A 142220-nucleotide genomic window follows, 5' to 3' on the forward strand; every position below is an offset into this window, starting at 1 on the left:
CAATTAAATTTTTTAAAAAATACAAAAACTGACATCATGAACAAGTTATCAAAATTTTATATAACGACAGGATCCGTTAGTCAGATGGTGTTAAATGCTATGGAGAAAAACTAATTAGGGAAGGGAAAGGGTTGGAGGTCGAGTGGTTGCCATTTAAAATAGAAGGATCAGGGAAAGCCTGGTGGAGAAGGTGACATTTTAGCAAAGACCTGAAGGAGCTGAGAGAACCTTGCAGATATCTGGGGGAAGTATGTTTCAGACACAGGGAAGAAATGCAAATGTCCTGAGTGAGAGCTGCATATCATATAACTCTACCTAACTGATAACAGCTATAGTTTATGCAGCACCTAAAATCTACCAGACCCAGTGCAAGACACTGGTGATTCTGCTATTGGCCCCAAGAAGCTCTCAGCCTGTCAGGATCTGCCAGGAAAAACACTGTGTCATCAGTGGTGTAATGGGGGCTGAGAACAGTCTTGTGGGAGCACGGGGAAGGAGGGCTTCCCTGAGGAGGTGAGCTTCAAGCTGAGCCTGAAGGATGAGTGGGGTTTAGCAGCACAAGAATGGCAGTGGGAGTGGAGTGAAATGTCCAGGACAACTCACAGGCACAGAATCAGGAAATAATGAGCTGGTGTGAGGGAAGCATGGGGTGTGGTAGGGTTTACAACTTTATTTCCCACAGCTCCCAACACAGTGCCTGATACACAAACCAAACCAGTGGTTCTCAACTTTGACTGAACTGGGAATCACCCTGTGCCCCCAGTCCCAGCCCCACGATGCTGGTACTTTATAGTCCCCAGTGATCCTAACGTGAAGCCTGGGCTAGATCTGCTGACCTAGAGGAAGGGCATCAGACAACCCGGTGCCAGGTGGGGGGATGGTAGACATATGTCATCATCCCAGTCTTACAGCTGAGGAAAATACAGCTTGGTGAGTTCCACAACTGGCATCTGCTCACCAGCTAGAAGGCCAGGCAGACCTGGGCTGGACCTGAGCTCTTTTGCTCTAAGAGCATCACAGCCTCTGCAGCCCAGCACTGTGCTCGGGGCTTTCCCAAGGAATGCAGTCCCAAAGGTTTTACTGGGGCAACAGTCCCCATGCTTCTCTGGGGGCAGAAGTTGAATAATCTCCAGTATATTTCGGGATCCAAAGTAGCCTTATATTTCTTCCTGCTGCTCGTGTGCTTTATTACATCCTTTCCAATCCTGGAAAAGCCAGGCATCCATCCTCTGCACCCTGAGGTGTTAATTATTTCTCAATTAGCAGTTCGCGGCTGTAGAGCATAGTGGTGTGGAGAGGCCTAATGACTCACCCCGTGTTTAAACATCCCCACATCTTCAGAGCACTTTACCAATGGTAACTAATTAATGCTCATGACCCTCTTGGGAGGCAGGCCAGAACTGCTGCCTTTCACCGGGAGTTTACAGGAGGCTCTGCAGCCGGGAGCTGCAGGGTCCACTCCAGCCAGCCCTGGTCAGAGTAGATTTGCTCCCCATTGAGAAAGTCCAGGGTGGTGGAGACCAGAATATAGCCCTTTCTCTGCTAGCAACTTCCTGGGTGACGTTTCAATCAATTAATTGATCAGTCATTAATTGGGTGCCTTGATTTAGAGAGTCCATTCATGGTTAAAACCTCACAAGTTCCCTAAAACAGAAAAAAAGAAAAAGAAAAAGAAAAATTCATTCATCCATTCGTTGTCATCTACAACAAAGCAAAAGCAAAGGGCCGCACACTTGCCTTGGTGCCCCACAGCCCTGGGGACTCACCATGCTGTTAGTGGCTTCCACCGGCTGCTGGCCAGACTGGGAGTCCCTTGGGGGCAGGCACAGCCCTGAGCACAGGGCCTGGCCCAGTCAGGCTCAGCAAAAGGTTTTGCTTTTTGCTTGTTTTAATATATCAATCAATAAATGAATGGATGGTTTGTCTCTCTCTCAGATCAGAGCTCCTCCAAGGACAGGTTGAGTCGTCCCTGCATACCGAACCCATGGCCTGTCGCAGAGAGGCTCCAAGTGTGTGCTGAATGAACAACAAAGGCTGAGTTCACGGTGAACTCCCTGACCTCAGCTTGCTCATAACCTCCTGAAGAGGCTGTCTCTCAAAGTGGTGGTCACGGCAGCCTGTGGTAAGACATAATGAAGAGGGGAGAGCAAGATGCTGAGGGAGCAGCATTGCAAGGAGGGGGTGGGATCAGGGAGGGCTTCTCGGAGGAGGGGGCATGAAATTGGACCTTAAATGATAACTAGGAACTTTCCAGGCTAAAAAGAATAGGAAGACATTCTAGTCAGAGGGACAGTAAGTAAGGAAAAAGGCTTCAAGATAGTTCTGGCTGGAGCACAGAGCACACCCAGGCATCAGGGAAGCACAACTGGAAAGGCAGTGGGCGCCATTGTGCCAGGGCCTGCTGGACCAGACTGGCAGTTTCTCATCTTTGAGGCCAGTGAAACTTTTTCTGTGAAGAATGATACTTCTCCTGCCCCACCCCCGCCAACATACACACATCTGTTTTGAGGCTTAACCCAAATCAGCTCCTCTTCTGAGAAAAATCCCTGGGCATTTTGCATTCCACTCTACAGCATATATTTGTTATATTTGGAAAAGAAGTGTAATTGTCACTCCAGGAAGACGGTTGCCTCCTCTGCCGAGGGCGCTGGCCAGTGTGAGAGGCAGCTCTGCGGGCAATGGAAGGGTTTTACACCAGGGAAGGGCATGGTCAGTTGTGTTTCTTTGCCTGAGTGAGGTGTGAACTGAGACTGGAGGAAGAGGATGGGGAGAGAGGCTGGATGGGAAACTCCCGTAACAGCCCAGACTGGGGCGGTGGGGGAGAGGAGGGGACAGACTCCAGAGAAGCATTGGGACAGTCCACCTGTTGGACTCCTGAGCCCACCCCCTAACCTTTTAGCCCAGCCTGGCCCAGACAGACTGGACTGGAGGTGGGAGGGTGGCCTTGCCTGGGAATCCTGCCCAGCCAGTTCCCAGCTGTACAACCTTGGGCCACTTGCTTCCTTGTTTCTTCATCAGTAACACAGAACACCACGTAAGGCTGTTGTGAAGGGTTCATGAGAGATGTAATTGAAAGCAACTGGCTCATTCTTCCAGCCCATTCCAACTCCGGGGACCCTATGGTTGCCCTCGGCCACCATAAGGAGACAGCCATCCTTCTGCTGCCGCCTCTGTTTCCTTCAGACTCCCCTCTCTGGCTACAGTGCGGGATGCCAATGCCCTTCTCTCTCCAGGGGGCCTCTTCCCCCTGGGCCCAGAATTCCCCTCGTTCATTTATTCACTGTCCTAGTCTAAGATGATTAGAGGCCAGAAGGGGGCTGGGGAGGGGGGCCTCTTTTTTTAAATCAAGATTCCTCAGAATTGAAGAGTGTGGCACCAAACGTCATCATCATCATCATTGTTCACATTTGTAGAGCCCTTGCTATGTGCCATGGACTGTATTAAACACCTTACACCCATGTCTGATTAAGTCCTTACAATAAAACCCCATGCAGTACAAATATCACTGTTATGTCCTTTTTACAGATAAGGCAACCAAGGCTTGGAAAGTCTGATTAGCTTGTGCATGGTCAAGACAACTAGTAACAGGGAGAGAAAGGATTCATCTCCAGGTCTGTTTGATGCACAGCCTGATCTCCCCACTCAGAGCCTCCAATGTTATTTGTATCAAACATACATCCAAAGTTGTGGGAGCAGTCACCCAAACAGACTCTTTCTGTCTGGCTGGATCGCCTCTGCTGGAGGCCCACTCTTTGGCGACCACCACAATGGCATCCTCTTGAGGAACCCTCCCTTGAAGTCCCCTCTGGCAGGGCCTCCCCCCTCTCTTGAGACCCCTCAACATTTTGTCTGAGTCTCTCCTCTGGCCCATTCTCTCTCTCAGGTGTGTCACATGAGTGTGTGCATGCGGTGGGGCAAACAGACCTGAGTGCAAATCCTCACTTTGTCACCCACTTACCGTGTGCCTGTGGGTGAGATACTCAGCCTCCCTGAGGCTCAGATGCCTCTTCCTGAAGATAGTAGTGACATCTGCCCCATGGAGTTGTGGTGAGATACAAGGAGTTAGGCCCAGGTACAGGGCTTAGCACAGTGCCTGGCACATAGTCAGGGTTCAATAATGTTTGCTGTTATTACAATGATTATTATTATTATTATTTTTAAAATAAATTTATTTATTTTATTTTTGGCTGTGTTGGGTCTTCGTTGCTGTGCGTGGGCTTTCTCTAGTTGCGGCGAGTGGGGGCTACTCTTTAGTTGCGGTGCGCGGGCTTCTCATTGTGGTGGCTTCTCTTGTTGTGGAGCACGGGCTCTAGGCGTGCAGGCTTCAGTAGTTGTGGCATGCGAGCTCAGTAGTTGTGGTGCACGGGCTTAGCTCCTCCACGGTATGTGGGATCTTCCTGGACCAGGGCTCGAACCTGTGTCCCCTGCATTGGCAGGCGGATTCTTAACCACTGTGCCACTAGGGAAGCCCTTATTACAATTATTTTTAATGGTGAAAGTGCCCTGGCTGGCACAATGCCAGGCACACAGTTGGGCATGTAACACATGCAAAATATTTATCTCGTCTCCCCCATAGACTGCGAGCTCCCAGAGGGGAGGGCCCATGTCTTGTTCATCTCTAGCCCTGCCATAGTAAATCTGTTTACTATGTAGAAAGGTTTTGTACATAGTAAATCTCAGTACATATTTGCTGAATTAATGTCTTTCTAAATAATTCCCTCAATTCATAAGAAAGGCTTGCTAAAAATGCAACAAAACAAAACTCTCAGCAACAGTTAATCTGTCAACCAACAGCTCCCTTTTGAGCCCCTGCTTTGGGTTAGTGCTGCAGAGCACTGGCATAGCCAGAAGAAGTCTGGGGCACAATGTAGATGCCCCAGGACAGAGGGAATAATTACGTCTGTGAGTTCTGAGTGTGACTCCAGCAGTTTACCTGGTCACCCTCATCTGGAAGGATGATGGGAATTGAGTTCTTTCCAACAATGCTTTGCCTTTTCTCTTTGGTGCAGAGTTGAGTTAGGTGTGAGTGGACCAGGTAGAGTTGACGCCCTCTAAGGCTGGTGGCTTAGAGAGAAGAAGGCAGCATCTGGATCCAAACAGAGCTGGGTTTGCTTTCCAGAGCCAGCATTTACTGGCTGTGTGACTTGGGGCAAAGGACTTGACCTTTCTGGTCTTTGGCTGCACTACAATGGGGTCAGTAACCTCCTTGAAATACTATGAAGAGCAAATGAAAAACATTACAAAACTTTGTAAACTGAAAGCTCTGTATTAATATTAATAATAGAAATATATTCAGATCATTCTTTTGTAAGATTAAATGTGTAATGAGATGATGACTTTCAAGTAATTAAATGAGATTATGTATGTAAAGCACTTGAAGGGCACCTGGTGCATAGCGCTCAGTATTGGATGAACTATTGTTAATACTCCAGTACGGCCCTCCTGTCCGCTGCTCCACTACCTGACGGCTCTTCCCCACCATGTCCACATGGCTCACTCCTTCACCTCCTTCAGGTCTTTGCTCCAATGTCACGTTCACAGCCAGGACTTCCTGACACCCTGATTTTCACCACAATCCCCATCCCTGCTCCCCAGCACTCTTGATACTCTCTCTCTCCCTACTTTTTTTCTCCATAGCATTTATCATCATTTAACATACTAAATATCTAGATTTTGGTTTATTGTGTTACATTCCCCCTCTACCACCTGACTCCACCCCAATTAGAATGTAAGCTCCATCCAGGAGGGCAGGATTTTTGTTTGTTTTATTCACTGCAGGAGCCCCAGTGCCTATTCCAAGGGGCACCAAACTTTTTCTGCAAAGGGCCAGACAGTAAATATTTTATGCTTTGCAGGCCATGTCATCTCTGTCACAACTACTCAACTCTGTTATAACATGAAAGGAGCCATAAAAATATGTAAACAATGAGTGCAGCTGTGTTTCAAGAAAACTTTATTTACAAAAACAGGCAGTGGGCCTAATTTGGCTTGTGGGCCACAGTTTGCCAACCCCTGGCCTAAATCATTGTCTGGCACATTATAAATGCTCAATAAAGATTTGGTGAATGAATTAATTAGTGAATAAATGAATGAATGAGCACAAGACAACTGGTGCAGGGACTGGTACTCAATAAATGCCTATTCCTTCCTATTTTATACTTAATAAATACAACAAGGTAGGCCATGGTGTACTGTATTAGAGGTACAAGCAAGGCGCCATGCAAGTACTGGGAGGTGGCAGAGTCCTTCTCTTGGGATGAGGGAGGACTTCAAGGGTGTCTAAAGCTGGGCTCCCCTAGAAGCAGGCCCCGAGTCAAGGATTCGAGGGCAAGCAGTTTCTTTGGGAGGTGATATCAGGAAACACTGGTAGGAGAGTAGGGAAGTGAGAGAAAGAAGGGCCAGAAATGAATACAGTGTGTGATAATGAACGGGCAGTTTACTGCTATGGGCCCCTGGGTCTCAATCCCACATTCCTCCAAATTATCTTATCCCCCCACCCACCCCTGTTTATGAGGTTCAGGTATTTATCCAGTTTCCATTCCCCATTGGTTAAAGGCTGTTCCCAGGGGTGTCAGCTACCCAGTGCTTCCGGCCAGGTGGAGAGTGTCAGGAGCTTGCAGTAGGATGACATTAGTGGGTACCAGGTAGGTGAGCAGAGAGGGGGTGTGGCGGGCACCGAGGTGATACTTGAGCTGGCCTTGCAAGATAAACACACACCATCTTGTTTAAGATACTGTTTTCAGGTCTTTGATGCCCACAGCTAAGCCTAATCCTAACAGGGACAGTCGCTAATAGCTGTTCCAGTAGACAGACAGACAGAGAGCATCTTCTTTCTTCCTTTCTTTCTTTGGCTGCGTTGGGTCTTTGTTGCTGCACGTGGACTTTCTCTAGTTGCAGCGAGCAGGTGCTACTCTTGGTTGAGGTGTGCGGGCTTCTCATTGCAGTGGCTTTTCTTGTTGTGGAGCACCGGCTGTAGGTGCACGGGCTTCAGTAGTTGTGGCATGTGGGCTCAGTAGTTGTGGCTCGCAGGCTCTAGAGCTCAGACTCAGTAGTTGTGGTGCACGGGCTTAGTTGCTCCGCGGCATGTGGGATCTTCCCGTACTAGAGCTTGAACCCATGTCCCCTGCTTTGGCAGCCGGATTCTTAACCTGTGCCACCAGGGAAATCCCCAGAGAGCATCTTCTGTCCCTTGCACCCAGTGGGAAAACTTTCTGGGAAGGACTCTGATTGGCCCAACCTGGATCCCATGTCTGCATTTGCAGTCAGGGGGTGGGGTATTATGATTGGCAGCCCTCTGCCACCACTCAGAGTGGGGAAGGAGTGCTTAGTAGCCCAGGAAGGAGAGGTTCTATTCCCAGCAAGGAGGGGCACTGGGCAGATGGAAGCAGTAGCTCTCCACCACAGTAGGGGTTCTTCGTTTTGTTTCTTTTACTTTGTGGCTGAAAAATAAAACTCACAGAGGAGCTGCAATTTAATGAAACAATTTATATGCCAAAATAGAACAAGCCCCAGCATAGAGCTATTGACTGGTTTGGGAACATAAATATGAAAAGTGCATTCAGATTTTTTAAGTGTGCAGTTTATAGAGCAACATATGTGATAGAAGAGAAAGTAATCTAAACCCCAAATAGTTAAAAAGCCATTCGTTGATACTCTTTAGCCTGTCTGCCATTCAAGGCAGTGTGTTGGGTGGGGGGGGGACTTCCCTGGTGGTCCAGTGGTTAAGAATCCACCTTCCAATGCAGGGGACGTGGGTTCGATCCGTGGTCAGGGAACTAAGATCCCACATGCCGCGGGGCAACTAAGACTGCGTGCCGCAACTACTGAGCACGTGAGCCACAACTAGAGAGCCCGCACGTGACAACTAGAGAGAAGCCCGCGCGCCACGACGAAGAGCCTGCGCAACTAAGCACCGACGTAGCCAAAAATAAATAAATAAAATAAATATTTTTTTAAAATCAAGGCAGTGTGGGAGGAACTCAGGAAAGTTATTGAACCTCTCTGAGCCTCCGTTTCTTCATCTGGAAAATGGAGACAATGCTGATATATAGCTCCTGGGCTTGTGAAGGTTAAACGAGGTGAGGCGTGTGAAACATGGGCCACAGGGACTGGTCCGTGGCAAGTTCTCAGTAAATAGTTTTGATGATGATAATGATGACGATTTTTTTTTTTTTTAACCTCCCTGTGGGAATATTCACTGCTCAAATTGTTCTTCTGTGGCCACCTAGAGGCCAGCTGGAGCTTTTCCACAGCTCCACAGGAGTTTTTGCTCACCACTCTCTCCAAGAATACCCCCCTCTGCTCCTCCTCCTCATCTCCAAACTAGAGAGGTCATAGTCCAAACAGACCTGGGGGGTAGGAAAGGTGCTTCAGGTAAGTGGAACAGGGTGAGCACAGGCGGGAAGCGGGATGTGGGGGCCGGTACTACCGATGTGCAGTCTGGAGAGGCTGCCTGGGGGAGGAGCCGGGGCAGGAGCGAGCAGGTGGTGCCCCTCACCCCCTCAGCAAACCTTGCCAGTAACTTCAGCCCCGCGGCGCCAGAGCCAGAGCCGGGGAGGGTTTCTTGCTGGCAGCATGCCCATGATGCTGGGGATCTGTTTCCATCTGCTCATTTTACTGCTGAGTTGTAAAGTGCTAAATGTCATTATCCTCCCCTTCCTTAAACAAGAAAAAAAGTTAACGGCCTGAGAAAAGGAGATATTTCATTTCATTTGGCATCCAGCCACCACCATCTACACAGGGTGCTCCCTCGGGGCCTGATTAGAGACGGGAGAAGACCTGTTCTGTTCTGCTTTCAGCTGCTGGCACCCGCTCTGTGCAGGCTCCAGGGCGGGCACTGGCAGCTAGAGGCCAGGCCAGGGCTCAGCCAGGCTGCGGGTGTTCAGCCACCTTCCGAACAATTCAAACACTGTAATAGGTGCCAAAACAGAAAGTGAGAATGGGAGCCAGAGCAAAGTGACTTGATCAAGGTCACCTTGCTTATTAGGGTCTGTGTTCTATGTGGCAAAGGTGAACTTGAGTCAAGACACAGAAATTACATAAAAGAAGGTTTCAGCTCAATAAAAGGACAAACTCAGAAAACTTAGACTGTTAGGAAATGGATTGATTCCATCAATAGGTAGTGAGCTGCCTGTCTGCCAGAGGCATGCAAGTGGTTTAGATACTCCTTTCAGAACACTCACTGTTGAGAGGAGTTCTGATTTAGATGGAGAGGCTGGAAGAGGTGATGATTAAGGTTCTTTTCAATACTGAGATTCTAAAAACCTATAACTGAAAAATCTTACCTGTTTTCATGATCTTTAACATGCCTAGCTCATGCTGGCTAAACAGGAGTTTCTAGCACCTGATGTTGGCTGCTAGACACAGAGGAAGGAATGGGCAGGCAGCACAAGGTGCGATTCATCTTCATGACTCCGATTATGGGGTCATTAAGGCTTTTACTCTGCAGTGCTCCCCTAAGGAGCTCCTGCTGCTTCAGCTGTGTGACAGAGAGTTGTCCTCCCAGCTGCCCAGTAGGCAGGGGTGTTCCACAGGACTCAAAGCTGTAATTGAATAAAGATCAAACCAGCCAGAGCCACGATGCTGGGGGACTGCCAGGCCTGGCCTCAGCAGTGGCTTGCTGAAGAGGCGTGGCCAAGCACACGTCCTGAGCCCCAGGGACAGCCATCCTCTCCTCCCCACTGGGCTGGGGAAAGGCCACTAACACAGAATGAGTGTGAACAGTGTGGAGGGTGGAGTAGCCAGCTCTGCCAGCTTAAACCTCCGAGAGCTTCCCGTTGGTCTTCCAAAGTCCCCACTGTGGCCCATGAGGTCCTGCATGACCTGATCTGCATGCTCTAGACTGTGAGCTCCCTGAAGGCCCGGGCAGGGTCTATTCTGTTCTGCACAGTAGCCCCAGAGCTTGCCACTATGCTTGGCACTTGGCCGGTGCTCGATAAATGCTGAGTGAATGACTGGTAGGCCTGTGGTCTTCCTGGACTTAACAGAAGTGAACTTGGCAAACGAGGCAGCCCCAAGGGGCTGGAGGTGGGGTTCGAGTTTCTAACTGTCATTGATTGACCTTGGGCAAGTCCCTGCTCTCTTGCCTCAGTTTCCCTACCTGGTCCTCAGTTTCCTAGCCGCAGATTTGGGGATTTGGTCTAAAGCTGGAGAGGAGGTGGAAAGAAAGCCCATGCTCTCCGGTTGAGCTCTAGCCTGCAAAGTTCCCTAGGTGGCAGACCTGGCCCCAACCTCAGCCCTTGTGGACCTGGTGATGGAGTCACCTATTTGGGACTGACGTAGCCATGTCCCTGCTGTGAGTTTACTCAGTTCAACAACCAAAACTGAGCCTGTCTTATGTGCCAAGCTCAGTGCTGGGCCATGGGGCTGAATCAGACGTGGTCCTTGCTGTAAACAGACAGAGTTGAATGGGGACAACAGACATGGTGACATCATTATGGTGCAAGGACAAGGGAATATAAGCAGTGCAGAGGGACACAATGCCTTGAGAGTGTGCACAAAACAGAGTGATTAATGAGAGCTGGAGGATTTGGCAAGACTTCCTGGAGGAGGCACTTCTGAGCCTAGCACTTGGGATAGAAATTACAGGAAAAAAGCCAGTGGGGGAACAGGATGTACAAAGGCACAGAGGTAAGGCAGTTTTTCAGCAGGGGGATTAGTACACTGTGGGGAGGGAGCAGGGTAGTGACAGGTTGTGTTGGGGATCACAGGCCCAACTCTAGACTACACATGACACATCTCCCAGGAAGGGCTGTGTCCCAGGAGACAGCACACATGGGGCAGGTCTGGTTCAAAGTCTGGTTCTTCCCATGCTTATATATGACCTTTTACAGTGTCTCAATGTCCTCATCTGTAATGAGGATCATGATGCCTACTCTTCAAGGCCGGTGAGAAAACTGCATGAGTTTACATGTATGAAGTGTATTGCACACAAGAGGCAGTCCCAGAAATGGGGTTTCCTTTCTCTTGTTGGCTTCTGTCAGTACCCCTGACAGAAGCTCTAGTGGGTGTTTGTTAGTCATTTACACGATTCTGTGAATGAGATTATCAGAAAGAAGCTTTATTGAAAAGGTTTGGCAGGAGGAGGAGGCAATGGAGGGAGAAATGCGTGACCTTGAGGACAGGAAAAGCGAGGAAGGAAACAAACTGGGAAGCCTGGGGAAGGGACAAACCTCACCAACTTCCCAACTTTGCCAGTAAACCACCTTGAATTCAGTTTGTCTGCCTGGGGAAGCAGGAGAAGAGAGAGATGGGTTCCTGTCCTAGGGAAGGTCACAGGTCACAGCTGTGGGTGGAGAAGGGATGGGGGAGAAGTGGACAGGGCTGTGTGTGCTGCCTGCTGTCCAATCACCTCCTGCACTCTCCTGCAATGGAGATGAGAGGAAGGAAGGAGGGAAAGAAAGTCACCACCTGAAGTGGTGAGCCATGATGAGCCCTGAGGTGGAATTCAGGGGCCTTAGGGTGGCCTCACTGTCTGGATTTCACAGGTGCCTGGAACGACAGCATTATCCCAATGGATATCAGAGTGCCCCAGGTGACAGGTGACACATAAACCCTTAACACATAAACACTTAATACTTTAGTGTTATCGGTTTATTCGTATTTTTCCAAACCTGAAAAATGCTGAGAGTAAGTTGGAGGGGTGAGGAGGCTAGGAAGTGTGACTTTGAGCAAGCTACTTCCCTTCCAGGGCTCTCAGTCTTCCTATGTGCACAAAGAGAGATCGGGGTGCGTGATCTCTAGGGATTGCACTTTTCGGTCTGTTCTCCATCTGTCACTGGGGACATGAGAAGCGATGCAGGGGTGCTGGCCTATCCTTGGTACAGTCTGAGCATCAGGAAAATAAACAAAGCAGTGAGTATAACTTTTTTTTTAAAAAGGGGAAAAGTGCAAAATAAATCACACACCATTAAGGGGGGTCTTGCCATTGCAGTTACGTACAACCAGCATTCTTGCAGTCTGGAAAGAACTTGATCTGGAATTTTAGGTTAAATTAGCTCTTGTAAGTAAGTAGGACCACAAGAATCCAGCTTGGCCGTTCTAAGATTTGCTGGCAATCAGAGCCTAAGTCTTTGACAATAAAATTCCACGTCTAAGATTCTATGACTATGATTCCAAGAGTGTAAAATTCCAAGATTTTCTTCACTCTTTTGTAGAAGGTTTGAGGTTGGGGGCAGTTGGCACTTCCGTGGGTGGGGCCCCTACTTTCCCCCCAAGAACAGAGAAGTCAAGCAAAGGTACTACTGATGGGCTTTATTTCAGGGAGTTTGAGGGCCTTTCAGACCAAGCTGGCCAAGGATGAGGGCTGCTGGAAGGCTGCTAGAGAGGCAGGAAAGAGCCCTGAGCAGCCAGATGTAGACTACCGCCCTTCCCTTACTTGCTCCTTGGCAGCTGTGCCCTCTTCTCTAGCCACGGCTTCTCTGGAGGCAGGACCTGAGACCTACTCCAGTCAACCTAAGTAAAGGGGGCTTTATTATAAGGATAGAGCGTGGCTCACGGAATCCAAAGACAGGCTCTTGGGTACTAGAAAGCCGCCAAAATGGAGGCAATTATCTTCTGTATCTCTTGGGAGGCTCCATATTATTTTTTCTGCATATTTGTACAATTTGGTCTTTCAGTTGACAGTTTCCCAGCGGCCCCTCGCGTCTGCCCCAGCTGAATCAGGCCCTTTTGCCTCCGTGGGCACGTCAAACCGTCCTAGGGTCCCAACGTTTCCATTCCAATTCCCGAAAGAGAATCTGACGGGGTCCCAGGACCCGCCAGTTTACGGCAGTGAAAGCCGGTGGGCAGCGCCCCGACCAGGTCCAATCACTTGTGGGCGGGGCCTCAACGGGGCGGGGCCTCAGGGACCTCCGAAGGAGAACGCGCGGCGGCCCCGCCGTGGGCCAGTGCCTTCGCCCTCGCGCGCCATGGTGTCGAAGAGCAGCCGCACCAGCGCCGGCCGTCCCTGCGCCACTAAGGCCCGGGCCAGCCCCAGCACCTCGCCCGTGTGGCCGCGCCACACGCGCTGCAGCTCCTGGCGCAGGCGCGCCGCCGGGTACTTGTCCTGGGCGCAGCGCAGCCACGCGTCCACCTCGCTGCCCAGCTCGCCGTCACTGAGCTGCGCCTGGCTCCACTGCGCCATCAGGGCCTCGAGCAGGCAGCCGAAGGCCTCGGTGCGGCTGGAGCCCGCGTCGTCCAGCTCCACGGCGCGCTTGAAGCAGGCCACCGCGTTGGCCTCCTCGCCTTTGATGCGCAGGCACTTGCCGCGCAACACCTGCAGCTCGGGCAGCGTGGCGCCCAGCTCCGACTCGCCGGCCTTGGCCAGGAAGACCAGCGCCTGGTTCAGCGCCGCCTCATCCACCGCCAGCAGCTCCTGCACAGCGTCCACGCCCATGTAGTAGTAGACCTGGGGTGGGGGCTTCGGGGTGAGCCTTTCTCCCCTGCCGTCGCTGCTCCCCGTTCATTCCATTCCCACACTTGCTGTTTTAAAAATTCCACGCATTCATTCCCACCCTCCCTCCCTCGACAATTATTCATCGCAAATTTTGGTGCCCCTCTCCTGGCAAAGGAGACAGTACTCTGATTCCAGTTCCAGCCCCAGCGCTCTTGGCCATATAACCTTGAGCGGGGCAATCTCTGGGCCTCAGTGTTCTCATACATAAGATACTGTAACCTCTGGTAGTCATTCCGTGCGCACGGAAGGCACAGAAGGATACAGAATAATGGCCCACACTTTCTGAGTGCTTAGAAAGAACTGGGCCCTGTTCTGAACGCTGTAGGTGCATCATCTCCTGTAATCCTCACCAATGCAGTAGGAGGCAGGTACTGTTATCAGGCCTGGGGATGCCCTGCGTTCCTCCCTGTGTCCTCAGTGCCCAGGCCTGGCCTGGCAGAGAGTGAATAGGTTTTTAGTCAGCTATTGGCTACCCTAGCCAAGAGGCTACCTTACCTGGCCGATGTCCAGGTAGGTCTTGAGGCCTGGGCACACCTTGACCACTTCCTCGAGGTCCGCCTTGGCGCAGGCCAGGTGGTTCCTGTCAGGCATGCCCCCGAGCCCCATCTTGCTTCGCTCCAGGTCATGCAGGTAGGCTCTGACGTGGATCTGCCCACAGAGAGTCAGCTCAGGGAAGATGCTCCAAGCACGGACCCTTGCCCTCTTTTCTATCCTAAATAAAGTTTTTTTTTCTTAACAGCAACTCAGGGAGATTCTGTGGTGCAGTGGAAAGCCCCTGTGACTGGAACTCGGGAGTCCGAGGTCCTAGTCCTATGCCAGCTTGGGCTAGCCACTCCTCTTTCTGGGCCTTAGTACACTGACCCCTCTCTGTACAACGAAGGGCGTTGGATGAAGTAAGAGCCATTCATTCATTCACTCATTCATTCAACAAATATGTATTGAGTGCCCACCATATGCCAGGCACTGTGCTAGGTACTGGGGTACAGTGGTGATAAGACAGAGGAGGTCCCTGCCCTGGCAGAGCGTTCTAGTAGGGGAGATGATCATAAGTACATGGTACCACTTCAAGTGGTGACAAGTGCTATGAAAAATAAACAGGGTGATGGGATAGAGGTGACTAGGGGAGGGGGTTATTTGAGATGGGATGGCAGCACTGATTTTGTGAGAGACTGTGTAAGCAAGTAGTGTGGGAAGAATGGCAGGTGGCCCCAGCTTACAAGCATCAAATTACAAATGATTCCAGACCCTTACTTTCATCATCACTTCCTCCCTTTTCCCCCACATCTATTTGGAGCATTTAGAAAATCTAGAGGTTCAGGAGGGGTAGGGAAGGGGTGGAGAAGGAGGAAGTAAGAAAAAGGGGGTCATTGTCGTTGAAGGTATTAATGCTTTATAGCCATTGGCGGGCTCTGGTTCTAAGACAGCTTCATGAGGTGGGGGTGGGGTGGGAGTGGGAAGCTCTGGCTTTCAAGCCAGTTGAACTTGGCTGAATTCCAGCCCCTCCCCCTCTTTATTAGCTTGACCTCTGTGAGCCTCATTTTCCACATCTGAAAAATCGGTACACTAAGATCTTCCTTGGAGACTTACCATGACAATGGAGAGAATATGTTCTAGCCAGGACCTAGCACATGGTAGGTGCTCAGTTCATTCAATCATTCCTTCAACAAATATTCATCAAGAGCCTGCTACATTCCGGGCACTGAGGATATATAGCAGAGAGCAAAATGACAAAATTCCCTGCCCTCGTGGAGCATGTATTTCAACTGGGGGGAGAGACAATAAACATGATAAATCAGCAAATAGTATGTTAGGGAGTGATAAGTGCTAAAAAAGAAAAACAAACCAAGACAGGAGGACACAAAGTGTTGGTGAGAAGCTGACATTTTCAAGAAGATAGCTGCTAGCAGCTGCCTTTTCTTCAAGCCCTCCAGGAAGTGAGGGAGGAAGCCAACTGGATATTTGGGAGAAGAGCATTCTAGGCAGAGGCCCTGAGACAAGATCGTGCCTCAGGAACTGCAAGGACCCCAGGGTGGCTGGGAGGGAGGGAGCTGAGCCGGGGTGGGTCAAGGTCATGGGCCAGGTAGGGCCTTAGGGTCACAGCAGGGACTAAGGCTTTTACACAGATGAGTTCCTGTCCCTTCTGTTCCTTCCTCCTCACTGTCCCCTGCCTCCATCCTGGTGCCAGTCTGGTCATCTGAGTAGTAAGTGTGATCTTTGGAGCTACAGGGAGACAGCGAGCATACGCTACAGGCCAACCTGTGATGGAGTGAGGAGAGTGAGGTTTGGATTCCCACTAATGGAATGCAGGACCCTGGGAAGGTCACTGCCTCTCTGTTGCCTCATTAGTAAAATGACACACGTTTGGCCTCTCACAGGATCGTGTGAGAATTCAATCAGGCCATGAATATGAAAGTGCTGGGTGAAAAGCAGAGTGTTATAGAAAGGTGTTATTATTTACTATCAATCATGAGTAATATCACTACTATTGATAATGACCACATCAACTGCCATGAAGGAACTGACTGTCTAGTACCTGCTGGCAAAATGATTATGTCATACAGACCAAGACCAAGGGAGCAGATTCGCCATCATGTCCCATGAAAGGTAGTGGAGAAGGCTGTGCAGCCTGGAGCAAAGTGAACTCAGAGCTCCAGCTCTTTGCCCCCAAGCAGATGGGTTCTGTAGGGGCTCCAAAGGGCCGATCTGGGACCAGTAGGGGGAAGCCAGAGGCAGGCAGCTCTCAGTTAAATGAGTAATCTGCAGAGCTCAGTGACCATAGTGGACTGCCTCAAGCGACAGTGAGCCAGTTAAAAATATACCTAATAATACTGCTCAACCACTTATGAACTCTTACTATGTGGTCAGTACTGAGTTTTACACAAGAGTCTAATTTAATTCTCATAACAACTCTGTGAGGCAGGTACAATCACCTCCAGTCTATAGAAGAAGAAACTGGGGCTCGGACTTTGGGCAAGAGTATTCTGTCTACAGTCCCATAGCGTGTAAGCGGTGCTGTGGGATTTGAACCAAGGCCAGCGGTGTTGAGAGCCAGAGCTCTGATCTGCGACATCAGACTTCCTCCAATATACCCTCTGCCTTTCACAAGCACCTCCCATGCTCCAGGCACCTGCTTTAGATGTTACTTCACTTAGTCTTCTGACAACCTTTTAAGATAGATGTTATTATCCGTATCTTCCAGATTTGGGAATGGAGGTTTGGAGGGGTAAGTGGCTTGCCCCAAGTCCCACAGTGATGAGTGGAGAGGCCAGAATTCCACCCAGGTCAGTATGACTGCCTAAGGTTCTAATCAAAGAGGAGGCTGGCAGGTTGTTGGCCAGGTCATTGCAGAAGGGATGAGCAGTGGGTGGGAAGCTCCTTCATTCTCTCACTCAACAATCTTAGAGAACACAAACTGTGAGCCTTGGTGACACCTAAGCTCCCTTCCACCATGAAGGCTCCCTGACCTCTGGGCTCTGGCCACAGGGTCTTGGCTCTTGTACTCTGATTCTAGATGGCAGGATGGGGTGAAGCTGCGGGTAGACTCACCTTGGCCCTTGTGCAGTACGCCTGCCAGTTGAGCTCCGGATCTCGTAGGATGTCCAGGGCCATGTTGCAGGTACCAATGGCCATATCCTGCTTTCCAAGGAAGTGGAAGATTTTGGCCAGGTGATTCAGGATGGGGGGTTTGTCCTTGGCAATCTCAATGGCCTGGGTAAGGGAGGAGGTAAGAACAAACCATTTGTCTGGCTGTTTGCCAGAACTGGAACCCCTTCTCTCAGTAGAGCCATATCACCCCAAAGATCTTATTCCTCATATCCACCACATCGTGGGACCCAACATTTTGGGCACAGCTCACTGGCACTCAACTCCTGAGAGCCTGACTCGCTGCCATGCTCTCTGCCATGTTCACAGGACATGTCCAGTGAATCCCTCCAGACCCCAGGCAAACCCCTCTTCCTCAGACACGTCGCTGTGTGCTCCCCCATTTTCCTGGGGCAGGTAGGGGGAGGGGCCAGAATCAGCCTCTACCTGCCCCAGACTCACACAGTGTTTCTAGCTGGGCACAGCACTTCTCCCACCACCACCCCAATATTGTTACTGACAGCTGCCTGCCTTGTGTTTGTTGCTGCCCCTGAGACGGTGAACTCCTACAGGGCAGGGGCCCCATCTGTCCACCTCTGTGCCCGGCACAGAGTAGGTTCCCAAGGAGGGGCAAAGGCAGTGCGTTAAATTGGACACAACTCTCGGAACACACGTGAACCAGTGTTTATGCTCTGCTCTCACTAAGATCTCTCACCAAGAAATTGCTCATTACTGACCAGCAAATGCTAGGAACGTGCCCCGGGCAGAGCGTCGTGCTGACCGCAAGGGGAATGAAAATCACAGGGTCCCTGGCCTCCAGGAATGTCTTCAAAAACTGAGCTAAGTGTGGAAACTGCCACAGAAACGAGATGCCAAGAATAAGGCTTGAACGGCACTTTACAGTTTACAGTGAAGTTTCATCCACTACCTCCTTTCAGTCTCTCAATATCCTTAGATGGTGGACAGATCACATAATTAACAGATAAGGAGGTTCGGAGATGGAAGTGACTTGTTTTAGGGTCACAGGGCCTATGGGCAGAGCTGGCATCCAGATCCCAGCTAACCTCGTCTTCTTTCCACTTTTCCCCGGGGCTGTGAAGGGGAAAAGCCTGAGGGTATATCTGGGAAATCGTGACTAGCTTAGAAGACAGGCCTGGAGAAATGGAGAGGGTCTGACTCATAGGCCAAGAAGACAAGGAGAAAGGTCTGGAGTAAGGGCACTTCCTGAGTAAGGCAGGGAGGTGGGGATGACACCCAGAGAAGCAGCGGGTTCTGGGAGAGGAGGCTGAGGTGTCAGGCTCAGTCCGGGTTCGGAGAGCTTCTGTGGCCGGGGGCACATACCTTGCCAAAGCAGTCCAGGGGGTCGGTCCCTGAAAACCCGCAGTCATGGACGCCCATGGGGGTGATGGAGAAGGTGTCCTTCCTCTCCAGCAGCATCCCGAGGTAGCACCAGGCCAGAGCTGGGGGTGAGGCCGGGAGAGGGGTCTCAGGCAGCAGCGGGGTGGAGAGAGGGAGGGGAGCCACGAGGAGGCAGGGGGCCAGTGCCACCCCAGGTGTTAGCCCCCAGGAAGACAAAGGGAGGGGAAGTGGCATGAAATCACTGTGGGCCACCCAGGGACCGAGAGAAACAATGGTGGGGAGAGGGACGTGTGAGTGGAGGGATGAACAGTTTCAGTGCTTGTTCTGTGTTTACTGTGTCACGCGGGACACCCCGCTCTCTGACTCCAGCTCTCCCCAGCTCTGGAGTTCTGGTCCCTGTGGAAAAATGACTCGACTCCCCTCCAGAACAGGCTTCCTTCCCCCCACCACAAAATGGGGATAACAGGCTGCAATGGTGAGAACTCTGTCTCTTACACTTTCGGTCACAGACAGGCCTGGACACGTGCACCTGGAGTGATCTGCAGGTGCCCGTTCACCTGTGCGAGGTGTGCAAGCTCCCTGAGGTGAACAAGGGAGTGGATGAGACAGAGGGTGAGGGACAGCGAAACAGTGCTAGAGGTGGGGACAGTGACAAGACCGGCAGGGCTGGTGGCGGGTGCAGGGAGGACGGGGCAGAGGCTCCTCTCCCACCCGTGCCCACGGGTCCTGCCTTGGTGGTGGGGCTCCGAGGACTTGAGGACTTGCCGGAGCAGGGCCAGCGTGCGGTTGAAGGCCGGCAACCTCTTCTGCTCCTCGCTGCCCAGCTCCAGGAAGATGCCATCTAACCTGTGGCAGAGAAGGGGACGCGGCTGGTCAGCACCCTCCCAGCCGTCCCCAGGGTGCCGCGAGTCCTCCCCAGGCCAGTGGGCAGGGAGGGGAACTCGGGGAGCCCTTGCCATGCAGATGGGCTCAGCCATTTCTCCCCTGGCTTCCAGGCCCCACGTCTCCCCGTCCCTCCCCACCATCCCATCCCCAATCCATAGCCTGACCTGATGAAGAGCGTTGCCATGGTGAAGTACCAGCCCCTTTTTTCCTCCTTCGGGATCTAGGGAAGCAGAGAATGGCTTGTGCTGCTGCTGTTGAAGCATTTGGGACATTGTTCATAGACTCCCATGCTTCCCCTGAACCCTGAGAAGCAGCAAGTACACCCTTGGTCATAGTCCTGGCTCTGCCACTGGCTGGCTGGGTGACCTTGGGCGAGTCACTTCACTTCTGTGACCACAGAGGATTTGACAAGATGACCTGTGTGAATGCCCCGAGCAAGGTGTCCATCACAGAGCAGGCGTGGCATCCATTTCCTTCCCTCCCGTCTTGCCTTCCAGGCTAAGCTCCCCTCCCCCTTGGGGTCTTGCCTTCCAGGCTAAGCTCCCCTCCCCCTTGGCTCCCCGACCTGTGCCCTGGATCCACCCTTGCCGCAGGGCCCACACTCCACCAGTCACCTTCTCTCTCCCCCGCTTCTCCCCTTTGGCGCCATCCCTCAGCATCCACCTTCCTGAGAAAGCCCCTTTGGGCATGTGAGTGAGTTCAGCTCAAGCCCAGGACCCCACCCTGAACTGTTTTCCCATTGTTTTTCTTGCCAACTTTGCTGTGCATTTAGACTGACTTGGGCACCAGATAAAATATTTATGACGTTATTTATGGGAGTAGCTGCTCCTGCCTTGGGAAGGAATTTTAATGAAAACCAATAAAACCCCCAGTGCATATCAGCAGCTCTGCCTCAGGCTCCAGCCCCTCCCTCCACATTCATCTCCTGTGGTTGATCTCCAGGCTCCATTCTGCACTCACCACCCACCATCCGCAGGGGCCGTCTCAGCTCAGGGCCTCTATTATCCCTCCACCCCACCCTCAGCAGCTAGGATGAAGCATTCAGTCCAGCCAGCATTTCTATGGTGTGAGGCATCTATGGTGTGAGGCCCAACTATGATGTGTTGGGTGCTATGGAGCTGTGGCACTGAATGGGACCTGCACCCTGGCCCAAATGGGCTCACAACCCGGTTGGGGAGACCATAAATAATGGGGTTTGAAAGAGCGCCTGCCATGTGCCAGGATCCTGACACTCATCATCTCAATCTCACAACAACCTATGAGGTAGGTGTCATCCTCATTTTACAGAGGCACATATTGAAGTTCAGAGAGGCAAAATGACTTGCCCAAGGTCACACAGCATGCAAGTGTCAGAGCTGGGATTTGAACCCCATTTGTTAGTCTCCAAAGCCCTTGCTCCCCTCATTACACTGGCTTACCAATAACTATAATAGGAAGCAGGGTTTGATCAAGGCTGAGAGGGGGATGCAGACAAATGCAGCAGGATGAAGAGGCCACTTCCAGCCAGAAGACTCTGAGAAGGTCTCATAGAGGATGGGCTGTAAGGTGGGCCTTGAATAGCAGTGGTATTTGAGAGGGTGAGGTGGGGGGACAAGGGCATTCCAGACGGGGGGCTCAGCACAGACACGAGTGGGCAGCTGGGGAGCATGGGGCACGGTGAGTATGACTGGGGTGTGGCGGGAGCTAACGTTGCCAAGTTAGGCTGCGGCTGCTCTGGGGTGGCCTTGGATGGTTCGGAGGAAGAGAGGAAGGGGGACCTGTGAGTAGATCTCAGTGAGCAGTGTGATTGCCTGTAGGGGAGTGTCTTGAACCCTGACCCAAGCCAGGTCTGGCAGGAAAGCCAGACCAAAGACAAAATTAGAGCAAAAGGAACACCAGGGGCTATGGGAGGAGGTTTCCTACATGATCCAGGGGGACCCCCAAGACTTCTAGAGGAGGACTTGCTGGAGCAGGGTTCTCAGGGACAAGTAGGAACCAACCAGGTGGATACGGTCAGAGAGGGCATCAGATGGAGGGCACATCATGTGCAAAACCTCAGAGATGAGCGAGCAGGTGTGTTGGGGGCTGCATGCAGCCCGGAGCGGCTAGAACCCCAGTTGTAAGGGGCGAGGGGACGAGCCAGCAGGGGAACATCAGGAGGGGCCCCTGAGTGTCAGGCTCAGGACCTGGAAGTCATCTGCAAGGCAATGGGGAGGCACAGAAGGGGTTAGAGGTGGGGAGGGCCAGGATCCGGTGTGGTTTTGCATCCATATCACCTTGAAGAGTTATCCTGTTACTTAGGTTGGAATACATGTACGGGGGCTTGGCTGGGAACAGGGCTGTCTGGAGGGGAGAGCGGCGGGACCCAAGAATTAAAGGGCATCCTTGAGAGCGCAATGGAGAACACTGGCCAAAGCAAAAAGCTGGATGGGCTGCCAGATGACCTTACCTGCTACACCTGCACGGGACCTGGGACATGGGAAGGGGACTCAGATTCATGGGGCACCTACTGTGGGCCAAGCTGGCCCAGGACCTTGACATAATGTCAGCACCTGTCTGTGTGAAGGACCAAAGGCACGTGTGCCTCAGTCTCCCTGGTTGCCTGTGGCTGTGATCTCGTGACCTCTGGCCCCATGCCTGCTTTGAGATGGGCCAGACTGAGTCATGATGCGGAGACACAGAACTTGCTCCCCCTTTCAGGCTCCTGACAAGGAGATGTGACCACAAGTGACAGCAGGTATCGTAGACTAGGGGAGGGCTGCAGTGCAGAGAGCAGAGGCTCGGGTGGCCAACAGGTCTGGCCACAAGAGGGGGGTGACCCTGGGTGGATGTGTTACCCTTCAGAGGCTGTGTCCTTATCTGCAAAGGGGCATTGTGAGGCAGTGACCAGCCTGGAGACTGTGCCCATAAATCTCCATAAACGTTTGCCCCCTTTCTCCTGGTTTGCATTAGATATGTGCAGGGTCAAGTGTGTCTAGGAGGCTGCTTTGCCCTATTTCAGTTCTGGGTGGGGCATCGAGGTCTCAGGCTCTGGAGTCCGGGGCTATCCTGCCTCACCCCACTCTCCACCTCTCCACCCCCCACTGTGCTCCTAGGGCCTCACATGCCCTGTGGGGTCCACAGGTCCCCAGTGTTGAAGAGCAGTGTGTTGTCCTCAGGGCTCTCCCTGGTTCATAGCCACTTTCTTGTTTGGTATTCAAGATGCAAGAAATTAAGTTTTGTGTCCAAATCACACAGTTAGTACATGACAGAGTTGGGATATAAACTCATGCCTTCATAGTCCTAGCCCGAAGCCTTGTCCACAGCACTCAGTTACCTTGATCAAGGTATTACTACCTTGATCAAGGTATTATGTCTCTGAGAACACTGAGACCACAGAGGTGAAGCAGCTTGCTCAGGGTCACACACTGGTTAGTATCAGGATGTAAAACCCAGTGGTTTCACCACCATTCTGATAGTCTTGAGTAGGTCAAGCCTGGTGATGGTTTGCACTAAGTAAGCAATACTACCACCTGGTGGCAGAGTGCCTGAATTGCAGGGGCAACTCCTAAAGGTTAACTCTCCTCCTTCCCTTCTACTTGAAGACTAAAACTGATTTTCAGAGAAGTAGCTAGCTGAGTGACACCTCTATGACAAATCCCAAATGTAGCCCCTCCTCAGATCCCACTTAAGAGTAACATTTGCAGGAGGGCTTATGGGGTTGCGAATCAGGAATGGAGTTAATGGTATAAACAGACCTAGTTTGAAGCCTCACTGTGCTTGGGTTCCAATCCTCCATCCCTGTGATGGAGCTAGTAGAGAGAGACCATTCATTTTGCTGTGCAATTCTGGTCCTAAAATGGGCTGTCTCTTTAAAAATCCTTCTAGTTGTAACTGAAGCAGCAGCTGAAGCTGTTACCAGGGGCAACCTGGCAAGCCAGTGTATGTTAAATTAAATTAAACAGGCCTCTGACTGCCCCCTCCCCTCCTCTCTCCTGGAGAATGAAGTTGCTGTGAAACCTCTCATGGCTGCAAGGAATTCACTTCCAGAGTTGATGGCTCCCAGAGGCAATATATTTGGAGGCAGCCTGGGAGGGGCTGACAGGACCTCTGCCAGGAGAGGAATATTGACTGAGGGCCTCGTCGTGTGGGCTTTGGCAGGACACCCCATCTTTTCTCTTGTTCATCCTCATCAGGACCCCGTGAGCTGGGGGTTCTGGGGTCTATGAGGGGGCACTGGCCGGAGCGTGAGCCCGCCGAGGCTTCAAGCTGGCAAGGCCCAGGCACCAGCACTGCCCTTAAGTAGCTGGTTAGATCCTGATACTAGCTGAGGGTGGGAGTGAGGCACAGACTTCAGGCAAGGGGTTATCAGGACATCTCCCAGCTCCTCCGAGGCCCTCACCGGTATTTCCCTCATTATAGAGATGGAGAAACCGAGGCTCAAAGAGGCAGAGACGTGCCTACTTCACCTGATATTTCAGGCCAGGTCTCTGACTTCAAGTGCATGTTACTCCCACAACACCTTGCTGCAAGTGATTGTACAGTGCTTACCATTTACAAAGTGCACTCACACCGATGCCACATGATCCTCAGAAAGCCCTTCGTGGAACGTAGAGTGGGTTATCATCACCACCCTAGTACAGATGGGAACACTGAGGTGAGAAGACATCCTCAAAGACACACAGCCAGTGTGAAAGCCTGGACTGAAACCTGGAAATGCTGCTTTTTTAGCTATACTAATAATAGTGCATTTTATTGAGCACTTACTATGCACCAGGCACATAATTTACATGTGTTAACTCCGGGGTTACCTAGGAGGTAGGGACTACGATTATCCCAGTTTTACAGAAGAGGCACCTGTGGCCCAGAGTGGCATAGCTAGAAGGTAGCAGAGCTGGGAACCCAGCAGCTCAGCCCCAGAGTTCCTGCACCTGACTACCCCCGACGAGTGGTCCTCGAAGTGGGGTCCCCCGACCAGCAGCATCAGCAGCACCTGGGAATTTGATGGAACCACTGCACTAGAGTCTAGCACTGCAGAGAGCCAGGTGAAAATGGCAGGCCAGTGCATCTCTTTTTAAATGAGCAAAAGGATCAGCAGCTGTGATCCTCTGGAAGCCTGAAGATCCAAGCTGCTACAGCTGGGTGGGAAATTGACAAAGGTGGGTGATCTGGCAGTACCTGCAGAGAATATCAGGATTAGGATTAGACATTACAGAGCAGGTTTGTGTTAACTTGGCAGATGTAAGGATGGGTCTCAGCTGGCTATTCCATTTACTTCAAAAGGTGGTCCCCACAGAAGGAAATGTTGCAGGGCTTAGCTATTTTAGAGGATTTCAACAGAAGATCTCAATATGCTAATGGTTTATGAATCTATATGTGTCTGCATAGGCTATACAGAGACCTTATTGGTTCTTAAGGAAAATGTTTGCCTTGCAGTTTGAACATTGCCCCTGTGGACGTTGTATTCTGTGTTTCAGAGTCAGTTCCTGAGAGCTGACTGATTCCCTTTCAGGGGAGGGGGGATGAGAAGGAGGAAAGAGAATGAACATTTCTCAACCATCAACTGCCCACTGGGCACTTTCGTGCATCGTGGCACTGAATCCACCCACACAGCAGCCTGAGAAGGTGTAATGCATCCTCCTTCTTTTACAGGCGAGGAAACAGAGGCTAAGAGAAAAGCCGCCCGGCCAGCCCCACAGCCCAGGGGGAGGTGCCAGGATTCAAGTTCAGATCTGCCTCCCTCCAGGGTCCCTGTTCTTTCCACCTCATCAGGCTGACCCTGTCTGTGAAGGCTGACGCTGCAGAAATAAAAGTCACCAGGTGGCAGGCCTCAGGACTATGCTCTTCCTGCTCAACTGGAATGTCCTCTGTGATGACACAGAGCAGCCTCGGGCTCTGCACGCGGAGACCCAGCCCCAGCCCACCTGGCTGGCCTGGCACCCCTGGGGGTCTGCCCCAGAGAGGCTGGGCAGGGGTTTCTCCTCATCCAGCTCCTGCCTCGGTGGGGGTGGGGAGTAAAGAGAGGGTTGAGATTGGAGTCCCACCCCTGCCTCTACCTCCCCCAGGGTTCCGTGAAAGTCCGCTGGCCCAGCCTGGGCCTCAGCTTCCGCATCTATAAGCAGGGATGATCCACTGGGTTTGCCTGTGTCACAGGCACATGGGTGGGAGTGATCAGTGCGACTGCGCAGAGGGGATTGGGGGGATGGGTGCTGTGCCATGGAGGTGAGTCACCTATTCAGCCCTGGCTGGGTTCCCTGCATGGTCTTTGTGGATGTTAAGAGTGGGGCAGATCGACTGCAGCTCCCCATTGTCACCCCCTTTCTGGTCCTAGATCTGTCACGCAGACGCAGACTCTGTGAGCCAGCTTTGCTTTGCACTGGTTCCACAGACTCGCAGGACTGAGTAGAGCCACTTCTCTATTCCATGGTCCCTAGAGAAAAGGGACCCTGTCCAGTCCTGGGTACAAATCCAGCTCTGGCACTGGGTAGGTCTGAAGAAGTCCTGCATTTTTTCAGCCCCTCCCATGGGTCCAGGCTGTGTGCACCCTTAACACACTCTATCTTTCCTCCTGTAAAGAAGGCAGTTGGGTCAGATGATGCTACAGGCAACTTTGGCTCTGGGGTCCTGTATCAATAAGGAGGGGAGACCCAGTTCCCAAAATTGCCAGGTGTGGAGGGAAAGAAGCCAGCAGCAAATTGAGAAGGTGCTGTTATGCAAATGTGAGCAGCACCGAGGCCATCAGAAGGCTGGGGCTAGAGTATCAGGAAAGCTGTCCCTCAGCCTGGGCTTTATGTCGGAGAGAACTGAGTTCAGTTCCAGCCAGCCACTCATGGCTGTGTGCCCTTGAGCAAGTTGCTACAGCTCTCTGAGCCTCAGTTTGCTCATCTGTAGAATGGGGTTAATAACAGTTCTGATTCACCAGCATTTCTAGGAGGAGCAAGTGAGATAATCTATGAAAAGCACACAAGTGCACAGTCCCTAGCTCATCATCCAGCGTCATCCAAATCAAACCACTCAGATTTGCAGAGTTGTGTGTGTGTGTGTGTTTGCAAGCACCATGGGAGGAGAAACCCTGCCCATGATCTCAAAAGTTGGAGATCAACTCTAAAGTCCTCAAAACACCATGCCTGACATTCCCCAAGCTGTGGTTTCCTACCTCCCTCTGTGTGTTTATGTGTTTTCTTCTGCCAGGAGGTTCATTCCTTCCCCCACTTCTCTACTATCAAAGTCCTTCTTGTCCCTGAAATCACCCTGGCCACCACCTTAGTCCAGTGACAGAGGAGGAAATGCCCACCGTCCACAGAGGACTTGCCCACTGTCCCACAGCCAGTCGGGGCAGGGCTGAGGCAGGAACCCAAATCCTGACCCCTGGCTCCAAGTGGGGTCTTCCCCGATGTCATTGTTCTTTTCCCAAAGTTGGTTCTGGGCTGAGCTGGGCTGAGGGCGAGCTCAGGAAGGGGCAGGAGGAAGCGGGAGGAAGCAGAAGGAGGGCGGGGGCTCACTTAGGAGTCCTGGCAGCCCCATCAGGGGATGAGGATGAGAAGGACGTGTCCATCAAACCTCGCTGGGGCTGGGTCTTCCCTCCGTGACCCCAGTTCCTCCTCCCACACCCCTGCCAGGCTGGTACCACTGTCCGCATTTCACAGAGGGAGACATGGACCCTCAGAGAGGTTACACAGCCAGCCCAGGTCACCCAGGGCGTCCCTGCAGCCTGCAGATTCCCACACCAACGCTCTGACCTCGGTCCCAGCAGCACATCTGCCTGCACCGTGCGCCCGAGTTGTCAGGGTCTGGTGTTGGGGGACGAAGGGGAGAGGGAGAAACGGAGGCTGAGGGAGAGAGGGGGGCATGTGGGAGGCGGAGAGCTGTTGGGAGGAATTCCCAGGTCCTGGGGCTGGCCTCCCCGCTGGTGGCACAGGTGTGTGTGTGTGTGTGTGTGCGCGCGCGCGCGCGTGCGCGTCGGTCCTTCCTGCCAGGCAACTGTGTGGAATGCCTGCACCTTTGTTTGTCTGTGAGGCCGGCTGCTGGGCCTACCAGCACTGGGTCCATCCCCGCCCGCCCCAGCAGGCCAGGTGAAACCTGGATGGCCCGTGTGCACCCGGTCACCTGGGGTGAGTCCTCCCTGGGCCTGTTCTGTCCTCTGTGCAACAGGAAATCACAATACCAGTGGCAGTGTGTCTGTGAGGTTTGAATAAAAATCAAATGTGCTAATGAACGTAACATTCTGAGCTCCGTGCCTGGCGTACAGCCTGGATCAATGGCACCCGCCGTGGTGGTGTTTCCTGTTACCACCCTGAGCCTGCTCTGGGCCAGGAGCAGGGGTGAAGGATCTGCATGTGTGTGTACCTGTGCGTGTGTGTGTGCAGGTACGTGTGTGTGTGTGAAGCCACACGATATTCCGGGAAAAGGGGAAGAAACTCAAATGATTGAGTTAGCTTGGGACAGAGATATTACTTTTTTAGAGAAATATAAGTTCGAGTTACTTTATTTTAGAAAAATAATGGGGATTTTAAGACTAAAAAACCAAATTAAATTTAGCAACAGTCACAAACCCCTCTTGGGTGTCCAACCCCGTTCCAGACACGGGGTGGTAGGTAGAGATAGAGGGTCGCCCAAGACAGAGGGCTCACCCTCTAGGGGGCAAGACAGAAACCACTGTTATAGAGCAAAGCTGAGGGCTGTGGCGGCCAGAGGGTGCGCAAGGTGAGGGGCTGGGCCCCCACATGATCTACACTCTGCCTGGAGCCCTTCACGGTCTCTCGCCTAATCCTCACAGCAACCCTGCGAGGTGATGTTAGAATCCCACCTTGCAGATGAGGAAACTGAGGCTCAGAGAGATGTGAAGTGACTTGTCCGTAGCCACCTGGTGATGGAGGCAGAATTTTAACCGAGTGTGTCTAGCTGCAAAGTGTTTGCTCCTAATACCCACTCAGCCTGGAGGCTCCACCAAGAATCCATCTGTGAGCATGTGTGGAGAGGTGATGGGGGTGGGGAGGAATGACGGATAAAGCAATCTGCCTCATCATATTTTTGCAACTTGAGGACGAGGAAAGGGAGGGAACGAAGGGCTGAGAGGGAAGGCACAGACACTCATCCACTCGGACACAGACACGCTGCTTATTTTTGGATTATGGGCTGAATTACTAACTTTTGTAATGTTTTCTCTTGTAATTTTAGTTAGCAGAGGAGCAGCCGTCATTGGTTCTTTGGCTGCTGTTCATTCTTTGAGCTCCGGGGGCTCCTCCCTGCCTGGGACAGTCCCAGCCCCCTCAGGATGGAAAATCTCCTGGAGCTGCAGCACCGGGTGGGTCAGACTCCTGGCCGCCCGCCCCCAGCTGTGCTCCTGTGGGTGGCGACCCTCTCAACGCGAGGTCCCTCAGCGGCTGCTCCACTCTCCCCACTCCTCCTTCTCTGACCCCATGCTGACTTCACCTCTGCCCTCGTCCTTCCTATCCCCCCACCACCCCCGATACACGGCAACCCTCTCTCTACTTCTCCACACTTCCACCCTAGATTTCCAGGAGATGGCCGGTGTGGGGGGCTCCCCTCCCCAACCTGCCAGCCATCTGCATCACACTTATTGCACCCCAGTTCTCCCACCTCTCCAGAAAGAGCAAAGGCTTTGGAGTCAGAGTGGCATAAACTCAACTGCCACTTCCTAGCTCTGTGGTCTTGGGCAGGTTACTTAGCCTTGCTCTGCCTCAGTTCCCACATCTGTAAAATGGGATCAGGGGGTTCTTGTAAGGACTAAGATGAAGTCCACAAGGCACCCGGAGAAGAGCGTTCATGAATATTACTGTGTGAAGGTGGGCATTATATGAAGAAGGAAGGTTTTCAAGGGGGAGGTGACATTTGAGCTGGGTTTTGATGGATGGAGTTTGCTTTCTAGGCAGAGGGAACAGTTCCTGCACAGGCAGCTGTGAAACAGCACAGCATGTCTGGAGAAGTATGAGAAGTTTAGAGTCCCTGGGAAGTAAGGTTCAAGGGAAGTAAGAGGAAATGCGGCTGAGAGGAGGGCAGGAACCAGACCTCAGAGATCACATCAGCAGTTCCTCAGGGCCACCACGTGCTTTTCCCCATGAAGCTTCTGGCTGCCCTCTTTTCAGGTCTCATCCCCTGCTCCAGTTCAGTTGTCACTAAAGTCCCCACCACAGGACCTTTGCACATACCACGCCCCAGCCGGGATTGCCCTCCTTTCATTCCTGCCAGTACACTACTGCCTCTTCCAGAAGCCTCCCTCAGTCACTTGTGCTGAAAGGAAGTGTGTCCTCTCTGAAGTTCAGTTACTGTCACTCTATCCCCAGGACCTGGACTTGCCAGGTCCCTGCTGACTCCAACACGGGTCCTGATGTCCTCGAAGTGCACTTCCCTTGTCAGCCTCTGGGGGGGGTCGTTTTTGGTTCAGAAACTATGGTCTCTAGTGTACAGCACTCAGAGATGATTGTCACCTGGCACAGGCCATGTAATGAACGCCTGTGACCTCAGCCAGTCATAGGCACACCTCTGACACGCCCCTTTGGCCCCCACTCTCAGAGAGGGGGCTCAGGGAAGGCTAGTTACTGAAGGAACTAATGTTTGCCCTTCCCTTTGTCCATGAGCTTCTAAAAGGCAGGAGTTCTTAACGATAGGGCCTGGCACACAGTAGGTGCTCAATAAATGTTAAGATGCTTAGCATGTGTGTCTCAGACATGCCCAGAATTTACCAGTTTATGGGCACTTTTACCCCATGATTTGATTGGATAATCATAGTAAACTGAGGCAGAAATCACTATTGTTTAATGTTTATAAAGCAGACACTGAGGCCAGAGATGAAAAGTGACTTGTACAAAGTCACACAGCAAAATAATAAGCAACCTGGGTGCTTGAACCCAAGCCTCCTGCTCTAACTATACAAAATCATCATTGTCATCCTGATTGCGACTATTTCTTGAGCGTCTACTCTGTGCCAGGTACTTTATAAGCATGATCTCTCTTAATCCTCAGATGATGAAATGGGGGAACTCCAAATCCCCACTTTCTCCTGGGACTGGGGGGGAGGTTCTGACCACAGACACTCTGTGCAGACCTGGGGAGCAGCCGCTGGGCCAGTCCCAAGGACTCAGCACAGGCCACCTCCCACCTGAGACAGTCAGCTCCCGCCCTGGAGCACAGGGCAGTGCCCTGCTTGACACTCTCTCCTCTGGGCGGTCACTGAAGGGGACGGTGCGGCCCCCACTGTGGCTGGGCAGACCAGCAGCAGGGAGGGAGGAGTCGGCCCCCATTCCTTCCCTACGCCCAAAACTTTGCCTCCCTGCTCACCTCCTCCAGGAAGCCTTCTCCTGAGAGCAGGAAGGGACCTCAGAGACCATCCAGTCCCCCCTCCCTCCCTTTCACAGATGAGGAAACCACCACCCAGACAGGAGAAGGCCCCACCGTGGGTGGTTGCAGCTGAGATGAGAACCCAGGACTCCTGGCTCCCAGTCCAGGGCTTTTCAGGCCCTGCTCTGAGACTGTGACCATACTCAACATACACCAAGCTGGCCACGCCTTCCACTGAGGGCGGCTGGCATTCAGGGCCTTGTGCTCAGGCTCTAAAACAGGAGACCTGGGTTCCTTTCGGCCCCAGGGGATAGCCACAGCTGCACACAGTCTTGGGGGGAGGAGGCTCTCCCAGGTCAGGAGAGGCAGGGGTCGTCTGTGATCTTGCTGTTTCTGTGCAGGCTCTGTTCCTCATTTTACGGATGAGGAATCCTAGGATACAAGCACCATTATTATCCCCATTTCATAGAAAGGGAGGCTCAGTCATGCTACAGACTAGTCGGAGGGGAGAGCATGGGGAATTGGGATTTGGACTTGGACTGTCTGACCCAGAGTCTACCGTCTTAACCTCCACCTGGCCCTGCTCCCCTTAAGTCAAGTCTGTGCCTCCCACCCAGCACTCCCTGAGGTCTTGACTCCACATTTCCTCTTATGGCGGAGCCATAAGCTTTGGTGGAAAAGGCTCCAAGGGGCTGTGCAGAGGCTTTGTGAATGGAGCCATCCTACCCATGTGTGAAGGCTTGTTGTCATTTAACTATCACAAATAGTCATCATTATCAGCTCAACTCTGCCTATGCTGTGCCTTCAAGGAAAAGTCATGGTACCTCTCTGAACTGTGATTTCCTCTTCTGTAACAAGAGGATAATGCCTCTACATCATTTGTCTGTCATCCAATGCAGGCAGCCTTTGGGATGGCCCCCAGTGATCCCCACTGCCTGGTATTCGTGCTCTTGTGTAACCCCCCCTCTCTGCCTGTAGGCTAGACCTAGTGACTTGCTTCTAATGAAGAGAATATAGCAAAAGTCATAGGATGTCCTTGTGGCAAGGACCTGAGGGAGGCCTCTGGCCAACAGCCAGTGAGGAACTGATTCTCCCAATAGCCATGAGTGTGAGCTTGGAAGCAGACTCCCACCCCACCGCCCCCAGCTGAGCAAGCCTTTAGATGAGACCACAGCCTAGAGGCACCCAGCTAAACCATGCCTGGGTTCTTGAGCACACAAACTCTGAGACAATCAGTGCTTATTGTTTCAAGCTGCTAAGTCTCAGAGGATATTTGTCATACAACAATGGGTAACTAATACACCTAGCATTTGTCTATTTAGCTCTGGACCCTATGCTACACATACATTCACTCAAGATGCATTTACTGAGTGCCACTGTGTCCAGGCGCTGGCCAGGTGTTGGCTTTACAGTGGTAAACCAGACAGATGTTGTCCCCACTCTTGAAGATCTCAAGGTTGAGGTGGGGAGACAGACTTGTAAATGGACAGTGTGAGCAGTGCTGTGGGAGCCCAGGGGAGATGCCTGACCCAGCCTGGAAAAGTCAGTGGAGCGGATGCCTGAGAGCGAGGAGAACCTTCCAGGCAAGGGTAGAGCAAAGGGCACCTCCGAAAGAGGCCGAAAGAGTGGCAAGGTGGGCTGTAAGGAGACCTGGCCCACGGGGAACAAGGGGAAGTAGACGGTGGCAAAAGCCTGGCTGGAAGGGGGAACACGGCAGAGAGCAAGGTCATGGAGGGTCTCCAGTGCCCACCGGAGAGCCTGGGACTTATCTGCCAGGCAGTGGGGAGTCACTGGGGGTTGTAAGCAGCTGACGGATATGGCCAGCAAGATTGAGCAACATGACAGTGGCAACAAGGGTGGAGGAGGAGGCAGAAGGGTCAGGCCAGAGGGCAGGAACCCAGGCAGGGAATGATGGAGGCTGGGCTGGCAGGGGGAGGCAGGAGAGGAGTGGATAGACCCTGGAGATATGAGGAGGCGGAGCGGACAGGATCTGGGGTCTGAGTGGATGGCTATGGTGTGTGAGGGGGAGAGAGGAGGCAAGAATGCTGCCTGTTTCTGGCGGGATGTGGAGCTGTGCCTTATACTTAGGTGGGTGTGGACAGGTGCAGGGACAGGTACTTGCTGGGAGGAGCAAGATGAGAGGGATGAGTTGGTGTGTTGAGTTTGCAGTACTGCCAGCAAAGAAACTTACAGAAGCTAACCTGCTGGGAAGTGGGTCCACGCCCTAGTCCAGCAGAGAAAATCTACAAGCCTGGTCTCGGACTCAAGGTGGGAGGGGCACGCTGGAACGGTATTCTGGAAGCCAAAGGGCCAGGGTTCGGTGAGAATCTGGAGGCCGGGGGCATCCCTGCAGACATTAGGGGCCGCGACCCCAGCCCTCCCAGCCTGGGGAGGGGTCACCCACCTGCTGCCCGTGGCCCAGCGCCTTGTCGTAGAGCTCGATGCCGGCCTCCAGCACCCGCGCCCGCTCCTCTGGGCTGGCGCAGCTCACGTCGAAGCCATGCGCGTAGCCCTGCTCGGCCAGGCAGCGCGCGGCGCGGAGCGGGGTGTCCCCGGCGGCCCCGCGGTCCCCCGCCAGGCCCATGAGGCCGGCCAGCCGCCCGGCGCACGCCTCCGCCTCTTCCTCCTGCCCCAGCCGCCCGTACACGTGCGTCAGATTGGCCCAGGCGTTGAGGTTGCCCGGGTCCTCGCGGGCCACCTGGAGGAAGCTCTCGCGGGCCTCGTCCAGCTCCTCCAGGTAGAAGGCGAAGGCGCCCAGGAGGTGGCGCACGGCGGGGCGCTGCGGGGCAGCCGCCAGCACCAGCTCCTGCCGCAGGCCGTCCCGCTGCAGCTTCAGGTCCCGGGCGTGGAGCGAGGCCGGCGAGCGCGGCTCGAAGTTCAGCTGCATCTCCAGGTGGAAGTGGCCGGGTAGGTAGTCCAGGTGGTCGATGAGGGCGTCCAGCTCCTCGGCCGCGGCCTCGGGCTCCGCCATGGCTGCCCCGCGGCTCCCCTGAGCCTTGCCGTGGATGGGGGCGCCCCTCAAGCGAGTGTCGCGCGGGAGGCAAGGGTCAGCGCGCAGAGGCCTGGGGCGCAGCCACCTCCCATCCCGGGGCGCCGCCCGCCGGTGGGTGGGTCAGAGCGTCGGCTCGGGAGCGCCCTGTGGGTGTTTACGGTTTCGCTGCTCAGCGGCTTTTAGACGCCCGCATTGCACAACCAGGTGTGCCTGTTAGGTGCAGTGCCAAACGCGGGGCGTGTAACCCCCGGTGCATGGCAAAAGGCGTGCTTTTACTCTCTCTGCTCAGGAGATGAGGAAACTGAAACTCAGACGAGGGAAAGGGCTTGCCCAGGTCACAGAACTGGGTGTGCCCCAGCAGGCCTGGAACCCAGTTTGCTGAACCCCAAAAAGCCAGGCCCTTCCTCCTTGAGCACTGCTCCACCCTGTGTGAGCTCACTGAACAGGAGAGCCAGGCCCGGCCCTTCCAACCCGGCACCCAAGCCACCCTCACTCCTGCTGCAGTCCCATCCCCGCCACAGTCCCTCAGTGTTCTCCTTCCTCTGAATGGAGACTGCCCCCTCCTGCAGCTCTTCCTTTGGCCATTATTTATCAGGCTTCCCCACTTGGGATTTCTCTGCCTCCTCTCTGCCCTGCAGTCGGCCCCAGTGGAAAGACGGGGCTCCAGGTGCTGGCTCTAATCACTAATAATCTGTGACCTTGAATGAGTCGCTGCATCATTTCACACTTTATTCTTTCCTCATCTGTGACATGAGGGTGATATTCCCTCCCCAGGGCTAGAGTAGGTGTGGTGGGTAAACCTTGTAAACGTCACTCTGGATAACTATCAGCTCCCACTCAGTCTGCGTTCCACCTGTGGCCCAGTTGTCTTGCTCTTGCCAGCCTTCCCCCAGGCCTGGCATCAGTCCCCTATCCTCCAGAAGATTGGGCTGTGCTCCCTGACGCAAAGCTCCTAGTCCTCCAGGACTTGGATTTTGTAGCAGGTCTGAACTTCTTCTTTTTTAAAATATTTATTTACTTTATTTATTTATTTATTTAGGCTGTGCCGGTGTTAGTTGCAGCATGTGGGATTTTTTTTTTTTTTTTAGTTGTGGCATGTGGACTTCTTAGTTGCAGCATGCAGGCGGGATCTAGTTCCCCCACCAGGGATGGAACCCTGGCCCCCTGCATTGGGAGCACAGAGTCTTACCCATTGGACCACCAAGGAAGTCGCAGGTCTGAACTTCTGAGTCCCTCCCACCCCTCATTCCATCTGGGGCTGGGCTCCTGAGACCCTGTTGCTTTATCTTCTTGAAAAACAGACCAGCATTTTCAGAAGAGGAAATAGAGCCAATTTGTAAATTTGGAAAAAATATTTGACTTGAGCAATAAAAAGGCAAATTAAAACAACATTCTGGAGATATTTTTCACTTGTAATTTAATTTTTTAAATTTATTTATTTATTTATTTATTTATTTATTTATGGCTGCATTGGGTCTTCGTTGCTGTGCGCGGGCTTTCTCTAGTTGTGGGGAGCAGGGGTTACTCTTCGTTGCAGTGCGCGGGCTTCTCTTGTTGCGGAGCACGGGCTCTAGGTGTGCGGGCTTCAGTAGTTGTGGCTTGTGGACTCTAGAGCGCAGGCTCAGTAGTTGTGGCGCACAGGCTTAGTTGCTCCAGGGCATGTGGGATCTTCCTGGACCAGGAATCGAACCCGTGTCCCCTGCATTGGCAGGCGGATTCTTAACCACTGTGCCACCAGGGAAATCCCTCACCTGTAATTTTAAATGTAAAATTTAACAACTTTTAATTAAAAATTGTTACTATAAATTGCTGGTGATCATGAGATGAAACTTGGGCTCTTGACTCTCTTGGGAGGATCAGAGACAGATTCCCAGGGAGTTCGGCTTTTTCCCCCCTTTTTATTGTCATAACATATACTTTACATAAAATTTACCATTTTAACTTTACAGTTCAGTAGCATTAAGTATATTCACATTGTGCAACCATCACCACCATCCATCTCCAGAACCTTTTCATCTTCCCAAACTGAAACTTTGTACCCATCAAACAACTCTCCATGCCCTCCTTCCCCTAGCCCTGGCAACCATCGTTCTGGTTTCTGTCTCTGTGAATTTGACTACTTTATGTACCTCATATGAGTGGAATAATAATACAATATTTGTTCTTTTGTGTCTGGCTTATTTCACTTAGCATAACGTCAAGGTTCATCCATGTAGTAACTTGTGTCAAAATTTCCTTCCTTTTTAAGGTTAGATAATATTCTGTTGTATGTATATACCACATTTTGTTTATCCATTCATTCATCAGTGGACATTTGGGTTGTTTTCACATTTTAGCTGTTGGGAACAATGCTGCTATGAACATGGGTGTACAAATATCTGTTTGAGTCCCTGCTTTCACTTCTTTTAGCTATATGCCCAGAGGTGGAATTGCTGGGTCATATGGTAATTCTATGTTTATTTTTTTGAAAAACTGCTATACTTTTTTTTCCACAGGAGCTGCACCATTTTATATTCCCACCAACAATACACAAGTGTTCCAATTTCTCTATATCCTTACCAACACTTGTAATTTGTTTCTGTTTTTGTTGGTTGGTTTGTTTGTTTGTTTTTATAATGGCCATCCTAATGGGTGGCTTTGGCTTTTGATCTGACTCTGAGAAGATGAGTAGGAGTTGAATGGGGAGGTTAGGTTGCTGGTGCATTTCAGCAGCAGGAAAGGCACGTGAAAAGGCTAGAGCTTTGCCAGGGCAGGGTGTGCCTAGGGACAGAGTAGCCCCATATGGCTGTAACTTACAGAGCATGGGGAAGAGATGGCAGCAGATGAGGACGTAAGGCAGCAGCCATAGCCCCATCACAGAGGCCTGAATCCTGGCTAAGAAACTTGACTTGACTTTATTGACATAATAGATGGCTCTAGAGGATGGGTTAGAAACTCTTGCAAACTTAGTTATGAGCTTTGTATCTGCTGTGTGATGCTCACTAGATGTGACCAGGGCAAGTTACTCTCCCTATCTGATCCTTAGTTTCCTCTTCTGTATAATACGGGTTGGAGAGGATTGCAATAGTACCTACAAGAGAGAGGTAATTGCTGTGATCAGTAAGTTGCTGTGATGGGAAGGCTTTGGGCTGATTAGAGCAGGCTGCCTTGCTGCAGAGCTGACTCACTCTGGCCTGCTCTGAGCTGCCTGGCAGCCAGAACTCCCAGCCCAATGAACCTTGGCCTATATCCTGTGGTTATTCCTCCATAAGTCCCAGAGCCAAGGCTCTCATGCTGGGAGAGAAGCAAAGCAGCCCCAGGCAGGGCTGGGCCTGAGAACACCTGAGCAGCCCTGGGGCTGGTTGCAGGGCCTCCCCAGCACATAGGATGTGGTAGTGGACACAGTCACATGTCACTCACTCCTCAAAACAGCTCCTCCAGGAGACTGCAGTCATATGTCACAGACAAGGAAATTGAAGCTTAATGAGGCTAACTTGCCCAAGGCCACCAGCTAGGAAGCAGCAGGGCTAGGATTCGAACATGATTCTCTTTGAAGATTTATGCATTACTGGGAAGTTGGGTTAGATTCATTTATTCGTTCACTTGCCATTCAACAAATATTTGCTGAGCATATACTATGTGCCACGTACTGCACCAGGAGTGAATGACACACAATCTCTGCCCCTGGACCTTCTGTAAGGTCCCTTTCCAAGGGCTGGGAATGACCTCTTGTTGTGCTTCTGCTATGTTCCAGGAGCATACCTAAATTAGCTCATTTAATCTTCACAGCAGTCTGGAGATACACAGAGATTACTGGTTTATTTTATAGGTAAGAAAGTTGAGAATCAGAGAAGGAAGTGACTTGCCCAAGGTCGCATGGTTGGGAAGGGGTAAAGTCCATGCTTGGATGACCTGGGGTGGCTGTTCTGTGTGTGTTCCCGAGGCCTGATGCCTCTGAACTTCAGCTCAGCAGTGCAGGGTGGATGCTCTGCCGACCGTGACCATGTGCCTGCCAGCCTGGGGCCCATGAGTCCAGCTCATGGCTGAAATGCTATATTGGGATGTCAAAAGGATATTGGGTGGGGCCTGGAAGGAGACCCACTGTCCTGGTAATCCATTTCCACCACAGGCTGGATGCAGGACCCCCCGGGAAGGTCCTGTTTCTCTCTGGTTTCAGTCTTGTCATCATCAAATGGCGTATGGCCCTTTGCCCTACCTTAGCCTAAAACACTTGGAGTGATCAAAGGCAATCGTGGGAGATGATATTAGACAGTCTGTAGCATGACTGTGGGGCATTGGTGGGAGATAAGGGAGGATGAGAGTAGAGAGCTGACCATGCCCTGTTGGGGGCACATACCCTCAACCCCTTTCTTTACCTAGCAAGCCACACACACTCTTCAATGTTGAGTTTGGAATTCTCCTCCTCCAGGAAGCCTTCCCTGACTTACCCACAGTCTGGGTCAGAGGCCTCCCTACCACACTGACCTGGTCACACTGTGTAGTCATTGTTTCCCCCACTAGACTCTCCGGGAAGGGACCATATCTGGGTCCCAGGCACCCTGCACAATGTCTGCCCAGAGTGGGTGTCCAGGTAACTGGGGGAGGAATGAGTCCTGACACCATCCCTGCGACCCTACCTCTCTCCTGACCACCTTATTCCTGCCCTCCACTCTCTGGCTCCCCTTGCCCGTTCCCTCTTTCTCCTCCTCCCCTCCCCAGAGTGGAGAAGGAATGGGATGCCCTTTGCCTAAGTCGAGCCCTTTCTGTGTGTCTCCCTGGTCCCACCAGCATAAGGTGAACATCAAGAGGCCTTTGCGCTCCACCAGGCCCTGTGCGGGGCTCTGCCATAAATCAAGAAATCGGAAACGTTTCCTCAACAGGTGACTCTAAAACCCGACCAAATGGCATCCATATTAACTATCGTGAGGGGCCATTAAATCTGCCGGTCTCAGGGAAGGATGTCTGGCAAGGCAGCAATGAAAATGTGCACAGCCGAATGGAAAAGTCGGGGACCCTGCGGGCGCGCCTGCAGGGGCGCAGCGCGGGCAAAGACGCAGCGCACAGGTCTGTGGCAGATCACAAATCGCAAGGCCTGGGTTGCCGTGGCAGCGGTGGCGGCGGTGGCAGAAGCCGGTCTGGCCTGCCGGCGGGCGCGAAACAGTCCCGCAGTCCGAGTCCCTCGAGGACCTCGCCGCGGCGGGCGGGCCAGCGCCATGGCCACCAACTGGTTAGCGGGCGCTCCCTTCGGGGTGCAGAGCCACAGGTGGGGTGGGGCGGTGGGAGAGAGGGCCCACCGACGGGAGGCTGGAGCCTGGGGGAGGGGGAGCGAGAGGGGGGTTATGTGCGAGGGGTGGGGAGGGCTGGCAGTGAGGGGTGGGGGCGGGACTTTCTATCCCCCTCCTGCCTGCCGCACTTCCCTGCCCAGAGTCTTCTACCACCGTTATTAAGTTATTTAAAATCATTTCAGAAGCACCTACTATGTGCTGCTCAGAGAGGCCGAGTGGCCTGGCCCATAGTAGGTCACTCAGCCCAAAAGTCATGGGTAGGATTTCAGCCCAGGTGTCTTTCTTCATTCATACGTATGACATATATCATGTGTATAGCATATATATATATATATATATATACCACCTATGATATATGTATCATATCATAGGTGGTATATATATATGTGATAGGTGATATATATATATATCACCTACTATGTGCCAGGCACAGTTCTAGCATCTGGGGATAAAATAGTGAACAAAACAGCAAAGCCCTTGCTCATGAGCTTGCCTTCATATGGGAGGGGTGGTGGGAGTGGATAATAAACAAAAAAAGAAAAAGATATAAAATGTTGACTAGTGATAAGGGCTATGGAGAAAAAGGAAGTAGGGAGGAGGAGCTGGAGAGTGCAGGGGGTGGGGCGGCTGGTGGTTGCCCTGAGAAGGTGATTTTGAGTAAAGGTTCCCAGCAGGGGGTTAGGGAACCAGACAAGGGTGGAATCCAGGGAGAGGGAACCTGGAAGGACGAAGACCCTGAGGAGGCAGCAGCCCTGCTCATCCTTCATGGGCCAGCTCCAAAGTCACCTCCCGTGAGATGCCAACTCTCCCACCGCCCAGAACTGCCCTCCTCAGGGCTGGGTGCCTCTCACTGGGCATCTGTCCCTCCCAGGTTTGACGTCTCCGCTGTCTATCCCAACCAGAAGAAGTTCAGCACCTTCACGGAGGCCACGTACTCCAGGGTTTACTCTGTGGACGTGGTGAGTTTGCATAGCTTCCCGAGTCTCCCACGTGGTCTGGCCACTGCCCCTCCGAGTCCCCCACCGTGACAGATGAGCTGATCTGTGTAAGGGGCATGCCTCACACCCCTCCGTGCCCTCAGCCCACAGCTCAGAGCTTGACTCAGAGCTGGGGCCTCAATGTGTTTGACAAATGCAGGACTGTAGTGAAAACAGCATGGGTCGGATCCACAGAGACCTGGGTTCCACTTGCAGCTCTTGCACAGACTGGCTGCGGGCCCTCTCTGAAGTGTAAGGGGGCCAGTGACAGAGGATGTCATGGTTGCACCTTGAGGGCCAGGCTCGGGGCTGGGGGAGGGGCCCCCAGAGGGGTATTGCCTGTCCACTCCCAGGTCAGGGTGACAGCTTGGCGAGGACTTGCTCTGTGGGGGGACTGGTGGTGCGGCTGGCCTCGCTCTGACTGTGCTCTGACTCAGTCCCACGTAGGACCTGGGACCTATGGCTGCAAGGAGACCTGCTTCAGCATCAAGAAGTTGAAGAAGGAGGTGGGCACAGGCTGGGCCAAGGTCCAGGAAGCCACCCGGCTGACGCAGCTGCCCCACTTCCAGTACCGGGCCATCCTGAAAGTGAAGCGGCAGCAGGTGAGGCCCCTGGGGCCCCACCCTGCCCTACCGCTGGTGCCACGTCCTCCTGCCCGGTCCTGCCTGCCCCCAGGGTGGCCTGCAGTGTCCTCCCAGGCCCAGGTAGAGCTCATCCTTTAAGGAACACATCCTCGCCTGGGCTCCTGCCCACGTGGACACTCCCAAGTGTAAAGTTTTCGCCTCTGCTCTCTTCTCTTGGGGCAGAAGGAAGAGCTGGGGCCTGACTCCTACAACTCCAAAGACTTCTTAGAAGAGTTGCAGGAGAAACCGGGCAGCTCCGGGGAGGTTCGCTTCCGAGGACTCATTGGGGTAGGTGTTCTCATACACGGAGTGGGATCCTTCCTACCCTCTGCTCTGTCCGAAGAGCATGCAGCCTGGGTGGGGCTGGAAGAGCTCTTTCTCCTACTGTTCTTCTTCCCAGGCTTGGCCAGGCTCTCCTCTGGGACCCCACAGCCCCTCTGCTTTCCAGTGCCGCAGCTTTCAGCCCACTGGCTGTCGTAGGTTTCTGCGTCTCCCCCACCAGACCAGGAACTCCCTGTCGGCAGGGATGGGTCTGGTTCACCTTTGAGTCCCTGGCACAGAGCCAGGCATACATTAGGTGCTCAACAAACTCCTCCATATCTATAGCCGTCCAGCCAGCCAGCAAATAATGGTTGAGTGCCCTCTAGTGCCATGTACTGTTCCAGGCCCTGGGGATCCAGCAGTGATGAAGACAAGGTCCCTGCCCTCGTGGAGCTGTGGTCCTAGTGGTAGAAACAACGGTACAAAGAAGCAAATCACATATAATGAGGGCCATGAGGAAAAATGAGACAGGGAGAGATGGCGAACGGTGAGGTGCCATTTATAGGGTAGTCAGGGAAGACCTCTGGGAGGAGGTGGCGTTCGAGCAAAACCTGTGGTAGGTGAGCAATGGAGACTCACGGAATCTGTGAGTGAGGGTGGAGGAGGCAAGAGCAGAGGGGTGAGGACCAGGACATGAGGCCCTTCTGGCAAGGTGAGAGGGACTTGATTTGATTCCTCGGGTTTGATTCCAGGTGCTGTGGGAGGACAGCGGAGGAGGGTTTTGATGGGGGGAGGGGTACTGAGTGACATGCTTGTGGGGGAGGGGGTCAGAGGCATCCAGATGGGAGGTGACTGTGGTGAGAGGTGGGGGTGGCAGGAGGGCTGCCGTGGCATCGGTGTGGGTCGGGATGAGTGGGGTTCAGGCTGCATAGGGTCGTGCGGGCAAAGGCAGGAGTCACGCCCGCGCTGCCAGTGCTGCCCCTCCTCCCCTGCCCCCCACGCTCTCTGGGCTGGACACCCTTGCCCTCCTCACTCCTCAGAGTGAGGCAAAGCACTCGCCCTGTGCTTTGCTCCTTCTCTTCCCTCTACCAGAAGTGCCATTCCGCCCCCAGCGGCCCCTTCACCTAAGGACCCCCTGCTCATCCCTCAGCTCTCAGCTCCGAGGTCTGACCTGACCCCATGAGGTGCCATGTCCCTTTCCCAGGAGCCCCGATTGTGGCTGTGGGTTCAGTGTCTCTCCCCCAGTGCACAGCAGCCCCCAAGGGTGGACCACATCTGCCTGGTTGGTTCGCTGCAGAATCCCCAGGTCCTAGCAGCGCCTGGCACATAGTAGGCACGTGATAAGTCTTTGTGGACTAAGCCCATGCCTGCCTACTAAGTACTGGTTCTCCAAAACACTCTAATTTTTTTTATAACCACTCCAGACAAGGCCCTGGAGGCTCAGAGAGGATAAACATCTTGCCCCAGTGGGCCAAATGGGCAAACCCCAAGCCAGGGCCTTTCCTCCACACCTCACCACTGTGAAACCTTCTATGGAGCCTGGGAATTACTCCTTGCCACGTTCAGGGGACGTGCACATGCATCCTCAGGTGCAGAAGCTGTCACTGCACTGTGGGGAGAGGGGCTGCCTGGAGGCACTGAAAAATGAGTGATTACCTTCAAGTCTAAAGTAATAATAGCCGACACTTAATGCAGCACTTGCCATGTGCCAGGCACTGTTCTAAGCACCTGAGTGTACTAATTAATGTAATCCTCACCACAACCCTGTGAAGCAGGCACTATCATCGCCACTTTACAGACAGAAAACGAGCTCAGAGAGGTTAAGTGATTGCCCAAAGTCACAGAGCAAAGTGACTCTCACAAAGTGGCAGAGGCAGGATTGAGTCCAAGGTGTCCACACATAACCACTGCACTTGACCCGTAGGCTGGGCTCACTTGGATTGTTCCTTGACCATCTGTGGAGGACAGGATCTAATGGCAGAGCCCAGCCCCACTGAAGGCAGAGGAGTTGGGGGAACAAATCAGATGCTGCCTGTTTCCTCCTGTGCCCGGTCCCCAGCGCTGGAGCTTCTGCGAGGGTTGGCTGAGCAGGGTGAAGGTCCCACGGCCTGTCTCTCCATTCCAGCTGTCTCTTCTCCTCTCTGGTCCCCACATCTGCTCCTGCAGTAACCTCACTGGGCCCTGTGGGATTTCCCCGAGCCACTCTCCTGGGCTCAGGGCCTGGACAGAAAGTTCAAGGAGGTGGCACTGCCCCAGTGGGCGGAAGGCAGCCCCGGGAGAGCTCACATCCAAGGCCTGACTTTCTCAGCTGTCATCTTGCTCTGGGCTGGGGACCTGATGGCTTCCTCTGGCCTCTGGTCCCTCCAGTTGTCCCCCCAGTGCGGGTGGGACAGGCCTACAAATGCCACCTGTGCAGGGTTCTGACTTCTCCATGGGGGCCTCCCCAGTGCCAGTGCCAAAGCTGTGGGTGCCTGCTTTGGGTCCTGTGAATCCTTCCCCAGAGCAGATGGGCTGTTGAAGCACACCCCTGCAAAGCCAGTGCCTGGTTCCCAATCCTGGTTCCCAATCCTGGTCTTGTACTTGCTAGTCACATTGGATCAGTGTCTGTCACTCTCTGAGCCTTGGTTTACATGCTTGTCCCGTGAGCGTGACCAGGTGGCTGTGAGAATTCAATGAGGTTAGTACTAGAGCCTATAGCGTGGAGCCTGGCACCCGGGAAGTGCCCAGTGGGCATTGATCTCTGCCCCTCCCTCCCCTGCAGAGAGGATGAGGGGAAAACTGGAGCGGGACCAAGTGTGAATAAGGGGTCTGCCCGACAGAGGGCCGCACACCTGTTTAGGGGAGTGGTGGGCTCCTTTCTGGGGGCTCGGCAGCCAGTGGTCTGAGTAGGCTCTGGACATTAGTCGACCCCCAAGGAGGTTCTGCCCCCCAGGGAGGGAACTGCTAAGGGCTTGGGAAGGTGGGCATGTCCAGAGGAATGAAAAAGGGTACCAACATTTCCTGAATACCTGCTCTGGGGTGGGCACCTTTCAGCCCCCTGGAGGGAGGAATTGTCTTTTGCATTTCATGAAAGGAAACCAAGGCCCAGAGATAGGAAGGGATTTGCCCAGGCTCCCAGCAAGGGGGAGAAAGAGCCAAGATTGGAGCCCGGCTCATTTAGTTGCAAAGTCCGAGTGGCTTCTGCTCCCCAGACTGGGGTCTGGAGCACCTCTCTGGACCCTGCCAGACCGGGAGGGCCCTTGGGAACCTGGAAAGAGGTTTCAGGCTGATGGGTGGGCATAGAGTGGGTGTCAGGGGTCATGAGAGTACTGCAGGGCCCCTTCACCCCCAGAGGATGGGCTCCCGGTAAGTTGGGAGGTGGCCAGGTACCTCCCACCATCCTTGGCTCAAGTCTCAGGGCTGCCAGGGGGGTGAGGTCAGTTGCCCGGAGCCCTCATCAGGCCTGGTCCCAGGCTGACCACCGCCAGACCTCGCCAAGCTTTCAGCCTTTGTTCCTCACCTCTAGGCCACGTCTGGTCCTGGTACGTGGCTTCCTCCAGAGAAGAAATGCAAACACATCAACCAACCACCGTTCCTGCTGTCTTCCAAGCGCATAGGCATAAAGGCCTCCCAGGTGATTCTGGGAACCTGGGTGGGTGGGTCTGGGTAGGGGATACACAGTGAGAAGCAGGGAACCCTCTCCTGACTCTACAGGCAGCCCCAAGTTCTCCTTCCCCCCGGGAACTGATGCTCTGAGGGAGCCAATCCCACCTCTTTTTTTTCTACCAGGGACTAACACCCACTCCCACTGTCTCATTTCTCTAAGGCAGTGGTTTTTCAAACTTGAGCAGGCATTAGCCTCACCTGGAGGGCTTGCCCCACGCCAGAGCTTCTGATTCAATAAGCCTGGAGTGGGGCCTGGGAACTTGCATTCCTAGTGAGTTCTCAGGTGATGCTGATACTGCTGTTCCAGGGGCAGGTTTGAGAACCACTGTGCTAATGGGCATCACCCAGAGCCATCCCACTCTCTTATTTTCCAGGGAAATGCTCCCTCCATTCTCTTCATATTTGTCTTGAGGCCTCAGGGGCAGCTCAGGGAGTTGGCCCATTTCTCATCTCTGGTTGAGCAAAGACCCTCTCCTCCCCCTCCCCTCTCCTCCCCCTCCCCCTCCCCAGAGGCAGCCATCCCCCATATATGATGTAATCTTCGGTTTGTTGGCGTTCTTGTAAGACAGCTAAGCTCTTGCCTTCGTGTGCCTGCCTTCTTCATTCACCAGATGGCATTGGGCATCAGCCTCATTCCGTTTCTCATTCCTGTCCTTCATTTTTTAAGCCCACCTTTTACTGGGGTCTAATAACCATACAGAAAGGAGCATGAGTCCTAAGTGAAGAGCTCCATGAATTGTCACAAAATGGACTCACCATGTAACCACCCCCAAGAGGGTTGAAGGGCACGTGTCCAGCACCCCAGGGCCACGCCCCCAACCTCCCTCCCCATCAGGTGGTTCCTCTCCTGACTTCCAGTAGTGCAGGTTAGTTTTGCCTGGTTTTGAACAGCTGTTTTTTTTTTAAATTAATTGAGATATTTAATCGACAGTGCAAACCATAGTTCCATCTGATTATAAATGTATGAGTTGTCTATCAGTTATCGCAAACAGCAACAAGGACCTTAGAGCTATGTTAGAAAAATATATAGCTGGGATTTAACTCAATCTCACACGCTCTCAAGAGAACACCATCTGTTTCAAATCAGTGTCACAAACTCCAAAAAGACCAGGGGAGTGGGAGTGAGGAGTGGGCCAGAGTGGGAAACACAGGGGCCAGTACACAGGCGATGGACAGAAATACAGCTCTCGAGGAAACCAAAATTGGATGCATTATTACAGCTAAGGACAAGGAAAAGCTTATGGCTTTTAAAAAACAACTCCTGCCAGTACCATACAAGTCTTACAAAGAGATGTGTGACAAGTCAGCTGACTTAAAAGGACAGAGGCTACATTTTCAGATCATTTCAACTGCAAACAGTCAACCCTATCCATTGAGGTTCAGCAGTGGAGTTAGTGTAGTCCAGAAGCTCAATGTTGGATTTGCAAATACAGTTTATTCTACAGAAATTCAACATTATAAAGAGCAGGCACCTCCCCCGCCCCTTGCCTGTCCCGCTGGGTGCAGACCACGCTATGCAGAGTGAGCAGTGATGCTGCCCTACTGCTTTGGAGGAAGATTCGAGAGTGATGGAATCTGCCTTCGCTGCACATGCACGCGCCTGCCCGCCGCGCAGGCCATCAGACTGGGCTCAGCCCGCGCTGGACAGGTTAAGTGGATCCAGCCCAGGTCTCCAATTCCTTCATGTCGTCGTCTTCCTCTTCCTTCTTCTTGGTGGGTTTTGATAGTAGAGATACAGAGGGAACATTTGGTAGAGGGACTGTTTCCGGTCCACTGATTTCCAGCATATTGTCTAGTTCCTCCTGTTCTAGTTCTTCTAATTCTGCCATGAGCTCATCCTCGTCACACTCTTCTCCAAACCCTACAGATTTTGAAATAGCTGTTGAAGTTTCTTCTGCAAGTTCCTGCTGGTCAGCAACGTCCTGCATTAACTCATCGGCTTTATCGACGTCCATGTTGTCGTGGGTAGCCTTCATGGCCTTGGTGGCATAGCCCACGTTCTTGAGCACCTCGGTGTTGGTGTTGGCATTCTCCAGGGCCTCTCGCTGGAACTCGATGGTTGACAGTGTGCCGTTTATCTACCAACTGCTTTCCATACCTCTTCTTGCGCTTCAGTGCCTGGAGGGCAGCACGCTTGATTTTGGTGTCGTGCTTCTTGGCAGCTGTCAGCTCCTGCTCTATCTTCTTCTCCGGGAATTCTTGCTTCTTACTTAGCATCTCCTCTGTGTTCCAAAGCCTCTGGATGGCCTCCCGGGGGGGGGGTCGGGCCGCCCTTGCCGGCTTTACCCCCTCCAGCCCCAAACAGCTTCCCAAACACCGACACTGCTGCTGCTGGACGTGCCAGCCTGCGCTGCCCACTCCCCGCCCTGCCACTCCCTGCCGCCGCAGGCCTCCTGAACAGCTGTGTATTTTTAAGCTGTGACTTTCTCCTGGTTTCCCTGGGGACATCTTGCTTGGAACCTGCCTTCCTACTAAGCTCCCCCTGCCCCATCCCGCAGGCCCACACCCCAGCTCTCCCTCTTCCACTCCAACAAGGTTCTCTCCTTGTCTCCCGAGCGATGTCTTGGCCCCCAGTGTGCCCACACCCCCTGCCCTGCTCGGTTCTTGTGAGGTCCAGACGGTCAGGTCCCCACATTCTTCCTTTTCTCACCGCCAGCCTGCACCTCCTCCAGGGGAGAGGGTCTTCGCTTGGGGACCCAGTCTGACCTTGGGACAGATTCTGTACAAATGGCAGGTTCCCGTCCTGCCATTCTCCTGCCCTCACTAGTCACCCTGGACAGACTACATCTCCTCTCTGAACCTCTCCTCTGGCGCTTCTTGTACCTACAACCCAGCTTTCTGGGTGGGATGGTGTATTAATTTCCTAAAGCTGCCATAACAAAGTATCACAGACTAGATGGCTTAAAACAACAGAAATTTATCCTCTCACAGTTCTGGGAGCCAGAAGTCTGAAATCCAGGTATGGACAAAACCGCATTTCCTCTGAAGCCTGTAGGGGAGAATCCTTCCTGGCCTCTTTCTAGCTGCTGGTGGTGGCTGGCAATCTTTGGAACTCCTTGGCTTGTAAGTGCATCACTCCAGCCTCTGCCTCCATGTTGTATGGCCATCTTCCCCCTGTATGTCTCTGCTTATGAGGACACTAGTCACATTGGATTAAGGACCCACCCTACTCCGGTATGAGCTCATCTTAACTGATTACATCTGCAGCTATTTCCAAATAAGCTCACAGTCTGAGGTCCTGGGGATTAGGACTTGCACCTCTCTTTGGGGAACACGATTCATTGTGTAAGAGATGGAGTAAGGAGGAGCCTAGAGGGAGGGGAGGAGGCCTGAGATCAAGTTTCCAAGCCAGGCATCCAGCTTGCTAATGTCCTGCCTCTTCTCCCTGGTGCAGAACCCTGTGGGTGTGGGTCGCTACCTCAACACCCAGCTGATGGAGACAAAGGACCATAGGCAGCGGTACCAGTCCCTGTTCATGGGTGGATCCAAGCGCTACCTCTCGGACCCGGCCCGGGACAGGCTCATGCAGTGAGTGCCGCTGGAGCTCCAGCAGAGGGGCAGGGGCACAGAGGGGCTTACTCTGGGCTGGGCTGGGGGCTCCAGCATCTTGTGCTTGGTTCCCATGGGAGCACAGCTGCCGCCCCTAGTGCCAGCCAAACAGCTGTGGCAGTGCAAAGAGTTCAGATCCTGGCTCTGACGTTTACTGGATGGGTGAGGTGGGGCACATCGCTTAACCTCTCTGAGCCTCACTTCCCTCAGCTGTCAACGAGCAGGGGACTGTGGAGACCCAAATGGAATATTCTGTCTAAAGTTGGTGGTAAGGAGAAAAGGAACTCCATCGAGGCTAACTCCTCCACCCACAACCCACACAGTCTAGGATTGCCTTGCATGGCGTCACCACATGGGATCTGTTTCTTGGTGTTGAAAACGGGGTTGGTAAAACTCACCTCAGGAAGTTGTTGTGAAGCCTAAAGAAAAAAGTGCATGGAATACTGTGGCTAACTGTAAAACAGCTTGCAAATGTTACCTGCCGCCATGTCTTATTGACCTAAGATACCATCAATTGCCGTATAATCTCAGCTTCAGAAATGTTAAAATGTGAATAAACATGCACTTTAGAATTGGAAATTCTGTCATTCTGTCATCAGAAATTCTGGTGAGAGCATGAGGTCCAGATCTAAATATTTAAAACCAGCTTTTAAATATTTTTATCAAAGTAGACCTGTGTCTTCTTTCTTGATTGACACTCTTGTTTTGGTGGATTCCTTAGAAAGGGTAATGGGAGGTGACATTTTTGATAGACTGCATGCCTGAAAAAGATTCTTCTTCCTCTCTGCACAGCTGATCAATAGTTTGGCTGGAAATAAAATATTAGTTGGAAATAATTTTCCCTGGGAATTTTGAAGGCTTTGCTCCATTGCCTTCGACTTTTAAGCATGGTTGTTAAGAATTTCGATGCCATCTTGGTTTCCTGTCCTTTGTATGCAACTTGCACCTTCCTCTCTGGAAGCTTTTAGGATCTTCTCTCTGTCCCTTGTGTACTGAAATTTCTTGACGATGGGTCTGTGAGGCTATTTTCATCCACTGCTTTGGGTACTTAATGGGTTCCTTCCTTATGGAAACTCAGGACCTTCTATTCTGGGAAAATTTTTTGTGTTTTTGTCTTTAGTGATTCCCTCCCTTCTGTGTTCTCTCTATTTTTTATTTTTTTTTATTTTTTTATTTTTTTTTATTTATTTATTTTTTTTAAGGATTTTCTTATTTATTTATTTATCCATTCATTTCTGGCTGTGTTGGGTCTTCGGTTCGTGCGAGGGCTTTCTCCAGTTGCGGCAAGCGGGGGCCACTCTTCATCGCGGTGCGGGGACCGCTCTTCATCGCGGTGCGCGGGCCTTTCTCTATCGCGGCCCCTCCCGTCGCGGGGCACAGGCTCCAGACGCGCAGGCTCAGCAATTGTGGCTCACGGGCCCAGCTGCTCCGTGGCATGTGGGATCTTCCCAGACCAGGGCTCGAACCCGTGTCCCCTGCATTAGCAGGCAGATTCTCAACCACTGCGCCACCAGGGAAGCCCCTCTCTATTTTTTAGATGAATGGTAGACATTCTGGTTTGATGCTCTAGTTTTCTTATCTTTTTTCCCTTATTTCTTTAAAAAAATTAAAAAAAAATTTTTGGCTGCGTTGGGTCTTCGTTGCTGCACGCGGGCTTTCTCTAGTTGTGGTGAGCAGGGGTTACTCTTTGTTGCGGTGCATGGACTTCTCATTGCGATGGCTTCTCTTGTTGCAGAGCACAGGCTCTAGGCACGCGGGCTTCAGTAGTTGTGGCTTGCAGGCTCTAGAGCGCGGGCTTCAGTAGTTGTGGCGTATGGGCTTAGTTGCTCCACGGCATGTGGGATCTTCCCAGACCAAGGATCAAACCCATGTCCCCTCTATTGGCAGGCAGATTCTTAACCACTGCACCACCAGGGAAGTCCCGAGAGTTCATTTTAAAACTGCAAAATAAGGAAGCAAGTGCAATAAAGTGTGTAAATAGTTTCCGTTGATACTGCAACCACAACAAATAGAGAACTTAATTGAGAAAAAGAAAAAGATTCCATTCTTATGAGCTACACAATACAATGCATTGGGATAAACCTAATCAAGTATATTCAAGGCATAAATGAAGAAAAATATAAACCTTTACTAAAAGATGTTAAGGAAGGCCTGAATAACTAAAGCGAATACCATGTTCATGGATGGAAAAGCTCAATATTGGAAAAATAGTAATTCTCCCCATTGATGTACACATTTAGTGCCATTTTTAATCAAATTGTAAGGGGGTTGGAAGGGGGAATTGAATACATTTATTATAAACTTTGTCTGAAAGAGTAAATACATATGAATATTAAAAAATAGGAGACTAACAATCCCATTAAAAAATGCATTGCCACATGCATAGACAACACAGTATGGAGGACTAGGCCCCAGACTGTTGACCATGGTTACACCTGGGGGGTCTTTTGCATTCTACCTTGTTCTATTTCTGAAATGCTTGAATTTTTCAAAGTAAACATATATTATTTTTATAATTTGAAAAAAACAAATAAATAAAGGACAAGAACTCTTGAGGCAGACTACACAATTATGGGTTCTTGTGGACCCATCTCTAGCCAAGAGTCACCCTTTGTCTTCCAGACCTCAGTTTTCCCATCTGTAAAAGGGAAATACTTTATACCCTACAGGACATGGCCAGGCATAATTAAGGCTTATGAATGCTACTGAATGGAAGCCAACCATCAGGTGCCTGGAGGTGTCTGATGGTCAGGCTGGTGCATGATTCTCACTGGGGCTCAGGTTCATTGATCATGAAGCCCCAACTCAATTGGGCTCTTGGGTCAGGAGGACTTTGCCACGAGGCACAGAAGGTAGGTCATAAGTTGGGAAGAAGGATTTCCTTATATGCTCTTTCATTGATTGATTCATTTGAAAGACCTGTTCTGTGCTTGGTTCTACCCTGAGTATTGCTGCGCTGCTGACCATTTTCAGGTGACGAGAAATGTTCTCTCATTCGTTCACTGAGTTTTTTATTTCTGAGTTCATATTTTAATTTCTAAGAGTTATTTTTGTTTTCTGAATGTTCCTTTTAGTAACAACATGCTCATATTTCATGGATACAATGCTTTCTTATCCTTTGAAGATATTATTAAGACAAGTTTGCCTGACATAGTCTCCTTCTGTTTCAATTTTTTTTTCATGTGTTTGTTTTGATCTCAATCTTCCATATCAGAGATTTTCCTCAAATATCTGATGATCCTTGACAGTGCACTCATGTCCAATTGAAAATCCTACTAGAGACTCTGGGGCACTTGTTGATCATTGGTTCACCATAGCATGACCAAGCTGAGTGTTTTCACTGGGGGAATTTCAGTGTCAGTGCTGTTAGATCTTTTTCTCTTGGCCTTGGCTGGAGAAAGCTCTTCTGAGAGATGTAAACCTGGCTGCCAGAACTTTACATGGGGGAGAAGGACTTAGAGGTCTCAATATTTAGTGATCAAACTCCCATTTGATTCCCTGTTTTAAATAGGATACTCGTGACATCAACTCTGTCTGGTATCATCCTGTACAGAGAACCTCTCTGTCTCCAGAGAATAAATTCTGCAATCTTCATTCATGAAGGGTATTCATCTGGCTGCAGAGAGTGGAGAGGGAAGTTGTTATTACACAGACATTCAATCCATATCCTTGTTTTGGTGCACTCCCAATTCCAGAGGTACCTAGTGCTGCCAATTCCTCGGTCTTTTGGAGTGAGGGAATTCTTAGCTTTAACTTCTTCTGTCTTAGGATTTAGCTTTCTTGGGTATGCTAACATAGTTACCATTCTTCCATCTGCTTTTCAGCTTCCTAAATATTCCCTCTTACTGCTGCTGCTTCTATTCTTTCTGTTCTTGTGGGTGTATGATTTTAAATGTGTATCCCTTTACTCCTGTTTTAGTTAGATTTCAGGAGGGATGGAGGTTAATATATGCATTCAATCCACTAAAAGTGTGGTGAAATTTCTGAGTTTCAAAAGTAAAATAAAAATCTTGGAGATGTCAGATTTAAGAAGACAAATAACCTACAATCTAGATAAAAGACAATCAGACATGTTTTGGACCTCTCTTCTGAAACATGAATGATAGAAAACACTGTTTATACAACAAGAAAAAGACTTGAGACTAGAATTCTCTATAGCCAAACTATCATTCATGTGCAAATAGAGATGCACAAGAATTTGGGATGTATACCAAATGTATCTTTTCTGAAAATATTACTGGGGGATATACTCCAAGTGAAAAAGGAATTAGCATAGGAGCTCAACAAAGGGGAAGACATAAAATGTAAGAATATATCTAGCTATGATTTACCAGATAAATGTGAACAACAGCAAAAAGTGGTAATACAAATACCAAGCAAAATAGAATTCAAGGCAAAAATATTAAATGGGACAAAGATGAGTATTTAATCATGGTAAGCAAGGAAATCCATGAAGAAGTTATACAAACCATGAACCTTCACACACTCAAAATAACAGTGACAAACTCCCACAATCATAATGGGAATTCTTAATAAGAGAGAATTTGACAGATAAGGACATGTAAATAATTATTTGGAGGATTTGAATAGGTGTGTTTTACTCCACATTATTTTCGGATATTCATGGAACATTTATAAAAGTTACTCTTCTAAGAAAATTTCATTTAAAATATCTAAATTAAAAACACCCTACATAGAAAATTTTAGGTTACTTTTTCTAAACAGAGTACAATAAAACAAGACATTAACAATAAAAGGATAACCCTCAAAACCAAGTACTTGGAAACTAGTAAGTAGTCTTCTTAAAAGCTCTTGGGTCTAAGAGAAAATCTAGTTTGAAATTACAGTCCATTTAGAAATTAATTACAATAAAAACTCTATATCAAAAGCTATGTAATATTGTCAAAGCACCCATTAGAAGAAAATTCATAGCTTTAATAGCTTTTAATATTAAATATGAAAGATTGAAACCAACAGAAGCAATCATTCGATTCTAGAAGTTTAAAAAAATCAAAATAAATTTAAAACTAAGGCAGGAGTAAAGAATTAATAAGAACAAATCGAGTCTGGAAGGATGGAGGTGCTCTCACTGGGGCCTCACAGCTCCTCCATGTTGATGTGCTATTGTCAATCCCTGCTTCGGCTGTAGAGGGGGGGGCCACAACCCAGTGTGGGTGTGGGTGGAAAAGTGTAGGGTCCACAGACTGTGAGGCTGCTGTAGAAAGGCAAAGAGCGATTGTCAGGGCTGTCTTCCCATCTTATACGAGAGTGCCTGCAGAGGTAGGGGTGATGGAAATGGCTCAGAGGCCCGCAGCCAAACAGGCAGGGCGGGGACCAGGGCTCTGACTCAGATCCTGTACTTCAGCCTCTCCTCCTTGGCCAGGTTTGCAGAGGCCATGGGTGTGGAACACAACTTGGCCTTGAACAATTTGCTGTTGTCAGTCCAGACGAGGGAGGGTGTGTGTGGGAGAGTTGTAAAGTCTCCTTCTGGAATGTGTAGTGGCAGCTAATCTTTCTCACCTGTCGCTCCCAAGCCTCACCTGCTTCTTCCTGCCAAACCTCTGGTTCTGGGCTTCCAGCTAGGCAGCCTGGGATTTGACTCCTGTGTGGGAAGGCAGCCTTTTGCTTTCCATTATTTAGAGCTATGCACATAGGAGGTGCTTCATAAATGTGGCTGATGGACCTGGTCACCATTCTGGCGCTAACAGCCTGGTCTCTTTACTCCATCTGGCCACCCTCTGGCCGTGTGGACATGCTCACTTCGCACTCCAGCCAGGCCACGCTTTGGCCACACTGTGATCTGTTCTTGAAACACTCTTCTCCTAATTTCTGTCTGGAAAATTCCTATTTATCCTCCACAACTCTGCTTAAATATGAAGCCTTCCCTGATTTTTACAAACAGTGCCTCTTGTGCATTCCCAGTTTGGAGCACTTTCCCTTTATATTGCAATTATTTATTCACATGCCTGTGGTCCCTACTAGACAGAACTTCTCTATTCTCAAACTCCAGTGTCTAGCTGGCACATGTAGAAGGAGCTCAATGCATATTTGTTAAAGGATGAGTCAGTGCACTAATTGATGAAATGGTCCAGAGTCTGGATAACTCCATGCAAGGAAACTTCCAGTTCGATCTGGCAGAAGCTTATTTTTCCTAAGTTTTTTCACTTGACATTTTTTTATGAAAAATTTAAACATACATCAAAATAGAAAGGATTTTACACTGTACCCTTGTATATGCATCACTTAGATTCTACCATTAATGTTTTATTCTTCTTGTTTTATGACATATCTTTCTGTCTGTTAATCTATTAATCACCTATCTATTATCATCCTTCTACCCATCTATTAATTACCTTACAAACTGATAAATTTCAAAGTAAATGGCAGACATCAATACTTCCTCCTAAATACTTCAGTAGGCATACTAACTTTTTAGCATTTTTAACTAAAGTCACATTCCTTGTCCAGAAATCTGAAATTGAAATCATAAGTATCCATTTTTATAATAACAATAATAATAAATTCTTATATCACTAGAGTATATTTATAATACTCAAAGTGATTTTGTATGTATTTACTGTATACAATAACTTTAAAAGGTAGGAATTACTCTCAATGTTTTTCAGTTGAGACAACTGAAATTTGGAGAGAGAAAGGGATTTCCTAAAGCTGCTGCTAGGCAACTGCATTCATGCATGTAATCTTCAAAAATTAATTGAGAACTTGCTATGTGGCAGGCACATCTTGGGACACTGCAGAAGAGAACCAGACAGACAGCAGTTCTGTCCCAGAGTGGCTCCCACCTTTCTGGGGAAGGCATTCAACCCCCGTTCTACAGTTACAGGGCAGTGTGAGAAGGATGAGGGCAGGAGGGGCCTGGTACTTTTCTATGTCCAGAACGCTCTCCCCACTCTTTTCCCCACAGCGTTCTGGAGGATGAGACCAGGAGAGAAGGCCCTTTGAACCCAGGAAGGCTAAGGCACAGATAGCCTTCACCATGACCAGTCTTCCTGTCCTCACCCCACCTGCTCACACCCGGTCACTCCCCTTTTACCTCCTGGGCCTCTGGGCATGCTGCTTTGGTGGGAGATTTGGAAGCTTGAACAGGAAAGGGGGACTCTTAGGAAGTTCAGCACAGAGTCCCCCTTCCCCAGGGTTCCAAGCTGCGTTCTTTCCACAAGTGTTCACTTCTTTCAGGAAGGAGAAAAATTAGGACAAAGGAAAGCGCGTGAACAAAGGAAAGGAAGCAAAAAAGCTCAGGACCTGTCCGGAAAACCCTAGATGGTTCGATTTGGATGATGCATGGAGTGTGTAAAGGAGAATCGCAGAGAATAAGGCGGGTGGGATTGGCTAGGTCAGTCCTTAGAGGCCTTGATTGTGAAGCTAAGCTGCTCAGACTTTATCTGACCTGTGAGAAGCCACAGAAAGATTTTTGTAAAAGTTACATTTATAATAGTAAAACTTACAGCCAGGAAAATTCACCCTTTTTAGGTATATAACTCTATGAGATTTTTTTTCTAGTTCTGTGAGTTTTGACAAATGTATATAGTCATGTAATTAATCACCAAAACAAGCAAGATAAAGGATATTACCATCACCCCTAAAAGTTTCCTTGTGCCATTTGTAGGACCCAGCCCCTGGCGACTACTGATGTGATTACCAGCCCTATCGTCTTGCCTTTTCCAGAATGTCATATAAATGGAATCATGCCGTATGTAGAATTTTGTTTCTTTCATTTTGCATGGTGTTCTTGAGATTCATCCATACTGTTGCTTATATTAGCAGTTTGTTCCTTTCTAATGCTGACTTGTGTTCTCTTGAATGGATATACCACAGTTTATCTACTTTCAAGGAGAGGGACATTTGGGTTGTTTCCAGTCTGGGCAATTTTGAATAAAGCTGCTATAAGCAGTCGCATATAGGTCTTCATGTAGACATATGCTTTCCTTCTTCTTTGGTAAATATCTAGAGTAGGATTTCTAGGTCACTTGATAAATGTATGTATAACTTTATAAGAAACTGACAAACTATTTTCTGAAAAGGTTGTATTCCCACCAACAATGTATGTGGGATCTAATTGCTTTACATCTTTGTCAACATTTGATATTATTAGGCTTTTTTTTCCTTCCAAATTTAGCCATCCTAATAGGCGTATTTCCTTGTGGTTTGAATTTGCATTTCTCTAATGACAAGATGTTGGGCATTTTTTCATGTACCTCCTCCATATCTCTTCTTTTGCACATTTTAAAATGTGGTTACTTGTTTTCTTCTATTAAGTGTTGAGAGTCCTTTATATATTCCAGGCATACATCCTTTATCAGACATGTATTGTGCAAATATTTTCTTCCGGACCCTCAAAAGGGTTTTAATGGGAAGTAACTCTTGTGTTTTAAAGGCGTACTCTGTGGCATTGTTGGGTGGGGGAGTGGGATGGGGCCGGATGGAGACAAGGAGGCCGACTTAGTGTCAGGTGAGAGCTGAGGCTCTGAGCCAGGCCAGGGGCAGTGGGCTGGGGAGGACTGAAGAGCAGAAAGCACGGAGACCCACCGGATGATCATAACGGCCTCTTTGACCCTGTGAGCCCTCCCTCCTGCCTTCCTTCCTTTGACAGATATTTGTGGACACCACCTTTCAAGCACCTGAAACAGTCTAGGCATAGGGGAAATATCAATAAAGACATCAAAGTCCTGCCTTCATCAAGTTTACGTCTTGGTGGGAAAGACAGACAATGAACACACACATACATGTGTGCACCATAATGGCTGGTATATGCTGTTGGACACACAAAGCAAGGGGTTCTTATGAAACGCCACCTTCCAAATGGCTTCTGAGATGAAACCAGAGAGAGTCCTCACGGGTTCCACTCTTAGGAAAGAATCCGAGCAATGGGAGGGACGCTAGACTGTGGTCAGGGGCTCTGGGCTGGAATTCTGGTCATCAGGGTGACCTCAGGCAAGTTCCCTCCTTATTGTGACCCTCAGTCTCCCTCTTGGGATGATCTTTTAGGTGCTAGGATTTTGTATTTGAAGTTCTTACAGACCGATTTGGGGGCTCTGATGAGCCAAAGTAGGTGAATAGCAGAGGAATTTCCTCCTTAGAACCAGGCTGTTTTGTTGGAAAACCTCTAGAGGTCATCAATTTTGGCATCTCAACCAACGTAGGATCCCCTAGGAAGCACCCTGTTCATCCCCTGTGGGTGCCCCTCCAGGGATGGGGGGCTCACTCTCTTCCAAGGGACCAGTTCCATTTTCTCTTTCTCTGTCTTTTTAAAGGGAAAGAATCACACCTTTTACTAAGGGGAAGTGCCCTCCAACTGTGGATTACAATTCAGATCCTATTCCTTAAAGCCGCACATGAAGGACAGCCTGCAGTGACCAGAGGACCCAAAGGTCTGAAGACAAATCTGGGGATGGGAGGGTAGGAGTGGGAATGGGGGGTCTTGGAGAAAGGACACATGGGAATGCCTGGGAGAGGGGAGACATGTGGTGGGATCACTTTTGCTGGAGATGTCTACCAGGAGGTCATGATGTCTGCTGGGCCAGATATCTTTTGATACGAGAGATCAATTATCCTGAGAATCGGCTAGTGACATGAACATGGGAGCCAGACACCAGATGGACTAAAGGGGTGGAATGTGGTTGACACTCTTGGAACCCCTTTTATTCTAAAGCCAAAGTCCTTGGATCCCTGATCAGTAAAACCCAAAGAAATTTGGGAGAGTGGAGCATATATCCTAAGGTGGCTGTAGGCCCTCTCTGGGAATACTCCATCTCCATCCCAGGATGCTCCTGGAAGCTCAGCATGGCCAAATGCCATGAGGAGGCTGCTGACCTCCAGCAATCATGCAGCCATTGGGAACAAACAGTTCCACTCCCAAAGTCAGACCTCGTGGGCACGCCAGTCTAGCCCAGAGGTGGGTCTGTGCAGGTTGGTCACAATGTCCTGAGCTTCTGCCCTCACTGTTTTTGGACAGTGAGAGATTGGGTGGGATGGCAGGAGTGTGTTGTCTTTAGAAAAGAGGAGACAGACTCACAGCCTCAGCCACAAAACTCACATAATGATAAAAAATACTTCAAACAATCTTAAGAGCATGAGTGCCTTACAGAAGTTACTTCTTCACTCATGTCAAAATGACTGTTTTGGGAGAAGTAAAACTGACTTTATTCACTGGCATGTTGTCTATTGAAAAAATAATACTACTGAATCCTCAAAAAGGCTGATAAGCCAAACTAGGTGCAAGTAGGTCTAATAAGTCTGCAAGGTTTCAGGAAATAAGATCAATATACCCAAATCAACTATTGCTATACACTAGCAATAAACAACCAAAAATTGAAAATTGAAAATGCCATATATAATAGCATCAAAACTATCAAATACTTAGGTATAAATTTGACAAAAGAGGTATAAGATTTGTACAGTGAAAACTATAAAATTTCTCTCTGCTGAGAGAAATTAAAGAAGACCTAAATAAAGGGAGAGATATACCACAATCATGGATCAAAAGACTCAATGTTTTTGAGATGTCAGTTCCCTCAAATTCATCTATAGATTCAATACCAATCAAAATCCTAGTAATTTTTTTATTATTACTTTTTTTATACAGCAAGTTCTTATTAGTCAACAATTTTATACACATCAGTGTATACATGTCAATCCAAATAACCCAATTCAGCACACCACCATCCCCACCCTCCCGGGGTTATCCCCCTTGGTGTCCATACGTTTGTTCTCTACATCTGTGTCTCAACTTCTGCCCTGCAAACCGGTTTATCTGTACCATTTTTCTAGGTTCCACATGCATGCGTTAATATACGATATTTGTTTTTCTCTTTCTGACTTACTTCACTCTGTATGACAGTCTCTAGATCCACCCACGTCTCAACAAATGACTCAATTTCATTCCTTTTTATGGCTGAGTAATATTCCATTGTATATATGTACCACAACTTCTTTATCCATTCGTCTGTCGATGCACATTTAGCTTGCTTCCATGACCTGGCTATTGTAAATAGAGCTGAAATGAACATTGGGGTGCATGTGTCTCTTTGAATTATGGTTTTCTCTGGGTATATGCCCAGTAGTGGGATTGCTGGATTATATGGTAATTCTATTTTTAGTTTTTTAAGGAACCTCCATACTGTTCTCCATAGTGGCTGTATCAATTTACATTCCCACCAGCAGAGCAGGAGGGTTCCCTTTTCTCCAAACCCTCTCCAGCATTTGTTGTTTGTAGATTTTCTGATGATGCCCATTCTAACTGGTGTGAGGTGATACCTCATTGTAGTTTTGATTTGCATTTCTCTAATAAATGGTGATGTTGAGCATCTTTTCATGTGCTTCTTGGCCATCTGTATGTCTTCTTTGGAGAAATGTCTATTTAGGTCTTCTGCCCATTTTTGGATTGGGTTGTTTGTTTTTTTAATATTGAGCTGCATGTGCTGTTTATATATTTTGGAGATTAATCTTTTGTCTGTTGATTCATTTGCAGATATTTTCTCCCATTCTGAGGGTTGTCTTTTCGTCTTATTTATGGTTTCCTTTGCTGTGCAAAAGCTTTTAAGTTTCGTTAGGTCCCATTTGTTTATTTTTGTTTTTATTTCCATTACTGTAGGAGGTGGATCAAAAAAGATCTTGCTGTGATTTATGTCAAAGAGTGTTCTTCCTATGTTTTCCTCTAAGAGTTTTATAGTGTCCGGTCTTACATTTAGGTCTTTGATCCATTTTGAGTTTATTTTTGTGTATGCTGTTAGGGAGTGTTCTAATTTCATTCTTTTACATGTAGCTGTCCAGTTTTCCCAGCACCATTTATTTAAGAGACTGTCTCTTCTCCATTGTATATCTTTGCCTCCTTTGTCATAGATTAGTTGACTATAGGTGCGTGGGTTTATCTCTGGGCTTTCTATCTTGTTCCATTGATCTATGTTTCTGCTTTTGTACCAGTACCATATTGTCTTGATTACTGTAGCTTTGTAGTATAGTCTGAAGTCAGGGAGTCTGATTCCTCCAGCTCCATTTTTTTCCCTCAAGACTGCTTTGGCGGGCTTCCCTGGTGGTGCAGTGGTTGGGAATCCACCTGCCAATGCAGGGGACACGGGTTCGAACCCTGGTCCGGGAGGATCCCACATGCCGTGGAGCAACTAAGCCCGTGCGCCACAGCTGCTGAGCCTGCGCTCTGGAGCCCGTGAGCCACAACTGCTGAGCCTGCGTGCCGCAACTACTGAAGCCCGCTCGCCTGGGGCCCGTGCTCTGTAACGAGAGAAGCCACTGCAGTGAGAAGCTCACGCACCGCAGTGAAGAGTGGCCCCTGCTCGCCACAGCTGGAGAAAGCCCACGTGCAGCAACGAAGACCCAATGCAGCCAAAAATAAATAATAAATAAAATAAATAAATTTAAAAAAAAAAAAAAAAGACTGCTTTGGCTATTCGGGGTCTTTTGTGTCTCCATACAAATTTTAAGATTTTTTGTTCTAGTTCCGTAAAAAATGCCATTGGTAATTTGATAGGGATTGCATTGAATCTGTAGATTGCTTTAGGTAGTATAGTTATTTCCACAATATTGATTCGTCTAATCCAAGAACATGGTATATCTCTCCATCTGTTGGTATCATCTTTAATTTCTTTCATCAGTGTCTTATAGTTTTCTGCATACAGGTCTTTTGTCTGCCTAGGTAGGTTTACCCCTAGGTATTTTATTCTTTTTGTTGCAATGGTAAATGGGAGTGTTTCCATAATTTCTCTTACAGAGTTTTCATCATTAGTGTATAGGAATGCAAGAGATTTCTGTGCATTAATTTTTTATCCTGCAACTTTACCAAATTCATTGATTAGCTCTAGTAGTTTTCTGGTGGCATTTTTAGGGTTCTCTATGTACAGTATCATGTCATCTGCAAACAGTGACAGTTTTACTTCTTCTTTTCCAATTTGTATTCCTTTTATTTCTTTTTCTTCTCTGATTGCCATGGCTAGGATTTCCAAGACTATGCTGAATAATAGTGGTGAGAGTGGACATCCTTGTCTCATTCCTGATCTTAGAGGAAATGCTTTCAGTTTTTCACAGTTGAGAACGATGTTTGCTGTGGGTTTGTCATATATGGCCTTTATTATGTTGAGGTAGTTTCCCTCTATGCCCAATTTCTGGAGAGTTTTTATCATAAATGGATGTTGAATTTTGTCAAAAGCTTTTTCTGCATCTATTGAGATGATCATATGGTTTTCATTCTTCAATTTGTTAATATGGTGTATCACATTGATTGATTTGCGTATATTGAAGAATCCTTGCATCCCTGGGATAAATCCACCTTGATCATGGTGTATGATCCTTTTAATGTGTTGTTGGATTCTGTTTGTTAGTATTTTGTTGAGGATTTTTGCATCTATGTTCATCAGTGATATTGGTCTGTAATTTTCTTTTTTTGTAGTATCTTTGTCTGGTTTTGGAATCAGGGTGATGGTGGCCTCATAGAATGAGTTTGGGAGTGTTCCTTCCTCTGAAATTTTTTGGAAGAGTTTGAGAAGGATGGGTGTTAGCTCTTCTCTAAATGTTTGATAGAATTCATCTGTGAAGCCATCTGGTCCTGGATTTTTGTTTGTTGGAAGATTTTTAATCACAGGTTCAATTTCATTACTTGTGATTGGTCTGTTCATATTTTCTATTTCTTCCTGGTTCAGTCTTGGAAGGTTATACCTTTCTAAGAATTTGTCCATTTCTTCCAGGTTGTCCATTTTATTGGCATAGAGTTGCTTGTAGTAGTCTCTTAGGATGCTTTGTATTTCTGTGGTGTCTGTCATAACTTCTCCTTTTTTCTTTCTAATTTTATTGATTTGAGTCCTCTCCCTCTTTTTCTTGATGAGTCTGGCTAATGGTTTATCAATTTTGTTTATCAAAGAACCAGATTTTAATTTTATTGATCTTTGCTATTGTTTTCTTTGTTTCTATTTCATTTATTTCTGCTCTGATCTTTATGATTTCTTTCCTTCTGCTAACTTTGGGTTTTGCTTGTTCTTCTTTCTCTAGTTTCTTTAGGTGTAAGGTTAGATTGTTTACTTGAGATTTTTCTTGTTTCTTTAGGTAGACTTATATAGCTATAAACTTCCCTCTTAGAACCGCTTTTGCTGCATCCCATAGCTTTTGGGTCGTCGTGTTTTCATTGTCATTTGTCTCTAGGTATTTTTTGATTTCCTATTTGATTTCTTCAGTGATCTCTTGGTTATTTAGTAACGTATTGTTTAACCTCCCTGTGTTTGTGTTTTTTACATTTTTTTCCCAGTAATTCATTTCTAATCTCATAGCATTGTGGTCAGAAAAGATGCTTGATATGATTTCAATTTTCTTAAATTTACTGAGGCTTGATTTGTGACCCAAGATGTGATCTATCCTGGAGAATGTTCCATGCGCACTTGAGAAGAAAGTGTAATCTGCTGTTTTTGGATGGAATGTCCTATAAATATCAATTAAATCTATCTGGTCTATTGTGTCATTTAAAGCTTCTGTTTCCTTATTTATTTTCATTTTGGATGATCTGTCCATTGGTGTAAGTGAGGTGTTAAAGTCCCCCACTATTATTGTGTTACTGTCAATTTCCTCTTTTAGAGCTGTTAGCAGTTGCCTTATGTATTGAGGTGCTCCTATGTTGGGTGCATGTATATTTATAATTGTTATATCTTCTTCTTGGATTGATCCCTTGATCATTATGTAGTGTCCTTCCTTGTCTCTTGTAACATTCTTTAATTTAAAGTCTATTTTATCTGATATGAGTATAGCTACTCCAGCTTTCTTTTGATTTCCATTTGCATGGAATATCTTTTTCCATCCCTTCACTTTCAGTCTGTATGTGTCCCTAGGTCTAAAGTGGGTCTCTTGTAGATGGCATATATATGGGTCTTGTTTTTGTATCCTTTCAGCAAGCCTGTGTCTTTTGGTTGGAGCATTTAATCCATTCACGTTTAAGGTAGTTATCAATATGTATGTTCCTATGACCATTTTCTTAATTGTTTTGGGTTTGTTTTTGTAGGTCCTTTTCTTCTCTTGTGTTTCCCACTTAGAGAAGTTCCTTTAGCATTTGTTGTAGAGCTGGTTTGGTGGTGCTGAATTCTCTTCACTTTTGCTTGTCTGTAAAGCTTTTGATTTCTCCATCAAATCTAAATGAGATCCTTGCCGGGTAGAGTAATCTTGGTTGTAGGTTCTTCCCTTTCATCACTTTAAGTATATCATGCCACTCCCTTCTGGCTTGTAGAGTTTCTGCTGAGAAATCAGCTGTTAACCTTATGGGAGTTCCCTTGTATGTTATTTGTCGTTTTTCCCTTGCTGCTTTCAATAATTTTTCTTTGTCTTTAATTTTTGCCACTTTGATTACTGTGTGTCTCAGCGTGTTTCTCCTTGGGTTTATCCTGTATGGGACTCTGCGCTTCCTGGACTTGGGTGGCTATTTCCTTTCCCGTGTTAGGGAAGTTTTCGACTATAATCTCTTCAAATATTTTCTCTGGTCCTTTCTCTCTCTCTTCTCCTTCTGGGACCCCTATAATGCAAATGTTGTTGCGTTTAATGTTGTCCCAGAGGTCTCTTAGGCTGTCTTCATTTCTTTTCATTCTTTTTTCTTTATTCTGTTCCATGGCAGTGAATTCCACCATTCTGTCTTCCAGGTCACTTATCCATTCTTCTGCCTCAGTTATTCTGCTATTGATTCCTTCTAGTGTAGTTTTCATTTCAGTTATTGTATTGGTCATCTCTGTTTGTTTGTTCTTTAATTCTTCTAGGTCTTTGTTAATCATTTCTTGCATCTTCTCAATCTTTGCCTCCATTCTTATTCCGAGGTCCTGGATCATCTTCACTATCATTATTCTGAATTCTTTTTCTGGAAGGTTGCCTATCTCCACTTCATTTAGTTGTTTTTCTGGGGTTTTTTCTTGTTCCTTCATCTGGTATATAGCCCTCTGCCTTTTCATCTTGTCTATCTTTCTGTGAATGTGGTTTTTGTTCCACAGGCTGCAGGATTGTAGTTTTTCTTGCTTCTCTATTTTTCTATTCTTATGTAACAATCTACCTTAATTTTGCTCATCCAAAACAATAGTTCATAACTTATTTGAGTCAGCCCTGTGGAATCACTCATTTTCTCAACATTCAGCTCAACTTTTTACCCACTTGCCAATGCCTCTTTCCTACACTCCTTCTTGCCCTCATCCTGTCTTCCTAAAAACTTACTCCTAAGTATTTTATTAACAAGGAGGCATAATTGATTAAAAACAACTTAATGTTTTCCTTTCTGAAGTTATTTGCATTTTAACCCTTATATTAACAAGATGGGACTCTAATGGAGGAATTGTAGGCATCCACCAGAAGGTTGGAGAAGACCCCTATAAGCAAATCCTATAAAGTGTTGCTTATTCTTCTTATTTTAAGGATTTGGGGGTAAGTATTACCTGCTCTGTTTACTCATCAGTTAAGCTGCAAATATGCTTGATATACCTCAAGTCCTTCATATGAGTCAAGGTGGCAAAACAGAGAGTTAACAGGGTGAGAGAGTGGCATGGACACATATACACTACCAAATGTAAAATAGATAGCTAGTGGGAAGCAGCCGCATAGCACAGGGAGATCAGCTCGGTGCTTTGTGACCACCTAGATGGGTGGAATAGGGAGGGTGGGAGGGAGGGAGATGCAAGAGGGAAGAGATATGGGAACATATGTATATGTATAACTGATTCACTTTGTTATAAAGCAGAAACTAACACACCATTGTAAAGCAATTATACTTCAATAAAGATGTTTTAAAAAATTAAAAAAAAAACAAAATTAAAAAAAAAAAACAAAAAAACCCACAGAGAGTTAGCAATTTCAGGCAGAGATTACCTGTTGTTGTAATACTGGGATGCCTAGCATAGTGCCAAGCATACAACGAATGCACAACTATCTGTTGTTTAATTGGTCAACCAAGAGTGATTCAGGCTGTGGTCATTGATCCCTAGATTGCTGACTTTGCTTTTACTGCCAATCCCTGCAATTCTGTTACAGGTTATATGCAGGAGACGGTTGTGAGCTCTGTTCATGGTTCCTTCGTATATAGAAGAAAGAATGGTCTTACAAAATCAGGAACATCCCTAATCAGGCACGATCAATTATTAACTCCATTTCCAGCCCCTCTCCCCACCCTGGAGGATGGGGGTGGTGGTGGCAGGGGCTGAAATCATGGCTTGGTCGTTCTGGTGACCAGCCCCCAGCCAAGAGCAATCCAGGTGCCCACCCAGAGTCACCTCATTAGAACAAAAGACACCCCATTACCCAGGAGATTCCAAGAGACTTAGGAGTTCAGTGTCAGGAACCAGGAGTATCTATCTATCAGCTATCTATCTATCTATCTCTCTATCTATAGATAGATATACATTTATATCTATATTTATTTATTTATTTTTATTATCTTACAGTGCCCATTTTTTTTTTCTTTATTATTCCCTTGGATCTGCCCCCTAGGGAAACCCATGGGGAGGAGTATGATGGGCAGAGCAGGATTCAGCTATTTCTGGGTTCCTTGGCTCAACTATCTTCAAACCATCTGTCATCAGCAGTTCAGGCTGCTATAATAAATTACCACAGATTGCGTGGCTTATACAACAATTTATTTTGCATGGTTCTGGAGGCTGGGAAGTCCAGGATCAAGGTGCTGGAAGATCTGATGAGAGTCCTCTTCCTGGTCTGCAGATGGGCATCTTGTATCCTCACAGAGAGGGCTAGCTGTTTCATTTCTCTTCTTAGGACACCACTCCTATCATGAGGGTTCCACCCTCATGGCCTAATTACCTCCCAAAAGGCCCACCTCCCAATTCCATGACACTGTCAACATATGAATTTCAGGAGGTCACAAACACTCAGTCCATAGCATCAAAATACCACCTCCTAGACCCCAACAAAGCCTCCCAATCTTTCACAACCTGCAATGACGACAGCGGTCCTACAGGATGAGACCTGTAGGCCATCTTAACACCAGGACATAGCTAGAAAACATATTTTTTTAAATTTTTTTTTTAAATTAATTAATTTATTTTTGGCCATGTTGGGTCTTCGTTTCTGTGCGAGGGCTTTCTCTAGTTGCGGCAAGCAGGGGCCACTCTTCATCACGGTGCGCGGGCCTCTCACTATCGCGGCCTCTCTTGTTGCAGAGCACAGGCTCCAGACGCGCAGGCTCAGTAGTTGTGGCGCACGGGCTCAGTTGCTCCGCGGCATGTGGGATCTTCCCAGACCACGGCTCGAACCCGTGTCCCCTGCATTGGCGGGCAGCTTCTCAACCACTGCGCCACCAGGAAAGCCCTAGAAAACATATTTTTGAAACACAGCTACATTTAACTTGTGTAGTGTGTGTACGTGTGTGTGTGTGCATGCGTGTGTGATTTTTCTTATATAAGCCAAGTTTGGCGAACCAACTGTTGCAACTCTGGCATGAATGTTGGTGTCTGGACACTGCCCACAGTGCCCACAGGGTCTGGTGGGGCAAGACGGTTCCCTTGCAGAAGGAAATGCTTTGGGTCAAAGCAGAACCCTCTGCTGATCCCTAGTGGCTTCCTTTCTGAGCTGAGTTCATGAAGAGATTCCTGACTCCCCACTTCGTGTGGGGCTCAGCCAAGGGTCTCATTTCACTGTTTCTAGACCTGGAGCTACGGTCTCAACTAGCTCAGGGTGAGGCTCTTGAAGCATTTTGATGTTTTAAGACTAATGAGTCTGCATCCTTGTTTAACTCGTTAATGGCCTCAATGTGGCCTCTAGGCAAATCACTTGACCCTTCCTGAGCTTCACTTTCCTCATCTGTAAAATGGGGATTAAAAAACTGACCTGCTTTTGTTACAGGACTGTGAGGATTAAAAAAGATATTGTATGTTGCATGCTATTCAAATGTAAGGTGCTATTTCAGGTTTCAACTACAAAATCTGTTTTAAGGACATTAAAGATTTCTCCTCCTTTAAGGAGAATTTACAAATCCTGATTTGTGAAACTGAACACTTGGAAAATGAATTTCCTAAGGGGTTCCTCTCAAACAACTTTAGGATGGGACCCTGACATCACATATATTTTAGGAAAATGTCCATCATGTATATCTATGCATTTGCATAAAACTTTATTGCACTAAACTCAACCCTTGTGTCTGTTCATTCAAGCCTGATGACCTGTAACAATTAGGGTGAGCTAAATTGCTCTAACAAATAGTCCTGAATATGCAGCGACTCAACTACAGTAAAAGTTTATTTATTTCTTGTTCCCAGACCAGGCCAAAGTTCAGGTTGGTGGGCAGTTCTCCATACAGTGATTCAGGGATCTAGCTCCTTCCCCTTGTGACTCTGCTGCCACCTATGGCCTGGCTGTCATCTGCGTCCAAATAACAGAAGAGCCAGGAGAACCTCACACGGGGCTTTACCACTTCTGCTCACATTCTCCTGGAGCGACTCTAACACAAGGGCACATCTGACGGCGAGGGAGGCTGGGAAATGTAGTCCAGTGGTGTGCTCAAAGGGAGGAATGGGTTTTAGTGGACAGTTAGTGGTCTCTACCAGTGTGTACATGAGGAAAGAGTCTCAATAGGATTAACTGATTTGCCAAAATTAGTTAGGTCATCCAAGTGACAAAGCCAGGACTGCGGCCCAGAGCTTCCGACAGTCATGTCTGGTGCCTTAAAAAGCACAGCCCCACCTCGATCTGAGCCCCACCTCACCTGAACTCTTCTCACTGGTCTCCTAGCTTCCAAGTTTCTCCTTGTAGTCTGTTCTCCACCCTGCAGATAGGGGAATATTATCAACATCTACGCCAGATCATTGTGACGACGACGGAAATTCAAAAAGTTAAGAAAATCACCCTGGTCCTTCTGCCCTAACACACCTGTCCATTCCCCCACGCCATCTTCCAGCCCTCGCGGGTTCAGAGGGCAACTGGAGCCTGCACTTGAGCCAGGAGTGCCTCCATGTCGTGGTCCCCAGAGCAAGAAACGACAAAGGCTACTTTCCAGATCACACTTTTATTCTTACAGAAGCAGTGGCCACACAGCCATAGGGACATGAAGTGTTCAGACAGTAGGCACAGCGCCTGCAGCTGCAAGAGCCTGCTGGGGGTGGGGGTAGGGGAACCCATGCCTTTTTCCATGGTCCCCATGATTAAGGAAAAAACTAAAAATCACACAGCATTCACTGCCACCCCCATCCCCACCACTTCCCTTTCAGTAACAGCTAGATTATGCGTCCTTCCAGCCAAAGAAACTGGCTAGAATCTGGATTTTACAGAAAACCTTCATGCAGAGAAACTCAGCGTTCCGGAAGGGAGAGGCCTCTTCTTATACTTTCCACACACGCTGCCCCACCCCCGCCATATGCCAAGTTTGATTCCACCTGAAACCACCACCTGATGGGTGGTGACAAGACTGGCTACAAGAAAGAGCTGGTCACTCAGCTCAACATGCTTGGAAGACTGCCCCTTTCTAGGCAAGAGATCACTGAAACAAAACACTAACCTGAGGCTGGTGTGATCCCCAGACCCTCCCTTCCGAGCCCCGGGTTCCGAGTGAGGTCTGTGAAGGGCAGGATTTTGGTTTGTAGGACTGAGGATAACAGAAGCTGCTGGCATCTCTGGCCACACTCCCAGGGGCCCAGGGACGGAGGCCCCACTGGTGAAAGGACGGGGCCTTATCTGTTGGGCTAATCTAGCTCAGGCTCACCATTCCTCTACAGCAAGTAGGATCATCAGTTTAGCGCCGAGCGGGAAGCCCACGGGCCCACTAGGAGAGCTAATGCCAGTATTCACGTGCTTTGCATACAAGCGAAAAAATGAGGTTTCTTATTTTTTTTCTTATGCCCCCTCCAGAGGCCAAATGGGGAAGAGTGGTTCCTCTGCCTTCTGAGTGCCCTGAATGCGCCCAGAACTCCCAGGACCACGCCAAGAGACTACAGCGTGCCAAGCCCAGGGCAGGATGAGTGAGCCTCGGCAGCCAAAGCATGGCTCTGGGAGGATTCTGGCAACCTGTGGTGACAAGACTGACACTTCCTTGCAGGCCACGGATGCGCCTTTCTGAAAAGATGAGAGCTGGCCTTGGGCTGAAGGAAGGACCTTAAATGGCAGACAACCCCCAGGCGTCCACTTAGATCATTTGTTTTTTCCTCTGACTATCCACACAAGAGGCTTTTCATGGGGTTTGCAGTCATGGTGTTTAAGACAGCTCTGCACTTCTAAAGCAGAAGGGCCTCAGGTGGTCTTGTGTGTGCTGATGTGACAGATGAGGAAACTACAGCTCAGAGGGACAAATGACTTGCCCACGGGTGCAGAGCTCGTGAAGAATACAGCAAGGACAAACCCAGGCCTCCTGGCTCCTGGTGCAGTGCTCTCTCTCTCTCTCCCCCAAAATGTCACTGCCTGGCACAGTTCACTCAATTCCAGCTTCCCTTACACAATTCCCTCTCAGATTCTGGGTTTTCAGCTGAGGCTGGGCAGTTCTTAAGACGGAGCTGCATGAACAACCAAGCTTTACTAGGTGGGCAGGGACCTGGGAAGGTTTCCTTCCCTCTGGAACGGAAATGGAGCTAACTTTTCTCTGAGCTTAGGATTTGTAAGGCACTAAAATTAACTACAGTTGGAGGCGGGGGGAGAAAGAAAAAAAGGGGGGGATGAGTCGTTGGAGAAATCAAGTTGATGCTGTTTTCTTTCAGCCCCGCAGTGAGGAACCCCACGAAACCGAGGGACGGCTGCTCCATTGTCCTGCTGGGCGTGGTCCCACCCCCCAACTCCCACCCCTACTGCAGAGCAGAGGACACAGCCCCACCATGACAAAGCGGGTTCTGGGAACAAGAGCCATGGAGGGTGGAGAGCCAAGAACGAGCCCAGATCCTCTGGATTCAATTCAGAGCAGAAACCACTCACCCAGCCTGGGCAGGTGTCCCAGGCCTGGGCCCGGCCAGGATTCAACCCTGAAGTGTCTTCTCCAAGGACACAGTCCCCTCTGAGCGGACTTGGGCAACGGCTGCAGTGGGCCTGCAAGCCTGAGCGTGAAGGAGGAAGGGGCAAGGCGCCACCGAGCACGGCAGGGAGAACTTTGGAATCAGACCTGGCTTTGGCACAGCACATCTTGGGCCCACCCGCCCGCCCCATCTGTTGCCCTCCCAAGACCCCAGGGATGGAGAGGAACCTTCCTTCCTTCCCTTCGCGAGGAGGTCTTGCAGCTGACAAGCGACGGCAGGGCAACTCGAGGACACCCCCTTCAGCCAAACCCGAGCCCAGGTGACCTAACATGGAGCCTTCCCAGACTCCACCACTGAATCCAAAGCACTTTAGTCCGACGTGATGCTGAGTGGGAAGCCGTGCTGACAGCAGCTGCCACTTCTCCAGCACCTCTGCTGCGACAGGCGCTTGACTTAGATGACAACAGCAGGCAGATAGCATTACCCGCTTTCAACAGATGAGGAGCAGGGCTCAGAGTGGCTGAGTGACTCACTCAGAGTCACACAGCTAAATGAGTGGCAGAACTGGGAACTAGACTCGGGTTTGTCTGACTCCAAATCTCATGTCCTTTCCACTCTACTTGGCTGCCCCTGAAATCTGGGAGCAAGCTGTCGGGGCCATCTGGGTGGGGTTTCTGGAGGGGTTTCTTTCTGAAAGTGTGGATCTGGCAGAGCAGCCAAGCTTGAGTGAAGGGAAGATGCCTTCTGGCCCTGGGGACAGGGTCCGCCCTCGCGTCCGCCTCCTTCCGGGTGGGCTCCGGCTCAGTGCCTGGCAGCCTTGCAGATCTTGTCATAGACCTCAGGGAAGGCGTCCTGGCAGCCGAGCTGTTTCCGCAGCCTATGGTACAGGGAGCCGTCAAACATCTCCCAGAACTCCTCCCGGTCCATGTAGCAGTCGGCATACAGCATCTGGAACCTGCAGCGCAGACACAAGGGTGAGGACTTGCGGATGGGGGTAAGAGGGGCGGGAAGGGGAAAGGGACACAAAGAACCCCAACCATCCCTAATGCGCCCCTAACGCACCGCCTGCTCTGCAGGGCAGGACGTGCTTTTGGAGGCTTTCTCTTGTTTAATCCCCCTAATGAGCTAGTGGTTGAGGCTGGTGCAGGAATTTTTATCCCCATTTTACAGACGGGGAATCTGGGCTCAGGGCTTTAAGTGGCAGTGGAGGCAGAGTCAGGAGTAGAATGCAGTGCACTGCATGCCCGTCTCCCTGATGTGGTCGCCAGGCTGCTTTCTCTCTCTTTTTTGACGTTCAATAAACTGCACATAATGAAAGTGTACAACTTGAAGCTACAAGGATATATGGTACAACACAGGGAATATAGCCAATATTTTATAATAACTATAAATAGAGTATGACCTTTAAAAATGGTGAATCACTAAATTGTACACCTGTAACATATAATATTGTACATCAACTATACTTCAATAACATAAATAAATAAAACAAGCAAAAAAATTTTTTTTAATAAATTAAAAAAAAAAGAAATGTACTGCTTGATAAGTTTGATATATGTCTATAACCTTGAAACTGTCACCTCAGTCCAGATAACGGCCATATCCATCACCCCCAAACTTTCTTCATGCCTCGAATTCCCCTGTGTTGTCTGTCCATCACCCTCCACAATCCCAGGCAGACCTGCCTTCTGTCACCATGGGTTCATCTGCATTTTCTATAATTTTATATAAATAAAATATATATATATGAATAGAATCATACAGTACTCTTTTTTCCTGGCTTCTTTCCGTCAGCATAATTATTTTGAGATTCTCCACGTGGATTCTGCATGTCCACGGTTTGTTCCAGGACATTTCTGAGCAATGCTCTGTCCAGGCCTCTGTGTGACTTTCATGGTCCTGAGTACCCCCCTCCTCAGCTTTGGCCTCCAACCTGGAGTGCGAGCCCCTGGACACGTCTAAAGCACCCCCGTGGCCTGCGCTGGGGTAGGTAGTGGGGCGACCCCTGGCTCAAGCAGCCAGGGGACTGCTGGTGTGCTCACTGGAGGAGGAGGGGATGCAGCAAGGGGAAGGGCGAGAACGCCTGCAATTCCACCTCCTTAGAATCTCCCAACTCCCTTCCCGAATCCGAGGGGTCACTCAGCGCCCGAGGGTCTGGCTGTGGAGCTGGCGCCTTGGCCTTCCACGCGCCCCCCCCCCCCCAGGGCAGCGCTCTGTGGCTGATGGCCACACTCTGGGCACTCGCTCACCCGTGCACACTTCGGACGAACTTCTCCAACTGCCTCATGCAGGACCGGGCCTCAAAGTGCTTCACGCGCGGCTCCCCGTAGGCACCAATGTCGACGTAGAGCTCGGCCTCGTCTCCCTTGGGGTGCACCAGGCCCGGCTGGCTGGGCAGGATGAATGGGCACAGCCAGATGGGGTAGACCTGGGGGGCCAGGGGGGGCGTGTTGGTGCTTTTCTTCCCCCGGGTGGCAGGCTCTGTGGTGCTCCCCTCTCTCTGCTGCTCACACGCCACCCTCACCCCTGCGTCCCCGCTGAGCTCCCGGCCCGGCTCACGTGGATGTCGCTGTGGAAGGTGTGCAGGGCCCGCGGCAGGCACTTCATGGGCACCAGCATGTCCTGCACCACGTGGTGCTGCTCGTACAGCTTGCGCAGCGTCTCGCCCTGGGTCAGCTTCAGGAGGGAGATCTTGGGAGGCACCATCCAACCAAAGAGGTAGCGGAAGATGGGGTTGTTGCCAAAGGGGATGATGTCCTGAAAGACAAGGGTTGGGGATGGAGAGAAGGAACTCAGCAGGGCCCAGTGTCCCCACGTGCCAGGGGCCGGGTCCTCCTCTGGTGCTGGACAGAAATGTGACGGGTCCACTCCTATCTGGGGGGGGTGTGGTGGTACCCAGGATTTACTCAGCTGGATCTGGGTTTGATTCCCAGCTCCAGCATTTACCAGCTATGATGATGATCTTGGGCTGGGGACTTAACCTCCCTGAGCTAGGTTTCCTGATCTGCAAAATGGGGCTTGTGAGAATGAATGGTAAGATACCAAAGGCACTCAGCCCATTGCCTGAAGCAAAATAACAACGAAGCTATCACTGCTGTTCTAGTTGCTGAGGTCAGTGTGGCTGGCACAGAGCAGGCATTCCATAAATGTTTGAGAATGCTGTTCAATGGCAAGAGGGATGGATACTCAGAGAGCTTAAGCAACTTCCCTAAGGTCACACCGCCAGAGACGGCTCCCACTGAGGTGGGGAAGGTCTGGCTCAGGTTCAACGATGAGCCCTTCGGTCTACAGCATCTCCTGAGAGGCCTTCTCTGACGCCCCTATTAAAATGTCACTGCTCCCCATCCCTCCATACACACAACAGCAAATTCTTGCTCACCTGTCAAGGCCAAGCTTGACAGCTACCTTCAATCCTAGGCAGAGCTAGCCACTTTCTCTTGTTCCTGTGGCCCTGCACAGCGCCACCCCGCCTGCCTCCCCCAAGCTGGCCTCTTGGGAAACCCCCCGAGCAGGGCTGTCCTTCCTCTTTCACGCCTCAAACCTCCACAAGGGAGGAGCCCCCCATTCACGATCGTCCTCCCTGCTCCCAGTCTGCTGTCTTCCTGAGGGCTGCCAGCGTGCACCTGATACCCCATCCTCATAGCTCCTGGGTCCTCGAAGCCAAGGACATTCCTTCATTCGTTAGACAATTATGAGGCGCCTATGTGCTCAGGTGCCAGCTTCTGTGCTGGGTGCTGGGGATACCCAGATCATTGAGACGTGGTCCCTGACCTCAGGCGTGAAGAGCTGCAACAGAGAGATGCAGAGGCAGCTCATAAAAGGGTCCACATCAGACTAGGGTCAGTGGTGGCTGCCCAAAGAAGCCCCCATGCTAAGCTTCAGAGGCTGCATGACTCCTCCTCTCCTCCCCTCCCCTCCCCTCCCCCCTCCCCTCCCCTCCCCTCCCCTCCCCCCCCCCTCCCCTCCCCTGGAATCATCACCTCTGATCACCAGCCCACTCCCATGAGGGAGGGAGGGGCCTGTCTGCTCTCTTCTCTGTTAGATTCTGGCTCCTACACCAGTTCCTGGCTCACAACAGGAGCTCAGGAAATAGCGTGGCTTTTATTGTTCCCTTGGTTGTCCCTGGAAAAGCCACACAGGCCCATAGCAGAAATCCCCCTCAAAGCCTAAGCCCTGACCCCGTTTCCCTCACAGCCCTGACCACTCATCATTCCTCCTCCATCCCAATCTCTTTCCCCTCCACAAAGGCAACCATTCTTAGGAATTATTTGTGTACCCTTCTAGAGACATTCGATGCACAGACAAGTCCATGGGCTTAAAAAAAACACAAGTCACAAATGGCAGCGTCTACTAGCCTCCTGCTTATCACTATATCCTGGGCGTCAGCACACAGAGCGCTACTGCATTCTTTGTCCTGGATGCCTGACACTGTACAGATAGACCTCGTTTTATTGCACTTCTGATCTTTGATCAGTGATCTCTGATGTCACTACTCTGACTTGCTGACGGCTCAGATAATGGTTAGCATTTTTTAGCAATAAAGCATTTTTAAATTAAGGTATGCCCTTTTTTTTTAAGACATAATGCTAGTGCCCACTTAATAGACTACAGTATAGTGTAAACATAACTTTTATATGCACTGGGACAACACTGTAAAGCAGTTATAGTCTAATAAAGATATTAAATTAAAAAAATATATATATATGCCCTAGGAAACCAAAAAATTCGTGTAACTCACTTTATTGTGATATTTGCTTTATTGCAGTGGTCTGGAATCCAACATGCAATATCTCCAAGGTCACCCTTCACGGGGTGGGGCTGCAAAGTCCTAGCCCCCTGGCCTCAAGGTGGGACAGCTCTGGAGGGCCATCCGGCCCCAGAGCTCCCTTGGGTTGGCTGAGGTCTTTGTTGTGACTGCCTCACACCTCCGCTTTTCCCTCTGCCCGGCCCTGCTTCCCTTTCCTCTCGCAGCTGAGGATCACCAGAGTTCTCCTGAACAAACTTCCTGTGTGCACATCTTGGTAGTAAAACACCCATCCTTCCAGATTCTTCCTTTAACTTCAGGCAGTACAGGCTAGTGTTTAACAGCACAAAAATATAAGACAAACCTCATTTTGAAATCTAGCTCTGTGGTTTTAAAACCCGTCCAGGAGTTCTCTGCTACTCCTTGCTTCAAGAGGTGGAGCTTAATTCCCCCCTCCTTGGGTGTGGGCCAGACTTGGTGACTCCGTTCTAATAAGAGAGTATGGCGGGAGTGGCGAGGCGACAAGCCTGGGTCATGGAAGGCACTGAGGACCCCTCCTTGGTCTCTCTCTTGGATCCCCTGCTCTGGGGGAAGCCAGCTGCCCTGTTGTGAGGACACTTGAGCAGCCCAGGTGGCAAGGAACGGAGGCCTCTTGTCAACAGCCATGTGAGGGACCCTTTCAGGAAGCAGATTCTCCAGCCCTACTAGAGCCACCAGCAGACCAGCCTGGCCGACACCTTGACTGCAGCCCTGAGCCAGAAACACCCACACCATCGCTCTCCAATCCCTGAGCCTCGCAACTGTGAGATAACAGAGAGCAGTTGTTTTAATCCTCACAATTTGGGGTTAATTCATTATGCAGCAATAGATAACCAATACACTCTATCCCTTACTAAGTTGTGTTACTTTGGATAACCTAAACCAGCGTCTTCATCTGTAAAGTGGAAACAGCACTAGGACCTACCCTCACAGGGTTGTTAGGAAGATGGAGAGAGAATGCATGAAAAGTGTTTGGCCTAAGAACTAACATGTAAGGAGTGATTCATATTAATTGCTGCTGTTATCATTCTGATGTGCTCTCATGTACTTTGCTGGCCCCTCTTTCCTTTCCTTTCTCTTAAATATCCCTGCTCTTGACAAAACCACACCTCCCACATCCTTCACACTGCTCTTGGCAGGGATAAAGAGGGACTCGGGGGTCTTCTGCCTTTGGCAAAACTTTCCACCAAACGCTCTGGGCCTGGACACTGCTCAAAGGAGGACTAACAGGGATGGGGGAAGCCCAGAGCTCCCCGGGCCTTGATGAAGCCTCTGCTGCCCACTCCTCCAGCCCTTACCACTGCCCCATCACATTCTGCCTGAGAGACCTAGCCCATGATTAGAAGTGACCCAACACCTCCTCCTAGGAGACCACCAGGTGTAATTCCTTCATGCCTGACATCTCTATTTATCTCAGTCATGGTGGACTTTTGGGTGCCTCCCACTAGCACCCTTGATGGGCTACAGCGATGCAATGTCTTTTAATCTGACCCCACTGGCCACTGTCCCCCCATCTGCCAAACCCCTCCCCTGTGCTCTCTCATGGTCTAAACGGCAGCAAACCCCCTCCATCCTCAAGCTCTTCTCTCGACCGTCGTGTCCTCTCCTTGCTCTTAGCTGGAACCTGGCTGGCTCTTGCAGCCCTCCGAGGTGGTATCATTTTCTCTCCAAGACCCTCTGGGGTAGACGGAGATGAGGTGGGCTCCTCATTACTGCTTCTAGGTCTCTGCCCCTCCCATTCCCTGAAAACCCTCAGCGACTTTGCAGCCACCTGCCCATCATCTCCACCCCCATCATCTCCCTCGTTCCTGGATCACTGCCACCTTCTTCAACAGTCATCTTATCACTGATGTGATTTTATATCCACCTCTATGATCTTTCCCACGCCCCAGCCTCCTCTCTGTCCTCCAGCGATCTTACCTTCCACCTGGCCTCTGCCCTGACTCTCATGTCACACTCTAGAGCAGGGGATGACAAACTATAGCCCGTGGGAATCGGTCTGCAAGCGGATCCAGCAGGTGGCCAAATCTGGCCCCCTGCCTGTGTTTATACATAGTATCACTGGAGCACAGTCATGCACGTTTGTTTGTGCACTGCCTGTGGCTGCTTTTGTGCTACAAGGGCAGGGCTGAGCAGCTGCGACAGGACGTATGACCCGCAGAGCCTAAAGCTTTTGCTATTTGGCCCTTTAAGAAAGTTTGCTGACCTCTCGATGTTGTCCTATTGTCTGTATTCATTGCCTCTGTTGACTTGGGAAAAAAAAAAAGCACGTCCGAGCTGTGAGTTGAGTTTATTCAGTGTCTCACTGACTATAGCCTGGGAGACTCGCTCTCAAACAGCTCTGAGAAACCGTTCCGAAGAGGTAAAGGCCAGATCAGTATGTATGTGATTTTGGCGAAGTGTACATGAAATCAAGCACAGGTCTCGATCGAAGGTTGTTGCTAGTTATGAGGAACAGCCGTCTTATTAACGGCTTTGGTACTTTTCTAAGTATGGGAAGATCCAAGAATTTGGGTTCATAAAATTTTCTCCTCAAAATATCTACCTATCTGAAGGCTGTCTTTATCTGCCAGTTTTCCCATAGCACAGAGTGCCTCATTAGTGATCTTTGCCCTGAATTCCTTTCAGGGGGTGTTGAAGGTCAGCGACCGCAAGGCCTAATGACTTCATTCCTGCAGAACGGGATGGTAGGCAACATACTTCATTTGGCATCTCCATAGTTTCAATTCCAAGCGTTCGCCCTCTGACCACCACTAACTCTCTTTCCTGCTGCTCATGCCCTCCAGTGCTCTGACGTCAATTCTTCACCCCAAGGGGCACCCAGGCCACCATATCAGTCCCTTCAGCCCCGCACATCCTCACTGCCCCCCGCTCAGCTGGCTCGGATTTCATCCTGATCATGTCCTGGCTTTTCCAACCCCGCCCCACTTGTCATACTCATCTGCAAAACCTCAACTGTGGTTAAATCTAACTTTCTCCCTATTCTGTACCCCGTCCACAGAGCTGAATGTGTGAAAATCCACAACCACCAGGGCTAGTCTCACTGTAAACTCATGGTCATGAATCTTTGGGAGGCCCAGTGTTGCCCAGCAATCCTATGACATTTCCCCAGTTAATTCATTCCCACTCTCCAAGGGACAATTTCCCATCTCCTCTCTCCTCAGTCCTTCAACAACCCCCACCCCCTCATCTTGGCTAAAATCCTTGCTTCCTATTTCACTGAGAAAATAGAAGGACTCCCACACCCTCCCACCACCAAATGGTCCTCCTGTTTGTAGCAACTGTTCCATTAACACTTCCTCCCTCCCGTCCAGTGGGTGAATCTCCACGCTCTCACCTAAAGGCAACCTCTCCACCTGAGCACAGGATCCATCCATCCTCAAGGTTCACCCTGCGAGCACACCCTCTCCCCTGCACTGCCAGCACGTCAACATGCGGTAACCTCTCCCCTCTTGAAAGTCACACATGGACTTCCCTGGCGGTCCAGTGGTTAACACTCTGCACTTCCATTGCAGGGGGCACAGGTTTGATCCCTGGTTGGGGAACTAAGATCCCATCTGCCATGCGGCGCGGCCAAAAAAAAAAAAATCAAAATAAAAAATAAAACAGTGACACAAAGTATTTCCTCTCGATCCTACATCCCCCTCTGGCTCCCACCCTACTCTTCTGCTTTCCCTTATACTGAGCCTTCTCAGATTTCCATTTTCACTGCCTCCACTTCCCTGTCTCTCTTTTCTCTCAAACCCAAGTCAGGCTTTCAGCCCCATGGCTCAAGGTCATCAGTGACCTTTTCACAACTAAGACCAGGGGTCGATGCTTTGTCGTCATCTCACTCAGGGGCATTTGACACGGCTGTTCATCTTCCTTCTTGACATGCTGTCCCCAAGTAGCTTCTGGGATGCCAGTCCTCCTGGGTTCCTCCTCCCCTCTGACTGACGGCGTCTTCTCCTCTCCTGGCTGGTTCCTCCTCCCTCAACTTGCAGGGCTTGGCTCTGGGACTTCTCTTCTCTAACCTCCCTCACTCATCTAGTCCCACGGTGTTAATTAACATTTCTCTGCTGATGACACCCATAGTGATATGGATTTCTTCGCCCTCTGCCCTGAAGATCTGACATATGTGCCAGCTGCCCACTCAACGTCCCACCTGGATGTCTGAAAAGCATCTCACGCTGACATGTCCCAAACCAAACTTCTGATTTTCCTTCCCAGACCCCTCCCCCATGTTGTCCATAGCAGTCAATGGCACCTCGGGTCACCCGGTTGCTTGGGTCCCTAACCTTGGAATCACACCCAAGGGCAATCTGTGGGAAATCCTGTTGGTTGATTCAACCTTCACAGCACCTCTCAGATCTGAGACCCCTTTCCTCCTCCACCGCTACCACCCTGGACGGCAGAATCTTCTTTCTTCCGCTCTCCCACTCTTGCCACCTCCACCCCATCCACTCTCCACCTAGCTGTCAAAATTATCCTTTTAAAACAAACATCAGGTCATGTCACTTTTCTGCACAAAGCCCTCCACTGGCTTCCTTACCACACAAGGTAAAATATGAAGTCCTCCCCTGACCTACAAGGATCCACATGATCTAGGCTACAGCTGCTGTTTGACCGTATTCTCCACCATGGGTCTAGCTCAAGGGCCTTCTTGCTGTTTTCAGAAACACGCAGCCTTGCTGTGACAACTTGCACCTTGCTGTGATTCAAAAGAATGGAGTTGGACCCCCACCTCACACAATACACAAAACTTAACTTAAAATGGATCAAGAACCTAAATATAAAAGCTAAAACCATAAAGCTTTTAGAAGATAACACAGGAAGAAATCTTCATGACTTTGGATTTAGCAATGGATTCTTAGATACGACACTAAAAGCACGAGTGACAAAAGAAAAAATAGATCAACTGGACTTCATCAAAACCAAAAACTTTTGTGAATCAAAAGACATTATCGGGACTGCCCTGGCGGTCTAGTGGTTAAGACTTTGCCTTCCAATACAGGGGGTGCGGGTTCCATCCCGGGTCGGGGAGTAAGATCCCACATGCCTCATGGTCAAAAAACCAAAACAGAAGCAATATTGTAACAAATTCAATAAAGACTTTAAAAATGCTCCACATCAAAAAAAATCTAAAAAAAAAAAAGACATTATCAAGGAAGTGAAAGACAACCTACAGAATGAGAGGAAATATTTGCAAATCATGTACTTGATAAGGGTCTAATATCCAGAATATATATAGAACTCTTACAACTCAACAACGAAGATCAATAACCCAATTAAAATTGGGCAAAGGATCTGAACAGATACTTCTCCAAGAAATATACAAATGGCCAACAGGCACATGGAAGGATACTCAACATCGTTAGTCATTAGGAAAATGCAAATCAAAATCACAGTGAGATTCCACTTCTTACCCACTAGGATAGCTATAGCAAAAACCCAGAAAACAACAAGTGCTGGTGGGAATGTAGAGAAATTGGAACCTACACATGCTGCTGCTGAGAATGTAAAATGGCTCAGCCACCATGGAAAACGTTTGGCAGTTCCTCAGTAGGTTATACACAGAATCATCACACGACCCAGCAGTTCCACTCCTAGGCATGTATCCTCCAAAACTGAAAACTAGTACTCAAACAAATTCTAGTACATGAATGTTTGCAGCAGCATTGTTCACAATGCCAGTAGGTGGAAACAACTCAAATGTCCACCAGCAGATGAGTGGAAAAACAATCTGTGGTCCAACCATACAATGGAGTATTATTCAGCCACAAAAAGGAATGATGTACTGATACATGCTACAGCGTGGATGAACCTTGAAAACAGGCTTAGTGAAAGAAGCCAGGCACAAAAGGCCACATGTTGTATGATTCCATTTATATAAAATGTCTAGAATAGGTAGTAAATCCACAGAGACAGAATGCAGACTGATGGTTGCCAGAGTCTGGGGAAAGGGAATGGGGAGTAACTGCTTAATGGGTATAGGATTTCCTTTTAGGGCGATGAAAATATTTTGAAACTAGATATAGTAGACACACAACATCATGAATGCACCAAATACCACTGAATTGTATACTTTAAAATGGTTAATTTTATGTTTTCACTTCAATTAAATAAAAGAAATAAAAAGCTACCCACCCAGCCCATGTGAGGACCTGTGCTCTGGCTCTTCCTCTGCCTGGCGTGTCCTATGTTCAGGTCCCGCTCACAAGGCATCTCCTGAGAGGCCTTCCCTGACCGCTTATTTAAAATGTCACTGCTCCCCATCGCTCATCACACAACAGCAAATTCTTGCTCACACGTCAAGGCCACGCTTGACAGCTACCTCCAGCCCTGGGCAGGACCAGCCACTTCCTCTTCTCAGGCCGCAGTCTGTCTGCTTGGCTAGGATACAGCTCCTCAAGGACAGAACAGGTCTGTGTTCCCCAAAGCACTGGGCCCCGCGCCCCGCCTTCTGGCACAGGCAGGTGTGTGGGGAGAGCCCGCTGCTTTAAGGGAAGGTGGCTGCTCCTGAAGGAGGCACTGTGCTGCTGGGTAAGAGGCTGTTCTGGTCCCTAGCACAAAGCCACTCTTTTCCCCCAAGGGAGGGGAAACCATCCTGGTTGCCAGCCCGGCCAGGAGCCAGGACTACCAGGAAATCCTAGCCTCACCTGGAGCTCCCAGAAGATGCTGCGCGTGTGGCGGTGGTAGTAGTGTCTCAAGGGGATGTACTCCAGGCCCTCGCGGTTTGTCTTCAGGTAGTTCTCCACGTGCTTGAAGAACCACGGCTTGTAGTAGTTGCCAATGCTATTCAGCTGCAATGACAGAGGGCACTGTGTCAGGCCACAGACAAGCCCCAATGCCATCGGGGCGTAACAGTGATACCCAGCTTCTGTTCGGCACTCCTGGCCTCTCCAGAGCTCTTTCATGTCTATTATTGCCTTGGAGGCTCTTGAAAGCCGGGTGAGGTTAATAAGCACAGCCGGCAATCTCTAGCAGAGAGAGCAGGAGCTCACAGAGGTTAAGTGGTGAGCCCAGGGCCCAAGAGCAAACTCCTGACAGTCTCGAGAGCTCAGCCTGCTACTCCTTCTCGGTGAGAGAACTGAAGTGCCGACGTCTGTCGCCGTCGGCCACGGTGCAGTGCTCCAAACAGGTGTGCTCCTCCCCACCTCCCTCCCACGAGGCCAGTGTCGGCACGAACACTGAGCGCGGGTCACCCTCCCCACGGGGTCCCACAGCCGACAGCACCAACTGACCACGGTGCTTTCCCTGCTGCCCTGGACCAAGCTCCACATCCTCTGGCCACAGCGCTCCCCCCAGGCAGCCCCCATCAGCGGAGGAAGCTCACAGTAAAGCCACAGTCTTCCCTGGCACTGGGCCCCGTGGTCTCCAAGCCTAAATCATGTATTTAGCTGGTGTCTTCTTCAGCCCTAAATGGTTCAGGACTCTACCTACTGTGTGCCCCGCGATGACTTAGCTTCTCTGAGCCTCAGCTTCCTCACCCATGAAAGGAACTGTGGGCCGATGCTTTTGGAGACAGGCAGGGCAGCAACCCGAAAGGGTCATGGGCTTCAGGTTGGGCGGCTGAGGCCAGACCCTGGCCCAGTCACCCACTAGCTGTGTGACCTGGCGCAGGACACTCTGAGCTTGTTTCTTCACATGTAAGATGGCAATAAAAATAAATACTTTGTGGGAGATCTTTGTGCCTATTAGAAATTACATACACACACACTGCAGACACTCGGGCCCATGTCATACCAGCTTCTTTGGGGTGGGAGAGACACCCGAGTTTTATGGGGCAGGTGAGATCACACCCACCCAGTGGAGGTCACGTAGGAGAGGTAGAATGTTGCCAGGGGACCATCCGGGAGGGAAAGACAGGAGCAGAGGCAAGAAGCAAGCAAGCCCAGGGTGGCTGGAGAATAATCACAGCACGGGCTAAGTGCCCACACTCCAGGGAGGCAGCACCAGTACCCGACGTATTCACTCTTTGCCCCCTCCATGACTTTGCATACATTCATTACCTCTTCCATGACCTCGCATACATTCCTTCTTTATCTCCTCCACGACCCTGCACAGCAGGGCTGTCCCTGTTTCACTAACCAGGAGAAAGAATCATCAAGGTTGAAGGGACCACCCGAGGTCACAAGGCTCGCAAGAGACAAGGCAAGGACTCAAGCACATTCCATGTTGCAAAAGAAGGCCAAGGCGGATGGCAGAGAACCTTGAATGGTGGGTTCTGGAATGTGGGCATTATAAAAAAAAAAAAAACAACTATTAATTTTTTTTCCTGATTCTAAAAGCAACGTACGCCCCTTGTGAAAACTTGAGACACTGCAGTAATGTGTAACCTGAGAGATGCCCCTGCAGTCTCACCCTCCAGAGGGAACTACTAAAAACTGATGTGTATTCATTAGGTTTTATTTTCACACACACACAGATTTATATAAATGGGACTGCCGTGTGCCTACTGTTTACTGATTTGCTGTCTCCACTTTTACTAGGCCGATCCTGGCAGGTTACTTAGCCTCTCTGAGCCTCATTTTCAGTACAGGTAAAATGGTTAGAGAGACTAAAAGAGATAATGCAAAAAGTGCCAGGCACAGGGCCTGCCCACAGCAGGGGCACAATGTTCAGTTCCCGGCCCTCTCACTGCCCCCAGCCCCTCGGCAGCCCCCTCTACCCTGGAGCCAGGCAACCTCTGCCCTCCACCTCTGGCAGCCAACACTTGCAGCCCATCTGGGGGTCACCACTGTGTGCAGGCCACTCTGCAGTGGGGAAACCAGGCCACGAAGTACCAGGAAACGGGCTAAGGAGCCTGCTTGTCCAAGGCAGTTAGAGTGTGGATAGTGTGGGGCAGGGCAGAAGTCACCACAGGCTGGCCTCCACCTGCGGATGCAAAGGGGAGTCAGACCCCACAGGAAGAGAGCAACTTGCTCTAGCCCCAGGTGGACCTGGTCACACACCAGCAGTCACCAGCTGCGTGATGAACCCGAGACTCGGGGTACCTGGATACAGGCACTCCTGGTGTTCGTGGACTCGTCGGGAACTCTTTGTGCCCGAGAAGCCTGGGACGTGATAAAGAACCTGGATGGCACGCCGTGGCAGCCAAGAGGCGGCAGGAGTTGCAGTTCCAGCCCAAGCACTTAGATAACAAGCCACTTGCTCTCTCTGGGCTCCCCTGTAAAACGGGGGTGGCTGCCTTCTCCCAGTGGACAGTGCCTGGGCACGCAGGGACGAACTCCTGAGCAGCCTGCCGAACAGGCATGTTTGGGAGAAACGCTCCTCCGATGAAACACGCGCATGCCTCTGGCACCCACCACTCTCCCCCGGCCCCAGGCCCCGTTCTCATCCGGCATCATGGGAACACTTTGCAAAAGTCTGTGGCCCGAGGCCCGGGGCCCCTCTGCCACTGATAACCAGGCAAGCCTCTGGGGAAAACCTTGGTCTTCCTGGGAAATAAGGGAACTGGTCAGAGTGTTCAAACAATTTAAAAGCTGTACAATCCCTTTTGCCCAACTGCAACCTTAGGTGGCATCTAATACATCAAAGAGATGACTTTCAGTACAAAGTGGGTGGTGATACCCCTTGGTCCCCGCCCTTAGCTTATCACCACTGGCAGCTTCCAGAGGAACATCTCAGACAAGGTGGAAAACCTCTGGACGAGACCTCCTTGCCAGGTGACTAGGTTCAGAGTGACACACTGCCTGGGCTTTGGCCCGACATGAGCTCAGGCAGAGCCAGGGCCCGGGGACACCAGAACATTTGGGCTCAGTGTCTGAAGTCCCACTCCTGCTCCAGGATCCTCATCCTCCAGTGCTCACTAGTGTCCCATAAAGAATGGTGCTCTGGGCTTCCCTGGTGGCGCAGTGGTTGAGAATCTGCCTGCTAATGCAGGGGACACGGGTTCGAGCCCTGGTCTGGGAAGATCCCACATGCCGCAGAGCAACTAGGCCTGTGAGCCACAACCACTGAGCCTGCGCGTCTGGAGCCTGTACTCCGCAACAAGAGAGGCCACAATAGCGAGAGGCCCGCGCACCGCGATGAAGAGTGGCCCCCGCTTGCCGCAACTAGAGAAAGCCCTCGCACAGAAATGAAGACCCAACACAGACAAAAATAAATAAATAAATAAATTAATTTTAAAAAAAAGAATGGTGCTCCATCAAAGTTTGCAGATGATGCCAAATTCTAGAAGCTGGTACGGCGGGGAACAAATACCCAACCAGGAGTCAGAGACCCAAACTTAAATCTGCCTCATGCTTGCTGTGGGTCCTCAGAGGAGCCTCTTTCCCCTTCTGGGCCTCTGTTCCTTATTTGGAGAGGGAATTGTATCAGATGATTTTTGAGTCCTTTTTGATTTTAAAATGCTTTAAGTATATAGGGATAGATCAAGAGCCTTTAAAGTGCCTATCCTTTGTTGTACTAATTCTACTTGAAGGTATTATTCAAATTATAGACAAAAGATGTCCACTGCTACATTAATTAAAATAATGAAAAACTGGATGCAACTTTAATTTCCAACTATGGGGCAGTGGTTTAGTAGATGATAGGGCATTTGCTCACCGCAATGTTTCTGCTGTTGTTAAATATGAAGGCAATGTAACGACATGCAGAAATGCTTATCGCACTAAACCAGAAACTACAAATTTGAACTGGTGTTCACAGCTGAAGACAAACCGAAACACTGTGCAAAGAGATGGTAACCTTGAAAGTACCTGAGAACTGCAAAATAAAACGAGCTACTATTTTTAACCCTATCAGATTGGCAAAAATGAAAGAGTGATGCTATCCAGCACTGGCAAGAACGTGGGGGAAAGGTATTCTCACACACCACTGCGTCGCTGGAAGTGGACAGAAGCACACATTTCTGGCAGGTCACTGGTCATATCTATCAATATTTAATATGTTCAAACCCCTACGTCAGGAATTCCTTTTTTTGGACTCAATCCTACAGAAATGCACGTACAAGAGGCCAAGGATAGATGCAAGAGAATCTTCAATGCAATCTTATTTGTAAGAGCAAAACATTTTAAGCAAAATAAATGCTCATCAGGAAGCAATGAGTTAGGCTAATTACAGGCAACAACAGAAAGCATGGGATAAAACGAGGGCACGGGCATGTACACACGCGCACATGGGCATGCACAGGCACAGGCCTTGAAGAGTGCAGTGTTACAAGTGGTTACCCTGGGAGCATGCTTGGGTGAAGAGATGCACTTTAACTTTTTCTTTATATATTTCAACACTGTTATACTACTTTTGTAAAAGCTTTAAAAAAATCTGTGCATCGAAAAGAGAGGAAATAAATCTATCAAACACATTAGCAAGAGCTGGATTGGGTCATATTTATAGGTGGAGTCTTTTCTTTTCTTTTACTTCTGTACACTTTCCAAGTCTCTCATAATAAGCACAAATCCTTTCTCAATGGAGAAAGCATGGCTATTATAAATTACACAGTGTACGCTGAAGGGGTGTGAATCTGGATTCTAAGGCATCAAATCAATTACTCAAATCTTGGCTTTGTCATCTTGTGGAAGTTTACATGGCCTCTTGGAGCCTTGGTTTCTTCATCTATAAAATGGGGTTACTGTGAGGATCAAAGATTACGCCTATCAAGAGACACACACATACCTGGCAGATAGTAGGGGCAGAGTAAATGGATACTTTGGTCACAGCCTAAGACGGCCGACTATAGATCCTGCTGCCCAGGTGGGCTGACCCAGGTCGCAGCCTCAAAGAGGGTGGCTGCCAGGGTCAGGGTGGGGAATCAGGCTCCATCCCAGCCCATCCAGGCCCTCCTCCTCCGGGCCTACCTTGCCAGGCTCTGCCTCATCCGTCATGACCCCCGTCATGATTACGGCCTCCTCCAGGGAGTAGAGCAGCCCTTCCACGAAGTGGTTCTCCTGCCGCTGGGACTCACGGGTGAACTTGTCACAGATGGCCTCCAGGCCGCACACCGGCTCAAACCGCAGCTTGATGTACTTCTTGGCGGGGATGATGCGGATTTCGGCGGCCACCAGGAAGCCCAGGGTCCCGCAGGACCAGGGCACAGCGTAGAACAGGTCTGAGTTTTCCAACTGTGAGGCGGAGTGGACACATGCTGAATGTTTGACCCTCAAACCCCGTGCTGCAGCGAGTCATCAGCGGGGCGCAGAGGACCCAGGGCCTGGGCTAAATCCCTGTCCTGGCACTATCTGTGTCAACCTGAACAGGGACCTCGCAACTGCACTTTCTGGGCCTCAGTCCTCCCCATGCAGCTTCAGCATGACATTTGACCTTACACTGCCCTCTGGATCAGGGATGCTTAGGGAGAGTGCATCCTCTCTCCTCTACCTGGGCACAGCCCCTGGACCACAGGCTACCCAGGAAGAGGCCAGGACCAGCTCTGCCCAGAGTCCTAAAATGAGGGACCAAGGGCCAGGGGGCCCAGGCCAGGCTAGAGAGAGATGAACCCTTAATGAGGGTCAAGGTAGCCAGGGGACATTAAAATGGGCCATTACTGAAACTTACAAAGCCTTTCCCATTCCATTAGCTGTGAACTCCCCCCTCCCCCACCCACAGTCCAGGGAGAGCATTAGCATTCCTGCTTGAATGGGTAAGGAGAGTGAGGCTCCAAGAGGTGACAATGGCTCACCCAAGGCTTCCCCCCAAGTCAGTGCAGCGATGTAGGCCTCAGGCAAGGCTGCCTGACACCTGATCCAGCGATCCTCCTTCTAACCTCATGATTTTCTTGTTTTGGTATTTGTCTTGGAGACAAACAACTTTTCATCTGGCCATTCTAAGGCAGCTTCTTTGATTCTAATAAAGTTCCTTGTGAAGAAGTCTAGCCTTGTCCAGGCTTTACGGAGAGGACAGCCCCGCGTGGTCTCTGCTCACGCTGAACGCCCTTGGTTCTGGTGTGGTGGGTGCAGCGAGGTGGTGGGGTGAGGGCCGTGCTGGAGCAGGGGAGCTCTGCAGCAGGCTGGCAGAAGTCTCTGGAACAGCAGACGTGGGCCACCCGATGCCCATCTGGGCCACCGCCTGATCACACTGTCAGCTCACAGCAGTAATAACCAGGTGTCCGCTGCACACCCGGCTTTGTGCTAGGAGCTTGACATACGGCATCTACTTTCTCCTCCTGACAACGCACTTGCCAGATGAGGAAACTGGACCTCAGAGAAGGGAAGTAATTCATGAATGCCTGTCTCCTTTCTCTGCTCATAATAAACAGGTTAGAAGGCAGGGCCCAGAGAGCGTTTCAGGAAACGTGCTGAACTGGTGTGAATCCTGAAAGAGGTCTATCTTGTCCAGACCAGAGCTCTCAAGCCTGGAGTCCTGCCCTGGACTCTGTGAGGCCAACAACTCTGGTGGCTCTCAGGAACATTCACTTCTAAAGGATCACACTGTTCCTCCCATCCCAGGGGCTCCTTAGATATGCTCAGAGAGATCCGAGTTTATCTAAAGTTTCAATCCTGTCCTGCTCCTTAACTGTCTGCATCCTACTTTGGGCCGTGGAATTGCCTTTTATTTCTCCAAAACAGCCCCTCTTATTACTGTTGGTTACGCCTCACCACTGGCATAGAATGTTGATGCTTGGGCCTGACTTCAAGACAGTATAGTGACATGAATTGCTAAGGGCATTGACTTGGGAGCCCGATAAGCTGGGTTTGAATCCCAGCCGTGTGGGATTTACTAGCTGTGTGATCTTGGGCAAGTTTATTAACCTCTCTGTGCTTTAGTTTCCTATCTGTAAAATGTGTCTAATAATAGTACCAACCTCATAAAGTTGTTTAACGATTAAATGCCTTAATATACATGAGGCAGCGTTTACAACAGTATCTGAGCACATATGAGGGGCTACATAAATCTGTTATTATTATGGATACAGACCCAGACTGGACAGGTGTATTTGAAACGAAGCACCCCCAGGGGAGCCGCCTCCCAGGGGTCCTTAATGCCCAGAGCAGGCTGGTGGGGGCATCCCCCACCTCTGAACTCACCGGTGTGCAGTGCACAAAGCTGCCATCGGCCAGGACCAGCTCGTAGGCAGTGCAGATGTGCTGGAATAGGCCATACTTGTGGGATGAAGACTCGATGCCAGTGCCCATGATCAATCCCCCTGCAGAGACATGTGCATTAGCCAGGCAGAGCTGGAAGGGGGTCAGGGAGAGCTGGGAAAAGGACACCTTGCTGGAGCTGGGGAAACTCACAGCATGAAGGAGGCATGACAGGGCTGGCAGATCTTAGGGGAGATTTCCCATCTCTGTGGATGGAGAGAGCAGGAGAGAGAAGGAGGGCCTAAGATGTGGGCGTGAGGGCTTGCTTAGAGGTGGAAGACGGGTGGGAGACCCCATCAAGGGCGCTTGCACAATCACCTCTGGCCAGACCCAACCTAGAAACCTGTGCACATTCATTTCAACAGGGACATTGATGAAAGGAGGGTTGGTTGGGTGGGGGAAGCCGTGTCCCTTGGGAACAGTTAAAGGACCTGAAAGTGTTTCCCCTGGAGAAGAAAAGGCTCTGGAACCTTGAATCCTATGGAAGGAGAGACTAGACTTATTCTGTGTGTTCCAAGGGGCAGAACTGGAACAATGGCTGCAAATCACAGGGAAGCAGGTTCCAACCAGCGACTGAAAAGTGCATTCTGATAACGTAAGCTGTTCAGACATGGACTGACAGGCAGTGAGTGCTCTGTCTTTGGTGCTGGACGAGCAGAGACAGGGTGACATCCGTCACAGATGGGACAGTGGTGACTCCTGAACCTGATGGAAGGTGGGCCGAGGTTCCTCAGCTCTGACGCTAGGACTGAGTTCTCACCCACTGTGAGGTCATCCAACTCGGGCAACACAGGCAGAGTCCAGCCAATGGAGGTCAGCAGGGCAGTCACCTGACCCATGGTCACCAAGGGCTCCACGCGGACAATCTGTTGACACAGAAGAGAGACCCTGGGTCACAAGGAGGCTGCCAGGCCTAATGGGGGCTTCTGTCTGCAGAAGGTGTTATCCCAGACCTTCCCAAACAATCAACATGGGGATTCCTATATGGGCTTTACAGCCTCTTTCCAGAGCATTCCACCACCTTTAGTTACAGTGAATGGGGTTTCTGGTGCTGGGTTAGATTGTGTTTAATCTTGTTCTTTCAAATACCTTTATACTTAATACTTAGTTTATTTTTCTTCTAGAAGAAGAAACACTCATTTATTTGGAAGAAACAGTATATACAAAGAAGACAAAAAGCATTAATCCTAGTTCTTCCAAGTTATCAATGTTAATACTGGAGTATATCTCCTTTCAGTCTTTTCCCATGCATATCTATATTGCTATTTTTATGTTTTAATACAACACACACAGACACACATGCAAATACAAACACACATAACACAGACTTTTTAAAAAAAATTTAATGCTATACTGTGACACGATCCCTTGTCATTAAATGCTCCTGGAAAACATGATTTTTGTTCAAAGGACAGGGCAATATTAATTCAGTATCTGGCATCATTGGTTTTCTTGGCTTTGTGCATGTTACACCTGGTATTTCTACCGATACAGTATTCCTATAGTTTCTCATACTGTTCAGTTTGACATAATCTTCAATAGGAACTAATGCTTCTCCTTTTCTAGGTTGTGTAAAATTCAGAACCAGGAAGATTCATCCCCTCTGACCCTAAACACGGTCCTAAAGTAAACTGCTTGGGGAAATTGGATCCCAAAGATTACAGGTGGGGAATTTTGTAGTGTGTCCATATTCCATTGTAGATCAAAGAAGCCCAACTAAAAGAATTGTGGACTGACTGACAAGACAACTGTGTATTGAGTAAAAATTATTTTTGAAAGGGCTATCTTGAAGATTATGACCCAAACATTGGAGGAACTAAGGTGACCGGCAGTAGAAGGAAATCCTTAAAAATTTATTGACTTAAATAATTTTGCCTACGTTACACATAATAAAAAAAAAAAAGTTTACACTTAAAAAAAAACCATGATTTTTAATGGACACACGAATACACCATCAGGAGGACTTCTGCTTTCAGTCAAGATGGAGCGAAAAGAACCAGTTTAACCTGCTGCCTGGAGAAAAAAAAGGACAAAATATATGAAACAGGAGTTTTCAACACAGTAAACATCAGGCAGCGAAGTTAATGATTGCTGACAGCAAACAAACAGGGTGAGCTCTATGAATGCCCCAGCTAACTGCCTGGAGCTAGGCGGTGCAGGAAGGGAGAGCCCAGTGGACTCTGAGTCGAGGGCCCTAGAAGACCAAGGTGAATAGAGTCTGCAGGACAGAGTACTGGAGAGGAGAGAACTGCAGAGAGAAAACTCTGAAGTACTGCAAAGAGTGCCCGTTGAGTATTCAACTGAGTACTGATTGGTGCAAACACAGGACGAAACTACCAGAGGCTGAGGCCAGGGGAAGAGCCTGGCAGGTAACAGTGCCAGGGGCTCACACAGGGCAGGAAATAGTATCTGTTCCCACAAGCCAGACTGGAAAACTTCATGACTCCCAGGGCACTGGGTAGAGTACTCAGAATATTATTGCCTGAGCAGCGGGGAATAATTGCCCCTAGATTACATGCTGCTCCAGCCCCACCTGAAAAATCAATACAAAACAGGATCAAACTGTTTCTCAGTAACTCGGCTCTATCTTAGAACGAAGCTCACTAAGGTTTACAGGGATACAAAAGTATCCAGCACCCCACACAAGGTAAAATTCATGATGCCTAGAATCCAATCAAAGTTCACCAGGCATGCAAAGAGGCAGGAAGATTCAACCCGTAATGAGGAGAATAATCAATCAATCTGTTTTGATAAAACAGACCCAGAATTGACACAGATATTAAAATCAGCAAACAAGGACATTAAAATAATTATTAATACTGTATTCTCTATGTTCAGAAAGTTAAGTACAGACATTTAAAAGGCAGTAAAAGGATCCAAATCAAACTTCTAGAAATGAAAACCACAATGTTAGAGATGAAAAATACACTGGTTGGAACTGACAGCAAATTAGACACTGCAGAAGAAGAGTGATGAATTTAAATACACAGCAACAGAAACTATCCAAGATGAAACACACAGAGGAAAAAAACCTTTAATGAACAGCATATCAGTGAGCTGAGCTGTGGAACTACTTCAAGTGGCCCAACATATGTGTAATAGCAGTCCTCAAAGGAGAGAGAGTAAGGGAAAGAAAAATATTTGAAGAAATAATGACCCCCAAAATTTCAAATTTGATGAAAAATTATGTAACTCCCGAGCACAAGAATTATGAAGAAAACTATACCACAGCACATTGTAATAATTGCTCAAAGCTAGTTATAAAGATAAGATCTTAAAAGCAGCCAGAGGAAAAAGATAAGTTACATACAGAGGAACAAAGATAAGGATGAGAGATTACTTGTTAGAAATAACGCAAGCAAGAAGACACTGGAGGGCTTCCCTGGTGACGCAGTGGTTGAGAATCTGCCTGGCAACGCAGGGGACACGGGTTCACGCCCTGGTCCGGGAAGATCCCACATGCCACAGAGCAACTAAGTCCGTGTGCCACAACTACTGAGCCTGTGTGCCACAACTACTGAAGCCCGCGCGCCTAGAGCCTGTGCTCTGCAACAAGAGAAGCCACCACAATGAGAAGCCCTGGCACTGCAACGAAGAGTAGCCCCTGCTCGCAACTAGAGAAAGCCCGCACGCAGCAACAAAGACTCAACGCAGCCAAAAATAAAATAAATAAATAAATAAATTTATTAAAAAAAAAAAAAGACGACACTGGAGCATCTTTAAAGTACTGAAGGAAAAAAACTGTCAACCTGGAGTTCCATGCCCACTGAAAATATCTTTCAAAAATGAAGGCAACCTCATACCCATTAGGATGGCTATTATTAAAAACAAAACAAAAACAGAAAATAACCAGTGTTGGTGAGGATTTGGAAAAATTAAAACCCTTGTGCACTGTTGGTGGGGATGTTAAAATGGTGCAGCCACTATGCAAAACAGTATGGCTGTTCCTCAAAAAATTCAAAATAGAACTACCATGTGATCCAGCAATTCCAATTCTGGGTATATACCCAAAATAACTGAAAGCAGCATCTTGAAATGCTATGTGTACACCCATGTTCATAGCAGCATTATTCACAATGGCTAAAACATAGAAGCAGCCCAAGTGTCCATGGATGAATGAGTGGATAAGCAAAATGTGGTATATACATACAATGGAATATTATTCAGCATTAAAAAGGAAGAAAATTCTGCAATATGCTACAGCATGGATGAATCTTGAAGACATTATGCTAAGTGAAATAAGCCAGTCACAAAAAGACAAATACTGTATGATTCCATTTACCTGAGTTACTTAGAGTGGTTAAAATCATAGAAACAGATAGTAGAATATGGTTGCCAGGGTCTAGGGGGAGGGAAGAATGGGGAGTTATTGTTTAATGGATATAGAGTTTCAGTTTTACAAGAAAAGAGTTATGGGGACGGGTGGTGGTGATGGATGAATGACAAGGTGCGTATATTTAATACCACTGAACTGCACACTTAAAAGTGGTTAAGATGGTAATTGTTACATGTATCTTACCACAACACAAGTTGGAAAAGAAATGAAGACAAAATAAATTATTTCAGACATACAACAGCTGAAAGATTCATCACCAGAAAAATCACCATATAAGAAATGTCAAAGGAGGTTCTTCAGGCAGAAGGAAAATGAAACAGATGGAAATACAAATCTACAAAATGGAATGAAGAAATGGTAACTATATGGGTAAGTATATAAGATTTTTCTTATTATTTAAATTTCTTTAAAAGATAACTATTAATAACAACAATAATGTAGTGTGGGGTTTATAACATATATAAAAGTAAAAGGATGACAGCAATAGCACAAAGGTGGAAAGAAGAGAAATGGAAGCATATTATTCTAAGATTCTTATACTGTATATGAAATGGGATACCATCACTTGAAGGTAGAGTGTGACAAGGAAAGTGTATACCATAAATCCTAAAACAACTGCTAAAATAACAAAACAAAGGCTTATAGCTAGTAAGTCAACAAAAGAGCTAAGACAGAATCATAAAAATTATTCAGTAATCCAAAAGCAGACAGAAAAAAAGAAAAAAGGAACAAAGAACAAATGAGACAAATAGAAAACAAAGAGTAAGGCAACAAATTTAAACCAAACTGTGTCAATAATAACATTAAATGTAAATGGTCTTAAAACTGAATTAAAAGGCAGAAATTGTCAGATTGGATAAAAAAGCAAGACCTAATTATATGCTGCCTATAAGAAACACTTTAACTAGAAAGATACAAACAGATTAAAAGGAAAATGATGGCAAAAGATACACCATGTCACCACTCAGTCAAAAAATGCTGGAGTGGCTTCATTAATATCAGACAAAGTAGATTTCTGGGCAGAGAATATAACTAGTAATAGAAAAGGTCATTTCACAGATACATGCACCCCTATGTTCATAGCAGCACTATTTACAATAGCCAAGACATAGAAACAACCTAAATATCCACTGACGATGAATGGATAAAGAAGATGTGGTATATATATACATTGCAATATTACTCAGCCATAAAAAAGAATGAAATAATGCCATTTGCAGCAACATGGATGGACCTAGAGATTATCATACTAAGCGAAGTAAGTCAGAGAGAGAAAGACAAATACCATATGATATCATTTATATGTGGAATCTAAACTATGACACAAATGAACATGTCTACTAAACAAACAGATTCACAAACATAAAGAACAGACTTGTGGGGCTTCCCTGGTGGCGCGGTGGTTGGGAGTCTGCCTGCTAGTGCAGGGGGGGCGGGTTCGAGCCCTGGTCTGGGAGGATCCCACGTGCCGTGGAGCAGCTGGGCCCGTGAGCCACGGCTGCTGAGCCTGCGCGTCTGGAGCCTGTGCTCCGCAACGGGAGAGGCCACGATGGTGAGAGGCCCGCACACCGCAATGAAGAGTGGCCTCCGCTTGCCGCAGTTAGAGAAAGCCCTCGCACAGAAACGAAGACCCAACACAGCCAAATAAATAAATAATAATTTAAAAAAAAAAAAAAAAGAACAGACTTGTGGTTGCCAAGGGGGAGGTGGGGTGGGGGAGGGAAAGATTGGGAGTTTGGGATTAGCAGATGCAAACTATTATACATAGGATGGATAAACAACAAGTCCTACTGTATAGCACAGGGAACTATAGTCAATATCCTGTGATAAACCATAATGGAAAAGAATATGAAAAAGAATACATATATGTATAACTGAATCACTTTGCTGTACAGCAGAAATTAACACAACATTGAAAATCAACTATACGTCAACAAAAAAAATGACACAAATGTACTTATCTACGAAACAGAAAGACTCACAGATATAGAGAACAGACTTGTGGTTGCCAAGGGGGTGGGCGGGGGGAATGGATGGGGAGTTTGGGATTAGCAGATGCAAACAATTATACTATATAGAATGGATAAACAGATTTGGGGATGGCTCTAAAACCGTGCTTAGGTGGAAATTTATAGCACTAAACAGCTATATTAAAAAAAAAAAAGAAAGGTCTAAGTCAATGGCCTCAGCTGTCACCTTAAAAAACTAGACAAAGAAGAGTAAAATTAAACCCAAAGTCAGCAAAAGAAAGAAATTAACAAAGATCAAAGTAGAAGTCAATGAAATAGAAAACAAACAAACAAAAAGAGAGAACAATCAATGAAACCAAAAGCTAGTTCTCTGAGATAGTAAAACTGATTAACCTCTAGCCAGACTGCTCAGGAAGAAAAGAAAGCAGACACAAAATGACCAGCATCACTATAGATTCTACAGATGTTCACAGGACAGTAAGGGAATATTATGAATAACTTTATGTCAATCAATTATACAACTAACTTAGTGAAATGGACAAATACCTTCAGAGACACAAACTGCCAAAGCTCACTGAGAAGAAACAAATAAATTGAGGAGCCCTATATCTATTAAAAAAAATTAACTTGTAGTTAAAAACTTGCTCACAAACAGAACTCCAGGCCCAGATGGCTTCACTGGTTAATTCCACTAATTATTAAAGAAATAATAGAAATTCCTTCAGAAAAGTGAAAAGAAAGGAATACTTCTAAACTCATTCTTTTAGACTTATTATTATAAAGCTACAGTAATCAAGACAGTGTGTTCTTGGCATATAGATGGGCGAATAGATCAATAGAACAGCAGAGTCCAGAAACAGACCTGTGTATATGGACAACTGATTTCAACAAAGGTGCAAAGGCAATTCAGTAGAGAAAGGATTGTCTTTTCAACAAAAGAGGCTGGGACAACTGGAAATCCACGTGCAAAAAAAATTTTTTTGGACCCATATCTCGCATCATATGCAAAAATTAACTCAAAATGGATCATAGTTCTAAATGTAAACCCTAAAAAATATAATACTGCTGGAAGAAAACAGAAGAGAAAACCTTTGTGACATGGAGTAGAGCAAGATTTCTTAAATAAAATGTCAAAAGCACAAGCTATAAAAGAAATTACTACACGATGAAGAGTGGCCCCCGCTCGCCACAACTAGAGAAAGCCCTTGCACAGAAACGAAGACCCAACACAGCCAAAAATAAAAATAAATAAATAAATAAATTAAAAAAAAAAAAAAACCTCTCATAAGCCATTTAAAAAAAAAAAAAAAAAAAGAAATTACTAAATCCGACTTAATCAAAATTAAAAATTTCTGGTTTTCAAAAAACAAGCCAAAGCCTGGGAGAAAATATTTACAAATTGTATATATGATGGTCTTGTTTCTAGTAAGAAAACAAACAACCCAATTAAAAATTTTTAGGAAAAGACTTGAACAAGTACTTCACCAAAGATATACAAAGGGCAAATATGCACGTGAAAAGATGCCCAGTATCATTCATTAGTCATTAGGAAAATGCAAGTTAAAACCACAAACCACACTGAGATACCTACTATACACCAACTGAAGGGTTAAAATTAAGACTAACCATACCAAGTTTACGATGATATGGAACAACTGGAATACTTGCGGGAATGTAAATGCTACAACTACCTCGGAAAATAATTTGGCAGTTTCTTAAAAAGTTAACCATACACCTACCATATGACCCAGCTATTCCACTGCCGGGTATTTATCCAAAAGAAGAAAGAGCATATGTCCACCCAATGACTATATACAAATGCTCCTTGCCACTTTACTTGTAATAGCCCCAAACTGGAAATAACCCAAATATCCATCAATAAGTGAAAGAATAAACAAACTGTGATATAGATATATATAAAATATATATTAAAAACAGAATGTACTTCTGATACATGCTTCAACATGGATGAATCTCAGAATAATTATGCTGAGTGAAAGAAGCCAGACAAAATAAAAGAGAGTACATAATGCATAATTCTATTTATATAAAACTCTAAATACAAACCAATCTATAGTGATGCAAAGCAGGTCATTATTTGCTTAGGGATGTGGGGAAAAGAGGCAGGGAGGAACCTGAGGAAGGGATTACAAAGTGGCATGAAGAAACTTTTGGGGTGATGGTTCATTGTCTTGATTGTAGTAATGGTTTCACAGGTGCATACATATGTCAAAATTTATTATCAATTGTACATTTTACGTGCAGTTTATTGTATGTCAAGTATATGTCAAGAAAGCTGTTAAGGAAAAAAAGGCACAGGGAAATAAAGCAACTTGGCCAAGGTGTCACAACAAAATGCCATCACGTGGATATACCATATTTAACAACTCACTACTATTCGATATCGTGCTGTCTTTGATTAAAAACAAAGCTGTGATACAATCTCTCTCTCTGAGTTGTTTTTGATTTAAGTTTATTTCCCTTTTTCTTGAGCCTGGTTTCAAGAAGTAGAAATACTAGATAGGCCAAAGAGTATGCACACATCTAAGGCTATTAACAAGTGGGCCCCAGAAAGCTTGGAACGAGGCCTACCCTCTGAGCCACCTCCACAGCCCAATTTTTACCAGCACACTTCCTTACTGGTAAGAGGTAAATAGGTTCATTTTTGTCTCTCATTTTTGCCCATGATTTCCCCATCCCTGTCTTCCTGTAGAATTGCAGATAATCAAAGAATCCCCTTGAGCTCTCATTTTGCCCACCTGTGAGATGGGGCTATGACCATTCTCTTCCAAAGCTGTGAGGCTCTAGAGGATGGCAATGGTGGGCAGAGCCTTCTGTGATGACCAAGGGCCTTGGTGCTGTCCACTCTGAGACGCCTTTGGCTAAAATCATCTCCCCGTGAGTCATCTGCACCAGGGGCAGTGTCCCACCCACTCCCAGAGCCAGGGAACCATGCCACTCTCACCTGTTTCTTGGTGTCCACCTCCAGGATGTCCATCAGGTTGATCATGATGTTCTTGTGTGTCTTCTTGTACTTCCCGACCCGCAGTGAGACGGTGAGCCAGCCAGGGCGCCCTGTACACATGAAGGTCTTGCTGCCCTGCTCCTTCCATTCCCGCACCTGCAGACATGAGAAGAGGCTGAGCTGGGCCTGCCAGAGATCCCCTGGGCAGCTCACAGCCTTGCTTTCAGGAGACGGAGCTGGGAATTTACCGAGGCCCTGAATCCTTCCAGGTACCAGGAGGAGCGGGATGACGAAACACCCACTGGCCCTATCCTCTGGACTCTCCCTGGCTAGTGAGGCCGAGGGAAAAGCCAAAGTGCAGCCACATCACAAAGCAGAATGAAAAAAGAGCAAGAGAACAGGATCAAAGCACTTTGAAAACATTTATTCTCACTGCAAAGTTCAGGACAGGTTTCGTTAATGGTAGTAATAACAACCGCACAAATGATAACTATTTACTAGCTGCCACCATTGTACCAAGCACTGCTGTATCTTGTCTCACTTAATTCTCACAACAACCCCAGATAGCTGGGATGACCTGCCTCCTTTTGCAGACGAAGAAAATGAGAGGCAAAATAACTTGTCCAAGGTCACACAACCACTGAAGGGCAGAGCCCAGATTCACTATCAGAACTAACCAACTTTAGGCCTGGAAGGATAAATGGGCTTGAATTAATAGTCAACAGAGTAACAGCTAACATTTACTGAGGCTTATTAGCTGCCAAGCCCTGTTCCAAGCGTTTGCGTGTGTTAACTCATGTATCACTAGCAGGGGGAGAGAACAGGCAGGGGAGGCCCACCAAGCCAACGGAAGGAAGAACTTTTGCAAAACCTCTTCTGTAAGTGACCAGAGCACAAAACACAGAGAAGAAAGGGCCCAGGAAATGACAAGCCCATCAGGAACATGGGAGGAAGCATTCCCTTCCTGCTGATGGGCAAGGGCAGGGAGGTGGATATCTGTTGCTGTGACCATGTCCTCTTCATCTGCTTGTAACACTCCCATCTTCCTTTGGTCCAGGTGAAGCTGATTCCCCTCCTGCCCCAGGAGGTGGGCACATGATTGAGGTCTGATTCTATCCTCCTGGCCACAGTGACTGGTTCAGGGACAGGCCTATGATCCAAGTGAAGCCAGTTAAGACCGATCCTGGGAGAGGCCCTCTCACTTCACTTGGGTTGCTAGGCTGGTTGGATATAAGCCAGAAACTGCTGGGGCCTCCACAGGGAGACGGCCTCCCTGAGAGTAAAGTCAACTCAGAGGAAAGCAGAGCCAAGAGATGGCAGCTGGAGACGAATCCTGGATCCAGTGATGTCTGAGCCACTTTTACTCCTGGACTTTTCAAGACCTGGGTCAACGAAGTCCCTTTTTGCTCAAGGCAGTTGGAGTTGATTTTCTTTCACTTGCAACCAAGAGTCCTTGGAAGAAGCTGGATTGAAGCTGGTCAGGCAAACAGTTCGGCGTGGGGAAGAACTGTTCTGCGATAGGAGAGGCCAGGGTCCCACGTGAAGCAGAGGTGTTTGCGCAGAGAGGTGTTACTGAGGAAGGGATTCCTGTGAGTAGGGGGTAAAGGGATGACCAGGCAGACCTTGCCCCTGCCTGACTCTGCAGACCCAGGACTTAATACAAGATCAGAGGTGTGGAGGATGGATTGGGAGAGCTGCATGCAGCCTGGAATGGGAAGGGGGGCATGAAGTGAATGTGGAGACCATCAAGCCTGAAACACTGAATGCGGAGGCCATCACGCCTGAAACATTGGTTGGGTTGGATCGTGACCAGAGCCAACCAAGATTTCGGGCAGGGAGGCAATCCTGTGGAGTGTTGCCCTTATGACTAAGGGCAGGCCAACGAGAGGTGGGGAGGGCCCAGGGAACGGGCAACTGGTCAGGTAGCTATTATCACATTCCAGGTGTGAGGCAACGGAACCAGACCTCCAGGGTGGAATGAAATGGGTTGGGAAAGAAGAAATGTCACAGTTCAGGCTCTGAAATCAAGCTGACCTGAGTTCCAGACCCATTTACTAGCTATATCATCTTGGGAACATGACTTACAGTTTGAACCTCAATATCTCCCACCTGTAGAACAGGTACAAGACTTACCAGGGTGGTCCTTTTCCGGTAAGCTGCCTGAGGTGACCTCTAAAAATGATTCGGTATTCACTTGACCCAGAAAACCCCACAAAATCATGCAAATCAAGAGGTTCGAATTTTCGTGTTCACTTTAAGAACACTGGTGAAACTGTCCAGGCCGTTAAGGGTATGCATATCCGAAAAGCCACCAAGTATGTGAAGGACGTCACTTTACAGAAGCAATGTGTGCCATTCCGTTGTTACAATGGTGGAGCTGGTAGGTGTGCCCAGGCCGAACAGTGGGGCTGGACGCAGGGTCAGTGGCCCAAAAAGAGTGCTGAATTTTGACAGCACATGCTCAAAAATGCAGAGAGTAATGCTGAACTTAAGGGCTTAGATGCAGATTCTCTGGTCATTGGGCACATCCAAGTGAATAAAGCCCCCAAGATACGGCACAGGCCTTAACAGAGCTCACGGTCAGATCAACCCATACATGAGCTCTCCCTGCCACACTGAGATGATCTTTACTGAAAAAGAGCAGATTGTTACTAAACCAGAAGAGGAGGTTGCACGGAAGAAAAAGATATTCCAGAAGAAACTGAAGAAATAAAAACTTATGGCCTACGGGACTTCCCTGGTGGCACAGTGGTTAAGAATTCGCCTGCCATTGCAGGGTACACGGGTTCAAGCCCTGGTCCGGGAAGATCCCACATGCCGCGGAGCAACTAAGCCCATGCGCCACAACTACTGAGCCTGCGCTTTAGAGCCTGTGAGCCACAACTACTGAGCCCACGCACCACAACTACTGAGCCCATGTGCCACAACAATTGAAGCCCGCGCGCCTAGAGCCTGTGCTCCACAACAAGAGAAGCCACCACAATGAGAAGCCCACGCACAGCAACAAAGAGTAGCCTCCGCACGCCGCAACTAGAGAAAAGCCTGCGCGCAGCAATGAAGACTCAATGCAGCCAAAAATTAATTAATTAATTAAACAAAATAAAACAACAACAAAAAAACTTGTGGCCTGGGAATAAATGCCACACAAAAAAAGTGCAAATAAAAGTCAAAAAAAAAAAAAAGACCTACCAGTGTTGCTGTGAGGATGAGAAATAATGGCATGGGGTGTGGCACAGGGCAGGTCCTCAGCAGCGGGCCAGCCTGCCCGTTGTCTTCCTGTCCCTAGTGAGCCCTTTGGTTTAGCTTAGGTTCCTAAGCACTCACTGCGCTGCTTTGGGCCAGGGCCCATGGGATAGAGGGGAGTCAGACAGCAGTCTCTGCCTTCAAGGAGCTCACACTCTGATGGGGCAGACAAGCTGGTTAATCAAGAATCTGAACACATAGAAAGAACTAGGCAACAGGGTGCATTTGGGAGGGAGGGTAGGCTGGGCTCTGGAGCTGTGACTGTGACCAGCGCAACCCATGGCAGCCCGAGTAAAGCGCTTCCAGATGTTTCCTGCTCCCACCTGGCCCAAGGTCTATCCCTCACAGGGATGGCTCTCCGCATCCATCTTCATGCTCTTGGAGGCAGAACCCAGCCAGCAGCAAACAGAACATGGAGGCTGCTACACCTGTGGCGAGGGTGGCAGCAGGCAGCAGAAGCTCTTTGCAACCTGACGCCAGTAAGAGAGGAACATAAGGAGGGACAGAGGGAGCCAAGAAACTGCCCAGGCCTGATGCCCAGGCCAGCTGTGGCCATGAAGAAGGAGGCGCGGCTGTGAGCGGCAGCAGGGGCAGGGGTTCTGTGGGTGCTGACACAGGGGAGGACGTACAGAGTTACTGGGAGGTGGGCACTGCCTTGTCAAGAGTGAGCGCCTGGCACAGGGTCTGTGAGGCTCCCCACCCTGGTGTGGGGCTACCTTCTCACTTTAGTCCTGTTATAAGAAGGTGCAAAGCTCCTTCTTGCTAAGGCGTAAACTACAAACTGAAGGGCCCTCCCCAACCTATTTCCGAACTGACTTTCCAACCTTCTGCCTCTCTTCTCCTATGCTCACACTTTCCCCCAATCACTCCCCCTGCTTCCCAGTCTCCAGCGCCAGGTGAACCTTCCTGAAGACCCCCTCCTCCTCTGAAATCGACTGGGCCTGGTGAGAGCTCCTTGAGCATGGCTCACCTACCCTATCTTATGATTCTTTCCATCTCTCCAGATCCCCGCACGCACTCTGCACATAGCAGGCACTCCATAAATGTCGGAGCAATGAATGCTCTGTTCTACTCCTTTGCTTACTCCGTTTCCTCTCCGGAAGCACCCCTCCCCCCAGTTACATTTTTGTTTAGTTCAAATCCCGCTCAAACGCCACCTCCTCCGTGAAGCCCTGGCTCCCCTGCGCCGCGCACCACTTCACGCCTGGCTCCCGCCCCACCCGGCTCCGCTCACCTGCTTCTGGATGTCTCGCACGCGCTGCTCGTGCAGCCGCGGCGCGCTGCTGAGCTTGAACACCACCCAGGCGCGCACGTAGTAGTAGATGTCGAAGATGAGCGAGAGCGGCAGGAGGAAGAGGCACACGAACACCCAGCGCTGGTGGATGAGCACGAACTCTAGCCCCTTCACGCGGACCCAGAGCAGGAAGAGCAGAGCGCACACTGCCAGCGACACGGCGGGCTCCATGGTGGAGCCGGAGGCTCACCGCGAGGGGGAGGGGATGCCGGCTCGCGCCCCTGGTCTCCGGCACCCGCTCCTCGCCGGTCTGCGCTCGGGGCTGCCCGCGGCCGGCTCCCCGCGAGCCTGAGGACCCCCTCGCCGCCTCGCGATTGGCTCGGGTCGCAAAGGTGCGGTGGGCCGAGACCCGGGTGGTGACCAATGGCGAGCCGCGCCGGGGATCGGACCAGGAACCTGCTGCTTTTATTGGCTGCGAGAGTCAGGCCGCTCCACCCTCTTCCCCTCTCCGACGCGCTGGGAGGGGGTGGCCGGGGACCCTGGCGCTGGTGGGGTCTACGGCGCCCTGCGGCTCCGGGATCCAGGTTTCCCGGCCCTGGGGATTGAGGAGTCGCCCCGCCGCTGAGGGGCGCGGCCGCAACCTCCTCCCCTCCTCCTTAGGTGGCTCCTTCTCGAGAGGAGCGTTAAGCGGTCACGCGTTCGGTTACCTCCCCGGGGGTCGGGTCGGGGCGCCCCACGCCTTGGGTCCGTCACCCTGCAGCTTGGCCGAGGATGCCCGTACCGGCCAGGGAGGGCGGAAACCTGGCCTCGACCTCCACAGGTCGTGTCACTCTATGCCCTCATGGCCACGAGATGCACCTTTACATTTTTCGAGGCGCTTTCTGTAAATTCATATGAGTTACGCAACAGTCCAGCGCGGCGGGTAGTTGTGAGCCCGTTTTATAGATGAGGAAACATCCTAGAAGGGTGAAGGCCTGCCTGCCTCTGAACTCCCGAGGGCTTAAGAAGCGTAGGCTAGGGTTGGCACTCTTCCACCTCTCCCGCTGTACTGAGGGGGAGGGGAGGACTGGGGGTAAGGACTGATGGAAGGTACCGGCTCTGTAAACTTATAGTTCCCGCTCTGCCAGGCAGCGTTGCAGGCCCTGGGACAGGGTGGTGAGCAAAGCAGACGGCCCAGCCCTCAAGGAGCAGCCAGTCTAGAGGAGCGTGACTGTTACCAGCAAAAGATTAAATCCAGTGTCATTTACATTCCACCGCAATCCTGTAGAGAGACAGTTACTTCTTATGAAATTTTAGGAAGTGTAGATTTTTTAAAATTAATTAATTAATTTATTTATTTTTGGCTGTGTTGGGTCTTCGTTTTTTCTATGTGAGGGCTTCCTCTAGTTGCGGCGAGCTGGGGCCACTCTTCATCGCGGTGCGCGGGCCTCTCACTGTCGCGGCCTCTCTTGTTGCGGAGCACAGGCTCCAGACGCGCAGGCTCAGTAGTTGTGGCTCACGGGCCTAGTTGCTCCGCGGCATGTGGGATCTTCCCAGACCAGGGCTCGAACCCGTGTCCCCTGCATGGGCAGGCAGATTCCCAACCACTGCGCCACCAGGGAAGCCCAGAAGTGTAGATTTTTTATTTTAGAAGCCAAACATGACTTACCAGGCCCTTCAGTGGCCTTGCTTACGTGCGCACTTTCCTCTCTTTCATCTCTGCCCTAACAGGCACTCTTTGGACGTTCCCGGGGCCCCACTATCTCTCATTTCAGGCCTTTGCTCAAGCTGACACCTCTGGAATGCCCTTTCCCATCCTCTTCATAGAGCTAACATTACAGGTCCTTGAAGTCAACTCAGGGACACCTCTAAAACTACATTAATGGCACTTCCTTCTTTCAGGTGCTCATGAAATAGCGGGTGTCTATGTCATGATTCTTTTACATTATTTCATAATCACCTCTGGGTGTCTCTCACCCTCACAGGCTGAGCTTTAGGATAAAAAGTCCACTTTTGTATTTCCAGTTTCTAGCATAATGCTTGGTGCATAGTGGACACGCCAGTGTTTGCTGACCAATGAAGGAAGGAAGAATGTGGGCAGAGGCTCAAACATTCAAGTAAACGTAAAAGTCAAAATAGAGGCTGTTTGCATTAGGCTTCAAAAATGAATTGTCTAGACTTGTACTCTCTTACACAATAGCTACTAGCTACTGGTATGTGGCTAGTCCAAACTGAGACATACTTTAAGTGTAAAACACACGCTGAATTTCAAAGACAGTACAAAAAAGAGAATGCAGAATACCTCATTAATAAATTTGATATTTTCCTTTTTAAGTCTGAATAATATTCCATTTTATGTACCACATTTTGCTTATCCATTTATCCATCCATGGACACTTGAGTGGCTTCTATGTTTTAGCTATTGTGAATAATTCTGCTGTAAACATGGGTGTATCAATTTCTTTCTGAGACCCTTTTAATTCTTTTGGCATATACCCAGAAGTGGAATTGCTGGATTGTATGGTAATTCTGTGTTTAATTTTTGAGTTGCCATATTGCTCCACGGTGGCTGTACCAATACTTGTTGCTTTCTATTTTGATTTTTTGACAGTAGTCGTCCTAATGGTTGTGAGGTGGTATCTCATTGTAGTTTTGATTTGCATTTACCTGTTGATTAATGACGTTGAACGTCTTTTCATGTGCTTTTTGGCCATACCTATATCTTCTTTGGAGAAATGTCTGTTGAAATCCTTTGCCTATTTTTGAATTGGGGCTTTTTGTTGTTGTTGTTGAGTTTTAGGTGTTCTCTATGTACTCTGGATATTATCCCTTATCAGATACATGATTTGCAAATATTTTCTCCAGTTCTGTGGGTTGTTGGGCCCATTAATTTTTGCACAAGTCAAGGAAGCTCCCTTTGATAGGGAGTCTACTCATGAATTACTGTTAATAAATGTATATTATTTACATAAAAACCTAGTTAGAATGCTTAGGAATAGGATGTTCTGGTTAACAAGTACTCAGGTTAAGTGGAAATTAAGCAAAATCCCTTTTACAGTTTGACCATGAAACAATCTTTCTAAAATGTGAGTCCCCATTTCTTGCTTAATGAATAGAGCCTAAGGAACACAAATAATTTTACTTATTAAGGAGCTCCGTAAACACCAGAGTCCTAACAAAGAGCATTTTATTATATTTGTACAGTACAGCTACTGAGATCATCTGGTCTTCACAACCAATCTGAGGGGTAGCAATACAGAGAACTATTAATCTGAGTTGTTTTTAATAAATGGGGTCATTCAGACAGAGAGAGCTTGAGAGACTTGCCTGATCAGTGCCTTATTCTGGTGAATAGAGAAGCCCAGATATGGCTCCCATTTTCTGGATCTTTCCATCACTTGAATCTGCTCCCTTGAAACAAAGCAAAAGATTAAATCCAGTGTCATTTACATTCCACCGCAATCCTGTAGAGAGACAGTCATGTTTGGCTTCTCTTATTGTGTGAAACACCATATCTTGTGGTTAGGTTCTAGAGATACGAAGTGCAAGCTTTAGGATAGGGTTTCTTGAAGTGTGGTCTGAGACCATCCACATCAGATTGCTGGCTAAAATGCAGATTCCAGGACCCCACCACATCCCACTGAATCAGAATCTCCCCAGGTGAGGCCCAGGAGTCAGCTTTTTAACAGGTCTCCAAGTTATGCTTACACGTGCTAACATTTAGGAGATTGGACTGAATGTGTATTGACTCTGAAACATCTCTAAGAATATTATCTTTGTTTTTAAATGAAGCCCTAATAAGAGATTCTTTTCCCTTGCAAAGTGCAGCTTTTGCCTAAAAGCCCAGTTTATCTGGAAAACCATAATAAGCTAACTTCCAGATAATCAAGACTTTGTTGTCTTATCACCTTGAGTATCTTAAGAACAGTAAGCAGTTTTTGAAGTCTCCAGGACAAGACTTTAACTCCATTCTAGGGGAGCTGGCTTTCTTATGCTAGTGGTCAGAGTCATTCATTCATTTGTTCCCTCAACCTCTCACTGGTGATGCTTTATAACTCAAACAGCAGCAACAATAAGGGTGTTTATTCTCTCATATAGCCAGAAATCTGAGTGTAGGTTGACCCAGAGTTGGTTAAGTCATTAGCTCAATGACTTTTTTTTTTAAATTTTATGTATTTTATTTATTTATTTATTTTTGGCTGCGTTGGGTCTTCATTGCTGCGCGAGGGCTTTTCTCTAGTTGCAGCCAGTGGGGGCTACTCTTTGTTGCAGTGCGTAGGCTTCTCATTGCGGTGGCTTCTCTTGTTGCAGAGCACAGGCTCTAGGCACGTGGGCTTCAGTAGTTGTGGCTCACGGGCTCAGTAGTTGTGGCTCATGGGCTCTAGAGCGCAGGCTCAGTAGTTGTGGCGCACGGGCTTAGTTGCTCCGCAGCATGTGGGATCTTCCCGGACCAGGGCTCAAACCCGTGTCCCCTGCATTGGCAGGCGGATTCTTAACCACTGCGCCACCAGGGAAGGCCCTCAATGACTTCTTGAAAGACCCGGTTCTTCCTGTCTTCTGCTTTTCTGTCTTTCCTGGGTTAGCTTCCCTGATAATGGCCAGAGTGGCCACGGTTCCAGGGGCTCCATCAGATACAGCAACATCCTGGAGGAGAAGGGGAATCAATTTTAGATGGAAATTAACCGTGTCTGCAGTCTTCAGTGATTACTGACGTGCAGGAATCGTGCAAGGTACTGGGGATACAGTAGTGAACTAGACACAATCACTGTCCTGACAGATTATTGTGGGGGATCTGGACAAATGAATAGGCAATTATGAATCAATGTGTTAAGTACTATGATAAGGAATTAGGGTACTATGGAAGCACATGAAGAGTTGTATACATTTTATATATATATGTATATACAGTTGACCCTTGAACAACATGGGTTTGAACTGCACGAGTCAGCTTATGTGTAGATTTCTTTCACTAGATACATACTACAGGGCTTCCCTGGTGGCGCAGTGGTTGAGAATCTGCCTGCCAATGCAGGGGACACGGGTTCGAGCCCTGGTCTGGGAAGATCCCACATACCACGGAGCGACTGGGCCCGTGAGCTACAACTACTGAGCCTGCGCGTCTGGAGCCTGTGCTCAGCAACAAGAGAGGCCGCGACAGTGAGAGGCTCGCGCACCACGATGAAGAGTGGCCCCCGCTTGGCACAACTAGAGAAAGCCCTCACACAGAAACGAAGACCCAACACAGTCATAAATAAATAAAAATTAAAAAAAAAAAAAAAAGATACATACTACAGTATCACCTGATTCCCAGTGCGTTGAATCTGTGGATGCAGAACTGCACATATGGAGGGCCAACTGTAAAGTGATAGGCTGGGGTCAGAGTAGGAGAAAAGATGAGTGCTATGGACTGCATGTTTGTGTCCCCTCAGATTCATAAGTTGAAACGCTAACCCCCAATGTGATGGTATTAGGAGGTGAGGGCTTTGGGAGGTAAGTGGGGTTAGATGCGGTCATGAGGGAAGAGCTAATCATGGTGCGATTAGTGCCCCTATAAGGAGGTGATAGGACCAGAGCTCTTTCTCTCTGCCATGTGAGGGTGCAGTGAGAAGACAGCCACCTGTGGACCAAGAGGAAGGCCCTCACCAAGAACCCTACCGTGTTGGCACCCTGATCTCAGACTTCCAGCCTCCAGAACTGTGAGAAATAAATGTCTGTTGTTTAAGCTCCCCACTCTATAGTATTCTGTTATACTGACTGAGAGAGTGAGTCTATGGTCGTTGGGTCTGGGGCAAAGAAATGATAACTGGACATCATTGGGGTACGTAGTGGACAAGCCATCAGAGTCCATTTTCTGATCCTTTGCCTTTAGGGCACTGTTGTCTTCTTTCCAAGATGTTAATGAATCAATCTAGCAAATTAGCCCTTACTAATTTGTCGTGACTGTTCTAAAGACATGGCTGTTTTAGAAGGAGCAATATTTTTAAAAAGAAGGTTAATAATACTATAACTTATTATATTTTGTGTAAAAATAGCTTTATTGCTTTTGAAATGTGGGGTATATTCTTCTAAACAATTCAAATTATACAAAAAAAGCCAGAAAAGAAAGTAAAAATTCACCTCAAATGGTTCATCATCCAGAGACAACTAAAGTTCCCATATTCATGAACATCCTCCTAGACATACCTCTGGGCCACGTACATATATGTACATAATTTCCCAAACAAGATCAACTCAACATGAGCTTTACAGTTTGCTTTATAAAAACTGAACCATAGGCTATAGACATTTTTAATGGTTTCCTTGTATTCCAGTGTGTGTTTGTATGTATGTGTACGGGGGTATATGTGTGTGTGGCTTAATTTATTCAATCAGTCCTCTATTGAAGGACATTTATTTTCAAAGCTTCGTTATGATGCGCAAAGTTCCAGTGAATTTTCGTTATCATACATGTTTTTGAACACAGTACACAAGTTGCACTGTAGAGGAACATAGGGTAGTAAAGCAAGGGACTTCATGAGGTCCAGAGCCTCTTACTCAAAATGTGGTCCTTGGACTGGCAACACCTGATTCACCCGGGAACTTGGTAGAAATGCAGAATCTTAGGCTCCACCCCAGAGCTACAGAATCAGAATCTTCATTTTAACAAGATCTTGTCTGGGGGAGAAGGGACAGTTTGCCTGAGAAATCTGAAAAGTGAACAGGCATCATCCGGGCAACGACTGGGGGTGAGACTTGGTTAAAGACGGAGGAAATAGCCTCCTGGAAGGAAGGCTTTGGGCCTGGGAGGACCCACAGGAAGAAGTCCTGTGTGGCTGGAGCTTAAGGAACAAGGAGAAGAGTGGAGGAGACAGGCAGGAGCTAGGCCACGGTAATGATTCTGGACTTCATTTGGGGGCCAGAAAAAACATTAAAAATTTCAGAGTAATACAGTCAGATTATTATTTTAACAAGCAACCTGTATCAACAAGGATATTTCCAGGTTTTATGGAGTCTAAGCTTGTTTGTTTGTTTGTTTGTTTTGGCTGCGCCATGCAGCTCGCAGGATCTTAACTCCCCGACCAGGACCGAACCCACACCCTCTGCAGTGAATGCGTGGAGTCCTAACCACTGGACCACCAAGGAATTCCGAGAGTCTAAGTTTTATACAATTCAGGATGCTCCTTTTAAGGAAAAGACCACAAAATTATGAAACATCAATGTGGTTACTTATTTAGAATGAGAAAAAAAATCACAAATTATACATTTTAAGAAGCTGACAGGTACCACAAATATAAAATGATAATTCAGTCTTTCTTCCAACATGGCTAATCAACAGTTGCTTTTTATTATTGATAGTTTGGAAACGTTTTGGTATATAAGTAGCTATTGTCAATGTCATGGCAAATTTTTTCGGATCATTATCAAATTCGGAAAAATCTCTATTAAGTTTCTCTCAATTATGAGCTGTAAGTTTTCAAAGCATTTCAAATTTTCTCATGCAGTGAATAATCTCTACTTTTTGAATTGAGGACACTCATTAACCAGGGATTCAGGAGGTGCTCCGGTAAGTGAGGGGCCCTGAAGCTTAAGTTTCATTTATTTCATATAAACACTTTTCTGTGTATCCACCTTTAACTCCATACAGCAAACTGAACTGGGTCTTAGGTTATAGAGACACGGTCCTTGTCCATGGGAAGATCATGGATTAATGGGGAGACATGACAAAAGCTAACTATAAAGTAAGGCAGAATGTGAGTACTATACAACTGAGAGACAAACACAACTGTTAGTGAAATTCTGGGAATGTCATATACATATTCATAACTATATAAGATAGGCCATAGTTCATTCCAAAAATATTGGTCAAATGTCTACTATGTGCCTATCACTGCCGGGAACAGGTTGGGAGAGCAAAGATGGATACATCCAACAGGACCTCTGTCCCATGGGTCATAGTGTGGTAGGTAAGATATATATGCAGAAAAAGCAATGCCAATCATAATAATCATAGCAGCTAATATTTATGGAACATGATTCTTTGTCAGGCACAATTCTCAATGCTCTACATTTAAATACAATATCATAATACAACTAAATACAGTATATAACAGTACAAAGTAGAATATGCTAAATGCCTTATGAGTGGTCCAATTATGCAGAATACTTAAAAGGGAGGGAAATTTTTCTGGCATCATCATCATCATAAGGAGAAGAAATGAGCACCTGTTGTACCAGGCATGACTCATCCATCATCTTAATATAACCTTCATAACAACACTGTAATGTAGGCATTGATGTGCCCTTGTTATGTCAGTGTTTGGAGAGGTTAGGGAGCTGGACAAAGAGAATAAGATGCTGGGCATTGACCTCCTAAGAAAGCTATCATGAACCAGGCACACACAAGTGGTATGGGTCCGGGCTTTGTTCAACTTCAGCGAAGGCCACAAGCATATAGTTCAACAGGCCAAAGCACAGTAAGAGGTTTTTTCACAAAAATAGCAATCTCCTGCTACTCCCTTCCCATACCCAGTCCTGCTTTCTTCTCTTGCAGCTGGGCTGTGAGCTCCTGGGGACAAAAGAGCTGTCTCCTAGTTGCCCAGTGCCCAGTGCCCAGCACAGGGCCAGTGTCCTGAAGTTAGCTGTTCTCCATCTTGATTCTTGAATCAGAATAATTTCAATTTCTCCCAACAAAAACTGTACATCCCTTAAAAAATTATCAGCGACTAAGCATCACATACAAACAATAACATCTATGAACCTTCATTTATTCAGTGCTCAGACCTCCAGCTGCTCAGCATTGCAAACACCCCTGAAGGCAGGTGGAGTAGAGGTTAGCTGTACCAATTTCATTCCCGTAGTTCTGATTTGAATCCTGACTCATCCATATATTAACCTTGGGCAAGTTACTTATCCACTCTAGATAAGTCCTGGCAGGTGGTAAATTCCCAGTGAATATTCTCTGTCATCATTTCCCAGAAGAAAGGGGCAAATCTCTTTGATCATGTACTGGGCCTATGGCCTCATTCCTTGGCAGAGATAAACAGTCCCAAAGTCACAGACTACTGACTTAAAAATGTGTAAAATGAAACCACTGATTTCATAAGCTTGGTGGCCTGACATTCTGTGGGCGATGGGTGGAAGAATAGACAACAGCGGATGGGGTGAGAGTGAATTGCAGAGGCAGCAGGACTGCTACTCACAACTGAAAAGCAGTCTGGGTGGTTTAATGAGGGACAAACAGTCCTTTGCTAAGTAGCCTCCCTGAGGGCATGTTTGTGGGTTTGACAGCTCTTTATAGTAATAGATGTGCATAATAATACCTTGAAGCATCAATAAAAGGTCAAATATGTTCCGAGTAAGCAGTTCAGCCAGGCAAAGAGGTGTGTAATGCCTTTTTAAAAGACCCCTGAGCTTAACTTTGGATGGCATCTCTTAGAGAAACTCAGTCTAAACTCTTACATGCCCAGGAGCAGTGTGTCCTCAATTTTAGAAGTACACGGACCAAAAAGATGTTTTAAAAAATTGAAGACCATGACAGGGCTGCCAGCTTGTTATTTTGCCATGTAAAGAAACCAAGAAACTAACGAGAGAACCACCATCTGTTATCATCTTTCCACGAAAGGAAGGAAATTTTAACATCGGAGAAAGTAGGAAAGTCACAGTCTCAGAATAAAGGACAGTCCTTCAAATTGAACACATTTGGCATTGCAAAGCACTTGCTGCATTTCATGACTTTTCTGACTTTGCTGCACCTTCTGGAAGTGTTGCTATGGACCGACCAAATGGGCCTGGGATTTAGAAACTACTGCTTTCTCGAGTGGAGGTTCTCCAAGCGTGGGCCCAGATCAGCAGCAGCACCCCTGGGAACTGGTTACAGATGCACATTCTCAGGCCCCACCCCAGGCCTAGTGAAGCAAAAATTCTGGAAGCAGGCCCAGCAACCTGTACTTTCACAAGCCCTCCATGGGATGCTGACACACCCAAGTTTGAGAAGAACCACGGTTGCAAAACATCCCTTCTATTTTGTTTTTCCTTTGGCTGTGCCTTGTGGCATGCAGGATCTTAGTTCCCTGACCAGGGATTGAACCTGTGCCCCCTGCATCGGGAGCATGGAGTCTTAACCACTGGACAGCCAGGGACGTCCCCCAAAGCATCCCTTCTAGATGGATGGCACAGATGCTCTCTGGAAACCCTCCAATGACAGGATCCCAACCACCTCGCAAAGAAGCCTGTTTCAATGTGAGTCACCTCAGGTGGTTGGAAACTCCTGGACGGGTCTCGCTGGTCCCAGTTCTGCCCTCTTGAGCCACCCAGAATGATTCTTCCCTGTCTCCTGGCACTTGACAACACACTGTCTACATTTGAAGGTGACGATTATAGCTCCCTTCTCCAGGTGAGCACAGCCACTGCTCGTCAGTGGTCCTCACATGGCTCGATCTCTAGTCCTCTCATCAGCCTGGTTGCCCTCATGTGAAGGCCCCTTTATTCTCATTATTAACAACCACCATTTATTGAACACTTGGTACTATGTGCCACACACTGCCTAGGGATATTCCATATCTCCTCATTTTTTTTTTTAATTTTTTTAAATTTTTGGCTGTGTTGGGTCTTCGTTGCTGCACGCGGGCTTTCTCTAGTTGCGGCGAGCGGGGGCCACTCTTCGTTGCGGTGCGTGGGCTTCCCATTGCAGTGGCTTCTCTTGTTGTGGAGCACAGGCTCTAGGTGTACGGGCTTCAGTAGTTGCGGCTCGCAGGCTCTAGAGCACAGGCTCAGTAGTTGTGGTGCACGGGCTTAGTTGCTCCGCGGCATGTGGGATCTTCCCGGACCAGGGCTCGAACCCGTGTCCCCTGCATTGGCAGGCGGATTCTTAACCACTGCGCCACCAGGGAAGCCCTCCTCATTTTTAATGTTCTCAACAACCCTGGGAAGTTGGTCTCTTATCTCCATTTTACAGAAAGAGTAAGTTCAGAGAGGTCAAGTAACTGCCCAATATCCCTCAGCTGGTGAGTAGCTGAGCCAGGATTCCACACTCAGGCCTGTGGCACTCTTGGTCTCATGTTCTTTCCACTGTATGAGGTTGCCCTTAAATTTCCATCAAAATCTTCTTATTTTAGGGGAGGCTGAGCCAGGAAGAGGTAGCCATGAGGACTGAGTATATAACAGGTGGGTAACAGTATGGACTCTGGAGTCAAACAAATCTGAGTTGAGTCCCATTTTCTGCAGTTGCTAATTATATGACCTGGCATGTGTTTCCTATTCTCTCTAAGCCTCAATTTCTTCATCTGTACAATGGGGATAATAACAGCATCCACTTAAGTCTGCTATGAGTAGTAAATGAATTTGTGCTTATAAAGCACTTAGCAAAGTGCCCAGTACACAGTAAGGACTCAGTAAATATCTCTTATTATTACTGAGTAGATGTACTCAGCAATTATATAATTATAGCACAGATGGATCATATCCACACACGTGTACATTATAGCAATATAAACCATTGTCTCCTTTCCAACTCCACCGAACACCCATTTATTTCTGGCCCTGCATGATTTCAGCAACTTCCTGATTCCCTCCCTCCAGTTTCTCACTTTTGTAAGCTGACCTGCATACACTGATAGGTTACTCTTCCCAAAGCCCAGCTCTGATTATATGTGCCATCTCCCTGTTGAAACACTATCTTCAAAGTAAGTCCAAGTTTCTCTTCCTGGCTTTCAAGGATCTGCATATGATATGGCCCTAAGTTCCCACTCCCCCCTTGTCCCCACTATTGCCTGACATGGACTCTAGTTCCAGCTAAACTGATTTATGGGCCTTTCTTCATACATGAAATTCCTTCTGCATTTTCTCCATCCAAAACAGCCACCCATCTCCTTACCTTCCCTCCACCTCATGGCTTTCTGTCAAAGTTTTCAATCAAGTACTCTCTCATCTCCAAGAGATGCAGGCAACTTCTTCCTTTGAACTCATTTGGCCTTTATTTCTTGAATTATAATAGTGTTAGGAAAAGAGCTTAGATTTTGCCACCAGATAGACCTGCGTTCAAATTTTGAATCTTCCTCTAGTGTCTCATGTCCCTGAGATTAAATGTCCTCATCTGTAAATTGGGGAAAATAAAATTATGGAGACTGAAGGAGACTGGCGAATATATGGCTCCTGCTCAGAGCCTGATTCAAGGACTTTTTCAGCGTCTCTTCGCTTCTCCTGTATGGGCATGACGCGGTTTAAATCCCCTGTTTGTGGAGAGCGAGGACTTCACCTTCATTGTGTTGGTATCACTCACAGTCCTCAGAATAAATCTTTATAGACAGATGCTCACTAAGGACATGCTGAACTGAACCCACTGCCTCTTATTCGCTAAGGGGTCAGTTCACTTAACCTCTCTGAGCATCAGTACTCTTGTCCCTAAAGTTAGTGATATGAAAAAGAAATCTTTATGTTCCTTCCAGCTATGCCATTCTTTCATTCATTCAATAAATATCTACTGAGCACTTACAGTGTGTTAGACAATCTGCTAGGCTGTGGAGATGCCATGGGGAAGGTCAGATGTTCTATAATTAGAACTCTGTTCCACAGCAATGAAAACTCAGCCTAGGGCTTCCCTGGTGGCGCAGTGGTTGAGAGTCTGCCTGCCAATGCAGGGGACACGGGTTCGAGCCCTGGTCTGGGAAGATCCCACGTGCCGTGGAGCAGCTGGGCCCGTGAGCCACAATTACTGAGCCTGCGCGTCTGGAGCCTGTGCTCCGCAACAAGAGAGGCCGCGATAGTGAGAGGCCCGCGCACCGCGATGAAGAGTGGCCCCCACTCGCCACAACTAGAGAAAGCCCTTGCACAGAAACGAAGACCCAACACAGCCATAAATAAATAAATAAACAAATACTTAAAAAAAAAAAAAAGAAAACTCAGCCTAGCACTGGCTGTGGACTGGTGGAGCGTGGGCTAGCAGTGCTGGGCTGCAGATGTCGGTAGGAGAGAGCAATGTGTGTAGGCAGCTTGGGAGAGCTGGAGCCTCCAGGAAGACAGTACTCTTTCATCATAGGTTGGAAAACCTATTGTTCCCCTTGGCTTGGTGCTTCATAGGCAGCTGCCAATTAGTTGGGTATGAAAAAATTTTTAACGGCTTTACTGAGATAGAATTTACATATGATAAAATTTGCCTGTTTAAAGTGTACAATTCAATGGTTTTTTAGTATATTTACAGAGTTGTGCAACCATCATCATATCTAATCTAATTAGAACATTTTGATTCCCCAGAAGAAACTGACAACTTTATCTTTGTAATAAAGGTCAAGTGAATGAATACCTTAGCCCAAGTCAAGTTCTGCCTTTCTTCACCAGCACAGAAATGTGGCTCAGATTGTTGTGGAGATGATAGGGTTGAGAAGTCAGAGTGTAGAAATATATATCTTAATTAGATCACTGGTATTCATTTGGTAAGTCGGCTTAAAACATAACGTCAACCCCAGAGATCTCCAGCTTGGTTAAATGTCAAGTAAACATCCAGCCACATGATCTTCTCCAAGCACAGCCCCTGCTCTACCAGCTCCATGGCTCCCTGCTGGCTACAAGCAGGTTCCTTAAGCTGGTATCACATGATGACCCAAGATGGGGCCAACCTACCCTTCTTGTTCCTCTCCGTCTCCTCCCAACATTTGCCCTCAATCCCTCTCTCTCCTCCCTCAGTCAAGTCAGTTACCCCTTCTGTGTGCTGTCTTCACAGGCACCCCCCCTGTAATAGCAAAGCCTTCTCCGGACCTGCCCCCCTCCCTACCCCAACTCTGGCTTCTCTTTACAGACACGCTCCTTGGGTAAGTTACATGTACTTCTGCCCATTTCCTCATTCCTAATCCCACTGCAACCTCACTTAGGCTCCTGTGACCCACTCCTAACGCTTGCATCGAGACCACCCATGACTTTAGAATTGCCTGACCCAGAGGGTCCTTTCAGGCCTCCTCCCTGCCCTCTTGGTCCTCTCTCCTTGAAACCCTGTCCCCCCTGGCCTGTGACCCATGCCCTCCTTCCACCAGTCTGCTCAGCCTCCCACCTGGCACTGCCCCCTCCCCCCCTCTTCCCAGCCTTGGTGGGGCTCAGGGCCCCCTCCTTGGCCCATGGCTCTCCCAGTACTCAACACCCCAGCCCTGCTGTGACCTCACTCTTCACCCACACGCAGAGGCTCCCAAACCTTTCTGGGCACCAGGTGTCCAGCAAGACAGAAATGCCGTTCCCAAGCAAGACACCTTGGCACTGACCTTGGCTCTGTGCAGGGTCTCTGGACCCAGGCTTGGATAAGCAGAGGATCAGAGGGGAACGTGGGCCAATTTACATAAGAATCCAGCACCGCTGGGGAGAAGAGGGCCCCCTCCTCAACCCCTTCTCCTTGAGATCTGAAGGTAGAGACACCCAGCAGGTGGACCCCATGAGCTTGTCCCTGGTCCTGGAGCTGGTGGAAAGGGCAAAAGCCTCAACCGACAGCTTGCCACAGGGACCTGGTGGACGAGCATCCACCGAGGGACGGGGAGGGCTGGTTCGGGGCAGTGCTTAGCTCTGCTCTACTGTTTGGGGAAATGAAGGAGAGGGTTATTGGCCTCTATGGGCTGCAGCTGGAGTGGTGATGAACAGTGACACCATCTGACAGTGGTGGGTCATTACAACAGTGACGTAGGGACTTCAATCCTCCGAGTTCTTGGGTAGTTGGGAAGGAAACAGGTCTCTTAACAGAGAGATATTGGACTTTCTGTTAAGAAGGGCAGGTGGGGGCTTGAGTAGTTAATTTGAAAAACAAAGATGTGACCACATTTGTACACTGAGGAAGTGAGTGAGGCATATCGGGCACACATATACAAACATACCCCATTCTCATCCTGTATAGACAATGCTACTGGACATCTCCTCTTGGAGTCCTGCAGGAACCCCAACCTCAGCATGCCTGAAGTTCTTGCTGTTTATCCTCCCAAAGGCCCTATCCCGGCATGTGGCACAACCAGTACAGTCCCCAAGCCGGAAGCATTGGAGTCATTCTTTAAAAAATAAACGACTATGCAAATGTCTTTTCATTATATAAGTAATGTCCACCATGGGAAAAATTACAAAATGATCCCATTTTACAGATGTGGGAACTGAGGCCAGGAGAAGAGTCATCATGACTTCAAGAGCACACAACCAATACGAGGCATTCCTAGGTGCACACTGTTTATTCTAGAGATGAGAACAAATGTTTGACATTTCTGGCTTTTTAAGAAGTCTCTTCAGATGCCAGTCTCCTTGGAGTGTGGTTAATCTGTTGATGTCCTGTGAATTCATTGAGGTCCAGTTTCAGGGTTGCTCCCTGGAAGACTGACTGTCCTGATGTCCTGACCCACACTGGTACACTGATTCTGTAACAGATTCTATAAAAGTCTTCTTGAGGCCCTCCTGCTGGTGTCTGGAAACTTTGCATATTTCACCTTGTCTCATCCTTACTGTGATCCCATGAGTTTCATGAAATCCCTCTCCTTTTTTTTTTTTTTTTTTAAGATGAGGAAATTGAAGTTGAGAGAAGGTAAGCAACTTGCCAGCTCCCATGGCAGAATTCGAGTCAGACCTGTCTGACCACGAGCCTCGGTCCTGTCCCTGGCCTTGCTATGCTTGCCAGCCTTGGGCCTGGCTAGGAGGGGCACTCTGAGCACTGCTTCTCAAACTTGACCGTGCACTGGGAATCTTGCCAAGATGCAGATTCTGATTCAGGACGTCGGGGTGGGATCAGAACATCTGCATTTCTAACAAGCTCCCAAGGGATTCCAAGGCTTCTAGTCTGAGGACCACAGTTTGAGAAGCAGGAGTTCAGAGCACCCCTCTCATTCTGCAGCAGAAGAAACCAAAGCTTGAAGTAAAGCAACATACTTCAAGCCACATGGCAAGTTAGTGGAAGGGGCAGGAGAAGGTTCAGGAACCCTGATTTCCAGTCTAGACCCTTTCCTACCCTGTGTGTCAGTTATTATCGCCCCTCAGCTCCAACCCTGTCTTTCTACGCTTGGCTTTGGATACTGGAGATGGGATTCTGCAAACTACACTGTTCTGCTTTGCCCACTGGCCCTACATTAGGATCTGTGCATGTGCTCAAGAGATGAGAGACAGAGACATAGAGACAAAGAGAGAGACAGAGGGGGGGAGAGAGGGAGAAAGGCTGCTCAGCCATCAGTTGGAGTGGGCGAGGGGAAGGGGGAAGAAGGGACTTGCTCCCTCCTATTTGCTTCCAGAGGACTTGTGTCTGCCATCCTCTCCCTGTGAGCATAACCCAGCAGTGCTTCTATTGCAGTAGCAGTTCCTCCCTGTAGCAGCAGCTGGATCCAGTCTGCAGTTTTCCCAGTCCTTGCAGAACATCCTCACAGGCACCAGCACCAGTGACCAGCCCCCCTTCCCCAGGGGTTGGGTCCCAGGTCCACGGGGCCCTCCTCCAAGTGTTTACTTTGAATAATTCCAACCTCTTCCCTGTGTCCCCCAGCCCTCGGAGTCAGCAGCTTCTTGCACTTACTCCCTCCTAAGTGTTTCTTTCTTGACTCTTCAGCTACAGAGTTAACAACATTAACTGACCTTATATTTCTTTATACTAAACTGTCTCTGTTAAAATAACTGGACTTTGGCCAAGATACTCTATGATATATTAATTTAAAAATAAACAAAACATCCCCTCTAGATTCTGAATTCCTGGAGGGCGGCCACTGGGTCATTACGATGAGTCTGGCGTCTATCGGAGTGAGTGCCTGGGCATAGCAGCAAATACACACACACACACACACACACACACACACACACACAGAATGGATGAAGCTGTTAAACACTTTTCTTTTAATGCGAGACCCATAGACAGGCCTTAAAGTCCAAGTTTTAGAATTAACAGGATTTGGGTTTCTAATCAGACTTTTTCAATTATTAGGCAAATTGCTCGCACTTCCTCTCCATTTCCTCCTCTGGAAAAGGGAGGTAATACCCCTGTTTGGGTTGTTAGAATTAGAAATGATGCAGGCAAAGAGCTGACACCATGCTTTGGAGAGCTGCCAGGACACAAGCTGTTAAAAGGGGATCAAGTCGATGTTCTAATCAGGTTCCAGCGGAGAAGAACAAGAAGCACATGGTGATCTAGGAAGGTTAAATTGTCCATGAGGATGAGATAAACGGGAGGTAATTTTCTGATGAGGTTAAGACAGGGAGGGAGTCGAGGCCCAAAGTCTCCTTGGAGAAGGTTTTGGGTTTATGAGGAGCCTGGTGAGCACCAAGCGGCCATTCAGGGCCCTCCACGTGCCAGACCCAGTGCCAGGCCCTAGGGCTGCAGAGATGAATGGGACGGGCCTGTTGTCTTGGAAACACACAGGGCATCCAATCAATTCACTCAACTCACATCACGGAGGGTGTACTGGGGGCCGGGCCCTGAGCCAGTGGCTGGGCGGCAAAGGTGAATTAAAGTAGTCTCCGACCTGAGGAATTCAGAATTGAGTAAGGGGCAAGTGAGACCAAAAGGATAGTAGGCACGTAAAGCTTGGAGGATGCTCTGCTACTTAAATGGTCTTGCAGCCCCCATCTCCCTCTGCAGCCCATCCTGCTAACTCATGGCCATTGCAGCCATATCCCTAGGGCTCAGCTCTGCTCTGAAAAAGAGCTCAGCAGGCGAGAACTCTGGTTCAGGGGACAGGCACATCTGGGTTCAAATTCTAGTTCCTCCTCTTGTTACCTGTGTGGCTTTGAGCAAGTCTAAGGCTGATTTCATCTGTAAAATGGGACAGTACACAACCTAACAGGGATGTGCTGGTGGTTAAGGGAGAGAAAGTGTGGAAAACGCTCAGCACAGGGACTTCCCTGGTGGCGCAGTGGTTAGGAATCCACCTGCCAATGCAGGGGACACAGGTTCGAGCCCTGGTCTGGGAAGATCCCACATGCCACGGAGCAACTAAGCCTGTGCGCCACAACTACTGAGCCCGTGTGCCACAACTACTGAAGCCCGTGCACCTTCTGTGGCCTTGCTCAAGGCTGTGTGGTCTCCAAACCAGGTTCTCCGGGCCTCCCAGAGATGCAATGAGATACCCAAGATCCTTTAATGTGTTCCTTTTCTGCTTAAATATCTGGAGTTGTGTTACGTTGCTTGCAAACACAGCTCACTGCCAATGTGTTGGACACTGCTGGGTGCTGGGGTACAGAGAGGAAGAAGGTGCAGTTCCTGCTCTCAGGGGTGCCCAGTTTAGTGGTGGTCATAGCATAATATGTAAATAAAGTCACTTTATATTTATTCATTCAACAGCTTTTTTGCAAGTCAGCTCTGTGGTGGGCATCCTGCAGCATGAACTGTACAATGGTCGAGGCTCAAAAATAAGGCAGAGAAGGGACAATAAATCTGCCTTTTCTTCCCATCCATCTGGGCCAAGGGAAACCCTGCCTACTCCTCAAAGTGAGCTCAATCACCAATGAAGTCTCCTTTGATCAGTGCCTCCTGCCCCACCTTCAGCTTCCAGCTGAGTTCTGTCACTCCTTCCTTTCAACCCTTGTGGCTCTTTCTACCTTTGGAAGAGATTGATCACACAGCCTGGGGAGAGGAGTTCAGGGGAGATCAATCAATAGGACCAATGGGCCAAGCTCTGTGCTAGACTCGGGGCAGACAGAACTAATAGTAGACGCTTGATACCTGGCAGCTCTGAGCTACCACATTACAGGCGTTATCTCGTTTCTTCTCCCAACAAGTCTAGGAATAGGTGCTACTCATCTAATTTTATGGATGAAGTGTGGAGAGGCCTGGCTCAGAGCTACAGAGCCATTTAAAGGCAGAGTCAGGATTTGAAACCAGGCCACTTTGACTTTAGGACCCACTACGTCAGGTAGTTCAGGTGAAGCGAGGAGCCATGCTGCCTAACTCTGTGCTCTGAGCATGTTTTCCTGGCTGTTCAATGTGCTCCTCACGGACAGGGAGCCCTGTTTAGTATCCACACAACACTCTATGTGTATGGACCGTCTGGCTGATACAGCCACAGAAAGTCCTGTAGGAAACCCACCAGAGAAAGATTTGCATTGACACATCTGGGGACAAACTGCATTGGGAAAGCTGATTTTGTTAACAACTGAACAGGAGTTGAGAAAGTGAAGAGGACTCAGCACTCTAAAACTCTTTGAATGAGCTTTGGATACAATGACAATGATGAAGATGGTGGTGGAACTGGTGGTGGAAGTGATGGCAGTGGTAATGATGGTGGTGGTGGTGATGGTCATGATGGGGGTAATTGAGATGTCAATGGAGGTGCTGGTAGTAGTGATGTTGGTGGTGGTGGTGAAGCTCATGGTGATGCTGATAGTGTTGGTAGTGGTGGCAGTGGCGGTGATGGTGGGGGTGACAGTGTTGATGATAGTGGCAGTGATGTTTGTGTTGATGGAGATAGTGGCAGTGGTAATGGTTGTGATTGTGATGATGGTGGTGATGGTAGAGGAGGTGGTGGTGATTACGGTGATGCTGGTGATGGCGGTTGTGGTGATGGTGGTAATTGTGGTGGTGGTGATGGTGGTACTGGTGGTAGTGATGTTGCGATAGTAGTCATGATGGTTGTACGACTGTGGTGTGATGGTGGTGGAGGTGGTGATGTCGATGGCGATCACAGTGATTATGATGATCATGGTGAAGGCATAGAAATGGAAAGAGCATAGGACTGAGGATTCAGACTGACCTGATTTAAAATCCCAGCTCCACTATTTACTGGCTGTATTACTTGGAGCAAGTTAATACTTCTTTCTTTGAGTCCCACTTTCTTCATCTGTCAAATGAGAGGACTAAACTGAATCCATTCATTTATTCTATCAACAAACACTTATTGAGCATTAGTAGGTGACCAGTAGTGTATAGTTGGTAGGGATTCAACAGACTTGTAGTTCAATAAAGTTATCAGAGGGCATAGAACCAATTGTGTTTATAATCAGTACGAAAAGCACTGAAATAGAACACAGAAGAGTGAATGGTAAGTATTCATTCTGGATTGGGAGTGGGTGGTGTTTTGCAGAGGTGACCTGGGCCATGTAGGAGGGCATAATCCCATTAGGCAGAGGAGGGGGTCGGCTTCCAGGAGCCCTGCCTGAGCAAAGGTGCAGAGGTGTGAGGGGCTGGGAGGGTGGTGAAATCTCCAGACTGATGAAGACAGGGGTCATGTGGGAGAGGCCAAATCTTGATCGGCCCCAAATAATAGACTTCAGCACTTCTCCAAGGTTAGCCCCCTATGATGGTGTTAATCTCAGCCAGTTGAGTTCCTGAGGTCCTGCAAGCATAAATAATAGTTTGCTCCTGAAGGTAGAGAGAATGTTACCCACTATCAGATAACACAGCTGGGCATTCCAACATTCCAGAAGGCTGATGGCCAGAGGTCAGGACATGCACAAGGCTGGTGCTGCTATTTATCTCCACTGGAGAGAGAGAGAGAGAGAAAGAGAAATAGAGAGAGACCTCAACATTTCAACCTTACAGCTGGCTTGAGATTTAATCATACACATTCAACAGCAAGTGAAATTCAGCTGTGTCAGTCAGGCTCTTCCTTCCTTCCTCCCTCCCTCCCTCCCTTCCTTCCTTCTGTCTCTCTTTCTCAAACTCAGAAATGGGTCCTGGCTAATCCAAGAGGAAAAGGAATCTATGCAGTGTATCAGGAAGCTGTAAGACATGATGGGATGGCTTGAGAGCCAGACTTTGACAGGGAGTAAGGGAGGCCAAGTGCTCTGAAGATGCTGCCCACGAAGTGTCTGCTGAGGGATGAAGCCTTCTTGTATTGCTATCTGGACACTTGCTGCCAGGCCACTGAAGACCTCACCCCCGTCTTCAATAATCCCTAATGACCAGACGTCTTTCAAAGGTCAAAGCCAGGAAGGAGCAGCTAATCAGCTACACTTAGAATGTGTGCCCACACTCCAGTGCCAAGGGGCTGGACGGGACTCTCTCCTCCTTAGGTTTCCTGTCTGTTTCTCCCTGTTTGGGGACCCCTACAATATAGGAAGGATGTTCAGATGCTGGACAGCTGTTGGATTTGTAGTATTCATGTTTATTAATTTTATACTGAATGTGCACACAAGGTGACTACATCAGATAGATTATCATTATTCACTTAAAAGACAAATAATAATCACTTGACTCCCCACACCCTAATTCTCACCCTTGGGGTGATATAATGAAAGTCAGAAAAATCTCCTGTGTATACAAAATCTGTTTCATAAATGAGGAATGAATGAAAAATGAAGTTTCTCTGCTTACAGAGGGGAAGGAGGCAGCTGTCCCCTGCTCCTCCTGGAAGGGTCTCCTTGGAAACTGGGTGGGCCTGAGTCCTCACTGCAGCCCTGTGGTATGTAAGTCAGCCCAGCAGGGACTGAGTACCTGAGAAGCTCCATTCTCCCTGGAAATGTAAACACATTCCTCCATGATTAGGTACATCTCTCTGGAGTTCTCTCATCTAAACATTTGTAAACAACTTTAAGTTTTGCTCTTAGGTCTGGCCCAGGTTTCAGGAAAGTTTGTTCAGAAAGCCCTAATTGTGCATAAACACACAGATATTTTTCATATGCTCCGTAGCAACCAAAGTGACAGATGTTTTCCACATCCATGAACGTTCACTAACACCCACGTTGTGCCAGGCTCTGTGACGGGCACTAGGGGCGGGCAAGGAGCAAGCCACGGCCCCTGCCTTCACGGAGCACTCAGCTCCAAAGGGAGAAGAGGCACGGTCCCAGACCCAGTTCAAACGTCCCCACCCCTACATCTGCTCAGCTCACGTGCCTTGCTTCCTGTCCAGAGTGGCCTTAGTGACAAGTCCCACCTTACCTTGGCCTTAAAGCCTGGACACTCGTCACAGACCAAGAAGCCCCCGTGTCAGCGCCAGCTGACAAAGAGAGACTGCTGCTCCTGGCCACTAGCTGGCCTGGACCCAAACTTCAGAGGCCCTGGCTCTCCCAGCAGCTTCCTGCAGGGCCAAGTTGTGCAAGCTGGCTGTGCAGGGGGCTAGTGCCCACGGGGTGGATTTTGACCAGAGAGAGCAGGAGATGGAAATAATCCAGCAACTAAATTGCTTGCCCCACTCCTCCAACTCCAGGGCTGTTTAAGTTGCAGTGAATCCTAGTCTGCTTGAGCTGCCATAACAAAATCCCATAGACTGGGTGAGATGAAACAACAGAAATTTATTTATTTATTTATTTATTTATTTATTGGCCGCGCTGTGCGGCTTGTGAGGATCTTAGTTCCCCAGAAATTGAACCCGGGCCCTCAGCAGTGAGAGTGCAGAGTCTTAACCACTGGACCACCAGGGAATTCCCCAAACAACAGAAATTTATTTCTCACATTTCTGGAGGCTGGAAGTCTGAGATCAAGGTGCCGGCATGGTCGGGTTCTGGTGAGGGCTCTCTTCCTGGCTTGCAGACGGCCGCTTTCCAAGAAGCCTACCTCACCATTCATTCATTCATTCATTCATACATTTGTTCATTCATTCATCTCTGAGCCAACATCGGGAGACTCCCAGGCCTGGCTGGGCCCCAGGTGAACCAGACCAGCCTGCCCTCTCCACACAGTGTGAGAAGCTCTGACTGACCATCTGCAAGGGGCAGGAGGCACAGAGTAGGACAGGAGTCGTTGGGAGTGGCAAGGGGTGAGTGGTGGTCAGGGGGACATTGTAGAGAGTGGGTGAGCGGCGGTGGCCTGGACAAAAGAAACTGCCTGTGCAAACAGGGATGAGGGAGAGAAGCCAGGGGTTCAGGAGGGCTGCTGTGGAGTGTGAGGGGGTGATGGGAGGGGCCAGGTCCTGGGAACACTTCGGGTGAGGTACCTGGACTGTTTCCTGTGGGAGGCTTCTGAGAGGTAAGGAGGAGGGACAGTGACAGGTCCCCAGCATCAGGTAGGGACACCAGCAAGAAAACAATGAGATTACACATTGTCAGTCCCAGGCTGAGGAGCTGGGGCTGGAATCAAAAGTTCTAGGGAGGAACTAGAACCCTCCTGGGGTTTCCTGCAGCACAGAGGTACCTGGGCAACATTAAGTAGTGATGCCTGTCTGTATGCATGCATGAATTCTGGGTGGATGGACCCTGTTCTTCCCTCTGGTAGCCCTTGCCCTGAGCCAGTACTTTCCAGGGAAGGGCAGAGCAGAGCAAAGCTCTTCCCCTCTTGCCCGTGAGACCCGCCCCAGGCTTGAAAAATGGGGTGAATGAGGTCTACGTTCCTGGAACCCAGGAGGATGGACAAATGTACTTATTGTGATGGAAAAGAAGCGGAGCTGTGAGACCTTGGGCAAGTCCTTTCACCTCTCTGGGCCTCAGTTTCCTTTCCTGTACAGCAAGGAGATGATATCTGTCACGTGATTGTTGTGATGATAAATTTGGTCTGTGAAGCATCCAGCCCACCTTGGAAACCTAAATACGGCTAGTTCTGACTCCTTCTGCTCCTTCATTCTCTCCCATCCCCACCCACACCAGCAATGCTGGCAGCTGGCTGGGTGGTGACTCAGCTAAAGTACCTGCAGCCCCCGACTCCTTTATGCACAAATCGATCCATAGACCACCCCGCCCTCCCTCACTGGGCTGTGATGGGGAGGTTTGGAGCTCTGGCCTTCCAGGCGTCTGGGGCTGGGCTCTGCATGCACACCCCAACCCCCAAGAGCCTTTGGTGGTTTGTTTTCAAAGCCACTTTAGTGTTCATTTTAGGGAAACGAAGGGGAAAAGAAGCAAACTCCAGGCTCCTATGAGTAAGCACTGCAGTAAAAGGACACACAAAGATCTCCCACAACCTTAAGAAGTAGTTTCTGTTAAAGCCCAATTTAGAAGAGGAGATTGAGGTACAGAGAGGTGAGGGTACACGGCTGGCAGGGTGGCCCAGCTGGAAGGTGGTTGAATCACATGGAAATGCACATCTGTGTGTCTGACCCCAATGCCTTTGTTTCTTCCATCACCCCCCTGGCCTAGAGCCACAGAACAAACACAGGGCCTGGCTGCTCAGCATCAGGGACCTCCCAGAGGAAGAGAAGTCCACCCACCCTCGTTGCCTGCCCACACTTTATTGTAAAGTTAACCAAGGCCCAGAGAGGGCCAGTGGCCTGTGGGGTCACACAGCCAGCTAACTCCGCTCTCCCACCCTGATCTCCACACGCCCCATTCAACTACCACAATTTCCTGATTTTAGACAATTGTCATTAAGAACTTTGTATGCATTTAACTGTGAAAAGAGCCCTTGCCCAATACCAGAACAAAGCAGAGAAAAGACCCTGGAGGGTGAAGAGGGTTCTTGGTAGGAGTGATGCAAGAGGGGTTCGACCATTACCCTGGTTTCTGGAAAGAACAAATGATGGGCCTTTTATTCTTGTCTCTTTAATGAGAAAGCTCTCAAAACAAACTGGCGACTTCTCAGTGTGTCTGCAGCTGTCACCATCCGCCCTTCAGCCCTGCACACGGTGGCCGTCAATGTGACCAGGTCCGTACAACTGACCCTTCTGAGTCTGGCCACGTCACCAGGCAGGGTTGTTCCACATCCGAGGGTGGCAGGGATCAGCCTGGTGGTGGCATTGTTGGGACAGGGTCCTGCCAGGAGGCCAAGTGCTGGCAGTGAGGGCTGCAGGATAGCTGAGGCAGGGCCTCCCCTCAGGGGCTCCCACTCTGCAGCAGGCGTCCCCCAATGCACGAAGCCCTGGGAGTGGGTTAAAATGCAGAGCCTGACTCAGGGATCTGGGTGGGGCTGAGATGCTGCATTTCTAACAAGCTCCCAGGGCTACAAAGCTGCTGGTTGTGGACAAACTTTGAGGAGCAAGGATTTAGTGGATATATGCTGAGCACCGGGCCCTTTAAAAAATAACCTCTTTACATGTTGATTTTTACATCTCCTTTATATATCCATTTTGTACATTTTCCCTGCTTTTGTCCTCCCCCCTCCCATTTCAGTCATTATAGAGCTGAGAGCTTGCCATGGGGGTTTCTACAGAGAAATTTCCATTGCCCACATTTCCCTTCTAGAAGGTTGACTCAGGTCATAGTGCAGAGAGTAAGTGTAGGGGTCAAGAATGGAGGTGTGGAGGCCAGTGAGAGGGCCTTAGAGGTTGTCCAGGGCCGAGATGGTGGTGACTTGGACTAGGAGAGTGACGGGAAGGGAGAGAAGCAGAGGGATGCCACAGTATTGAGCTGTGGTGACTGGGGGTATGACTGGAATGAGGGGAGACTTGGCGGGATTCCCAGGGTGGAGGTGGGTGACACTGATGGGCATGTGGGGCTGGGAGGAGAGGGACTGGGGCAGGGAGGGGAGAAGTGGCTCTGGCAGGAGCACAGGACATGGGACACCCTGGGGTCAGGCTTTGGAGATGACCAGGCAGCAGGCACCTAGCACAGAGCCTGGCACAGTGCCTCAGTGAATGCGTATGGAATGATTAAAACCGAAGCTCTGGGCCCCCCGAGATGCACAGCAGGGACCACTGGATGGGCAATGGACCCCATTGTGCCTGAGAGGCCCTGAGCCATTAAAGACTATTTGTGAACCCTCTGGGGCTGGCAGACTGGGCTCCTAGCCCTGGGGATGTGGCCGTGCAGTAGTCACTGGAGCCCTTCCTTTTCCTGTGGCCCATGTGACCTGGGAACCACGAAGCACCGATTATATGCATGATGGTGGAGCTCACCACAAGGGGGCGCGCATAGGCTTCCTTTAGTTTTAATTTCAAACTCCCATGACAAATTTGGGATTTCTTGTGTTGCTGAACAAAGAGAAGCCCGACTTAGTCTTCACAAGTTACAAGGCTGACCCCAAGTGCTGTGGTGTTCCCTATTCTACCATGTTGCAGCTACCCCCGGCCTGGGGAATACAGGCTAGGGTTCCAAGACCAAAATAAAGGTCCTCATTCAGCAACTCAGTTTGGATGGCAGCCTCCAATGGTACAATAATGCAACACTCCCACTGGCTGTGTGACCTTGGGCACATCATTTAACTTCTCGGAACCCCAGCTTTCCTAGGATGAAGAATGGGGACGATGATCATTCTTTTCACACACAGCTGTTGAGGGAAGTGAGCGCAAATGGAAGCAGTACTATATTATTTTTTTTAGCCGAGTCCCTCAAACCCCACCCTGTGCTACTACCTCAGTTGGATTCTTCCAGCCAACATTTACAAAGTCCCCACTTGGTCCCTGGCCCTGTGCCGGCTGCTGGGGAAGCAGAGATGAATGTGAGGCAGTGGCTGCCCTCAGGTGCCCCCAGCCTGGGGGAGTCTCCCATGAGGATGGGCCCTCCCTGGGCCCGGGATTGTGAATGATGCCCCTGTGGTCTCACAGACTAAGTGAGGCCAGCCGGGGCTGGACTGAGTGTCCTAACTGCTTGCCCAAGGTGACAGGAATTCAGAACGGCGACCTCAGCTCTCCCAGGTGGAACTAGATTCCTCTGATACCTGCCCCATGCCTGTTAACACATTGGCATTAGGTTGGCAGGTCCTGGTGAGTGAGGCTCCAGTTCGCACTCCAGTGAAGGGATTTACAAGGAAGCAGAGTCAGATTGCTTCCAGAAATGACATGGTTTCCTGCAGGTCTGGGCCTTTGCAAAACCATAATAGGAGCCATTGTCCACTCAGTGACTCAGGGCCTCCTGGACGGTGGAGCACGGGACGTGTTTCTCACTGAATAAAGTTCCCAGGAAGGGCTCCCCTCTGTGCAGACAGTTTGGTCTGCTTTCTTTTCTGAGGAAAGAGACACCAGGTAAGTCTGACTTTTCTTTGATGTCTGCTCAGCCAGGGAATGACTGGAAGTCGGATTTGGCTGTCACCAGCTCTTTGTAGGTGCCTGGTATCAGTGGCTCTTTCTGTCCCTTTTCAATAGGCTCTGCTCACTTAGAAGTATAGCATTATGGTTAGGAGCACAGACCCTGCAGCCAGATGGTGAGGGTTCAAATCCCAGCTCTGCTACTTACTAGCTTGGTCATGTGACTTAACCTTAGCGTGGCTCAGTTTCCCCATCTGTGAAATGGGCTGCTGTGAGAATTAAATGAGCCCTTTCTGTAAAGTGCTTGGTCACAAAATAAACTGCATGTAACTGTGAGCTATTATGTATCTTCTCTACCTGCCTTGCTTTACCCTCTGTGGATGGGGATGCAATAGAGAGCAAGGGACACAAACATTTATTTTTTTATTTTTAATTTTTTTTGATGGTACAATTCACAGAGTTTATTCAGATTTCATCAGTTACATATGCATTCATGAATGTGCGTGTGCATATGTGTGTCTGTATGTGTGTAGCTCTATGTAATTTTTTTTTATTGGAGTGTAGTTGCTTTACAATGTTGTGTTAGTTTCTACTGTACAGCACAGTGAATCAGCTATACGTATGTACTATCCCCTCTTTTTTCGATTTCCTTCCCATTTAGGTCATCACAGAGCACTGAGTAGAGTTCCCTGTGCTATACAGTAGGTTCTCATTAGTTATCTATTTTATACATAGTATCATTAGTGTATATATGTCAATCCCCATCTCCCAGTTCATCCCACTGTTCCCCTCTTCCCCCTTGGTATCCATATGTTTGTTCTCTATGTCTGTGTCTCCATTTCTGCTTTACAAATAAGATCTTCTATACAATGTTTTTAGGTTCCACATATATGCATTCATATACAATATTTGTTTTTCTCTTTCTGACTTACTTCACTCTGTATGACAGTCTCTAGGTCCACCCATGTAAGGGACACAAACATTTATAAAGCAGCATTATAGCTGAAGCACTTTACGTATGTAATTTGTGATGCTCTGAGTAGCCATGAGAGGTAGGAACTCTCATCCTCATTTGATCAAGGAGCAAACAGAGGTTCATGTGGGGAAGTGCCTAATACTAGGTCACCTGTGCTGCCGAGAAGTACCCACGTCTTCATCCCCTAGGCTGGGGCATCTTCTCTGCCCTTATGTTCTTGCCCAGCCCCCTCAGCTTTCAGCTGCCTCTCAGTGCCCCCCTCACTCTAATCTGTCTGACCCAGGAGTCAGGAAAGACACTGGGGGGCGTTAGGGTAAATAACACTGACTGCCTAACAAATAGCCCTCAAATCTCAACACTTACCACACTGGAGATTTCTTTATTCACGTCACAGTTTAATGAAGGGCAGGTATGGTGAGGGGGTCTGCTCCATACAGTCACTCAAGAACCCAGGGACCTTTCATTTAGTGACCTTGCCACCCTCCAGGGGCTCGGAGTCTCCCCGGATCCTCTGCATTTTGTCAGTCAACAGAGGAAGAGCGACTGTGTAAAGGGGCTTTATAGGTAGAGACCATGTCTGCTTCATCTGAATCTCACCCCACCCAGGACACATGAAATACATGTCTGCTGAACTGAGGGGCTCATCATGGGGGAGCTTAGATGACACCTAACTCTGCCCAGGAAAGGTGGGGAGGTGTTCACCAAAAAGGACACATCTGAGTTGGGTGTTGAAGGATGAACAGGAGGTCTCTGGATAAGGTGGAGGGGAAGAGTATTCTGGCAGGGTGGAACAGCATGTGCAAAGACACATGGATAGGAAAGGTAAAGGGCCAACCTGGCAGGGTCACAGAGTGGGAGGTGGGGGGAGGGGAGATGGGGCTAGAGAGGTAACCAGGGCTGGAGTTTGAAGGTTCTTATTCCTCATTGTTTCCTACCCTTCAAGTACCAGCCCCAGGGCTCCTCCCCAGGACTCTAGGACATAGGGAGCCTCCCTCTGTCCTTGGAAGCACTGATGTTCAGGCCATTTTAGCCCGGAATGACTCAGCCTGACCCTGACAGCAGCCCAGTGAAGGAGGAATTATGATCCCATTTCTTATATTGTCTAATTGTTTATTGCTAGTTTACTTTAAAATTTTTGAATTTTGTTTATTGAACTTGTATATAGTGAAATTGCTCAATTCACTTGTAGATTCTTTTGGATTTGCAACACAATCATATCATGTGCATATAATGAGTTTTATTTCTTCCTCTATAATCCTTATACATTTTATTTCTTTTCCTTACCTTGTTGCACTGGCTAGGATCTCCAATAAAATGGAACTGAATCAATGATGGCAAGCATCCTTGTCTCTTTCCTGATCTCATGGGGAAAACTTTCAAATTTTCACTATTAAGAATTATATTAGCTTGGGCTGCCATAACAAAATACTATAGACTGGGTGGTTTTAAACAACAGAAATTTATTTCTCACAGTTCTGGAGGCTAGGAAATCCAAGATCAAGGTGCTGGCAAAATAGGTTTTATTCTGAGGCCTCTTCTCTTGGCTTGTAAGAGCTGCTGTCTTGCTCTGTTTTCACATGACCAGAGAGAGAGAGGTCTCTTCATATAAGGCCACCAGTTCTATTGGAATAGGGTCCCACCTTTATGATCTCATTTAACCTTAATTACCTCCTAAGGACTCTATCTCCATATACAGCCATATTGGGGGTTAGGGTTTTAACATATGAACTTCTGGGGAACACAATTCCATCCATAGCAAGTATAATGTTTACTGTAGATTATTTTAGTAGATACCATTTATCAAATTGTTTCCTTCCATTCTAGTTTGCCAAGTACTTTTTAAAAAACATGAATTGGCATTGAATTTTATCAAATGGTTTTTCTATACCTACCAAGATAATTTTATGGACTTTCTAGTTTATTCTGTTAATAAGATGATTTTATTATTGGTTCTCAACTGAGGGCAATTTTGTTCCCTAGGGGACATTTGACAATGTCTAGAGACATTTTTGATTGACTCAACTGGTGTGTGTGTGCGTGTGTGTTACTGACATGTAGTGAGTAGAAGCTACAATGCACAGGACTGCCCTTTACAACAAAGGATTAATCAACCAAAAAGGTCAATAGTGCCAAGATTAAGAAACCCTGATTTACACCGATTAATTTTTGAACGTTAAATCAACCTTGCAATTTGGAAATAAATCCAACTTAGTTGTGATGTAATATTAAAAAACCCTCAGGTGCTGCCTTTTGCTGGAGGTGGGAGGGGACATTTCCAGGAGCCTGAGGGGAAAGGCTGGTGGTGTGAGCAGGAGATCCCTGTGACCCCAAATCCTCAGAGCCCAATCAAGGGTCAGTGGAGAAGATCCCAGGCCACCGGAGGGCAGATAACCCTGGAGAATGGGGATCTCTGAGTGCACGACTGAGAATTAGAGGAAATGTTTAGCAGCACCACTGTGATTGGCCCCTGGGATCTTGGCAGCAATGTCTGAGTGACAGGAAGTGAGGTGCTGCTGGGCCGGCAGGCAAGGGACAGAAGAAGTGGAGAACAGAGCGAGTCCCGGGGACCAAGGGGGCAGTGTTAGGGAGATGACATTCAACTGAGGTGGCTCAGGGAGACACAAGGGCCCCGAGCAATTGCCTGGAGCACCAGCTGTGCTCAGTGCTCACCTTTAGGGTCTGCAAAGTGTGGGAGGTACAGGGGGTGAGGCTGGCTTTAAGAACCAGGACCAAGTGGACCGTTGTGTAGTTTAAAATGTTTATCCTCTTGTGCTTGTTGTAGGCGTCCGTCCATTCCTCCTTCAGTCATGCAGATCACATGTACCAGATCCCAACTCTGCATGAAGCACTGTGCCAGGTATGGGTTGTAGGGTTGGAAAGTTCCTGTCTCTGAGGAACGTGGTCTGGTCATGGAAATATAGAGAGATTAGCTGGTACTTTACTGGGAGCCCCAAAGAGGGCACTCATCCAATCTGGAAAGGCTCCCTTTGGAAAGTGATGCATTGGCTGGAAGGGGAAGAGTGAGAAGGGCAAGGGGTGTGCCAGTGGAGGGAACAGCATTTGCAAAGGCTTAGGGCAGGAGAGCATTCCGTCCCCTCATGATTATGGCTGAAGCACAGAGTTCAGGGGGAAGGGATGGAGGGTCTGGACAGGCATTGGCTTAGAGCGCCACCTGGTGGAGTGGGAAAGGTCAGGCTTTGAGTCAGACTGCCCTGACTCCTCTGTGTGGTCTTAGGTGAGTTACTTCACCTCTCTGAGCTATTTTTCTCTTCCATAACACAGAGATAATAGTTCTTTGTTCTTGGGAAATGTTTCATTAGGGATAATGAATAACTAAGAATTATTAATTAGAAAAATGAATTCAAAATAACTAGCACATTGTCTGGCACATAATAAGCATTCAAGAACAATTCATTTAATCAATTCCAAGAGGCATTTTCCCTCCAGATGTTCACATCTCTGATATGGGGAGTCATTGTAATGGTCTAATTGACAGCATCTCTTTCTTGGTGAGACACAAACAAATGGTGTCATATGATTGATGACATCTTACTGTCAATAAAATATGGTAATCGTTCGGGCTGTCCAGAATGGAGGTTGGCAAACTTTTTCTGTAAAGGTCCAGAGAGTAAAGGTTTTAGGCTTTGTGGGCCATATGGTCTCTATCACAGCTACTCAACTCTGCCATCATCGTGCTATGGAAAATATGATAATGAATGAGGATGGCTGTGTCCAATAACGCATTATTTATGGACACTGGCTTTTGAATTTCATATAATTTTCATCTGTCACAAAATATTACCCCCCTTTTGATTTGTTTCCCAACCATTTACAAATGTAAAAACTATTCTTAGTTCCCAGGCTGTACAAACACAAGAGGTGGGCTGGATTGGCCCCATGGCACCCAGACCGTTAATAGATGGTCAAGAATTGCTTTTTATCAATGTCTGTGCTTTATGCTTCTGTTACTATCTGGAAAGTTTCCAGATTTTTTCAAGCCTTACTAGAAATTATTTGTAATGATGCTTGGGGCTATCTAGAGGCAATCTGGAAACTCAGCTTGGGTAGACTGGATTCAGGAATGTTTTCCTGGAGGAGATGACCCATGAGCTGGGTTCTGCAGGATGAGTTGAAAGTGTGGTGTGGGGATGGGGGCTACCAGCTAAAATGTGAAGCACCCTGTACATGTGAGGAGCCAGGCATGGCTAACGATAGGTTCTGGGGCAAGCAGGCAATGCGGAGAGGTGAGGTTAGATCATGCCAGGCCTTGGACACCAGGCAAAGGGCTTTATTCCAATGCAGAAGTTCTTAATTCGAGGCTCATAAATTGTGCTTCAGAAGGTCTATGATTCTCTTGAAACTGCATGCAAAACTTTGCGAGGATGTTTATTTTTCTAGGGATGTCTGTGCCTTTGATCAAATTCTCAAAGGTGCGTGTGAGCCCGACTTAACAATAAGATGAACACTAAAATGAATGATGAGCCAGTTGCAGTAGACACCGTCAGTCAGGAGACCACCTGCCTGGCTGTTTTCCCACCTCTGGGTGTACACGGGGATGGGCCCTTCGTGGGCATTTCTTTGCTGCATGGCCCCACTGCCTAGCCACAGTTGATTGATCCAGGGGCGGGCACCTCACTCAACTGATAGTCCCTGGGATTTTTTATTCTTTTATTATTTATTTATTTATTTTGTTGCATTGGGTCGTTGTTGTTGTGCGCCGGCTTTCTCTAGCTGCGGCGATCAGGGGCTACTCATCATTGTGGTGCCACTTCCTTATCGCAGTGGCTTCTCTCGTTGCGGAGCACGTGCTCTAGGTGCACGGGTTTCAGTAGTTGTGGCTCGCGGGCTCTAGAGCTCAGGCTCAGCAGTTGTGGCGCACAGGCTTATTTGCTCTGCGGCATGTGGGATCTTCCTGGACCAGGGATCGATTCCGTGTCCCCTGCATTGGCAGGTGGATTCTTAACAACTGCACCACCAGGGAAGTCCCCTGGGATACTTTAAACCTAGACCCAAAGGTGGTAGCTGGTGTTGGTGGTAATAGAGGATAAGGCTCGGGAGTGGCAGGTGGCCATGTTGCCCGTCCCGTGGAGGAACGTAGTATGATGAGAGGATGAAACCAACACACCAGGAAAAGCAGAAATACAAAACCTCAAGTGAGAATTTCACTGGTATGTGAGTCAAGGCACCTTGACCTCCATTCCTGCCCTTTTCACGGTTACTTGAGATGGTCCACTGTCCTAACATTAAACTGATTCTTTTTTTTTTTTTTTTAATCTATTTATTCATTTATTTGGCTGTGCCGGGTCTTAGTTGCGGTATGCAGGATCTTAAGTGTCAGCATGCGGATTCTTTTTAGTTGGGGCATGCAGGCACTTAGGTGTAGCATGCGGGATCTAGTTCCCTAACCAGGGATTGAACCCAGGCCCCCTGCATTGGGAGTGCAGAGTCCTAACCGCTGGACCACCAGGAAAGTCCCTAAGTTGATTCTTGCCTAACCTTAATCACATTGAGTTTCTGACAAACTAAAGAATCTCAAGCAGAGGGGGATGGCATGATCAGAATAGAGTTCAGAGTGGAAACTCTAGCTGCCACGAGGGGCATGAACTGGACAGAGGAGGCAGGGCCAGCAGGGAGGCTGATGCAGGGTCTCGGGGAGTGATGAGGAGGCCTGGGGTAGAGCTGGCAGTCTCAGTGTGGGGAGGAGAGGGATGAGGATGAAACATATATATTTCCAAGGCAGAATCAGCAGACATGGTTACTGATGAGATGTGGAGGGTGAAGGAGGAGAGGGAATGAGGATGGGCGCTGGGACCTCAAGAGGATGCTCAGGTTATGGCCACGTGGTGTTGGAAATCCAGGGCCGGGGATCTGGGGCTTAGAGGGGAGGTTCTAGGCTGCATATGGAGATTTATCTGCTTAGAAGTATTGGATGGACCAAAAGGTGCCTTTGGTTCTTTAAGTAAAAATAAAAGACACATTTTTCATTTTCACCAAGAACTTTATTGAACAACGTATTCACCCTTTTGTTCCACTACCTTCTGCCATTTTCCAGGCAACTTCATAATTCCATCTTCCCAAAACTTTTTATCTTTTTGAGCAAAGAACTGTTCCAGGTGCCTTTTACAGTCTTTCAGGGAATTGAAATTTTTTCCATTAAGAGAATTTTGTAAAGACCGAAATAAATAGAAATCCGAAGGTGCATTGTCTGGTGAATATGGTGGATGAATCAGAACTTCCCAGCCAAGCTGTAACAGGTTTTGCCTGGTCATCAAAGAAACATGCGGTCTTGCGTTATCCTGATGGAAGATTATGCGTTTTATGTTGACTAATTCTGGACGCTTTTCGTCGAGTGCTGCTTTCAGTTGGTCTAACTGGGAGCAGTACTTGTTGGAATGAATCGTTTGGTTTTCCGGAAGGAGCTCATAATAGAGGACTCCCTTCCAATCCCACCATATACACAACATCACCTTCTTTGGCTGAAGACCGACCTTTGGTGTGGTTGGTGGTGGTCCATTTCGCTTGTCCCATGGTCTCTTCCATTCCACATTATTGTACAGTATCCACTTTTCATAGCCCGTCACAATTTGTTTTAAAAACAGAACATTTTCATTACATTTAAGTAGAGAATCACATGCGAAAATATGGTCAACAAGGTTTTTTTCGCTTAACTTACGTGGAACCCAAACATCAAAGCAATTAACATAACCAAGCTGGTGCAAAGGATTTTCAACACTTGATTTGGATATTTTGAGTGTGTTGGCTGTCTCCCACGTGGTAGAATGTTGATTGTTCTCAATTAATGTCTCGATTTGATCGCTGTCAACTTCAACTGGTTTACCCAACCGTGGAGTATCATCCAGGAAGAAATCTCCAGCACGAAGCTTCACAAACCACTTTTGACAAGGCTCGATCAGTCACAGCCCCTTCTCCATAAACTGCACAAATCTTTTTTTGCATTTCAGTTGCATTTTTACGTTTCTTGAAATAATAAAGCATAACATGCTGAAAATGTTGCTTTTTCTCTTCCATCTTCAATATTAAAATGGCTACACAAAAATTCAGCAATTTTGATAAGTCTTTTTTTTTTTAATGCACACTGATATGACAGCTGTCACATACAATCTAACAAAATTGTTTCGAATGAAGTTAAAGACAACTAAGTGCTACTAGAGCCGCCTTACGGAAAAAAACCGAACGCACCTTTTGGCTCACCCAGTAGTAACTGAAGCCATGGCAGTGAACCAGGTTGTCTAGGACAACGCAGAAAGGGCCAAAGCATGCTGTGCTCAGTCCAGTGTGGTCAGAGGACATCTGGTCACCAAAGGGGGTGAGGGTCACAGACCCCTGCCCAGGGCTTGTGGGGGGCGGCGCCGGGCCGTATGGTCCTTCTCCAGGGTGGCGGTGCACTCCTGTGCAGGTGGTGGAGAAGAGGAAGCCAGGACACACTTGGCGAAGAAGCACAGGACTAGGCAGGTAGTGATCGGTGCTTGCTGGGAAGAGAAGGGGGCCACCGGGGACATGGGATTAGTGGGGGTGGAAAAAGAGGGCCACAGGAGAGATCAAAGGTAACATTCCCCAAAGGGGATGGGGAAGAGGAGGAGCAGGGCCCGGTGTGCAGGGCCACGTGTGGGTGGAACGAACAGGGACTGAGTGTAGGACAGGTTGTGATTCCATTCTGGTTAATTCGACCCTCTGAATTTCTCCATCTGTGAAGCAGGAATAACGATTACTTTCTTTGCAGAACAGTTGTGGGAATTACAAATAACCAATAAAGTTCAGGTATCCCTTGCCATCTGAACTCTTATTATCTGAATGAGATAATCATGATGATGACTCGCAAAACCATTACCCAACATTTACAGCCCTAAATGAATATCTGCCTAATGACCTGGCCTCTGCACTGGAGAGAGCATTTAAGTCACGGTCGAGCCCCAGTGAGATCATGTGGTTGTACCGAAGTCCTGCTTCAGTCTTTTCTCCATGGAGCACACCCCTTTAGTGCCTTGTGCAAATGTGCTAGGCATTATTGCTAGCATCTTCCTCACATTTTCAGTGAAAATACCTTCTAGAAAATGGAAAAGCCTGGGACGAAAGTGGGTGAGCCTAAGTGGCTGCCTTCATTAGCAGAAAGAGCACAGGGACAATGGGTGTTGAGAACAGGGGCACGTAAATGGGATGAGCTTGGCCATGACCCTCTGCTACTCAGCCATGCCTGTGTCAGGCAGGCAAAGTGATTGGGATTACAGGTGTGTGGTCATGACACAAGCAGATGTATCACATTTAAAAATTCAGCAAAGAGAGCACGGTCCCCAGAGCTCTATAACTGCAAGCCAAGGAAAAGCAAGCAGATGTCCACTTTGATTTATTTTATCTCAACGATTCATCTATGGCTTCAGATACTGGGTCACAGCCATTCACTTCCTGAGCCTGAAGTGTCAAGAAGAGAACAGCGTCCACTGGTTCCTTGGTTGTGAACACACACTGACCTCAGGCACCCTCACCCACCACTTACAGCCGCCAACTCCCCCTCTCACCCTGCACCTCACTCAGGTAACTCTCCTATCAGTTAGTGTGATTATTCAAATTGGCTTACTTATTTATTCTATTATGCTAAATGGTTCTTGTATTGGAATCATTTTAATATATCATTTCCTTATAATTTACATTACAGTACATGTTATTGAAAGAAACAAAAATGTGTACCCAATACTTTACAGGATCATTGCACGTTAAGAACATCCAGTACTTCATGTTAAACAGAGATTATATACTTCATGTTATGTAGAAATCCTTAGTGATTTGTTAAATAGATGTCCAAGAGTGTTTTAGTGATACTCAGAAAATTAATTGGGCTTTTTAGGTGGGCTCTGAACACAATATTAATTTTCCTATTTAAAACAATGGAATATAAGCTCCTGCTTGCCAAGTTTTCTCCAGCTGTCAGGGGACCCACAGCGATTAAGGGGCCTTCAATTGTTCCAAAGAACAATCTGAAAGCTTCCAGAGTGATGAGAGGAGACGAACACATCCAGGAGTTGTTAGCTAAATGATTTAAGGGACCTGGTCCCAGAGTTCCAGAATGTCAAGGACAGGGAGGGAGGGGCCCTGGGAGAGCAGGTAAGCCACCCTCCCCATCTGACCTAAGGGGAAACGGTGACCCAGCCTGGGAACCAGTCCAGGGTGACAAGATGAACTGATGACTTAGTGAAGCCAGATCTCCTGCCTCCACTGTCAGTGCTTTTTCCCCCTCCCCTAGTCCAAAACGTTATCTGGTCCAGTCTGTTCAATTAATGATGTGGAAACTGAGGTCAAAGAGAAGAATGACTTGGCCAGGGTCACTCTGCAGGCTAACAACAGATTTAGAGTAAAATCATAGCATTCAGGCCCGTCAGCAGCCTTAGCTACTGTCAAGGGCAACCGCTCATTGAACTGTTGATAAACCAGACCCAGAAAGGGTAGTGAGTGACTGATTTGCTGCAGCTGGTGCCCTTGTTTGGGTGAATTCACTGAGCACTTACCACGGGAGACAGAGCATCTTAGGAGGGAAGTGGTGCTTTGGTTGGAACGGGCTGAGGGGGAGGTTCTTATGGGACGTCAGGCATTGGTTGAGTGGGGTTGGGTTGGCACAGGAGGTAGGAGTTGAGGCAGGAAATGGTGCACTTCAGAAATCCTGGGCTAGGGCTTCCCTGGTGGCACAGCGGCTAAGAATCTGCCCGCCAATGCAGGGGACACGGGTTTGATCCCTCGTCTGGGAAGATCCCACATGCTGCGGAGCAGCTAAGCCCATGCACTACAGCTACTGAACCTGCACTCTAGAGCCCTCAAGCCACAACTACTGAGCCTGCGTGACACAACTACTGAGCCCACACGCCACAACTACTGAGCCTGCGCTCTAGAGTCTGTGAGCCACAACTACTGAGCCCGTGACACAACTACTGAGCCCACGCGCCACAACTACTGAGCCCGCGCTTAGAGCCTGTGCTCTGCAATAAGAGAAGCCACCACAATGAGAAGCCTGTGCACCACAACGAAGAGAGCCCCCACTCGCCGCAAGTAGAGAAAGCCCGCGTGCAGCAACGAAGACCCAACGCAGCCAATAAATAAATAAATAAATAAATAAAATTTATATTAAAAAAATAATAAAACAGTATGATCTTTATTAAAAGAGAAAAAAAGAAGAAAAAGAAATCTTGGGCTAGAGGGAGATGATTCCAGAAGAGCCTCTATATACTTGCAAAGAAAGCGCTGACTCTATGAACAGAGTCTAGGATTTCTATTAGACTTGGCATGGAATTAGTGAGTCCAATTCAGAGGAGGAAGGAGGAGAAGAAGAAAGAAAATTAAGCCTCGGAATAGAGTCCCAGAGCCAGAAAGGACTCCCAACTTTTTACAGGTAGGGCAACGGGAGGCTGAGAGGGGACAGAGACTTGGCCAAGGCCACAAGTCACAGTCAGGACCCAGACCAGCCCCTCCTGTCTGTGAGGGCAGCTCTCTTCCCTCACGCCCCACCTCAGCACATTGAGAATCATTCTCCCCACTGACAGGAGGGCTTGCTGTATCTTTCTCGGGATCTCTGGGAAGAGCTGGCTCTTTCCCAGAATCTGCATCCTTTTACGTGTCTGTTCCCAGAGGTCACCCCTGGAGTCAAGGCTGCCGCCAGCCCTGCATCCACAGACCTTTGTTTCAGTTCCCAGACAAGATTTCCTCCCCTGACTGGCGAGGATCTCCCCCGTGCTCTAGGGCTGCTGGCCCAGTCTCAGCCCGCCCAGAACAGAGGCCCCAGAAGAGCCCGGGGCCGTCTCACTTGGGCAGAAAATGCCTTCCAAGGAAGCTGAGGCCTTGAGGTTCTAATCCTTTTCTTACCCACAGACAGCAGTTTCCTTTTTCAGAACATGAACTCAGAGGACGCAGCTCCTTGCCTCTCCATGAATAGACTATCTCCCAGGCACAGAATTCCAAGAACCCAGGGGGCCACCAGAGACAACGGCCTTTCAAGGTTGACTGCAGGGGGAGAGCACGTCCCTTGTAGGGTGGCTCGAGGCGGCTCCCAGAATCTGAAAACTTCATCCTGGCACCAAGTCTGGAATCTTGAAAATTTCCCACAACCCCACTCACCCGCCTTCAGATCATCTACACTTATTCATTCTGCCCTTCATTTAACAAGTGTGTATTGAGCATCTACTATGTGTCTAGCCTCTTTGAGGCACTGGAACTTTTTGGACATATCAGATAAAACCGAGAAAGATCCCTATCCACCCTATCCAAGAAATCCATATTTTAAGAGGGGAATGGTTAAAAGAGACCTGTGTACTATTTTATATATTTATCCAGAGGCAGGAGATAGAGAGCTTTGGTGTTGGATGGACCTGAGTTTAAACCTGCTCTCTTCTCTGATCTTGGGTGGCTGTTTTAACTTCTCTGAGCCTCAGTTTCCTCAATGCTAAAGTGGAGATAAAAATTCCTACTTTATCCTCAGTCGGCTAAATATTGAGTTACCATATGATCCAGCAAGTTGGCTCCTAGGTTGTACACCCGAGGGAAATGAAAACATATGTCCACACAAAAATTTGTACACCAATGTTCACAGCAGCAGTATTCATAATATCCAAAAAGGAGAAACAACTCAAATGCCCATCAGCTGATGAATAGGTAAACAAAATGTGCTATAGCCATACAATGGAATATTATTTGGCAATAAACAGGAATGAAGTACTGCTACGTGCTACAACATGGATGAACCTTGAAAACAGTATGCAAGTGAAAGAAGCCAGACACAAAAGACCACATGTTATACGTTTCCATTCATATGAAATATCCAGAATGGGCAAATAGATCAGTGGTTGCCTAAGACTGGGGGAAATGGAGGAATTAGGAGTATAATGGTAAAGGGGTGCAGGGTTTCTTTCTTTTTTGTTTTTAAAGAGAGAGAGAGAGAATTTTTTTAAATTAATTAATTAATTTTATTTTTGGCTGTGTTGGGTCTTTGTTGCTGTGCACGGGCTTTCTCTAGTTGCGGCGAGCGGGGGCTACTCTTCGTTGTGTTGCGCGGGCTTCTCATTGCTGTGGCTTCTCTTGTTGCGGAGCACGGGCTCTAGGTGCACAGGCTTCAGTAGTTGTGCTGTGCAGGTTCAGTAGTTGTGGCTTGAGGGCTCAGTAGTTGTGGCTCGAGGGCTCTAGAGTGCAGGATCAGTAGTTGTGGCTCGAGGGCTCTAGAGTGCAGGATCAGTAGTTGTGGCACACGAGCTCAGTTGCTCTGTGGCGTGTGGGATCTTCCTGGACCAGGGCTCGAACCCATGTCCCCTGTATTGGCAGGCGGATTCTTA

The 142220-nt window shown here is 48.5% G+C and overlaps 3 protein-coding genes, 1 long non-coding RNA gene, 1 other non-coding gene and 2 pseudogenes across 6 annotated transcripts in view; 3 read left to right on the forward strand and 4 right to left on the reverse strand.

The window, feature by feature from the left end:
* Positions 1-12246: 12246 nt before the first annotated feature.
* On the reverse strand, positions 12247-33523 carry TTC22 (tetratricopeptide repeat domain 22). The gene is made up of 7 exons (XM_057555982.1): positions 32922-33523; positions 19426-19481; positions 19107-19222; positions 18359-18477; positions 16982-17143; positions 13931-14083; positions 12247-13387 (listed from the first exon to the last, which is right to left on the reverse strand). The coding sequence occupies exons 1-7, from the start codon at positions 33486-33488 to the stop codon at positions 12842-12844; spliced, it is 1719 nt and encodes a 572-aa protein (XP_057411965.1). The 5' UTR covers positions 33489-33523; the 3' UTR covers positions 12247-12841.
* Positions 33524-38701: 5178 nt separating this feature from the next.
* Positions 38702-57173, forward strand: CIMAP2 (ciliary microtubule associated protein 2). The gene is made up of 7 exons (XM_007164750.2): positions 38702-38751; positions 39645-39732; positions 40188-40352; positions 40557-40661; positions 44140-44265; positions 47674-47807; positions 57101-57173. Exons 1-7 carry the CDS (start codon positions 38702-38704, stop codon positions 57171-57173), a joined length of 741 nt encoding a protein of 246 aa, XP_007164812.2.
* LOC103017284 (charged multivesicular body protein 4b-like) lies at positions 45917-46511 on the reverse strand (annotated as a pseudogene).
* A 10629-nt stretch (positions 57174-67802) lies between the features above and the next one.
* Positions 67803-102660, reverse strand: DHCR24 (24-dehydrocholesterol reductase). Its single transcript, XM_007164392.2, has 9 exons — positions 102280-102660; positions 97803-97958; positions 89292-89397; positions 88475-88593; positions 86309-86572; positions 81167-81310; positions 72305-72502; positions 71995-72173; positions 67803-70700 (listed from the first exon to the last, which is right to left on the reverse strand). The coding sequence occupies exons 1-9, from the start codon at positions 102508-102510 to the stop codon at positions 70547-70549; spliced, it is 1551 nt and encodes a 516-aa protein (XP_007164454.1). The 5' UTR covers positions 102511-102660; the 3' UTR covers positions 67803-70546.
* Positions 89901-90027, forward strand: LOC114236586 (small nucleolar RNA SNORA8). Its single transcript, XR_003622504.1, has one exon. It is a non-coding gene; the product is annotated as a small nucleolar RNA SNORA8 (small nucleolar RNA).
* Positions 99981-100521, forward strand: LOC130709199 (60S ribosomal protein L17-like; annotated as a pseudogene).
* Positions 102661-135891: 33231 nt separating the features above from the next.
* LOC130705554 (uncharacterized) overlaps positions 135892-142220 on the reverse strand; it is an 11655-nt gene continuing 5326 nt past the window's right edge. For both annotated transcript variants that reach the window (XR_009005831.1, XR_009005832.1), the window contains exon 3: positions 135892-137387. This is a non-coding gene — a long non-coding RNA (uncharacterized LOC130705554). The remainder of the gene's footprint in view (positions 137388-142220) is intronic.

This window comes from Balaenoptera acutorostrata, chromosome 1, assembly GCF_949987535.1.
Source record: "Balaenoptera acutorostrata chromosome 1, mBalAcu1.1, whole genome shotgun sequence".
Classification (NCBI taxonomy): Eukaryota; Metazoa; Chordata; class Mammalia; order Artiodactyla; family Balaenopteridae; genus Balaenoptera; species Balaenoptera acutorostrata.

What these genes read in the sequence shown, in the direction of transcription:
- TTC22 (XM_057555982.1), bottom strand. Translation starts at nt 33,488, where the DNA reads ATGGCGGAGCCCGAGGCCGCGGCCGAGGAGCTGGACGCCCTCATCGAC. An exon ending in CGCTGGGCCACGGGCAGCAG is followed by an intron (nt 19,482 to 32,921) that starts GTGGGTGACCCC and finishes CTGCTTCCCTAG; the next exon opens with ATCCCGAAGGAGGAAAAAAG. An exon ending in CTCGGAGCCCCACCACCAAG is followed by an intron (nt 18,478 to 19,106) that starts GCAGGACCCGTG and finishes CCTCACCCCCAG; the next exon opens with CTCTGGCCTGGTGCTACCTC.
- DHCR24 (XM_007164392.2), bottom strand. Translation starts at nt 102,510, where the DNA reads ATGGAGCCCGCCGTGTCGCTGGCAGTGTGCGCTCTGCTCTTCCTGCTC. An exon ending in AGGTGGACACCAAGAAACAG is followed by an intron (nt 89,398 to 97,802) that starts GTGAGAGTGGCA and finishes CTGTGTCAACAG; the next exon opens with ATTGTCCGCGTGGAGCCCTT. An exon ending in CCTTCCACAGCGACATCCAC is followed by an intron (nt 72,174 to 72,304) that starts GTGAGCCGGGCC and finishes CTGGCCCCCCAG; the next exon opens with GTCTACCCCATCTGGCTGTG.
- CIMAP2 (XM_007164750.2), top strand. Translation starts at nt 38,702, where the DNA reads ATGGCCACCAACTGGTTAGCGGGCGCTCCCTTCGGGGTGCAGAGCCAC. An exon ending in TGAAAGTGAAGCGGCAGCAG is followed by an intron (nt 40,353 to 40,556) that starts GTGAGGCCCCTG and finishes CTCTTGGGGCAG; the next exon opens with AAGGAAGAGCTGGGGCCTGA. An exon ending in GCCCGGGACAGGCTCATGCA is followed by an intron (nt 47,808 to 57,100) that starts GTGAGTGCCGCT and finishes GTCTTTTTAAAG; the next exon opens with GGAAAGAATCACACCTTTTA.